This window comes from Pongo abelii, chromosome 10 (genome assembly GCF_028885655.2).
Source record: "Pongo abelii isolate AG06213 chromosome 10, NHGRI_mPonAbe1-v2.0_pri, whole genome shotgun sequence".
In the NCBI taxonomy this organism is placed as follows: domain Eukaryota; kingdom Metazoa; phylum Chordata; class Mammalia; order Primates; family Hominidae; genus Pongo; species Pongo abelii.
Window position 1 is genome coordinate 120,077,408 of NC_071995.2, and position 106,252 is coordinate 120,183,659.

The window sequence follows — 106,252 nt, forward strand, 5'->3', positions numbered from 1 at the left end:
GAAATAAGAGTGTTCCAGAGCCTGGTGCGGGAGCACACACATGTAGTCCCAGCGACGAGAGATCATCCCTTAAGCCCAGGAGTTTGAGGCCAGCCTGGGTAACATAGTAATAATCTATCTCAAAAAGAAAAAAAAAAAGAAAGAAAGAAAAGAAAAGAAATGAGTGTGCTCCAGGAACTGTCAGATGGCCAGTGCAACTATGCAGTGAGAGACACAGGCTTGCTTGTTTTCTTACTGCCTCCTAAACTGGGTAGTTCCATCTCACTGAAACAGTCGCTCAAAGAAAGGCGAAATTCACACAGGCAAGCACAGACTTGGGAGGGTTATGAAGCTCGGGAGATGTAAGCAGGCCCTCACTGGAGGAAGGGGCTGCAAACAGTGGGATGAGAGGAGGCATTCCCAACAGGACCAGCGGCACAAGCCAGGCCCAGAAACAAATGACTATCATAGCGGAGGGAGATTAAATGGGACTGATTTGGTGAAGCCTTCAAAAAGAAAAAAATGCTGAGATGTTTGAATCAGTTGCAAAGTTAAGATGGAGCCATTCTTGGGGCTGACAGAGGACATGAGAAAAGTAGTGACTTAAGAACATCCCAGCTGGGTGCGGTGGCTCACGCCTGTAATCTCAGCACTTTCGGAGGCCGAGGTGGGCGGATCATGAGATCAGCAGATCGAGACCATCCTGGCTTACACGGTGAAACCCCGCCTCTACTAAAAATACAAAAAATTAGCCAGGGGTGGTGGCATGCACCTATAGTCCCAGCTACTCCGGAGGCTGAGGCAGGAGAATCGCTTGAACCCAGGAGGCAGAGGTTGCAGTGAGCCAAGATCACTCCACTGCACTCCAGCCTGGCCGACAGAGCGAGACTCCTTCTCAAAAATTTAAAAAAAAAAAAAAAAAATCCCTCAGACCGACATGAGGACGTGAGATGGGAGGGGAAGCCTGGGGAAGTGACATCATTTAGAAGTCAGCTGGGATTATATAGGAGTGACTCAGTAAGCCACCTGTGCTACTGAATTGGTGGTGGTGATAGAAAGAAAAGGAAGATATATATATAATACATATATATATATGGGGGGTTTGTTGTTTTTTTTTTGGTTGTTGTTGTTTTTGTTTTTGTTTTGTAGAGATAGGGTCTCCCTATGTTGCCCAGGCTGGCCTTAAACTCCTGGCCTCAAGCAATCCTCCCGCCTGGGCCTCTCAAAGCTCTGGGATTATAGGTGTGAGCCACCACCCCCAGCCTGGTTAAATGAATTTTTAAAAATTCCTCTAAGTCCAACAGGAGGAGATTGGTTAAGTAAATTATGGCACAGTCATATAACAGAAGGGTATGCAGCTATTTTAAATTATACCATAGCAAAATAGTTAACGGGCAAAGCACAGTGGCTCACGCCTGTAATCCCAGTACTTTGGGAGGCCGAGGTGGGTGGATCACGAGGTCAGGAGTTCAAAACCAGCCTGGCCATATGGTGAAACCCTGTCTCTACTAAAAATACAAAAATCAGCTGGGCGTGGTGGCACACGCCTGTAGTCCCAGCTGCTCAGGAGGTTGAGGCAGGAGAATCGCTTGAAGTCAGGAGGCGGAGGTTGCAGTGAGCAGAGATCATGCCACTCACTGCACACCAGCCCGGGCGACAGAGCAAGACTCTGTCTCAAAAAAAAAAAGAAAGAAAATCCGATTGGTAAAAATCTACATTTACAAAAAAACAAAATGGGAGGGGCAAGAGTAATTTTTCTTTACAAAGGAGTTCATAAGAAGATAAGATTCCTTCGAGAACATCTGAGTGAAATTGTAAGAACTGAGTCCTCCTTTTCAGGAGCTTGTCTATGGAAGAGGCAGAGGGATGCGCAGACCCTGGCTGTGAGAACACTTTAGAACTCTTCTTAGTTTCCTAATTTGCAAAAGAAAAGGATTAGGCTAAGCATGATATCTAAGGTACTTTTAAAATTTTTATTTTATTTATTTGATTTTTTTGGAGACAGGGTCTCACTCTGTCACCCAGGCTGGAGCGCAGTGGCATGAACACAGTTCACTGTAGCCTCAATCTTCTGGGCTCGACTGATCCTCCTGCCTCAGCCTCCCAAGTAGCTGGGACTACAGGCACATGCCACCATGCCTGGCTAATTTTTTTATGTTTTGTAGAGACAAGGTCTCACCATGTTGCACAGGCTGGTCTCAAACTCCCAGGCTCAAATAATCCTCCTGACTTGGCCTCCCAACGTGCTGGGATTACAGGTGTGAGCCACCACACCCAGCCTGTGAGGTACTTTTAATCTCAAAATGTGAGGATGGGACGGGCACGGTGGCTCACACTTGTAATCCCAGCACCTTGGGAGGCCGAGCTGGGCAGATCACGAGGTCAGGAGTTCAAGACCAGCCTGACCAACATGGTGAAACCCCATCTCTATCAAAAATACAAAAATGAGCCGGGCATGGTGGTGGGCACCTGTAATCCCAGCAACTCCAGAGGCTGAGGCAAGGAGAACTGCCTGAACCCGGGAGGCTGAGGTTGCAGTGAACCAAGATCACGCCAGCCTAGGTGACAGAGCGAGACTCTGTCTCAAAAAAAAAAAAAAAGTAATAATGATAATAATCTCAAAATGCTCTCTCCATTGTATAAGATGAGACCAATTTGTACCTGACGAGTGCTTGGCAAACCACCCATAGGTGTCAGTGAATGTACTGCATTAGCTAAGGCTGAAGTCCATACTCTGGCCTCGAAGGCCCTACTTGATCTGGCCTCTGACTGTCTCTCAAGAGGTTAGCCCACATCACTCTCCTCCTTGCCCACTATGCTCTATTCATATTGACTTTGCTTCTGTTCCTGGAACATATCAAGCTCATTCCTACCTCAGGGACTCTGCACCTGCTATTGCCTTTGCCTAGAATACTTCCTCCTAGGAAAAGTATTCAGAGAGCTGGCTCCTTCCTGACATCCAGATCTCGGCTCAGATGGACTTCCTCAGAGAGGGCCTCACTCAAGCTATCAGATATAGAAGGTACATTCTCTTTTTTTTTTTTTTGAGATGGAGTCTTGCTCTGTCTCCCAGACTGGAGTGCTGTGGCACGATCTCGGCTTACTGCAACCTCTGCTTCCCGGGTTTAAGCAATTCTCCTGCCTCAGCCTCCCAAATAGCTGGGATTACAGGCGCCCACCACCATGTCCGGCTAATTTTTGTATTTTTAGTAGAGACGGGGTTTCACCATGTTGGCCAGGCTGGTCTCGAACTCCTGACCTCAGGTGATCTGCCCGCCTTGGCCTCCCAAAGTGCTGGGATTACAGGCATAAACCACTGTGCCTGGCCCGTACATTCTTTTTTAGGATGCACAAGTAAGGGTTAGAACAACAGATATGCATTAGATCATGTATTTTCCTCAATACATTCCCAACAGCAATATGATACAGACCAGGTTCTCTAACCACATTTCAAGGAAATTAGAAATTTATTTTCTTTTTTTTCTTTTTTTTTTTTTTTTGAGACAGAGTCTCGCTCTGTCGCCCAGGCTGGAGTGCAGTGGTGGAATCTTGGCTCGCTGAAACCTCTATCTCCCGGGTTCAAGCAGTTCTCCCTATCTCAGCCTCCTGAGTAGCTGGGATTACAGACGCCTGCCACCACACCCGGCTAATTTTTGTATTTTTAGTAGAGACAGGGTTTCACCATGTTGGCCAGGCTGGACTCGAACTCTTGACCTTAGGTGATCTGCCTGCCTCAGCCTCCCAAAGTGTTGGGATTACAAGCGTGAGCCACCACGCCAGCCAGAAATTAATTTTTAAAAGGTAGATTTTTAAAATATTTGGAAGCTGATCGAAATATTGTAAGAAATATTGCTAAATGACTCAATAGAACTGGATAATGAATGTAATATATGTCAAAATCGGTGGCACACAGCTAAAGCAGAACTTTTTTTATATTTATATTTATATTATTTTTATTTTTATTTTTATTTATTTTATTTATTTATTTATTTTTGAGACGGAGTCTCGCTCTGTTGCCCAGGCTGGAGTGCAGTGGCGCGATATTGGCTCACTGCAAGCTCCACCTCCCAGGTTCACATTATTATTATTATTATTATTATTATTATTATTATTATTATTATTTGAGCTGTAGTCTCACTCTGTCGTGCAGACTGGAGTACAGTGGTGTGATCTTGGCTCACTGCAAACTCCGCCTCCCAGGTTCAAGTGATTCTCCTGCCTCAGCCTCCCAAGTAACTGGGATTACAGGTGTGCACCACCACACGCAGATAATTTTTGTATTTTCATAGAGATGGGGTTTTGCCATGTTGGCCAGTCTGTTCTTGAACTCCTGGCCTCAAGAAATCTGCCCTCCTCAGCCTCCCAAAGTGCTGGGACTACAGGCATGAGCCACTGCACCTGGCCAAATGGCAGATTTTGTCCAAATGGAAGGCTAAGGCTGACCCTAAGGCTAACCCTAACTTTAGCCCTAATGCTAACCCTAATTGGGTTAGGGTAAAATGACTAAAGGCAAGAGATGAGCATTCTGGATATTTCTCAGGGCAGGAAAGAAGCAACTTGTATCCTCCACTGACCCAAAGAAATTGACTGTACTTTGTCTCCCACTTCCCACTCAAAATTTCCTACCTTGATGCCCATTCCCCCTCCCCTTGTCCATCCCAAGCTTCACTCTGGAGACAGTAGCTAAACCTGTGCTAGTTAAACTTGACCCAGATCTGTTAGAAAAGAAGGGGCTATTGCAAGAAGCAGGGCGGCTTCAAAGAAAGCCAAAAGAAACTAACTGTACTGAGTCACCTACTTCCCTCTCAATTTCCTATTGCCCAGAGAATGGAACTCATGAGATGGAAAAACGAGAAAAAGGGAAGCTAGTGAAGAAAGGGACAGGGCGCTACTCTCCACAAACACTTCCTGTTGGCTGTGCTGACATCACTGCACACCATGTGTCTCATGACTTGGGGTGTAGCTCACACACCTAACGCCTTGGACAACAAGAGCGAAAATCCATCTCAAAAATAAATAAATAAATAAATAATAATTGGGAAAATCTCAACAGAACATTTTTGTGATTCTCATGTGGACTTAAAGGTTATTCTTATCAACCTGTAAAACAACTGAAAATGCAAAATGTTATAATACGTTGATAGTTTTGGAGTCTGAGGAGTCCTGCTTTCCTTCCTTCCCTCTTAGCAACCAACTATTATCTTTTTTTCATTATTATTTTATATTTTTTAGATGGAGTCTCGCTCTGTTGCCCAGGCTGCAGTGCAGCAGCACAATCTCGGCTCACTGCAACCTCCGCCTCCCGGGTTCAAGCAATTCTCCTGCCTCAGCCTCCTGAGTAGCTGGGATTACAGGCACCCACCAACATTCCCGGCTAATTTTTGTATTTTTAGTAGAGACAGGGTTTCACCATGTTGGTCAGGCTGGTCTCGAACTCCTGACCTCCTGATCCGCCCACCTCAGCCTCCCAAAGTTCTGGGATTACAGGCGTGAGCCACCGCGCCCGGCTATCTTTTTTTAAATTATTTTTTAGAGACATAGTCTCACCATGTTGCCCAGACTGGCTTTGAACTCCTGAGCTCAAGCCTCCTGAGTAGCTGGGACTACAGGCTATCAACTATTATCTTATGGAGGATAAAGGGAGGCATAATGAACCAGAAAAATTTGCAAGGAGACCTCCAGAATGTTTTATCAGACACAAATGAGTTTGAGCTTTTACTCAACTATAAAATGGGATTCTGAGTATCACTCACGTGAAGGTGGTTTTCAAAAGATAAAATGCTGTTCACAGCCAAAGAAACGTGCATTCTTGTTGTGTCAGTTTTAGATCTGCTGGAGAATGCTTATTTAGCTAATAATCCAGTAATTGTTGAGGAATGGGAAAGACTCAACACTGTGTGTTTCAGAAAACCTGTCTTCACCAGAAAAAAAACAGATGGGTCTTCACAATGAGACAAGTTATATAAAAGGCACACTTTGTTATTTTGTTTTGATTCAAACTTTCAGGTAAGCTTGAAGATGTCTGATACAAGATCACAAGAAATGTAGTTTTCTATTTTTTTTTTAACCTTAAAAAAAAATTCCCCACGGTTTTTGTTTTGTTTTTGAGACACAGTCTCACTCTGTCGCCCACAGCAAGTGCAGTAGTGCGATCTCGGCTCACTGCAACCTCTGTCTCCCGGGTTCAAGCAATTCTCCTGTCTCAGCCTCCTGAGAAGCTGGGATTACAGGTGCCCACCACCACGCCTGGCTAATTTTTGTATTTTTAGTAGAGATGGGGTTTCACCATATTGGTCAGGCTGGTCTCAAACTCCTGACCTCAGTGATCCACCCACCTCAGCCTCCCAAAATGCTGGGATTACAGGTGTGAGCCACTGTGCCCGGCTGGTTTGGGTTTTTTTGAAACAGGGTCTTGCTCTGTCACCCAGGCTGGAGTGCAGTTGTATGATCTTAGCTCTCCATCTCCTGGGCTCAAGGGATCCTCCCACCTCAGACTCCTGAGTAAGCTGGAACTACAGACATGTGCCACCACGCCTGGCTAATTTTTTGTACTTTTTGTAGAGATGGGGTCTTGCCATGTTGCCCAGGCTGGTTTTGAACTCTTGGACTCAAGGGATCTGCCTGCCTCGGCCTCCCAAAGTGCTGGGATTACAGATGTGAGCCACTGCGTCCGGCCAGAAATAGGGTTTTGGAAGCCACATTTCCTGGAAAGCCTCCCTGCTTCTTGCAATAGCCCCTTCTTTTCTAACAGATCTGTTTCAAGGTTCTTTGTTTCCTTGGTTCCCCGACCCCCCACCCCGGCCGCCCCACCGCCCTGTAAAACTGTCTTTCAAGGAAGGTTTGAGTTTAACTAGTACAGGTTTAGCCATTCTCTCCAGAGTGAAGCCTGGTGTGGACAAGGGAAGGAGGAGAGGGTGTCAATGGTTTATAGAGTTCTGGCCTGAATACAACCTGTCATCAGCCTTCCTGAAGTCCATTGACTTAATCCTTCTGAAGGTGACCGACTCATCCTGTTTGGCCTTGACCTTCCCGGTTTTAGCACAGAAAGTCCCTTGTCCAGGAAACCTCTCAGTCCCAGGAAAATCAGAGGGCTGATCAGCCAAGGACTTACCTTCCTTGCTTCCGTCTGTAACAGATACAAATACACAGCTTGAGTGAGATTCGAATCACTGTAAGCTTTTTATTTTTATTTTATTTATTTTATTTTTTTTTTTTTTTGAGACAGAGTCTCGCTCTATCACCCAGGCTGGAGTGCAGTGGCACAATCTCGGCTCACCGCAACCTCCGCCTCCCGGGTTCAAGCAATTCTCCTGCCTCAGCCTCCCGAGTAGCTGGAACTACAGGTACATGCCACCACGCCCAGCTAATTTTTTGTAGTTTTAGTAGAGATGGGGTTTCACTGTGTTAGCCAGGATGGTCTCAATCCCCTGACCTCATAATCCACCCTCCTCGGCCTCCCAAAGTGCTGGGATTACAGGCTTTTTTTGAGCCAAAGTCTCCCTCTGTTGGCGTAGTGGTGCGATCTCGGCTCACCACAACCTCTGCCTCACGGGTTCAAGCGATTCTCCTGCCTCAGCCTCCTGAGTAACTGGGACTACAGGTGCGTGCCACCATGCCTGGCTATTTTTTCTATTTTTAGTAGAGATAGGGTTTCCCTATGTTGGCCAGGCTGGTCTCGAACTCCTGACCTCATGATCTGCCCACCTCAGCCTCCCAAAGTGTTGAGATTACAGGTGTGAGCCACCGCGTCCGGCCTAATCTAGCACTTTAAAGACAAATACTAGGGAAGAAGAGAGATTGATTCAAAGAATCATTCTGGTCAGGCGCGGTGGCTCACACCTGTAATCCCAACACTTTGGGAGGCCAAGGCAGGAGGTTTGCTTGAGTCCAGGAATCAAGACCAGGCTGGGTAACACAGTGAGACTCCATCTCTATCAAAAAAAAAAAAATCATTCTCCCTGGGTGAAGCAAGATGCTTCTCTTCTTTTGATGTGTATAATTTAGATTCTAACACTTACGCTGTTTTGTATCTTGCCTTGCCTTTTTCCTCACTTAACATTACAGCATAAGCATTTCCTCCATATAATTAAATATACTTCATAAACATTTTTAGGAGTAGCTTTAAAATTGTTTTTCTTTTCTTTTTTTTTTTTGAGATGGAGTTTCGCTCTATCACCCAGGCTGGAGTGCAGTGGCACAATCTCGGCTCACTGCAACCTCCGCCTCCCGGGTTCAAGCGATTCTCCTGCCTTAGCCTCCAAAGTAGCTGGGACTAGAGGACCACACCCAGCTAATTTCTGTATTTTTAGTAGAGACAGGGTTTCACCATGTTGGCCAGGCTGGTCTCGATCTCTTGACATCGTTATCAGCTCACCTTGGCCTCCCAAAGTGCTGGGATTACAGGTATGAGCCACTGTGCCCGGCCTTCTCTTAAGAAAAGTAATCAACTTCAGAGTAGACATTTTTAAAAATGCAGATAAGTATGCAGAGCAAAAATCATCTATAGTTTTACCCTTCCCAGAAAAATCAGTTAAGATTTTAATTTATAATCTGCCACACTTTTTTCTATAAACACAAATATTTGAAGACCCAGTACACATATTGCCCTGTAATCTTTTTCCATTTAATTATCTTGAATATCTTTCTACAGCATACTATCATTATTTTATTTTATTTTACCTTGAGATGGAGCCTCGTTCAGCCGGGCGCAGTGGCTCACACCTATAATCCCAGCACGTTGGGAGGCCAAGGCGGGTGGTTCACCTGAGGTCAGGAGTTCGAGACCAGCCTGGCCAACATGGGGAAACCCCGTCTCTACTAAAAATACAAAAAATTAGTCAGGCGTGGTGGCGGGCGCCTATAATCCCAGCTACTTGGGAGGCTGAGGCAGGAGAATTGCTTGAACCCAGGAGATGGAGGTTGCAGTGAGCTAAGATCACGCCATTGCACTCCAGCCTGGGGGACAGAGCGAGACTCTATCTCCAAAAAAATAAATAAATAAAAAATAAAAAAGCTTTTCAATAGTTTTGCCTTGCTGGACTCACTGGCTTATGTCTGTAATCCCAGCACTTTGGGAAGCAGAGCTGGGAGAATGGCTTCAGGCCAGGAGTTTGACATCAGCCTGGGCAACATAGTGAGACCCCATTTCTATTTTTTTTTTTTTAAGAATTTTTAAAAACGGGCTGGGCACAGTGGCTCACACCTGTAATCCTAGCACTTTGGGAGGCCCAGGTGGGCAGATCACCTGAGGTCGGGAGTTCGAGACCAGCCTGACTAACATGGAGAAACCCTGTCTCTACTAAAAATACAAAATTAGCCAGGCGTGGTGGCACATGCCTGTAATCCCAGCTACTTGGGAGGCAGAGGCAGGAGGACTGCCTGAACCCGGGAGGCAGAGGTTGCGGTGAGCCAAGATCGTGCCATTGCACTCCAGCCTGGGCAACAAGAGCGAAATTCTGTCTCAAAAAAAAAAAAAAGTTTAAAAAAAGTTAAAAACTAAAAAAAAATCATAAATGTTATACATTTTAAACCAACTAAAACAAATTAAAAATACATAGATTTTACATTATTTCCATTCTATATATTACAATTTTTTCTTTGTGGCACAGTAACATGAAATTTCATTGTGAAATTAAAAAAGAAACAAACAAAAATTTGTTGTGAAAATCACATACAGGATTGATGAATTTGGGGCTGCCTCTTGTTTTCAGCAGCATCAGACAATTCCCCCACACTGCCTCTTGCAGTCACAGGTTATTCCCCATCCACCTTTTATTCTATGCTGCCTCTCAAAGGGTGTGACCTCTGAGGTCTTTTACAGCCTAAAGACCGAATGTCAAATGTGCTAAGATGTCAAGATCCAGGTATTAGAATATGTCCAGCTCATCTGCAGGAATATCACCCTTCCCCCTCTCCTCCATTTCAACAACCTGTAATTCCTCCCACCCACTGAATGGGAGGAAACATCTATAGATCATATATCTGATATGGAATTTGTATCTAGATATATAAAGAAGTCTTACCCTTTAAAACCATAATACAAATGGCCGGCATGGTGGCTCACGCCTGTAATCCCAGCAATTTGGGAGGCTGAGGTGGACGGATCTCCTGAGGGCAGGAGTTTGAGACCAGCCTGATCAACAGGGTGAAACCCCGTCTTTACTAAAAATACAAAAATTAGCAGGGCATGGTGGTGGGTGCCTGTAATCCCAGCTACTTGGGAGGCTGAGGCAGGAGAATTGCTTGAACCTGGGAGGCGGAGGTTGCAGTGAGCTGAGATCCCGCCACTGCACTCCAGCCTGGGCAACAGAGAGAGACCCTGTGTCAAACAAACAAAAAGGACGTTGGGTCTGATGGGATTGAGAGGATTATCTGTGATCAACATATGGCCTGTTAGATAAGAGTCAGGGTTTTTCTGTTCTGTTTTTTTGCTTTTTGTGTTTTTTTGTTGTTGTTGTTGTTCCACAGTAGATTCAGTCTCAAGCACTACCCGGGGAAAGCAACAGCAAAATTATAAAATAATTTATTCCTCACTTCTGCTATCAACTTGTTCTTTATTTAGATGTTCTGTTTCTGGAAGTATATATAATTATACTGTGTGCCACACATATCTATCATTCTGTTATACAATGACGTATTTCACAATGTCTATGTGCCAGATAAGCGAGTCTTACATCTTTAAATGCCTAAACATTTAATTTAAACATTTTTTCATTGTAGATTCTCCTGAACAAATGACACTGTCTCTTCTGACTGGCCTTTTGCGGCTTAAGGCCATTGTAACAAATGTCAGTCTTACATAACCATAACCAAATGACACCCTAAGGCACACTGAGGTCTCTAAACTAAATGGCCCCAGACTGATGAGTTTTTTGGAGTTCTTGGCTCTGCTTTTTATAGAAACATTTCTTTTTTATGGGCTATTTGTGTATTGCTGCTCTTAGTATTGGTGGCCTGGGGCAATGCGTCCCACCTCTTTCTAATTTGCTGCATTCAAACAAATGTTTGTTTTACCACCTACGTTACTGGTGACATAATACATTTTTCATCTGTTAGATCCTAGAGCCATAGCCATAGTCTTTTCAATTTCAAGTTGCAGAAGGCTACTAGGTTAAGTAAAAAATGAACGTTTATTATGAGATTATGGGGGTATCTCAAAAGTAAAGGTGAACGGGGGGAGGGGGCAGAACCAAGAAGTGGAAGCTCAGCAGAAACCAGAAGCCATTCTCTTCGTCTCTCTCACCTCTGTGCATCTTTGCCCGGCTGTTTCATACTTTTGCTTCTGCAGATTACTGTTCTCAGCTTCTCCATGCATACGATGGTTATGTCAAATCAGTTCCAGTCACCTACAGAGAAGAAAGAGTTGTCACTATCTCAATGCCAAAGCCAGAGGAGAGACTGGCCCGGTTGGGTCAGTTTCCCACCTGTGGTCCAGTCAGCTGTGGCCAGGAGTATAAGGTCACATAGTATAAAAACAGCTGCTGCACCACCTCTGCGAGAAATGACAGCCTAGAGAAAGCAGGTACTGATGAACTGGCTTCACCAGCAACAAATGAACCAGAAAATCGAAACTGCTCCAATCGCATCTGAACTAAAAAGAGGCCGGGCGCGGTGCCTCACGACTGTAATCCCACACTTTGGGAGGCCGAGGCAGATGGATCGCTTGAACTCAGGAGTTCAAGACCAGCCTGGGCAACCTGGTGAAACCCCATCTCTACCAAAAATACAAAAAATTAGCTGGGCATGGTGGCACGTGCATGTAGTCTTAGCTACTTGGGAGACTGAGATGGAAGGATTGCTCGAACCCAGGAGGCGGAAGTTGCACTGAGCCGAGATCATGCCACTGCATTCCAGTCCTGGTGACACAGTGAGACCCTGTCTCAAAAAGGAAAAAAAAAAGGTAAGCTTAGTGTGAGGGCCTGAGATGCTCCCCTATGAAGAAGGAATATGACGTCTGGCCCCATGGATTCGTGGTATATACTTTGCTTTTCTTGAGACCTTGGTTGTTTACTCCCTGTTTATTGGAATTATTACTGAGACATAACTCACATACCATAAAATTTACTCTTTTTAAATGCACAATTCAGCGGCGTTTAGTATATTCACAGGTTCCGCAACTTCACCATTTTCCAGCACATTTTCATCACCCTAAATGGAAACCTTGTACTCGTTAGCAGTCACTTTCCATCTTTTCTTTCCCCCAGCCCCTGGCAACCACTAATCTACTTTCAGTTTTGTTTTGAGACAGAGTTTTGCCCTTGTCGCCCAGGCTGGAGTGCAATGGCGCGATCTCAGCTCACCGCAACCTCCGCCTCCCAGGTTCAAGCAATTTTCCTGCCTCAGCCTCCAGAGTAGTTGGGATTACAGGCGTGCACCACCATGCCCAGCTAATTTTGTACTTTTAGTAGAGATGGGGTTTCTCTATGTTGGTCAGGCTGGTCTCAAACTCCTGACCTCAGGTGATCTGCCCGCCTCAGCCTCCCAAAGTGCTGGGATTCCAGGCGTGAGCCACCACACCCGGCCTCTACTTTCAGTTTCTATGTATTTGCCTATTCCAGACATTTCCTATACACAGAATCATACAATAAGTGCCCTGTCGCATCTGGCTCCTCTCACTCAGCATGGTGTTTTCAAGGGTCATCCGTGGTGTGGCGCGTGTCAGTGCTTCCTTCCTTTTTGTAGCTGAATCATATTCCATTGTATGGATGGACCACATTGTGTTTATGTGTTCATTAGTTGACGGACATTTAGGTTGTTTCCACTTTTTGGCCATTGTGAATGCTTCTATGAATACCCACGTACAAGTTTTCGCATGAACATTTTTTTTTTTCAGAGCAGGGGTGGAAGTTTATTTGAAATGCCTTAGAACAGGAAAGGAAGCTGCGCTTGGAAGAGACCCAAGTGGGCATGGGAAGGTTAAAGAGAGAAGGTCAAATGCCGAACATATCTTTTCTTTTCTTTTTTTTTTTTTTTTTTTCCTGGAGACGGAGTCTCACTCTGTCACCCAGGCTGGAGTGCAATGGCGCGATCTCGGCTCACTGCAACCTCCACCTCCCAGGTTCAAGTGATTTTCTTGCCTCAGCCTCCTGAGTAGCTGATTACAGGGATTACAGGCATGCACCACCATGCCTGGCTAATTTTTGTATTTTTAATAGAGATGGGGTTTCTCCATGTTGCCCAGCCTGGTTTTGAACTCCTGGCCCCAAGTGATCCACCCGCCTTGGCCTCCCAAAGTGCTGGGATGACAGGCGTGAACCACTGAGCCCCACCCAGAACATATCTTTTTAATTCTCTGGGGAAATCCTGGAAAAGGAATATCTTGGTCCTATGGTAATTTCTATGTTTAACATTTTGAGGAACTGCTGTTTTCCAAAGCAGCTGGACCATTTTATATTCCCACGAGTAATGTGTGAGGGTTCCAGTTTCTCCACATCCTTGCTAGCTTTTTGATTGTCCATCTTTTTAATTATAACCATGCTAGTGGGGAGGAAATGGTATCTCACTGTGGCTTTGATTTGCGTTTCCCTAACGATAATGATATCGAGCATCTTCTCGTGTTTATTGATCTCATGTGTATATCTTCTTTGGAGAAATGTCTATTCAGATATGTTTGTCCATTTTTAAATAGGGTTGTCATTTTATTGGTGAGTTGTAAGAGTTCTTACGCTATCTGAAATACTAGATCCTTAACAGATATAGGATATGTGAATATTTTTCTCATTCTGTGGGTTTTTCCCTTTCTTGATGGTAACTTTGAAACACAAACTTTTTGGTTTTGACAAAGTAGTCCAATTTATCTATTTTTTTCTTTTGTTGCCTTGCTTTAGGCAACAAAATCTAAATCTAAAAAACCGCTGTCTAATCCGAGGTCACAAAGATTTGCCCCTATGTTTTCATCAGAGAGATTTATAATTTTAGCTCTTATATGTATGTCTTTGATCCATTTTTAATTTTCTCTCTTTCCTTATTAATTTATTTTTATTATTTTTTTTTAAGACAGAGTCTCACTGTGTCCCCCAGGCTGGAGTGCGGTGGCACAATCTCAGCTCACTGCAGCCTCCGCCTGCTGGGCTCAAGCAATTCTCCTACCTCACCCTCCCAAGTAGCTGGGATTACAGGCATGCGCTACCACACCCGGCTAATTTTTGTATTTTTAGTAGAGATGGGGTTTCACCATGTTGGTCAGGCTGGTCTCAAACTCCCGACCTCAAGTGATCCACCTGCCTCAACCTCTCAAAGTGCTGGGATTACAGGTGTGAGCCACACCTGGCCAATTTATTTTTAAAAAAATTTTATGTAGCTGGGACTACAGGTATGTGCTACCATGCCCAGCTAATTTTTGTAATTTTTGTAGAGATGGGGTTTCACCATGTTGCCCAGGCTGGTCTGGAACTCCTGAGCTCAAGTGATCCACCCACCCTGGCCTCCCAAAGTGCTGGGATTACAGGTGTGAGCCACCGCGTCCGGCCTTCTTATTTATTTTTGAGATAGGGTCTCACTCTGTCACCCAGGCTGGAGTACAGTGGCACAATTGCAGCTCACTACAATCTTGACCTCCTAAACTCAAGTGATCCTCCTGCCTCAGCCTCCCGAGTAGCTGGGACCACAGGCATGCACCAGCATGGCTGGCTAATTTTTAAAGTATTTATAGAGACGGGGGTCTCCCTATGTTGTCCAGGCTGGTCTCAAACTCCTGGGCTCTAGCAATCCTCCCAACTTAGTCTCTCAAAGTGCTAGGATTATAGGAATGGGCCACCATGTCTGGTCAATAAAGTTATTTTTTAAAAAGAGATAAACCAAGGGCAACAGTGTAAACAAAATAACTTTTCCAAATCATTTTTTAGGATCAGCTTCTTTGGTCAGGCCTAATGATGTTACCAACTAGTAATTTATAAAAACTTGCATTTCTACATTTTTCTTAACTGACCCCATTCCAAAACACAACCAAACCATCTAAATTCAAGATTTGTAAGGTTGGGACTAACTCATTACTATAGCGTAAGTATGAATGAAGGCTGGAAATGTGTTTTGATTGCTGCCATTATTTTTTATTTTTATTTTTTCTGAGATAGAGTTTCACTCTTGTCACCCAGGCTGGAGTGCAATGGCGTGATCAGCTCACGGCAATCTCCACCTCCCTGGTTCAAGCAATTCTCCTGCCTCAGCCTCCTGAGTAGCTGGGATTACAGGCACGTGCCACCACACCCAGCTAATTTTTGTATTTTTAGTAGAGACGGGGTTTCTCCATGTTGGTCAGGCTGGTTTCCAACTCCCAATCTCACTTGGCCTGCCAAAGTGCTGGGATTAAAGGTGTGAGCCACCATACCTTTTGGGGGTTTTTTGTTTGTTTACTTGTTTGTTTGAGATGGAGTCTGTCACCCAGGCTGGAGTGCAGTGGCACAATTTCAGCTCACTGCACCCTCCGCCTCCCAGGTTCAAGCAATTCTTCCTGCCTCAGCCTCCCGAGTAGCTGGGATTACAGGCACCTGCCATAACGCCCAGCTAAGTTTTTTATATTTTTAGTAGAGATGGGGTTTCACCATGTTGGCCAGGCTGGTCTCCAGCTCCTGACCTCACATGATCATCCCCCTGCCTCGGCCTCCCAAAATGCTGGAGTTATAGGTGTGAGCCACCGTGCCCAGGCATGTTTTGATTCTTAAGGAAATGACTTTTAAGTCCCCTTCCAGTGAGGATTTAGCAATGGAGTTTTCTTCTTCTACAGATAATTTGAGGCTTCCCAATTGCACCAAGCTCCATTTGGGCAGAGACCTCACCTGTCTGTTCACTCCATATCCCTAGCATCAAGAAAAGTGCCAAGCACACAACAGGCACTCAGTAAATTTCTGTCAAATGAATGAATAAAATGCCACCACCTTTTCCTGAGACCATTTTGGACCAAGGCTGGCATGGGCATCTCTGTTCCTCCCTCTAACTTAAGAATTCCATCTCTTAGAAGCAGATGCTGCCTGTTTTCTGCAAATTTTATTATTCACCTTTCTATATTTGGAAAACAAGTTGGTGTAGCTTACTTAGGAATCTCACATCCAGGAAATGAACTAAAAATGTTGTATCAAAGATTATGCATAGGATCCACAAACTAAGAAACAAGCAGATGAGAGCAGTTAGAGACATCATGGTATATTTTCCGGAAGAAATGGTCCATGGATTAAAAATTATCATTATGATGAGTCTGCAGTAACATAGAAACCAAGTAGTGTGAATCAGAAAATGAAAAGCACAGCCATTGACTATTATTACAAACCAAAACTTTATACCAATTACCTGCTGGAATTTATGCTGCCTGAAGGCAGGATATTTTGCTTGTCCTGTTCACTGGACAGTACTTGGCATAAAGGATGTGCTTATGAATATTTTCTGGGAAACTAAATATAACATTCACCTATGAAAACACATCTGGGCCAGGCGCAGTGGCTCACGCCTGTAATCCCAACACTTTGGGAGCCCGAGGCGGGTGGATCATGGGAGGTCAGGAGCTGGAGATCAGCCTGGCCAACATGGTGAAAACCTGTCTCTACTAAAAATACAAAAATTAGCTGGGCGTGGTGGCGGGCACTTGTAATCCCAGCTACTCAAGAGGCTGAGGCAGGAGAATTGCTTGAACCTGGGAGGCGGAGGTTACAGTGAGCCGAGATCGCGCCACTGCACTCCAGACTGGACGAGAGTGAAACTCCGTCTCAAAAAAAGAAAAAAGAAAAGAAAAAGAAAAAACGTATCTGAAGGGAATGAACAAATATACATGCGGAAAATTGTATTCATGGGGTAGAACGGTGGCTGTTTCCCCCACTTTCACTATTTTCTCTCCTAAAGTTGTGATAGCATTTTCTTAGTGGAAAGGATGACCACAGAATCATCTCCCCTGGGCTGCAACTAAGGAAGGAGTTGAATTGGAGTGAGAATGCGACCAGGCTTCAAATCCAGGAGGGGCATTTTACAGGGCGTGTGGCTCTCACCCAGGGGTCACAGGACACCTGATATTTAGGCTGTTCCCCAAGAGGCTGAGGACAGCGCGGCCCCAGCTCCCCCAACCACAGCTGCCCAAGTTTAGGAGGCTGCACTCGTGAGCGATGGCTGCTCCGCACAGCCCCAGGGTCCTCTACGGAAGTCCCTAGCACCTATCAGGACCCCTAAGGGAGGTCGCTCGTTACCCCTCACTTGCACTCGGTCCCAAATGGGACGTCACTCTCTCTTCGCGGACCTCATCTTCCCCGAAAGGGTTTCTTGTTCTCTCTGGCCCTCCCGAGAAGGTCATTACTCCCCAACTCGCCTTTTTTGTTGTTTTTTCGTTTCTGGTTTATTGAGGCAGGGTCTCGCTTCGTCTCCCGGACTGGAGTGCAGGGGCGCGATCACAGCTCACGGCAGCCTCTACCTCCTGGGCTCAAGCGATCCTCTCACCTCAGCCTCCCTGGGACCACAGGCCCACAGGCCACTACGCCCGCTTTTTTTTTTTTTCTTTTTGTATTTTTGATAGAGACGAGGTCTCGCTATGTTGTCCAGGCTGGTCTCTAACTCAAGATTCCTCTCACCTCGGCCTCCGAAAGTGCTGGGATGACAGGTGTGAGCCACCGCGCCCGGCCCCTCGCCCGCCTTTTGAAGGAGCCTTTCGTCCTCAAGGGCAAGGCCACTCCCTCCCCGCGAGTTCCATGCCCCCTAGAGGGTCATCGTTCCCGACCGGGAGGTGGCGCCCTCCCCCGGGCCCCGGGCCCCGGGCCCGACCGCTCGTGCTGCCTCCTTCCGGGCCCTCCTCCGCGATGACGGCGCCGCGAGCAGGCCAGGCGGACTGGGCGGGGCTCCGAGCGGGGACTGGGACCCAGACCGGCTCGGGGACGGGGAGCGGGCGGCGCGGCCATGGCGGGCTGCTGCGCCGCGCTGGCGGCCTTCCTGTTCGAGTACGACACGCCGCGCATCGTGCTCATCCGCAGCCGCAAAGTGGGGCTCATGAACCGCGCCGTGCAGCTGCTCATCCTGGCCTACGTCATCGGGTGAGCGTGGGGCCGCGCAGGGGGCGCGGCGGGTGCTGCCCTCTGGTCCGCGCAGTGCGGCGGCTCATCCTGGCCTCGGTCACCTAGGCGAGTCCGGGAGCGGCGAGCCAAGGCGGTGACACCTTCCCTGGGCCCCAGCCGCCGCGCCGGGGCACCGGGGGCGGGAGGCTGCTTGCTGCTGTTTTAAAGCCACAGCCTGGGCCGGGCGCGGTGGCGCAAGCCTGTAATCCCAGCACCTTGGGAGCCCGAGGCGGGACCATCGCCTGAGCCCAGGAGTTCGAAACCAATTTGGGCAACATCGTGGGACCCTGTCTCTGCAAAAAATTAAAAATCAGCCGGGCCTGGTGGCGCACGCCTGGGGTCCCAGCTACTCAGGAGGCTGAGGTGGGAGGATCGCTTGAGCCCAAGAGGCTGAGGCTGCAGTGAGCTATGATCACACCACTTAACTCGAGCCTGGGAGACAGTCCGAGACCCGTCTCTTTACAAAATAAATAAAGGCAAAGCCTGGCTCGGCTGTTACCCTCTCCTGCCTGACCCCCCCACCCCGTAGTGCCACTTGGCTGTACGGGCTTCGCCCTGAAAGTCTCAGTTTTCGCTCTCCACTTCCCATCCTGCTGATTTGCTGACAAAACCAAAGCTTGGAATTTCCGCTTGGTTCCTTCTGGGTGGGTGGCTTCTGGTCATTTCTTTTGATCACTATGCGTTGTCACTATGTGGTAGTAGCGAGGTCAGACTTCAAGAGTGTTTAAAGTTTGCTTCCTTTGTTTTGTGGGGTTGTGGGGCTTTTTGTGGTACCTGCCCTAGCCTAGTCAGTCATTCCGCATGCTGCCCCCTTAGGCTAGAGGTGCCCTGCCGCCCTCAGGCCTCGCTGAATGTGCCATTGTACTTGAAGGCACCTGTTCCTTTTTTTTTTTTTTTTTTTTTTTTTGAGATGGAGTTTCTCTCTTGTCGCCCGGGCTGGAGTGCAATGGCACGATCTCGGCTCATTGCAACCTCTGCCTCCCGGGTTCAAGCAATTCTCCTGTCTCAGTCTCCCGAGTGGTTGGGATTACAGGCGCCCGCCACTACCCCTGGCCAATTTTTGTATTTTTTAGTAGAGACGGGGTTTCAGGCTGGTCCTGAACTGACCTCAGGTGATCCGCCCACCTCAGCCTCCCAAAGTGCTGGGATTACAGGCGTGAGACCCCGCGCCGGGCTGGCACCTGTTACAATTGAATACAACGCGAGAGAGAAGATGAGAAATACCTTGCCAGCTGGGGCCACTTTAAAGGCTTACCTGGGGTGTTCTGGTGTCTACAGCTGCTGGGCTGACACGTATTGCCTAGTGCAGTGGACCCCAAACTGCACATTGGAACCATCTGGGAATCTGTGGCTCCCATCCCCAGACCCTTTTTTATTTTTTTGATGGAGTCTCCCTCTGTCGCCCAGGCTGGAGTGCAGTGGTACAATCTTGGCTCGGTGCAACCTTCACCTCCCTGGTTCAAGCGATTCTCCTGCCTCAGCCTCCTGAGTAGCTGGGATTACAGGCACCCACCACCATGCCCGGCTAATTTTTGTATTTTTAGTAGGGACAGGGTTTCACCATGTTGGCCAGGCTGGTCTTGAACTCCTGGCCTCAGGGGATCCACCCGCCTTGGCCTCCCAGAGTGCTGGGATTACAGGCGTGAGCCACCGCACCCAGACACATCCCCAGACCTTCTGATTGTAGAGTATGATCAGCTGCCCAGGTGATTCTGATGTTCAGCAACGTTTCGGAACCAATGAACTGTGTTTCCCAAGTTTACCTGATCATGGAAGACTCATCTGAGGAATTGTTTAAAAGTAACAAATCCCCCCCTCTTTGGGGTGAGGTTTGGAATCTTAACACTGCCCAAGTGAAGCCCAAGCAGGTTTGGCTTCCAATATCTGTCAGCAGCAGCAGTAGATACAGACAGTATTCAAGAGGATGGCTTTCCAGGTGCAGACTCAACATCAGAACCACCTGGCCCACACCCAGATTTGGACTCATTGGCTCACACCTGTAGTCCCAGTGCTTTGGGAGGCCAAGGTGGGAGGATTGCTTGAGGCCAGGAGCTCAAGACCAGCCTGGACACAAGACCAGCCTGGACAACATAGCGAGACCCCATCTCTAAGAGAAAAATAAAGGTTAAAATGGTAAATTGTACTGATGGAGGTGTGCAAAAAAAAGAATTTTTTTTTTTTTTGGCCGAGCACAGTGGCTCATGCCTATAATCCCAGCACTTTGGGAGGCCAAGGCGGGTGGATCACCTGAGGTCAGGAGTTCGAGACCAGCCTGGCCAACATGGTGAAACCCTGTCTCTACTAAAAGTACAAAAAATTAAGCAGGCCTAGTGGCTGATGCCTGTAATCCCGGCTACGTGGGAGGCTGAGGCAGGAGAATCATTTGAATCCAGGAGGCGGAGGTTGCAGTGAACCGAGATTGCGCCGCTGCACTCCAGCCTGGGCAACAAGAGCAAAACTCCATCTTTTTTTTTTGGAGACTCACTGCTAGCCAGTTAACTGAACTCACATCCCTGGTTGGACCTGAAGCATTTGGGGGCAGGAGCTCCCCTGCAGCTTTTTGCTTTTGGCGTTTGCTGCTAGTGGGAGGATCAGTGCACATCTACCTTAGGGTACCTGTAAAATTACAACTGCGGAAAATATCCATAGTGGTGTTGCACTGTATGGTAGCCACTAGTAACTTGTACCTGTTGAACACTTTAACCGTTCCTACTCTACACTGAGATGTGCTATAACCTTAAAATACACACTGGATTTCAAAGACATAGTACAGAAAAAGAGGCTGGGCACAGTGGTTCATGCCTGAAATCACAGTACTTTGGGAGGCTGAGGTGGGAAGATCGCTTGAGCTCAAGAGTTTGAGACAAACCTGGGCAACATAGCGAGACCTTGCCTCTACAAAAAAATACAAAAATTAGCCTGGCATGGTGGCACATGCCTATAGGCCTACCTATTTGGTAGGTTGAGGCAGAAGGACTGCTTGAGCCTGGGAGGTTGAGGCCACAGAGAGCTGTGATCACACCACACTCCAGCCTGGGCAACAGAGCAAGACACTGTCTCAAAAACAACAAAGAGTACCACTATCACATGAGTACATTTTTTATTGATGACATGTTAAAATATTTTGGATATATTGGGTTACACAGAATGTATCATTACAATTAATTTTTCCTGTCTCTTTTCTTTTCTTTTTTTTTCTTTTTAAACGGCATCTTGCTTTGTCACCCAGACTGGAGTGCAATGCACTGCAACCTCTACCTCCCAGGCTCAAGTGATTCTACCATCTCAGCCTCTGGAATTATGGGACTACAGGTGCACACCACCACGACTGGCTAATTACTGTGTTTTTGTTTGTTTGTTTGTTTGTTTGTAGAGATGAGAAATCTCATCTCTATAATCATGAGGTTTCCATGTTGCCCAGGCTGGTCTCAAACTCCTGAGCTCTAGCAATCTGTCTGCCTCGGCCTCCCAAAGTGCTGGGATTACAGGCATGAGCCACCATGCCTGGCCCTTTCTATTTCTTTTTACTTTTTGACATGGCTACTAGAAACTTTTAAATTACAGGGTCTTGCCCTGTGGTAGCTCACGCCTGTAATCCCAATACTTTGGGAGGCTGAGGCAGGTGGATCCCTTAAGCTTAGGAATTTTGAGACCAGCCTGGGCAACATAGTGAAACCCCATCTCTACCAAAAATACAAAAAATTAGCTTGGCATAGTGGCGCACACCTGTAGACCCAGCTACTTGGGAGGCTGAGGTGGGAGGATTGCTGTAGCCTGGGAGGCGGAGGTTGCAGTGAGCCAAGATTGTGCCACTGCACTTCAGCCTGGGCGACAGAGCGAGAGCCTGTCTCAAAAAAAAAAAATGTGGCTCGCATTATGTTTTTATTGGACAGCACAGCTCTGTAGGATTCCTTATGACGTATTCACTGTCTCAGTCATGAGAATCTTTAAAGCAGTAAATGCTTTGCTTTTGTCCATCTTGCTATAATCAAAACTGACTCAGGACCTGCATTAAGGCTCTTTTTTTTTTAACCTCATCTCTTAACTTTTTGATGCAGCTCATCTTGGTGAAATTGTGGTCTCCTCCTACAGCAACCCTCCCTCAAAAAGAGACCGAACACGCAATTCTCATCTTTCTAACTCTTAACAATCATATGATGAGGAAATAATCACATGATAATGAGTGGCATGAAACCCTGTGTCTCTAAATTAAGCAACTCACTATACTTGATGAGTACATCAGTCTTCCTGTCCCAAGCTTTTGTATGTCAGACTGGAATTAAATGGAAGCTTACACTGCAGTTGAATTCCTAGAAGCCCTGGACTTGTCAGGGGAAAAGCCCATCGGGGGAAAGCCCATCTCTAGGCTGGGCAATGAACTTGGAGACTGCTAGATCACACACACTCATAAGTAACCAAAACCATTAATTTCTTTTCTTTTTTGGGGGCAGGGGACAGAGTCTCACTCTTGCCCAGGCTGGAGAGCAATGGCATGATCTCAGCCCACTGCAATCTCCACCTCCTGGGTTCAAGTGATTCTCCTGCCTCAGCCTCCCGAGTATCTGGGACTACAGGCACCTACCACCACACCCAGCTAATTTTTTGTATTTTTAGTAGAGATGGGGTTTCACAATGTTGGCCAGGCTGGTCTTGGACTCCTGACCTCAACAAAACCAGTGAATTTCTGAAGTCTCAGCATCTAGGACTTAGAAGAAGGAGAAACCTAGCATTTCCTGATTCTATAAATAACAACACTGATAGTCTCTAGTAGATGTTTAACAGCAGTTCGAAGGGGAGGGGTTCTGATTTGTAGTACTGGCCAATTTCCACGGTGTCAGTACTTGCTCCGTGACCAACGATGACTCACAAACATTGTTGTAAACATTTGACATACATTAATTCATTTACCCTCACAAGAATCCTGTGAAGCTCTACTATCATTCCCAGATTATAGATGGGAAAAACTGAGGCACAACGAGGTTAAGTACCTTGGCCAAAGTTATGCCTCGTGAATGGTGGAGCTGAGCCATGAACCAAGACCTGCTGCCTCCAGTCTGTCCTAACCCCTGTGAGCTAATGCCTGTAGATGGTTGGTTGGTTTTTTTTTTTTTTTTTTTTTGAGACAGAGCCTTGCCCTGTCGCCCAGGCTGGAGTGCGGTGGCATCACAGCTCACTGCAACCTCCGTCTCCCAGGCTCAAGTGATCCTCCCACCTCAGCCTCCCAAGTAGCTGGGATTTTTATTGGACAGCACAGCTCTGTAGGATTCCTTATGACGTATTCACTCTCTCAGTCATGAGAATCTTTAAAGTAGTAAATGCTTTGCTTTTGTCCATCTTGCTATAATCAAAACTGACCATGCCTGGCTAATTTTTTATTTTTTGTAGTGATCCCTATGTTGCCCAAGCTTGTCTCGAGCTCTTGGGCACAAATGATCTTCCCCCCTTGACCTTCTAAAGTTCTGGGATTACAGGCGTGAGCCACTGTACCCAGCCCCTTTGGATTTTTAATTGTTCAAACTGGTAATCATAGTCCCACTTCAGAGGAGAGAACCATATATGTGACCAGAATTCTTGGGGGAAAAGTAAGAAACTACTCTTAAAAGTTTCTTAAAGGGTAGAATTTTCTTTTTTAGAAAGAGTAGCCCAGAAGTGTCCAATCTTTTGGCTTCCCTGGGCCACACTGGAAGAAGAATAATTATCTTCGGCCACACATAAAATACACTAACACTAACAATAGCTGATGAGCTAAAAAACAAAATTTTTTAATCACAAAACAAATCTTTTTTAATCACAAAACAAATCTCATAACGTTTTAAGAAAGTTTACGAATTTGTGTTGGGCCTCATTCAAAGCCATCCTGGGCCGCATGCGGCCTATGTGCTGTGGGTTGGACGAGCTTAGAGTAGAACATAGTGGGTGAGAGAAGAGGCTTCAGATGCTTCTGACTTGAGTTCAAATCCTGACTCTGCCACTCACTAGCTGTGTGACCTTTGGCAAGTGACTTAACCTCTCTGTGTTTCCATTTCCTCCTCTGTAAAATGGAAATAATAATAATGATACCTGTCTCATAAAGTGGTCAGGATTAAATGAGTTAATACATATAAAGAGCTTAGATCAGTGCCTGGTGCCTATAAACACTCCAGTGGTAACTATTATAATTTGTATTATCTCTTGGTGATTCCCATAGGTCATAGGCATTGAAAGTGCTCAAAGGGCCAGGTGCAGTGGCTCACGCCTGTAATCCCAGCACTTTGGGAGGTCGAGGTGGGCGGATCACTTGAGGTCAGGAGTTCGAGACCAGCCTGGCCAACATGGTGAAACCCCATCTCTACTAAAAATACAAAATTAGCCAGGCATGGTGGCGCATGCCTGTAATCCCAGCTACTTGGGAGGCTGAGGCAGGAGAATTGCCTGAACCTGGGAGGCAGAGGTTGCAGTGAGCCAAGATCGTGCCATTGCACTCCAGCTTAGGCAACAAAAGAGAAACTTCATCTCAAAAAAAAAAAAAAGAAAGAAAGTGCTCAAATGTAATAAAGACAGTTTTCATCAAGCATTTTCTCTGTGCCATCAGTGTACTGAGTGCTTTACCTGCACCACCTCATTTATATTCCACAAACCCTCCTGTGGTTTAGGTGCTACTATCCCCATTCGGCAGAAGTGGAAACGGAGCCCCCTGGAAGGTACGTAGCTTGTAGAAAGTCACGTAAATAGTCAACACCGGACTTCCAGCCACTGGCCAGCAGAAGCTTCCCCATCAATTCAAATCCATTGAATCCTAATGGCAATTTAAGAGGCCTGTTTTATTTTATAGGTGGGTGTTTGTGTGGGAAAAGGGCTACCAGGAAACTGACTCCGTGGTCAGCTCTGTTACGACCAAGGTCAAGGGCGTGGCTGTGACCAACACTTCTAAACTTGGATTCCGGATCTGGGATGTGGCGGATTATGTGATACCAGCTCAGGTGTGTCTCCCGCTGTGTCTTCTGTCCAACACTGACACCTTGCTCTTTACTGACTTTGCACACTTGATTAATGATTGACGTGGCTTGAGTCCTGACATCACCGATGCCCAGAATGATTGTTTTAGTCCAAGAAAACGGTGCAGCCAGATCTCTTTTCAGCTTAGGATCTAACAGAGTGTATCCAGGCAGCTGTGGTTCCTCAGCCTGAAAGCATGGCAGGCCGAAAGACAGGAAGCTTTCCAGGTGGACATCTCGGTCTCTCTCAGGCCCTGAAAGATGAGAAAACAAATGTCTTAAATCCTGATAAAAATTCAAGTGGAAATATCACCTTTCCACATTTGGGTTTGTGTTATTGTCCCAAATCCACAAGGTAAATCTTTTCAGACAGTGTAAAAACTTTAGGCCGGGCACAGTAGCTCACCCCTGTAATCCCAGCACTTTGGGAGGCTGAGGCGGGCAGATCCCTTGAGCCCAGGAGTTCGAGACCAGCCTGGGCAATGTGGTGAAACCCCGTCTCTATGAAAAAAATAAAAATAAAAATAGAAAAAAGAAAAGAATTAGAGACCATTAGAGACCAAAACCCAAACAAGAAGGAAACAGAGACAGCAGCACAGGACTCCATCGGGAACAAAAGGAAGGGAAGACATTGTTTACTGCTGCATACTAGTCTTCAGGCTGTTAATCTGCAAAGCTCCGAGTTAAACATTGACTCTAGTCCTGGTAACAGCTCTGCACCACACAGTCAAACCCTGACATAGCCCTCCAGATGGCCTATGTGCTAAGGGACCGAGAGTGACCAGTATAGATAAGCTGCCAACTCTTGGCTCAGAGCTCTTGCCAGGGAAAACAAGAACTTCAGAAACTCTTTCTTCAGGTGTGTTGTTCCCCCTGCCTTCTCAAGAGAAGGGTCTTGTGGGGTGCCCAGAGAGGAGACTGAGCTAATGAGCCATAAAGGTCAGGTGGAAGGGCCGGGTGCGGTGGCTCATGCCTGTAATCCCAGCACTTTGGGAGGCCGAGGCAGGTGTATCACGAGGTCAAGAGATTGAGACCATCCTGGCTAACACGGTGAAACCCTGTCTCTACTAAAAATACAAAAATTAGCTGGGTGTGGTGGCACGTGCCTGTAGTCCCAGCTACTAGGGAGGCTGAGGCAGAAGAATCACTTGAATCTGGGAGGTGGAGGTTGTAGTGCGCCGAGATAGTGCCACTGCACTCCAGCCTGGCGACAGAGCAAGACTCTGTCTCAAAAAAAAAAAAAAAAAAAAAAGATCAAGTGGAACAGGGGATTTGTAGTTGGCTGGAGGGAGCAGTCCTGTTAGCATGCACTTGTCTCAGCAGAGAGACGGCTGCCTCCTGGGCAGGCATAGCCTTGTCCCGGTGAGCTCTGGGAATGTCATGCTCGGTGTGTTTACTGGGCGGATGAGGAAGGGCACAAACCCCGCTTTTGTCCCTTGGTGGAAAGGAGCGCCCCACAACTCAGCCTTCCGTGGTGGATCTGGGCAGGGGCCGTGTGAGTTCCCCAGAACTTTCCTCATGAGCTTTCACGACGTCTGTGTTCTTCGTAGATGGAACACAGTCATCTATTGGCAGCCCCTTGGCTCATCTCCAGACTGAAATTACCCTTAATTTGAAGTAGATAAGAGATAGGAAATAGGCCAGATGTGGTGGTTCATGCCTGTAATCTCAACACTTTTGGAGGCCAAGGCAGAAGGATCACTTGAGCCCAGGAGTTTGAGGCTGAAGTGAACTGTGATCATGCCACTGCACTCCAGCTAGGGCAACAGAGCAAGACCCCAACTCTAAAAGAAAGAGAAAGAAGGGGAGATAGGAAACAAAAAGTAGACCATACTGGATTGTTCCAAGTATAACTCAGGAGAGTCGTAGGAGCGGCCTTCTCTAACACCAAACGCGGAGTGTGTTTGTACATTGAACACCTGGGAACATGACAGGGTGGCGGGAGAGAGGCTGCAGCTCATGCCGCATCCTCACACCTCCTCCTGTGGCCTTCTCCTTGTCTCCCAACATAGTTTGCCCTAGGCCTTTGGAGGATGCCAGCTATTTCTAGAGCTTTCACCACTTGTCAGACGTGGGGTTGGGGATGTCTACAGACTGCTTGGTTTCTGAGTTGCCCTGATCCCCAAGATGGCTCCCACTACTGACTGTTCTTCTCAGGAGTGTGAAATGCTGAAAGCTTTGGGCATCTCCTCTTAAAATGCCTGGGCCCAGCCAGGCACAGTGGCTTACGCCTGTAGTCCCAGCACTTTTGGAGGCCAAGGCAGGAGGATCACTTGAGCTCAGGAGTTCAAGACCAGCCTGGGCAATATAGTGAGGCCCCATCTTGATTGGATGGGTGATGGATGGATGGATGGATGGATGGATGGATGGATGGATGGATGGATGGATAGATAGATAGATAGGTAGAATAGATAAATGATAGGATAGGAGAAAGAAAGAAAAAGAAAGAAAGAAGGAAAGAAAGAGAAGAGAAAAGAAAGAAAGAAAAGGGATAGGATAGATGACAGATAGATGATAGCATAGATTAGATAGGTGATAGATAATAAATAGAAAACAGATGATAGATATAGGATAGATTAGATAGATAGATAGACAGATAATAGATTAGATAGATGGATACCAGCCCCCAATGAGAGGAGGATCCAACTAGAATCTTTTGGGGTCTTTGCCTTTTATTCCTTATATGAGGAGGTCATTATCAGCAATTCTTCAGTCTCATCCCTAGCAAATTGCTTTCCAGAAACTCTAAATCAATTATTTGGCACCTTTATACATATAAGGAGGAAACAGAACCTTCTCAAAGAGAAATGTCACTTGCTGACCCTGACCGAGTCTTCTCTAGAATGTTTTATTTATAATTTCAGTTAGGAAAGAAAACCAGCCAGATTTGAGCCCCATGAGGCCTCATGTTTTTATTCCTCTGAGATAATCTGGTTGGCAGGGAATGTTTTTAGCACTTGTTGGCTCTTTCCCTCAATAAGTCAAGCTGGATTGAGAAACCATTGTTTCAGTTTGCAGACCCCCCTTTTTTTTAACTGCAGTCAAATTCACTTCCAGAAATTAGCCATTTTAAGTCGGGCACAGTGGCTCATGCTTGTAATCCCAGCACTTTGGGAGGCTGAGGCAGGTAGATTACTTGAGGCCAGGAGTTGGAGACCAGCCTAGCCAACATGGTGAAATCCTATCTCTACTAAAAATACAAAAATTAGCCAGGTGTGGTGGTGTACACCTGTAGTCCCAGCTACTCAGGAGGGTGAGGCTGGAGAATCGCTTGAACCCAGGAGGTGGAGATTGCAGTGAGCCAAGATCTTGCCACTGCCCTGCAGCCTGGGCGACAGAACAAGGCTCTGTCTCAAATAAATAAATAAATAAATAAATAAGAAAGAAATTAACCATTTTAAAATGAAAAATTCAGCGCATTTAGTGCATTCACAGTGTTATGCAAGCATCACCTCTATCTAGTTCAAAACATTTCCATCACCCCAAAGGGAAGCCTCGTATGTTACACAACCACTCCCCATTCCCCACTTCTCTCACTCCCTGGCAACCCCTAAGTGCTTTGTCTCTATGGACTTGACTGTTCTGGAAATTTCACATCAATGTAATCGTATCCTGTGTGGCCTTTGTGTCTGGCTTCTTTCACTCAGCATCATGTTTTTGGGGTTCATCCATGTTGTAGCCTGTGTCAGTGCTTTATTCCTATATTTTATTTTATTATTTTATTTTTTGAGACGAAGTCTCACTTTGTCACCCAAGCTGGAGTGCACTGGCGTGATCTCGGCTCACTGCAACCTCTGCCTCCCGGGTTCCAGTGATTCTCCTGGCTCAGCCTCCTGAGTAGCTGGGATTACAGGTGCCTGCCACCACACCCGGCTCCTTTTGTGTGTGTGTGTGTGTGTGTGTGTGTTTAGTAGAGACGAAGTTTCACCATGTTGGCCAGGCTGATCTGGAATTCTTGACCTCAGGTGATCTGCCTGCCTCAACCTCCCAAAGTGCTGGGATTACAGGTGTGAGCCACCATGCCTGGCCCCTTCATTCCTTTTTATTCATGGCTGAATCACATTCCATTGTGTGACTAGACTAGGACAGACATTTGGGCTGTTTCCACCTTTTTTTTTTTTTTTGAGACACAGTCTCCTTGTGTCATCCAGGCTGGAGTGCAGTGACGTGATCTCAGCTCACTGCAACCTCCGACTCCTGGGTTCAAGCAATTCTCCTGCCTCAGCCTCCCAAGTAGCTGGGACTACAGGCGCCCGCCACCACACCCAGCTAATTTTTGTATTTTTAGTAGAGACGGGGTTTCACTATGTTGACCAGGCTGGTCTTGAACTCCTGACCTTGTGATCTGCCTGGCTCAGCCTCCCAAAGTGCTGGGATTACAGGCGTGAGCCACTGCGCCCGACCTGTTTCCCACCTTTTGGCTCTTGTGAAAAGTGTTGCTCTGAATATTTATGTACAAGGACTTGTTTGAGTCATCATTTTCCATTAGGTTATAAACTTTGATGGGAGAGAGCGGGAGACCATGCGGTCAGTGTTTGAGTTGTCCTCTTCAGTCAGCGTCTGCCTTTCTTGGCTCTCCGTGAGTCCTCTGAGCGTGACTTGCCCGTGCTCTCTCCCCTCTGCAGGAGGAAAACTCCCTCTTCGTTATGACCAATGTGATCCTCACCATGAACCAGACCCAGGGCCTGTGCCCCGAGGTAGGAGGCCCCCCGGGAAGAGCCCCAGGCCCCACACCCCTCTCCACGCCTGTCCACCTGTGTGTGGGGCTGGGCCACGTGGACCTTCTTTTCACTCCTTCTTTTTCCAGATTCCAGATGAGACCACTGTGTGTGGATCAGATGCCAACTGTACTGCCGGCTCTGCCGGCACCCACAGCAACGGTACGAGCTTGCAGCCTCCTGGGGAGGGCAGCCCCTGAGCAGATCGCCCCCACTGTGGAGGCTCTCTGATAGAGAAATCCTCCCAATTCCTTCACATGATGCTGGGTGAGCCAGGTGTCGAGGTTGGGGTCCTGGAACCCCCTCTACATTCACTGCTGTCATTGGAGCCCCACAAGCCATCCCAGCTCTTGCCCTACTGTTTTTTTGTTTTGTTTTGTTTTGTTTTGTTTTGAGCCAGAGTCTCTCTCTGTCCCCCAAGCTGGAGTGCAGTGGCATGATCTCGGCTCACTGCAACCTCCACCTCCCAGGTTCAAGCAATTCTCCTGCCTCAGCCTCCTGAGTAGCTGGGATTACAGGCATGTGTCACCACGCCCAGCTAATTTTTGTACTTTTGGTAGAGATGGGGTTTTACCATGCTGGCCAGGCTGGTCTCAAACTCCTGACCTCAGGTGATCCACCCGCCTTAGCCTCCCAAAGTGCTAGGATTACAGGCACGAGCCACTGTGCCTGGCCTCTTGTCCCATTCTTTAGCTTGGCATCACCCTGGCTGAGATGTGGCCAGCACACAGGTGACTGTCTTCCTCCGATTCTAACTCCTGGACACTGACACTGTCTAAATCCCAGATTTGCACAGCTCAAGACTGGCTGGATGGGGCTCTCACTCCCTACTCCAAAAAGGTAGAAAATAGGAGACCCCTGTGGACGTGGGACCCCCCCCCCCACCCTTGTGCTTGTAGGAGTCTCAACAGGCAGATGCGTAGCTTTCAACCGGTCCGTCAAGACGTGTGAGGTGGCAGCCTGGTGCCCGGTGGAGGATGACAAACACGTGCCACAGTGAGTCCAGCCCTAGAGAAGGAAGTGCCTTTTTTTTTTTTTTTTTTTTTTTGTTGAGACACAGTTTCACTCTGTATCCCAGGTTGGAGTGCAGTGGTGCGATCTTGGCTCACCACAACCTCCACCTCCCGTGTTCAAGCGATTTTCTGTGCCTCAGCCTCCCGAGTAGCTGAGATTATAGGCGCCCACCACCACGCCCAACTACTTTTTTGTATTTTTAGTAGAGACGGGGTTTTGCCATGTTGGCCAGGCTGGTCTCCAACTCCTGACCTCAAGTGATCCACCTGCCTTGGCCTCCCAAAGTGCTGGGATTACAGGCGGGAGCCACCACACCCAGCCAGAAGCCACCACACCCAGCCGGAAGCACCTTCAACTCTGGGTGTCAGCCTTGAGCAGAGGTGGTCAAGGAGTTACAGCTGTGTGTTGTGGCTTTTTGTGTGTTTCTGGTGTCTGTATGAAGTCAGGCTGCCCTAGGATGGCTGCTCTCAACCACAAGGCAGCGACTATCAGTGGCAAGATGGGCCACAAGTAGTCTGTCACTCACGAGAAGGGTGCAGGTGACTGCCTTCCTTGTATGTTAGGACTCTGTCAGTTGCAAATAACTGACAGGAAACAGTTCTCAGTGCCTTAAGCACATGTGCACAAACACACACACACACACACATGCGTGCATGGCGGGGTGGCCGTGTATTGTTCGGCTAACCAAAGAGATCCAGCATAGCCTTGAGAATCTCGTGCCAGGCTGAGGCAGAAGAATCTCTTGAACCTGGGAGGCGGAGGTTGCTGAGCTGAGATAGTGCCACTGCGCTCCCTCCTGGGCGACAGAGGCCACTGCACTCCTGCCTGGGCGACAGAGTGAGGGATAAAGGACAACACCGTAGTCCGCCTTCCTGGCTCTGCGTCCCGCCGTGCCAGCTTCACTCGCAGGACCCACAGCCTAACCCAGGAGGCAGCACTGCACTTACAGCCCCGCAAGGCTGAGTCTCCCTTTCCAGCTGTCCCTGGAGATTCTAGACCTGTCCATCCTCATATCAATGGCCATGTCTCTCAACCCATCTCTGTGGCTGGGGAATGGGTCACATGCCCACCTCTGCAGCTGGGGCTACAGTCAGACCCACCCAAGTGACACAGGCAAGCATCAGGGGGATATGGCTTCCAAAGGACATTTGGGGTTCTGTTACCAGAAAAGCTGGGAGCAGATGCTGGGAAGAAAACAACAGATGTTTGCTACAGTGTATTTTAAACTAAACTAGACAGGTTCGTCCCGGCGCGGTGGCTCATGCTGTAATCCTAGCACTTTGGGAGGCTGAGACAGGCGGATCATCTGAGGCCAGGAGTTCGAGACCAGCCTGGCCAACATGGAGAAACCCCGTCTCTACTAAAAATACAAAACTTAGGGTTAGGGTGGCGGTCGTCTGTAATCCCAGCTACTTGGGAGGCTGAGGTAGGAGATTTGCTTGAACCTGGGAAGTGGAGGTTGCAGTGAGCTGAGATTGCTCTTCTGCACTCTAGCCTGGGCGACAGAGAGAGACTCTCTCAAAAAATAAAAATTTAAATAAATAAATAAATAAAAATTTAAAAATCAACTAAACTAGCCAGGTTCAAGGTTGCTCTAGAATAACATTCTTCGTGGTTGTAATTGGCTGTGCTTCGTGGGGTGGAGTCCGGGCAGTGCTCTGAGAAGTGCGTGCAGCCTAGGGCCTTTCTCACCGAGAGCTCAGACCGAGGTCTCCATGAGCCCCGGGGAGCAGGAAGCCACTGAACCTCATCCTGGGTGTGTTGAGACCGAAGGAAAGGCTGAGAACTGCAGATTTAGAGATTGCTAAGGCAAAGGAAGGAGATAGAAAAGGAATCCTAGCATCTTAGAGCTGGAGAGGATCTCACAGAGCTGTGCTCTCCAACACAGGAGACTCTGGCCACGCGTGGCTATTGAAAATTGAAATATGGCTGGGTCCGAAAGGAGATGGGCTGTCCATAGGAAGTGCACTCATCATCGAATCGGATTTTTTTTTTTTTTTTTTTTTTTTTTGAGACGAAGTCTCGCTCTGTTGCCCAGGCTGGAGCACAGTGGCGTGATCTCGGCTCACCGCAACCTCTGCCTCCCGGGTTCAAGTGATTCTCCTGCCTCAGCCTCCTGAGTAGCTGGAATTATAGGCACCCCCCACCACACCTTGCTAATTTTTGTATTTTCAGTAGAGATGGGGTTTCATCATGTTGGCCAGGCTGGTCTCAAACTCCTGACCTCAGGTTATCCACCTGCCTCAGCCTCCCAAAGTGCTGGGATTACAGGTGTGAGCCACTGCACCCAGCCTGATTCTGAATATTTATTATTTATTTATTTTTTATTTATTTATTTTTATTTATTTATTTATTTATTTGAGATGGAGTCTCGCTCTGTTGCCCAGGCTGGAGTGCAGTGGCACCATCTCTGCTCACTGCAAGCTCTGCCACCTGCACTCATGCCATTCTCCTGCCTCAGCCTCCCGAGTAGCTGGGACTACTGGGGTCCGCCACCACACCCAGCTAATTTTTTTGTATTTTTGGTAGAGACGGGGTTTCACTGTGTTAGCCAGGATGGTCTCGATCTCCTGACCTCGTGATCCAGCTGCCTTGGCCTCCCAAAGGCTGGGATTACAGGCGTGAGTCACCACGCCCGGCCCTGAATATTTATTATGAAAAAAGAATGTATAATATCTCATTGATTTTTTTATGTTGGTTACATGTTGAAGTAATATTTTGGGTTATTGTACAAAATTTTACTTGTTTCTTTTACTTTGTAATGTGGCTATTAGGAAACTTTAAATTGGAGTGTGGCTTGTAGTTGTGTCTCATAAGATACTTTTTTTTTGACACAGGATCTTGCTCTGTCACCCAGTGCAGTGATAACGATCATGGCTCACTGCAGCTTCAAACTCCTGGACTCAAGTGATCTTCCCGCCTCATCCTCCTGTGTAGCTGGGACCACAGGGGCGCACCACCATGCCCAGCTAACTTATTTTTTGTAGAGACAGGGTCTCACCATGTTGCCCAGGCTGGTCTTGAACTCCTGGACTCAAGCAACCCACCTGCCTTAGCCTCCCAAAGTGCTGGGATTACAGCGTGAGCCACCACACCTGGCCTCACAATATACTTCTATTGGACATCACTGTTACAGATCTAATGCAGTGTAAAATGATTTTTAAGTGCACACTGATATAAGAAATAACATTGGCCAGGCACAGTGGCTCATGCCTATAATCCCAGCACTTTGGGAGGCAGAGACGGGTGGATCACTTGAGGCCAGGAGTTCAAAACCAGCCTGGCCAACATGGTGAAACCCCCTCTCTACTAAAAATGTAAAAATTAGCCAGGCGTGGTGGTGCGCACCTGTAATCCCACTACTCAGGAGGCTGAGGCACGAGAATTGCTTGAACCTGGGAGATGGAAGTTGCAGTGAGCCAAGATCATGCCACTGCGCTCCAGCCTGGGCGACAGAATAAGACTCTGTCTCAAAAACAAAACAAAAACTAAAACGTTTTGGAACTAGATAGAGGTGATGATTGCACAACATTATGAATGTACTAAATGCCACAGAATTGTCCAGTTTAAAATGGTTAATTTTATGTTATGTGAATTTCATCTCAATTTCTCTAAAAAGGTGAGTTGATCTTAAAGTATTACATATGAGGTACACAGGTGTGTGTGTGTGGGTGTTATGGTACAGGAAATGACAAAAACTTCAACACCCCTGTTGTAAGCCATCCCTCTTGAGGGAGTGGGGACTTTGAAGACCTGAGAGAAGTCCAGGCGCAGTGGCCCATGCCTGTAATCCCAGCACTTTGGGAGGCCGAGGTGGGTGGATCACCTGAGGTCAGGAGTTCGAGACCAGCCTGGCCAACATGGTGAAACCCCATCTCTACTAAAAATATGAAAAAATTAGCCAGGCGTGGTGGTGCACACCTGTAACCCCAGCTACTCGCGAGGCTGAGGCAGGAGAATCACTTGAAACCAAAGGTTGCAGTGAGCCAAGATTGCGGCATTGCACTCCAGCCTGAGCAACAGGAGCGAGACTCCATCTCAAAAAAAAATCTGAGAGAAGCCCCTTGGTACCAGCCTTTCTCTGACAGCAGCGGTGACAGGCTCAGCTCTCCTCAGAGTGCGGCCCTGTCACTGGCCTTGCTCCTGTCTCAGGGCTGGGAAGACTGTTGATGTTGTCATTCCAAAGATCCCACCTGGATCAGGGGAACATCCCCCACAGAAGGGTTAGCCGTACAGTGCCAGATTCTCCAGGAGAAATTCACCAAAGAAATGGAGTCCCCTTGGGGACAGATTCAACTTGTATTGTCAGCCAGGAGCTGACGTGGCACTTCTGAGAAGAGGCGGGCGCACCTGCTGGCGGGTGCTTTGTACACTTTTCAGACAGGTCAGGATCCAGCCTGTAGGCAAATTTACTTTTGCTTTGACCTGTAAAACCGGATCTGCCCAGCCTTCATTCTTTCCCTGGAGAACGCCTGAGGCCACAAAGCCAGGCCTACTGATTTCCAGTGAGGCCACAAATCCCCTCCCTGGTTAGCAATTCAGTTTTCACTGCCTTGAGGGAGAGGGCCTGCCCTTCCTTGAGGGGAAGAACCTGGAAGGCTCGGCTCAGTGTCTTCTCTTGGAAGAGAAGAAGAGTGTGCATGCAGAAGAGTGTAGAAAATGCTAGACGTGTTTCATCTTCTTGACAAAATGACACTGTAAGATGTGTGTATATGTTTTTAAAAATATTACATAGGGGCTGAACATGGTGGCCCACTCCTGTAGTCCAGCACAGGGAGGCAGAGGTAGGAAGATTGCTTGAGGTCAGGAGATCCAGACCAGCCTGGGCAATGTAGGAAGACTTCATCTCTACAAAAAAAAAAAAAAAAATTTAATTAGCCAGGCATGGTGATGCATGCCTATAGTTCCAGCTACTTGAGAGGCTGAGGTGGGAGAATCCCTTGAGCCTGGGAGGTCGAGGCTACAAGAAGCTGTGTTCATGCAACTGTACTCCAGCCTGGGCAACAGAGCAAGACCCTGTCTCAAAAATGTATATAGGCTAGGCGTGGTGGCTCATGTCTGTAATCCCAGCAATTTGGGAGGCTGAAGCAGGTGGATCACTTGAGGCCAGGAGTTGGAGACCAGCCTGACCAACATGGTGGAACCCTGTCTCTACTAAAAACACAAAAAAAGTTAACCAGGCATAGTGGCGCACACCTGTGTAATCCCAGCTACACAGGAGGCTGAGGCTGCAGTGAGCTGAGATCGCGCCATTGCACTCAAGCCTGCACTCGAGGTGACAGAGTGACTCCATCTCAAAAAAAAAATTATATATATATATATATATATATATATATACACACACACACACAGACACACACACGATACATATATATATAAAAAACATGGGTATGTGAGTATTTGTATATATTTGTATTTTATTAACAGTAATGTTATCATTGTTTTTCAGACCTGCTTTTTTAAAGGCTGCAGAAAACTTCACTCTTTTGGTTAAGAACAACATCTGGTACCCCAAATTTAATTTCAGCAAGTAAGTGGTGGCCAGGTGTGTGAGTTCACCAGGGTCTTGGAGAAACTTCTGGCTCTTCTCTCTTCTCTGAGGTTTTCGTCGCTCTGATTTTCTGCTTCCTCTCGACTTTAGGAGGAATATCCTTCCCAACATCACCACTACTTACCTCAAGTCCTGCATTTATGATGCTAAAACAGATCCCTTCTGCCCCATATTCCGTCTTGGCAAAATAGTGGAGAACGCAGGACACAGCTTCCAGGATATGGCCGTGGAGGTGGGTGCGGGCCCTGGCTCTCCTGACCCAGCCCTGGAGGCGTCTCGTGCCAGGCGCTGAGGAAAGCCTTGCTGTGTCTCTGCTGCTCACCCCCAGGGAGGCATCATGGGCATCCAGGTCAACTGGGACTGCAACCTGGACAGAGCTGCCTCCCTCTGCTTGCCCAGGTACTCCTTCCGCCGCCTTGATACACGGGACGTCGAGCACAACGTGTCTCCTGGCTACAATTTCAGGTGGGCGTGAGCTTGGGCCCCTCGCTCATGTTGTGGGGGGTGCTGATGGCTGGGTACGCACCAGTGGGGGCACCCACGCCCGCTGAAGACCAGCACTCAGGTAGCATCCCGTGGGCAGGCTGCCAGTCCCCCATCCAAGGTGGTGGGAAGGCCATGCCAGGAAAATGCCCTTAGTGGTGTCCTGCTCCGGGGCCATCCCAGCCCTGAGACCCCTCCTTGCCCTTTTCTGCTGCAAGAAACGTGTTGAGATGGTTCTTAGAACAGCCAGGAGAAGCTGGGGGCTTAAGCTTTCCAGCGCCAGCCTCAGCCATGACCTCCATTCACTGCCTTAAGGAGCGGATGATCTCGTGATCCTCCAGTTCAAAGGCCTCTGGGACCTGGCCCAGGAATTGGTTTCTCAAAGGTTGAACCTGTGCCAGAATCTCCAGAGTGCAGGGGACACAGGTTTGAGGCCCCTGAAAGGCCTTGCTGGGTTCCCTGCTGCAAATGCTGGCATCTCAGTGTCCTGGGGCAGGTATAAGCGAGTCCCACAAACAGTGGCTTGCAACCACAGGACTTGATTCTCTCGCAGTTCTAGAGGCCACAACCTAAAATCCAGGCGTCAGCAGGGCCGTGCTCACTCTGAAGGCTCTGGAGAGAGTCCTTACTTGTCTCTCCTGGCTTCTGGTAGCCCATGGAATTCCTTGGCTTGTGGACGCGTCACTCTAGTCTCTGCCTCTGCCATCATGAGGCCTTCTGCCCTGTGTGTGTCTCTGTGTCTTTTCTTCTTGTAAGGACATCAGTCACTGAATTTAGGGCCCACCCTACTCTAGTATGACCTCATCTTAACAAATTACATCTGCCAAGATCCTATTTCCAAATAAGGTCACACTCCCAGGCTTCAGGTAGATGTGAATTTTGGGAGACACACTGTTCAACCCACTACAGCTGATGATCTCATGATCAGAATCTATAGCCAGGTACATTTCCACGTACCCTTTGCTGCATTTTTCACAGTCTTTAAAAAAGAGGCCCTCCAGGCCGGGCACAGTGACTCACGCCTGTAATCCTAGCACTTTGGGAGGCCAAGGCGGGCAGATCATCTGAGGCCAGCATGGCGAAACCCCATCTCTACTAAAACAAAATACAAAAATTAGCTGGGCATGGTGGCGCATGCCTGTAAGCCCAGCTGCTTGAGAGGCCAAGGCAGGAGAATCGCTTGAGCCAGGGAGGCAGAGGTTGCAGTGAGCCGAGATCGCACCGCTGCCACTCCAGCCTGGGCGACAAAGCAAGTCTCTGTCTCAGGGGGGGAAAAAAGAAAGAGGCCCTGCAAGGACCATCCTTGGGCGCGTTCAGCGGTGCTTTAAAGCTGCACTTGCCTCCCCCTAGTGGTGACGTGTGGAATCCGATCCATACGGGATCCTGAGACGTCTGTAATTGTGGAACCTGCTGTCCTTTTGAACCCTCTGGCTCACTGAGTAAAGCAGATATTTTAATTTTTCTTTTCTAGCAGTTAGATTTGTGTTATTGCATCTCTTACTGTCACACACTTCTTGTGGAAACCTCAAGCTTAGGTCAGAGCCCTAAAACAGAAAGACCTCAGGACGCCTATCCCCCGACCTCGGGCAGCACCAGGCCCTGCCTGAGTCTCCCAGGTCTGGCCCATGGCGTGGAAGTTGTGAGCCAGATAGAGCATGGAGCTAGGGTGCGGGCCAAGGCTCCTAGTGGATCCCTGGAGAACACGGGGCAGCGGATGGTATGTCTTGACGGTTCTTCACCAACCATCCATCCCCTACTCACACGCGTGCGCGCTCTTGCTCTCTCGCGCTCTCTCTCTCTCTCACACACACACACACACACACACACACACACACACATATATATATATATATATATATTTTTTTTTTTTTTTAAGGGAGTGACTTGCTCTGTCACCCAGGTTGGAGTGCAGTGGCGCGATCTCAGCTCTCTGCAACCTTTGCCTCCCGGATTCAAGAGATTCTCCTGCCTCAGCGCCTGAGTAGCTGGGATTACAGGCACCCGCCATCACACCCAGCTAATTTTTTGTATTTTTATTAGAGACGGGGTTTCTCCACGTTGGCCAGGGTAGTCTCGAGCTCCTCACCTCAAGTGATCCACCCGCCTCGGCCTCCCAAAGTGCCGGAATTACAGGTGTGAGCCACTGCGCCCAGCCATATATTTTTAAATGGTCTTATTGAGATGCAATTCACATGCCATACCGTTCACGCATTTGAAGTGCAGAATTCATAGTTTTCACTATATTCACAGATAAGTGCAGCCTTCACCACAGTCGATTTTAGAACATTTCCGTCATCTCAAAAAGAAACCCTGCACCCTTCTGTCATCCCCCGGCCCCTGGCAACAGCGGTCTACTTTCTGTCTCTGCAGATGTGCCTCTTCTGGGCATGTCATTTAAATAGAATCAATATGTGGCCTTTTACGTCTGGCTCCTTCCCCTTAGCCTGATGTTTTCAAGCTTCATCCATGTTGTAGGCTGTGTCAGTACCTTGTCTCTTTTTATGGCCAAATAATATTCTGTTGTGTTGACAGATGACATTTTGTTCATCTCTTTATCTGTGTGATGAATGAGTGGTTCTTTCTGTTGTTGTTGTTGTTCTTGCAGGCTGTGTGCACAGAATCAATGTTTCTTTGAAAAAATAAAAAAAATAAATTAAAAAAGCCCTGGGTCCAGAGATTGAGACCATCCTGGCCAACTTGGTGAAACCCCGTCTCTACTAAAAAATACAAAAAATTAGCCGGGCGTGGTGACGGGCGCCTGTAGTCCCAGCTACTCGGGAGGCTGAGGCAGGAGAATGGCGTGAACCTGGGAGGCGAAGCTTGCAGTGAGCCGAGATCGTGCCACTGCACCCCAGCCTGGGCGACAGAGCGAGACTCCGTCTCAAAAATAAAAAAAATTTTTAAAATCCAAAAATTAGCTGGGCGTGGTGGTACGCACCTGTAGTCCCAGCTACTCTGGAGGCTGAGGCAGGAAAATTGCTTGAACCCGGGAGGCGGAGGTTGCAGTGAGCCAAAATTGGTGCCCCTACACTCCAGCCTGGCAACGGAGGGAGACTCCATCTCAAAAAAAAAAAAAAGGCCCTGCACTGATGCTGTGTTTGGGGCTGGCTTAGTCCCCTCCTGCAATGCTGGCTGGTCACATTCTTACTGTTAGATGTTGGAGGCCAGGGTCCCTTGAGGGAGGCAGGCAGGATGTACCAGGTGGGATGTTGAGAGCAAACTGTTCAGGTTCAGGAGAGGACGGTGGTGCTGGAGGAGGAGGTCTCCCTGTGTCCCTCTACCTCGTGGGCCCTGCATCCTCCTGCTTGCACAGCCCACCTCAGCCAGGAGAGGCCCCGAGCCGCTCCAGCGTCCGTTCAGCCGGCAGAGTGGACCATTTGCCTGTGCCAGCTCCACTCTAACGTCCTCTCACAGGGCCCAAGGTCCTGCCCCAGCCATCTCCCCCTGATCCATCCTTCTTCCCCTCAGGTTTGCCAAGTACTACAAAGACCTGGCTGGCAACGAGCAGCGCACGCTCATCAAGGCCTACGGCATCCGCTTCGACATCATCGTGTTTGGGAAGGTAGCTCGCCGCCACTGGCTCCCCTCCGTCACTCCCTGCAGGGACAAGGGGCCTCTCCCTGCCCCTGCAGAAACACTTTTTTTCTTTTTCTCTGTTTTGGCAGGCAGGGAAATTTGACATCATCCCCACTATGATCAACATCGGCTCTGGCCTGGCGCTGCTAGGCATGGTAGGTGGTTTAGGCCCTGCCTTCACCCTCATGGTGAGGTGAGACCTTGGGCTGGGGTCCTGGTCCTGGCCCTGGGTCCTAGACCTCAGATGTGTTTCTAGACTTGACCCTCCTGCCTTCTTTCCCTTGGCCCTTAGCCCTCCTCCCACCTTCCCTTTGCCAAGACCACCCCCCTTGGGTCCCAGCCTTCTCCCAAGAGATGGGAGTGCCTTTCCATTCCGGTAAAGATTCCAGGCTTCTCAGGAAGGGGCACGCAAAGAATAAGATGGACTGCAAGCATCCTGGCTCACTCTCACCCTGTGCTAAATTCAGGCGACCGTGCTGTGTGACATCATAGTCCTCTACTGCATGAAGAAAAGACTCTACTATCGGGAGAAGAAATATAAATATGTGGAAGATTACGAGCAGGTAGGCCCCTCCTGGCCCCCAGCAGGCACAGGCCTCTCATCTCCCGGGTGTGGGAGCCCTGGGCGTGGGCCTGTCTGGGGAGGCCCTTCTGCAGAGGCTGGCACAAGTGTGGTGTGGTGTCCCCCTGTTAACCCGGGCAGTCCTGCCACTCTCAGCAGCTGCTCCATCCCTAGGCCCCTGCACTAGATTGACTCTTTAAACCCAGCCTCGTTTCAATGAGCGACATCTCAAGTTGGTGATGATAATACATGCTCTGAGAACACCTGTGTGCACACACTACTTCAGTGCACCTTGTGGAACAGGAAGGGTTGGGTTCCAGGCCTGGGACCAACTTGAGAACCCCTGGCAGTGAAGTCCCGGGAGCGCACCTCCCTCCCGCCTGCCGCAAGGGGTCCCGGGGGCACCTTGATCTGCTTGTGTCCTTCTTTGCAGGGTCTTGCTAGTGAGCTGGACCAGTGAGGCCTACCCCACACCTGGGCTCTCCACAGCCCCATCGAAGAACAGGAGGAGGAGGAGGGAGAAAAGGCCGCCACATCACCCCAGAGAAATTTCTGGAATCTGATTGAGTCTCCACTCCACAAGCACTCAGGGTTCCCCAGCAGCTCCTGTGTGTTGTGTGCAGGATCTGTTTGCCCACTCAGCCCAGGAGGTCACCAGTCTGTTCTTGGCTGGATCAACTCTGCTTTTCCCACAACCTGGGGTTGTTGGGGGAGCGCTGGCCTGAGGCAGTGGCACTGCTGTGGCTTTCAGGGCTGGAGCTGGCTTTGCTCAGAAGCCTCCTGTCTCCAGCTCTCTCCAGGACAGGCCCAGTCCTCTGAGGCACGGCGGCTCTGTTCAAGCACTTCATGCGGCAGGGGAGGACGCCTGGCTGCAGTCACTAGACTTGTAGTAGGCCTGGGCTGCAGGCTTCCCCCGACCATTCCCTGCAGCCATGTGGCAGAGCTGGCATTTCTCCTCAGAGAAGCGCTGTGCTAAGGTGATCGAGGACCAGACATTAAAGCGTGATTTTCTTAATCCCCGTCTGTTGTCTCGTAGCATGTGCTAGAACTTTCCTTCCTACCCCTTTACGACAACCAGTAAATCCACTTGTCCGGCTCACTGTGCTCAGAAAAGGTCCATGGGATGGTCTGTTTCTGGCACTTATGCACATTTTCCCCTACTTATTTTTTCTTTTTTTTGAGGCAGAGTCTCACTCTGTCGTCCAGGCTGGAGCACAGTGGTGCAATCTCGGCTCATTGCAACCTCAGCCTCCCGAGTAGCTGGGATTACAGGTGCGTGCCACCATGCCCAGCTAATTTTTGTATTTTTAGCCAGGCTGGTCTCGAACTCCTGACCTCAAATGATCCACCTGCCTCAGCCTCTCAAAGTGATTGGATTACAGGTGTGCGCCACCACACCTGGCCTATTTATTTATTTTTATTACCCAGGCTGGAGTGCAGTGGCATGATCACTGCTCACTACAGCCTCCACCTCCTGGGCTTAAGTGATCCTCCTACCTCAGCCTCCCATAGTGCTGGGATTACAGGCATGAGCCACTGCACCCAGCCGCCTACTTTTTAAAGCCTAATAATTTCTGTCATTAGCTGTCTTCCTATACAGTTCACAGGACACTTTTTCTCTAATGACATCTTACCTGTGCTTCCATTTTGACATAAAATTACAATTCTATGCTGTGGGTAACACAATTTTTGGTAACATGGAAGTGGCTTCCTCTCCCCTCCCCGTTTGCTTCCCAAAAGTCTCCAACCAAAAGCAGCAGCACGCATACCTAGCTCCGTACAGGTTCGAAATGTTCATGAAGCTATTTCCAGCTGCAACTTCACACCAACTAAATGTTTGTGTTTTTTTGTTTTTGAGACAGAGTCTTGCCCTATTGCCCAGCTGGAGTGCAGTGGCATGATCTTGGCTCACTGCAACCTCTGCCTCCCGGGTTCAAGCAATTCTCCTGCCTCAGCCTCCCAAGTAACTGGGATTACAGGCATCTGCCACCACACCCAGTTAATTTTTGTATTTTTAGTAGAGACAGAAGTTCACCATGTTGGCCAGGCTGGTCTTGAACTCCTGACCTCATGATCCACCGCCTCAGCCTCCCAAAGTGCTGGGATTACAGGCATGAGCCACCGCACCCGGCCACACACCAGCTGAATTCTGCATCAGGTATTCAGAATTCCCCTAGAGGAAGCAGTTTGCCCTTCGCCTCTGCCATGAATTCGCTTCCAAGTACTGAGGGGAACCATTATTTTAGAAATACTCTGCTTCTGCTGGATAAATGGCCAACCTGGGCTTTTCTTGCTTTTGGAAAAAAAAAAAAAAAAAAAAAAAAAAGTTTACCAACTCCCTTTATTGAAGCTCTGGTTCATGCTGCCTTTTAAAAACAATGCTTGTTGCCTGTAATCCCAGGACTTTGGGAGGCCACGGTGGATCACTTAAGCGTAGGCATTCGAGACCAGCCGGGTCAACATGGTGAGACCCTATCTCTACAAAAAATTAAATTAGCCGGGTGTGGTGGTGTACATCTGTAGTTCCAGCTATTTGGGTGGCTGAGGCCGGAGGATCACTTGAGCCCAGGAGGTTGACGCTGCAGTGAGCTATGATGGTGCCACTGTACTCCAGCCTGGGAACCAAAGTGAGACCCTATCTGAAAAAATAAAAAGTGCTTGCTTAGGCACATGGGTCAAATGAAGCTGGAATGTTTAGGAATGGTGATATGGGCTGAATGTGTCTACCGAAATTCACATGTTGGAAACTTAATCCCCAGTGCAACTTTATTGGGAGGTAAAGCCTTGGGGAGGTGACTGAGTCAGGACTGCGCTGCCCTCGTGAATGGGGTCGGTGCCCTATATGAGGGCTAGAGAGGGAGATCATCCCCCTGTCTGCCTTGCCACTGTCTGCCATGTGAGGACAAGTGTTCCTCCCTCCAAAGGATGTAGCACCAAGGCACCCTCTTGGAAGCAGAGAGCAGCCCTCACCAGATACCAAACCTGCCAGCACCTTGATCTTGAACTTCCTGGCCTCCAGAAATGTGAGAAATCAATTTTTGTTCTTTATAAATTACCCAGTCTTAGGTCCCTATAACAGCAGCACAAAACAGACTTAAGGGCAGTGGGTGTGTTTATGATCTTGCTCGTCAAGGAGTGATGGTCACTGGCTGTCTTCCGAAGTTGGGGAGATGCTGTTTAGCCTCCTCTTTTCTAAAACAGAAATGTGAAAGCAAGCCAGTGTTGGGGTGAGGGGTGGGTGTGTTTCTAGATGCCATGAACACCAGCAGGAGGCTGGGTGTGGTGATGCGCGCCTGTCATCCCAGCACTTCGGGAGGCTGAGGCAGGAGGATTACTTGGTCCAGGAGTTTGAGACCAGCCTGGGCAACATGTAGTGAGACCTCATCCCTACAAATAATTTAAAAATTAGCCAGGCATGGTGGTGCACATCTGTAGTCCCAGCAACTCGGGAGGCTAGGGTGGGAGGACTGCTTGAGTCCAGGAATTGAGACCAGGCCTGAGCAATATAGTGAGATTCTGTCTCTATAAAAAATTTAAGAATTATCTGGGTGTGGGGGCTGGTGTGGTGGTGGGCCCCTGTGGTCCCAGCTACTTTGGAACCCAAAGTGGATGGATCACTTAAGCCTGAGAGGTGGAGGTTGCAGTGAGCCGAGACTGCCACTGCACTCCAGCCTGGGTAACAGAACGAGACCCTGTCTCAAAAAAGAAAAAAAGAAAACCAGAAGGGTTTTGCTGGCAAATTCTAACCCTTGGACAACTGACTTAACTTTTTGGAGCCTCACCTCACAGACGATGATCCATAAAACGGGGTTAATCCCTACCTCGTGGGGTAAAGGATCATGTGGCACACCAGGCCATAGTTCAGTGTGACTAAGACTGCTCGGGGGCTGCCCACCTGTCTGGCCTCCACCAGAATCTCACAATTACCTGCCTGCGAAAGCAGTGCTGCTCAAACTTCAGCACGCAGACGAGTCACCTGGGGAGCAGGTTTACGCCAAGCCTGGGCATCTGCATTTTTTTCTTTTAATTTTTGAGACAGGGTCTCGCCCTGTTGCCCGGCTGGTGTGCAGTGGCATGATCACAGCTCGCTCACTGCAGCCTTGACCTCCGGGGCTCACGTAATCCCCCACCTCAGCCTCCCGAGTAGCTGTGGGACCATAGGCATGCACCACCACACTCAATTAATTTTTAAATTTTTTTTTTTTTTTTTTTTTTTTAGAGATGGGTCTTGCCATGTTGTCCAGGCTGGTCTCGAACTCCTAGCCTCAAGCAATCCTCCCACCTTGGCCTCCCAAAGTGCTGGGATTGCAGGCGTGAGCCACCGTGCCCGGCTGGCACCTAACCCACTCACAGGTGACACTGGCGCTGCTAGTCTGGGAGCCACACTGAGTAGCGAGGTCCTAGGACATGCTCTAAATTAGAGATTTGCTGAATACATTAGCCTTGACTTGGGCATCTGACCTCGCTGTCAGCCTGAGGAAGGAATACAGACATCAGGGCAGGCGGCCTAAATAAACAACCACCAATACAAACCTCCCGAAGAGGCCCAGGCTTGGCACCATTTTGCTGTCTGTTTATTTCAACTTTACAGAGAAGCTTAAACATCTGTGGAAAAACACGAAAGGCTTACTTTTCTCTTAAGTTCATGTACTTTTTAGTGATAAATACACAGTATTTAACTTTATACACCTGATAAAAGGAAAATGCATAGTAGAAAGGGTCGGGAATGAAACAGAAGCATCGGGCATTGAATCGATCACAGAGTAGAAAAGTCTGCAGTCCCCAGAAACTCGGCCTCCAGCTGGAGAGGGAAACCAGCGTACCCTGAAACTTCCCTAGCACCTTGGAAGCAAGTGGAGGTCATGGTTCTTCCACTCAGCAACGTGAAGTTCCCCCACTGGAAGACAAGTGAGAGCGACAGGCCAGGCCTGTGTGTCCACCTGCATAGGCATTCTCCTTGTTCCAGAAAGGCTCTGAGGACGGAAGACCTGCCTCTCAGGAAAGGCCAGACCCGTGGGGAGAGGCCTCTGCAGCCCCAAGTGTCAACAAGGGGCTCAGTAAGGCTTTCTGGGAGCCACTGGCAGCTGGTGGGATGGAAGGGGGAGGTGGAAAAGGGCAGAGGAAATGGGAAGTGGATGGAGGGTTTGTGCTTCCTTCGAGGCCACAGGTGCAGGCCACAGGTTGCTTACACCAAATTGGTCCCACAGATGAGCTAGCAATGGAAGAAATTATGGGTGTCCTCTTTGCCCACTGGAAGAGCTGCTCATAACAGCACCTCCTTTCCTGACAGAGCTGGCTTTTGAAAAATCAATGTGCTCCAAGAATGGCAGCTCAAATGCTTTGTGTTTACAGCCATCTTGGCTTATCCTTTTCATGTGGGGCGGTCCTTTCCACAGCTTTCTTTGGTGTTTCTTCATTAAAAGAAAAAAAAAAAGTCATCAATGTGGGTCTTCCCCACCCCACTGCCCCCACAGCTGGGTGCTGCCTGATTGCTGGCATTCCCCGGAAGAAATCTTAGATGGAAGGTTCCGTGGTGGGGAGAAATGGCATTGTCTGATGCAGCTGTGTAAACAAGAGAAGCCCTGCAGAAGCTCTGAGCACTGCTGCCCCCTGGGCCAGCCACTGGGCCAGGCCAGAGCCCACACAAGCAGGCTGGGCCTAAGACTAGGGACCCGCTGGCTTTAACTTCTGCAAGGTGCTTATTGCAAACTAACCAAGCCCCATCTGGTGCCAGAAGGGGTGGAGCTATTGAGTCCTCTCCCCATAAACGTAAATCCAGGAGGGCAAGAGGAAGTGCTGGGTTACAAAGACCCAGCAAGCAGGCCAGACAACTAACCCTGTCCTTTGCTCTTCAAAACCAGCATTCCCTAATTCTGAACTGCTTATAAGATAGCAAAACAAGTCTGGCTAAACTACAGTCAAGAGCTTAGGATCTATGGAAGCCAAGAAGGCCCAGGGCTCCGTGAATGGGCTGGGCAGGGGCATGAGGCCTTGCCTTTGTCTGAGAAGTCCTCACACCACGGCTGATCAGATGGAAACGATGGGGAAGCAGAGTTTCCCGGTGCCGTCTTTCCCCAGCCCAGATTCCACCAAGCTCTGGAAAGCAGAGCTGGGAATCTCCCAGGGCAGAGTCCTTCCAGCTTTCCTCCCCCTCAACTTCACACTCCGCTACCTGTGGCTCTGGAAGGAGTCACACTTGAACCTCAACCAAACTTCCCAATATCAGGTGGAAGTCAAAAAGATGAACCTTTCTTTCTGGACTTTTAGCTACAAAGGGGAACTTCCTGTGCCAAGCCCTGGTTTCCTCATACCCTGAGGAGTGCTGTGGGTTTCAAGTCTTCTCTAAAAGGCTGCCCCAAGGTTATTGTGTGGAGTCTAGGGAAGCTCAGATCCTCAGGATGATCATTTGTGTGTTAGTCCAGTGAAAGCATTTCCCACCTGGCCCTCCAGAAACTGGGTATTTCATTGACCACAACAATCAGCTAGGATTTAAAATGAAAACAAAACCTTAGCAGTCTTTAGAATATACAGGTTATGAACAAGCTAAGCTGCTAATATATACAGGCGGGTGTAGGTTTCATCGGTTCTAACTGACCACACGCCTGAAGCCGTGAAATATATCCTGGAAGCTCTAAATCATTTCTGAACTACTGTGCTCTAGGGTTCACTCTAGTTAGAGACTTGAAAACTTTTTTTGTTTAATCTTAAGCCATGTAATGTACATGGAAGCACAGGATTTCACCCTGAAGTTTTTGTAATTTGACAAAGAGATTTACCAGAGCTCGGTCAACTATCTCAGAAACCTGCTTCGAGCAGCTGTCATGAAGAAACACGTTCAGTCTTTCAGGAGAAATGTTTCCCCACCACAGCTGCCGAATACCCTTCCAGGCTTGGAAAATCCCCTTCCCGAAGCACTTATTAAATTTCAAGCCCTTTCTGTTTTCCTGACAATTCTACCCATAAAAAATTTAAAAATCCTTCTTACAAATAAGTTGCATCGAAGCTCCCTGCAGCTACTGAGGGCCAGCCCTGCTCTGACTCCTTGAGACCACGGCTCTGGAAGGTGCCACGGTTTCGGGTTTGCACTAGGAGCCACATCTAGCCCCCTACTCCCTCTCAAACGCAACAACCACCTCCACGGCCTCAGACCGCCGGAGTTTTCTGCTCGCCTTTCCACAGTTGTCAAACCCCACACACAGTCACTTGGTATATCTGACATGGTTCTGAAAATCACAATGAAGGATTTTTGGCATAAAAACGTTTTAAAAAGCAATTGTCCCAAAATGCACGTGGGTTTGGGTCTGCAACTCCTCACACCCGCCTGTCCAGCCAGCCAGCGGCCACGGTCGACATCATGGAGTCAAGTCCTTTTTTTTTTTTTTTTTTTTGTCCCCTTTAAAACAACAAAGGAAAAAACAAATAACCAGAGATGACGATCGAGGCTCTACACACGTGCTGGGTTTCCGTAGGACATGCTGCTATGGAAACGCGGTGCAGCAGCCCCCCAGAGGCGACGCGGCGTGCATGCGAGGTCGAGCGATCCAGGCAGCTACTCGGGCTCCATGGCCTCCTCTGGCCGCTGTGGATGCATGCGTGCGGGGGACCCGGGGGCGGGGGCCCCGCAACTTTCCACGCAGGGACTGCCTCTCACAAGAGCACTTCCTCCTCCCCCACGGGGGGCGGGTCGGTGCCCTGGAGGTTGTCTTCGCTGCCTTGCTTCCTGCTCACCGAACAGAAAACCAACATTAAGACTCTGAGAAATGCCAGCGAGGCCCTGAGCCAGCTGCTCCCACATCTGGGCCCCCTGCCCAAGTGGGCCGTCGCGCACCCCCTGGAACATGATCTACGTAACCCAGTCTTTGAGATCCTCTTCCCTTTTCCTTGCTCACATAAATTTTTCAAAGGAGACTTTGCACCCAGCCCCTCTGTAAATGAAAGACCAGCATCATTTGCCAAAAAATAGCAAGGAACTGTACAGTAGTTCCAAAACTATGTAACACCAAAATTCACTGCACAAATCCCAAGTAGAAGGCACCCCCCACCCCACGGCGCCTGTCATACCAGGTTTTTAGGTACTTCGATCCCCCACTTAGGCTATGAGCTCTTACAGGGAAGGGACTGTGACGCTTGTCCTCAGTCACCAGATGTTGAGTTCCTTGTGTGTGGGGGTGATCAGAGCCTCCCCTGCCTGGCCTGGCACACAGCTGGCCCTCAAGAAAGGGCTGATGACAACTGCTCCAGGGATCCTCCCACCTCAGCTCTCCTGCAGCCAGCCCTGAGGGAGGAGCACCTCAGACAGAAGAGGAGGCCCCTTCCTTCTTGGAAGTGGGAGGAGGAGAGCCCTTGTGTCCCTGAAGAGCCCAGGCTGGAGCCGCCGGTGTGACAGCGTGGACGGTGTGACAGGTGCGAGGGGAATCCCCGAGGAGGGGCCTATCCCCTCACCAACATCACACAGCTCCCCCGTTCTTAGGGAGGCCACCGGGCATGCCACATGGGTTACTGTCCTTCCCCCACAACAATCCGTGTCTCCTGTCCAGGAGGGAGACTGTCCTTACACAAGGGAAAGGAAGCGTGATGTCTGGCTTGCTATGTTTCTGATGGAGAATGCGGGTAAGGTCCCCGGGGAGGAGGGCCCTGTAACTAGACATTAGGTCAGGCCCTCAGTCTCTGCTCTCACAGTTGCCTGTTGGTAGGGGCTGGGTCTCACTGCAGACGGCAGGCAGGCCTCCAGTCCAAGACCCCCAGTGCCTGAATCAGCTCTGTGAGCTCCCATGACCAAGGCATCCCACCTGCTGGGGGCTGAGGGCAGGGGATCCCAGGTGAGGGAAGGAAGGGGCAGTACAGCCCTTTGAGCCAGTCTCCATCTGCTGGTGTCTTGCAATTTTGATCTCATTGAAAATAAGGCCAGGCGCAGTGACTCACGCCTGTAATCCCAGTACTTTGGAAGGCCTAGGCAGGCGGATCACTTGAGGTCAGGAGTTCAAGACCAGCCTGGCCAACATGGTGAAACCCCCGTCTCTACTAAAAAAATACAAAAATTAGCTGGGCATGGTGGCACACGTCTGTAATCCCAGCTACTCAGGAAGCTGAGGCAGGAGAATCGCTTGAGCCTAGGAAGCAGAGGTTGCAGTGAGCCAAGATCACACCACTACACTCCAACACTCCAACCTGGGCGACAGAGCAAGACCCTGTCTCAAAAAAAAAAAAGAAAGAAAGAAAGAAAGAAAATAGAAAAGAAACCAACAGCAGACTTGCTCACAGACAGGAGGCAGCCCCAGTTTGGCAGACCCTAAAATGGAGATTGAGAGGAGGAAGGCCGAGGAAAGGCCAGCCTGCTGGGTTTCCACTCCATCATCCGTGAGGCTCACACCCAAGGCTGGGCTGCCCAGGCATCTCTCTGGGCACAAGCTGGGGACTGTGTCTGCCTTCTGAGGCTGCTGAAGACCGGTTCTGAAGGACTGCCATTTTCCCTGCTCTATGCTGGAGGGCAAGGTTTCTCTCAAAAGCATAAATAATTCCCAAACAGATGTTCCTCCTAGATTACCATATAAGCCCTGACTCCCACGGGATGGGTGGCCAATCCATTTCTTTTGCTTTTTCTTTTTTTTTTTTTTTTTTTCAGACAGAGTCTTGCTCTGTCGCCCAGGCTGGAGTACAGTGGCACAATCTCGGCTCACTGCAAGCTCCACCTTCCGGGTTCACACCATTCTCCTGCCTCAGCCTCCTGAGTAGCTGGGACTGCAGGTGCCCGCCACCACACCCGGCTAATTTTTTTGTATTTTTTAGTAGAGACGGGGTTTCACTGTGTTAGCCAGGATGGTCTCGATCTCCTGACCTCGTGATTCGCCTGCCTCGGCCTCCCAAAGTGCTGAGATTACAGGTGTGAGCCACCGTGCCCGGCCTTTTTTTTTTTTTTTTTTTTTTGAGACAGATTTTTGCTCTTGTTGCCCAGGCTGGAGTGCAATGATGCGATCTCAGCTCACTGTAACCTCCACCTCCCGGTTCAAGCGATTCTCCTGCCTCACCTCCCGAGTGGCTGGGACTACAAGTGCGTGCCACCGTGCCCGGCTAATTTTTGTATTTTTAGTAGAGACGGGGTTTCACCATATTGGCCAGGCTGGTCTCAAACTCCTGACTTCATGATCCACCTGCCTCGGCCTCCCAAAGTGCTGGGATTACAGGCGTGAGCCACCGCACCCAGCCTGCTGGTCAATCCATTTCATCTCGTAAGCCACCTCCTAACACTTGTACACGAATGTTCATAGCATCAGTCTTCATTTGATAGCCAAAAGGTGGAGACAAGTCCATCCACAGAGGAATGGATGAACAAAGTGAGGTGCATCCATACAATGGAATATTATTTGGCCACAAAAAGGAATGAAGCACTAATACATGTAGAGCATGGATGAACCTTGAAAACATGATGCTGAGAGAAAGAAGCCAGACACAGAAGGCCACGTAGTGTATGACGCCATTTATATGAAACGTCCAGAGTAGGAAAATCCATAGAAAACTAAAAGATGAGTGGTTACTGGGGTGGGGGAGTTGGATGGGGACAGCTAAGGAGTGTAGGGTGTATTTCTGGGCTGATGAAAATGTCGTAAGGTTGATGGTGGTGATGGCTGCAGAACTCTGTATTAGAAACCACTGAATCATATACTTCCCACGGGTGAATTACATGGTATGTGAATTGTACCTCAGTAAAGCTGTTTTTAAGAAACAGAAGTGACTGCCTGGAGCTCCCACTGAGTCAGGTGGCCACAACGGGCTCAGTGGGAAGGGCAGTGGGGTCCCCACCACCACAGCACCTGCAGCAGGGGTGCCCAGCAGGTTCTCCCAGTCTCATAAGGACACAAAGCCTCATCTGTCCTGGGAGGTTCTGGTCACCTGGGCTGGGTATGTGTATGAAGGAAGGGTGGCAGACAGCAAGAAGATCTGCATCCACTCAGCTGAGGGAACTCTTACATTACTCTGCAACAGGCAGGAAGGGGACTTATTTTCTAGGTCTAAACACATCATAGAAAGAGAAGTGGAGGCTGGAGAGCCCCTAGCGAAGAGCCACACAGTACAGCATGCCTGACCTATGCGCTGACCATGCGGACTCGGGGGGGCACCCACGGGCCCCGTGACAGAGCTTCAATGCCATTGACGTGCACTGAGAAGACATGGGTGCCACACAGGATCTTCAGACCTGGGTGCATTCTCAGGCATTCCAGCTGGAGCGCCATGCACCCACAGCCCCAGCCCACATGCATGACCCACCATCAGGTCCAAGCCCCCGAGGCCCCTCATTCTAATACTGGGTTTGGAGGCCCACGGTGAGCCCGGCCACAACAGCCCAGGCTGGAAGGAGCATCTGCTTGGGTGGGGATGCCCCCGTGCTCTGCAGCTGCCCACCCACCCCCCTCAGGCCCCAGCAGAGGCTACGGCACAGGCAGGCGGGCGTTACCTTGAGCTCAGACAGAGACTCACATTCCCTGGTTGGTTTTTTGCTGGAATCACCAGAGGGAGGGAAAAGGGAAGTGAGAAGGGACCCTTGGGATCCACGGGATGCCCATTCCCCCACCCAGAGACACTCAGACCCCAAACACCAGCTTCATAGAGCTGGAGCCAGGGTGGCGTTGACAGCAGGTGAGTGGACACCTCTCTGCATGGACACACAGGGTCCTGAGTGAGACCACACTGCTCGCCCAGCACAGAGCCTCAAACCTCCCCATCAGGCACTCACGCTCCTGGGCCATAAAAGTGCTTTTCTTCTGACTGACCAAGAGCCCCCCAGCTACAGAGCAAGTACCCAAGAAAGGTAAACTTCAGGTGCATTAGCTGTCAGCAAAAGGAGGTGGGCTGAGCCCAAGTTGGGGTGCTGACTGTCCCAGTGCACCAGGTGGGTTTCATCTGAGTCTCTCCAGATGGCACCACTTCAGGGAGGACCTGTGCAGAGTGGTCTGGGCAGGGCTGCCCCAAGCTCAGCCTCCAACCACCACTCCCCCACCCAAGAAGGCAGGCAGCCACTCACGTGAGCAGGTTTCCAGGCGCTGACAGTGAGCGTTCCTCCCGCCGGCTGCCCTCGAATGGGTTCCCAAAGGAGCGTTTACGTATCATGGTCTTCACCAGGATCTGAAGAGGGAGAAAAGAGGAGGTGGCAGGCAACTGCTTGGCCAGGTGGGGGCGATTCTGGGCAACATCCTCCCTCTTCCTTCTCCCCAGCCCCTGCCAGCTCCCAGGGCTGGTGGCCGATGGCAGACTTCGAGAGAAACTGAGCAGCACCACCTTGCAACCAACCCCCGCCGAAAGAATCCTCTGGGAAAAGGTGCTGTCCTGCACCACACCCTCAGCCACTGCTCAGCGTCTCTCCCAGGCCTCCCTGCTTTCCACCTCCCTCCCTCCCATCCTTTCCAAAACCCAGATCTGGTCCCCTCACTCCCTGACTCAGAATCCCCACCCAGAGGGGTCTGGAACTTGGCCTGTGGTCAGCCAGAGAGCCCCAGAAAGTTCTGGAGCAAGGACGTGAACCAGTCACTCTTGGTGATGCTCTTGGCTGCCATTTCCCGTGAAGGGAATGGCCTGTGGGCCCCATAAGAGTCACTGGGCCCCTCACCCCACCCCAACCAGGGCACGGTGCCCCTTCAAGCTGTTTCGGGAATTCACGGAGCTTCTGACAGCATTTGCTGCTAACAAGAAAAATAAGTGTTTAAGAAACACTGATTTACCAAAAGATGCAAACACCCAAATGCCCATCAAACGAAGAAGATAAACTCAAAGCAGTCTGTCCGTGCAATGGAACATGATTCAGCCATAAGGAGTGAAGCACTGATCCATGCTACAACACGAACGGACCCTGAAAACCTTCTGCCACATCAAAGTAGCCACGCCCGAAAGGCCTCAGAGTGTAGGATTCCACCAGAATACACAAATCTATAGACACAGAGGGCAGGTGAGTGCGTGCCAGGGCTGGGGTGAGGTGAATGGAGAGTCACTGCTGATGGGCGGGGGTGTGAAGTAATGAAAATGTTCAGAACTATTGAGGGGATAATTGCATGTCACTGTGAATGTCCCAAATGCCACTGAATTGTTCGCTTTAATTTTAAGTTATGTGAATTCTACCTCAATTTAAAAGAAGGAGCAGGGGGCGGGGGGGCGGGGCCCGGGCGCAGTGGCTCATGCCTGTAATACCAGCAGTTTGGGAGGCTGAGGCAGGTGGATCACCTGAGGTCAGGAGTTTGAGACCAGCCTGGCCGGCATGGAGAAACCCCGTCTCCACTAAAAATACAAAAATTAGCTGGGCGTGGCGGTGGGCACCTGTCATCCCAGCTACACGGGAGGCTGAGGCAGGAGAATTGCTTGAACCTGGGAGGCGGAGGTTGCAGTGAGCCGAGACCACACCACTGCACTCCAGCCTGGGCAACAAGAGCAAAACTCCGTCTCAAAAAAAAAAAAAAAAGAGAGAATAAGTCCTCTTCCCCTACTGAGGTTCTTACAGTCAGTCACTGGGACATGCCAGCCCCTCTTTCCTCTGAGTCTGGGCAGGTGTCACTCCCCAGGTGAGCCCACCCTGCCGCCTCCCCTGTGGTCTTGTCAACCCAGAACAGGAGCTCCTCCTCTGTGAAGCCCCCAGCCCTTGCATCTCTCTGCACTGGCCTCTGATCACACAGGAGGCTGATTCTTCCCAGGTCCATCTTTCTTATAAGGCCAGGAGCCCCTCCCCCAGCCCCCCAGCCCCCCCACCCCCGAGATCAGGCACTGGGCTGAGCTCATCTTTGACACCTGTGCCTAGCACACACTGGCTGCTCCGTGTTTGCTAAATGATGAACACATGCAGGGGGCCTGGACCTTGCCATCTTGTCCCAAGTCAGACCACTTCCCAGTATCTACCCGCCCATCCCTGCTCCAGCTGCCCTGGTTCAAACCCTGATTCAAACCCATGCTCTTGGAGTAAAGATGTAAAACCTCGCCACACCCTCCCTCCACCTTCCTTGCCCTGCTTCAGTGACTCCACCCAGTGTGTGTTAGCCCCTCCGCCCTCTCTCAGCGGAGTTAACACCCTACCATCCTCTCAGTGTCTATCCACTTCTTCCCAGTGGGGCCAAGTGTGCCTCCATTAGGGGCATGTCCTGCGGTCCCTCTACTGCACTGTACATATGTTTGTTGGTTTGACCAGCATCTGCCTCTCAAGCATGGCAGAAACCATGGGGGTTTTGTTCATCACTCCACCCAGCCCCTGCTCCCAGCACAGGCCTGAGAAACCACTCGGTGTTCAACAAGTGTTTCCCGAATAATGAATGCCTACTCCAGACCTCCAGGGCCAGACGCTTTCTCCCAAGAACCTGCCCCTGAGACCCGGGAAGGAAAGGGAGGGCAGCTGATTCAGGACTAGAACCTCCTGAGCCTGGAACAGAGTAACCCATGGTGGGTGCAGAGTCCGACGCCAGCTGCCTCCTCGTCTATAGGCACAAGGGGTGGTTGAGGAAGGGTAGGTGGGTGTGCGTGGGTCTTCAACAGTGAAGGTCATGCACAGCCCCAGGTGGGGAAAGAGTGGAGGAAGATGTGGATGGATGCCCCAGCCAGGGCTCAGCTTTGGGAGGAGGAGAGAGGAAGTGTGTGGGGAAGCAGAGAGGAGAAGTGCAAAGCGGGAGGAGCAGGAGCAGCATCTGGGCTCCTACAGGGGCAATCCTTCACAGCTGGACCTTCTGTGCCTTTCCAGACAGTCTCAAGGGTCCCTCCCAGAGCCCAGGGGCCCGCCAGCCCACTAGGACTAGTGCTGGCCAACTGCAACCAGGCCTTTCGAGGTGGCTGTGGTGGGACAACCTGCTGGTCTCTGTCCCCAAGCCTGCTGCCTGGAACCTGGATCCCTGGGACTCCTGGTCTCCCTCTTGGAGCTAACTGCTCTCCTGGACAGGGACTTGGTCAGTGGCGATTCCCAGAGCCTCCAAGGTTAGGCCTGAGGACTCTACATTCTGGCTCCTTCTTCCTGGGTCAGGATCCAAATTCAAGGCCATAAAAGGGGACCTGCTGGCTCCTAAGCAAAATCTCACCCTCAGGAGACGGACAGAACTTTCTGAGTGTGTGCATGGAAGTCCCTGCCCCTACCCCTGGTGGCTGCCCACACAGCACACATGAGATGTGCTGCGCCATCCACCCTGGAGCCTAAAATTCCAGCTGGGTGGGAATCCTGGCTTAGAGACCTCGGCTCCGGCTCCCAACCCTTGCCCCTGCCTGGTACTTCTCCTACTTCCTCTCCCCTGATAAGCTCTGAAAGCAGGAATTCCAGAGGGAGAATCTCCCCCCTCCCTATGGTAACACGGAACCTGGCTCAGAAGATGCAGGGGTCACCTGGCCTGATACGTGACCGAGGCCCAAAGGCCAGCAGCTGTGGGTTAGGGGCGGCCCCTGGACATCTCCTGACTCCCAGGCACCCGCCCGTGTCCGGCTTGTCCTGGCCAGGCCCCACCTCAGGCTCCTGGGTCCCTGCTCTGGGTCAGGGGTCCATCCACCTTACCACGGTCGCCAGGCTGGGAATGTGTTTGACTGAGTTCTCGACCTCCTCTTCGGTCACTTCGACCAGAGTGCAGTTCTCATCCTCCGACGGCAGCGGCTCCGCCCCGTGCCTCGTGACCCAGGGGTGCAGCTTCAACGAACGACAGGAGGGGTGAGGGGCAGGTGCGGCTGGCTCCCGGAGGGCCCTGCCAGCGAGCGGAGCCACGAGGGCATGCAGGAGGGAGAGGCGAGGGCCTGTGGTCAGGCATGCAAAACAGCTGGCGAGCAGAGGGCAGGGGTGAGCGAAGGGGCGGAAACGTGAAGACAGAGAGACAGGACGGGAGGAGCTACGAGGCTGAAATGGGAGTGGGGCGATTCTCCATCCGGCCCCAGGTCTTGGCCCAAGTGATGGGAATTTGGCATCTGCCTTGCCTGGCTGCCTAAGGAGCATCCATCACTCCTCAGCCACAATCCCTGACACCTGGGAGGCTCAGCACACAGCAGGCAGCATTCTCTCCATCTCACAGCAGGAGAGAGAGGCTTGGAGGCATGGTGGGACCAGCTGGCAGGACACGATCAGGAGAGAACCCAGGCAGGGGTCTGTCCCCTGGGGTCCAAGCCCCAATCCATGACTTTTTGGGCTGTTAAGACCTTCAAATGCCAGTTAGCTAACTGCCTAGGAAGTCCCAGGGCAAATCTCTAGATTTCTTAAAGGGCCAGATATATGTGTGTGGCATTAGTGGAGATGTGTAGGAGAATACACTTTCCTAAAAGTGCTTTCTGCAAGAGTGTGGGATTCAGCAGGCTGGGGAGGTCGAATTACTCATGAATTTCCTCCCATCCTCACTGCAGTTTCTCAAAGGGACTGGCCTTTGGAAAGGACCTGAGCTCTGGGAGCAGGGTGTGGAGCACGGAGGCCCCATGCTGGTCTGCAGAGGGTGGATCCCATCAGCCCACGCCAATCGGAGCAAGTGCAGGCTGGCGGGTCATAGATCCCACTCCCACAGTCACAGTGCACACAACGCCCAAGTCTTTCTCCCCAGCCCTCAACAGCCCCCAGCAGCTCAGAGGCCCTGGGGCATGGGAGAACAGCGGTGCCAAGGAGGGTGTGGCGCTGTGGACACAAGGGTTTGGGGTCTGGCTGAGGCAGGGCTGAGCCAAACAATTCCAAGCACGGGGCACAGGCTGAGCCAAGGGTACCTTGATTTCTGGCACCACGATCCTCGACTCAGGGTTCTTGTCCAGCATACGGGTGATCAGGTCCTTCAAGTCCTCAGCTATGTCGGGTCTGGGGATGGAGAGGCGTCAGGGTGGGAGACATGGGACCTCCAAGAACTCGGACAGGAGAGATGCGGGACGGCGGGAGATACTCACTGGTCTGGAAATTCCAGGGCCTGACTCTTGATCTTACTGTGTAAACACATGATCCGCTCATCCATGAATGGGCACTGCAAAGAGGCCAGGGACAGAGTGGCGGTCAATGGTGGCCACATCTGCCCTTCGAGGGCCACCTGTGCTGTGCCACTCCACATAGGATACAGCAGAGAAATCAACAATCGCGGCCCAGGCTAGGGGGCAAGCAGCTCCCATTCTCCCCGAGAATGGCCCAGACACAGGGGTGTGGGGCCTGGCCGACGCAGGGCGGAGCCAGGAATGGCCCTCTCGAAGGGCTAGAGCCTTTCCCAAGCACACTGCAGCCTCCCTCTGTAGCTGGGCCTCAGTTTACCTACTTACACCAAAGCAAACACTGCTCGTCACCCACTTGCCAGGTGAACAACAGGAACAACAAGAATAACACAAAAGACTTTGAGGCAGCAGCAGTGATTTTCAAGGGCTTAGCCTGGACCGCGCCACGCCCTGCCCTGAGGTTTTCATTCACTGTTCCCCATCCCTGGAATGTTGTTCCCACCAACATCTACGTGGCTTGGTCTCTCCCACCATGCAGGTGTCTGACTAAAGCTCACCTTCTCAGGGTGGCCTTCCTGCAGCCCTGTCTAAAACAGACAACCCCCAATGCCGCCACCGCCCACATCACTCCTCATCGTAGCACTTATCCCTGACATTATCGTACAGATTTGTTTATTGTTTAACCCCTCCCATGGGAATGTTAGCTCCAAGAAAGCAGGGATTTCCATCTGTCTTGCTCACTGCAGACTCTCCTGTGCCTAGGCGCGTTCCTGCACAAAGTAAGGGCTCAATAAATATCTGCTGAATTAATGGATACTTGAATTATTTCTGTCAATCCTCTCAGAAGTCATCAGAAATAATAAGTAGTATTCTCATTTTACAGAAGGGAAAAACAGAAGTTCAGAGAAATAACGTGTCCCAGGAAGTACGAAGAGGGATTTAAGCCTAGATTCAGCTGACTCCGAAGCCTATTTTTGCACCACCTTCTGGGTGAGAAATCGATGCTTTCACCCAGCCGAGGGCCTGACTCAAGAGTGGCTCGGTCATGTGTGCTGGAAAAGGAATCTTTACACGGGGCACTGAAAATGTTGAAGAAGGTGGCAGAGAGGTACCTGAACCACCCCTGTCTAAGGAAAACGATTTCATTAGGAGCAGTGACTTGAGCTCTAGCTAACCACTGCCTTCTAAGGCATTTGGAAGGAAGAGCGGAGATGGTAGTAACTTACTCTGAAATACATTAAGAAACCAGATGGACTGAGGGATGGGTAAGGAATGAACAGACAAGCACAGGAAAAGGTTAATATAGTAGAATCCAGGTGGCGGGTATGTGGGTGTTCACTGGACAGTTCTTCCAGCTTTGCTACATGTTTGAAAAATTTTCTAATCAAATATTGAGAGGCAATCGTTATAAACTCCTTTACTTCTTCATAGGACCAGTTTCTTAGGCTTTCCTCAATAAGAACACAAGCTCAGGAAAGGGAAAAATCTACGTTTTTATTGCTCACATAATCAAACTGAACTTCAGAGTTAAAACGAGAAGGCCAGGCATGGTGGCTCATACCTGTAATCCCAAATCCCAGCACTCTGGGAGGCCCAGGCTGACAGGTCACTTGAGGTCAGGAGTTTGAGACCAGTCTGGCCAACATGGCAAAACGCCATCTCTACAAAAATACAAAAATTAGCCGGGTGTGGTGGCTGGCATCTGTAGTCCCAGCTACTCAGGAGGCTGAAGCAGGAGAATGGCTTGAACCCGGGAGGCGGAGGTTGCAGTGAGCCTAGATCGCACCACTACACTCCAGCCTGGGTGACAGAGCAAGACTCCATCTCAAAAAAAAAAAAAAAAAAAAATAGAGACGCCCCTAGATATCAATAATAACAAAATAACAACAACAGAAAAGCCCAAACAGCACTCCCTAAATCAATAATGGTAAACAGCTTTTAACTTCCATTCCAATGCTATGCCTCTGACAAAAGCCTCTAGGAATACCCTGATGGAAAGAACATCAGAGCAGTATCAGGCTCAGGAGGAACGAGTACAGTTATTGATTAGTGATGTCTGCCTTGGGCTCAGAAATGGGAGAGGTGGCAGAACTGCTGTCCTTGCCCTAAATTTATCAACTATTTATAAACTCTAGAGCCTCTGCCAATCCTTCTGTTTTAACAGATCATTTTTTCATAGACATTATCGTGACATACATACACATGTATATTTAGGAAGGCATCCTTTTTCACATTGAGATCTAGGTGTAGAAATAAAATAACTCTTCTCTTATTTTATTTTTTGAGATGGAGTCTCGCTCTTGTTGCCCAGGCTGGAATACAATGGCGCAATCTCAGCTCACTGCAAGCTCCACCTCCCGGGTTCAGGCGATTCTCCTGCCTCAGCCTCCTGAGTAGCTGGGACTATAGGCATGCGCCCCCATGCCTGGCTAATTTTTTGTATTTTTAGTAAAGACGGGGTTTCACCATGTTGGCCAGGCTGGTCTCCAACTCCTAACCTCAGGTGATAAGCCTGCCTCAGCCTCCCAAAGTGCTGGGATTACAGGCGTGAGCCACCATGCCCAGCCTAAAATAACTCTTAAATAAGTACTGTCTCCCCACAAGGGTGACTATTAACCCAGGGGCCACCCAACAGTGCTGAAGGGACAGGACACGCCACCCTCTTACCTGGCCAAAGACAAAGCAGTATAGTGTCACGCCCATGGCCCAAACATCCAAGGCCTGCAAGAAAAAGAGCTTAGTGTGAGGGCACAAGGGGCGGTCCAGCCTCCAATCCTCCAGCTTGCCTTCGGAGAACCACCTCTTGACTCTCAGCCCTTGGAGTTGGGGCAGGACCAATCCTGTCTCCTAGGTTCTGGGGCAGGCACAGGATCCAGGCCAGGCCAATGAGAGCACCACTACCCCCAGCCACAGTGATTGGTTCAAGCATGGGCCCATGACCCATGTTGGGCCAATCAGAGCCAACCCCAGGGTTTTCACAGGAGCTATTCAGAACGAGGAATGCTCTTGCCACTGAGTGGCAAATGATAGAAAGTAACGTGGTCCCTGGGTGCCTGACCCACCTGTGGAGGAAACCAAATAAGAAAAACAACTGAAAGATGGCGAGAGATGGTTTCTGTTTGAGTCCCTGGATCTAGCCAAGCCTGAAGCCTACCCCTCAGTATCTTGATCCAGTGGATTCACTGTTTAAGCCTGTGTGCGTTGGGTTTCTGCTGCTTACAATCCAAAAGACACTAACACAGGCAGAACTCTGTGGCTGAGGCAGGCCCAAGCTTACCTTCCCAGAGAAGATCTTGCGGGTCTCGGAGAGCGACTCGGGCGCCATGAAGGCGGGCGTGCCCACGGTGTTGGAGAGGAGCGCGTCACTGCCCTTGAATTCATTGCTCACACCGAAGTCAGCGATCTTGATGTGCCCATCTTCTCCGACCAGGAGGTTAGAAGGTTTGATGTCACGGTGGATGATCTTCTGGTAGTGTACTGGGGAGGCGTAGACAGCAGGTGGGAGATAGGGGCAGGGAAACCCCATGAGCACCTCTATGCGGCCACATGGCCTGGAGACACAGGCAAGGCACCGCTGGTGCCTTGTCTCCCACAGCCCCAGGCCTTTTCCAACCTTCCGCTCCCCAAACCCACTGACATGCTCTAAAAGATGAGGGGAAAAGTGTCTTCAAGGAAGTCCCAGCCCACCATCACCCCACCCCTTCTCAACAATGACACATAAAACACTGCCGGCTGGGCACAGTGGCTCACGCCTGTAATCCCAGCACTTTGGGAGGCCGAGACGGGTGGATCACGAGGTCAGGAGATCGAGACCATCCTGGCTAACACAGTGAAACCCCATCTCTACTAAAAATACAAAAAATTAGCCGGCCTGGTGGTGGGCGCCTGTAGTCCCAGCTACTCCGAAGGCTGAGGCAGGAGAATGGCGTGAACCCAGGAGGCGGAGCTTGCAGTGAGCCGAGATTGTGCCACTGCACTCCAGCCTGGGCGACAGAGCGAGACTCCGTCTCAAAAAAAACAAAAAACCAACAAAAAACAAAAAAACACTGCCAATAGCAATGCGTAATCGCCTGTTATTTATTAAGTCACAAGTGACAGTGTATGGAAAGTTTTTGCTGGGCTTGGCTCGCAGCTAGGAGTGAAACTGACAGTGAAACATAGTTTCATTTACCAACAGCCAATACTCAACTGATTTACCAAACCGACAATGACCTGAGCAGGCGGATTTAAAATGTGAACCACACACAGAACTGGGGGCTGGGCTAACTCCTCCTGGCTGGATATCAGCCTATGGTGCAGGACAGTTCTACGGCCTGGAAGACCCAACTGCCATTTCTGGGGTGATAATGATGATGAAGATGATTTCAGTAAAAGCAGCAGCAGAGCACCAAGTGAAGGGCCCGGCCCTGCGTTGTGTTTCACATTCACATTTTACATTTAATTAAACCTCACAACCATCCTGTGTGACAGGCAGGGATAAGAGATAACGTGGTGGCTGGGCGCGGTGGCTCACGCCTGTCATCCCAACACTTTGGGAGGCCAAGGCAGGCGGATCACCTGAGGTCAGGAGTTCAAGACCAGCCTGGCCAACATAGCGAAACCCTATCTCTACGAAAAATCGAAAAATTTGCCGGGCATGGTGGCGTACACCTGTAGTCCCAGCTACTTGGGAGGCTGAGGCAGGAGAATTGCTTGAACCCAGGAGGCAGAGGTTGCAGTGAACTGAAATTGCGCCACTGCACTCCAGCCTGGGCGACAGAGCAAGAATCTCAAAGAAAAAAAAGAGCTAAGATGTTTAACAAGCAGAAGCAGAAAGGACACCTGCCAATCAAACCACTGATGTGAACTGGCTGATCTCAGCCCTGGTGAGAGATATGTTATTCCCATTTTACAGGTGAGGAAGCTAAGGTTCCAGGAGGTTAACAGGACCCTGATCCCAGAGTCACTGGGAGGAATAAGAGACAAAAAAATAGAGCTCCAAACAGTGCCTGGTGCACATAGAAAGTGCTAAATAGTCACTACTGCTACTGCTCTTCATTTTGCCAAGTGGCAGGAAGAAGGGTTTTGGCTCTCCTGGGCCATGGCCATAGGGTGGCTCTCTGCAGCTGGCCCTGATTCTGCATTTCACACAATTCTGTTTCCCACTATGATGGTTAATACTGAGTGCCAATTTGATTGGACTGAAGGATACAAAGTATTAATCCTGGGTGTGTCTGTGTGGGTGTTGCCAAAGGAGATTAACATTTGAGTCAGTGGGCTGGGGAAGGCAGACCCACAATCTAATCAGCTGCCAGCGAATATAAAGCAGGCAGAAAAATGTGAAAGGTTAGACTGGCCTAGTCTCCCAGCCTATGTCTTTTTCCTATCTGGATGCTTCCTGCCTTCAAACATCAGATTCCAAGTTCTTCAGTTTTGAGAGTTAGATGGGCTCTCCTTGCTCCTCAAGCTTGCAGACAGCCTATTGTGGGACCTTGTGATCGGGTAAGTTAATACTTAATAAACTCCCCTTTATATATATATATATAATATATATATATATCCTATTAGTTCTGTCCCTCTAGAGAACCCCAATCCACCCACCCACCTCCCTGTGCTCCAGGAAGAAAATAAGACACTTTCCACTTTGCACCCACACTCAGAATGCTAACTACCCACTGGGTGAGAGCCCTCCCGCAGGCCCTGCTTACAGTACTCGATGCCTTTGATCAGATCCTGGAAGTAGAAACGGGCCTGGTCTTCAGAGAGTGGTTTCAGGGTGGGCACTTCCATCACGGGCCTGAAAGGTCGACACTTGTGTGAAACACAAACCAGACCCGCCCAGCCCTTGCCCTCTCTCATGAGCAGAGCCCAGTGGCACCTCACTCAGCTATGCAGCTAGAGAAGCTTCTCGCATCACCCCTGCCGGGAGCTGGGACACTCACCCTTGGTTGACCAGTTCGAACACTGTAGGGAAGAAAAGGGAATGAAACTGTTACATGGGAAACTGAACAGCCATCTCTCTCTCTGTCCTCCCCACCTCCCAACCACCTCCAGAAACACCAAGAAAGACAGAAACTAGTATTAGAGCTGGGGAGAGGAACAGTCCACTGAACCAAGCTGGTCAAGGTCCTGCTTTGCTAAATTTCCATCAGAAGGCAAAGAACCAGGGATTTCTGATGTCCCCAGGCCCACAGTCTGGCTTGACTTCTAGTGCTCAAATTGGCCCAGGATCCACTGGTCAAAGAAAACAAGGCACGGGGCTGGGCACGGTGGCTCACGCCAGTGTAATCCCAGCACTTTGGGAGGCCAAGGTGGGCGAATCACCTGAGGTCAAGAGCTCGAGACCAGCCTGGCCAACATGGCAAAACCCTATCTCTACTAAAAATACAAAAATCAGCCGGGCGTGGTGGCAGGTGCCTGTAATCCCAGCTACTTGGGAGGCTGAGGCACAAGAATCACTTGAACCTGGACAGCGGAGGTTGCAGTGAGCCAAGATTGCACCACTGCACTCTAGCCTGGGCAAGAGAGCAAGACTCTCAAAAAACAAATTTTTTTTTAGATGAAATTTACGTAACATAAAATTACCCATTTTAAAGCGTGTAATTGAGTGGCATTTAGTATATTCACAATGTTGGGCAATCATCACAACTATCTAGTTCCAGAACATTCTCATTACCTCAAAAGAAAACCTCATACCCATTAGCAGTCACTCCCTATTCTTCCCTCCCTCAATCCCCTGGCTACCACCAATCTGTTTCCTGTCTCTATAGATTTGCCTGTTCTGGACATTTCATATAAATGGAATTGTACACTATGTGGCCTTTTGTGTCTGGCTTCTTTCACTTAGTATCATTAGCACGTTTTTGAGGTTCATCCACACTGGTGCATGGATCAGTGCTTCATTCCCTTTAATGGCTGAATAATATTCCATTGTATGGATAGACCACATTTTCTTTGTCCATTCATCTGTTGAGGGGCATATGGACTGTTTCTACTTTTTGGCTGTTGGGAAGTGCCGCAATGAACGTTCGTGTACATGGATATGTTCGTGTGTGGACATCTGTTTTCGGTTCTTTTGGGTATATACCTAGGAGTGGAATTGCTGGGTCATGTCGTATAGTTATTTAATTTGATTCTGCTATGACACGCATAAATGGGAATACAAGGCTGTACTTTAGGAAGTAAAAAAAAAGAGCACAGTCGATTTCAAAATCCAGTGGAGGATGACTCTGGGGTTGCTTGTTGTTCTGGAATCATACACCCACAATGAGATGAGCATGCAGTAGAAACCAGAGAGGATACCCCATTTTCCATGATGGGATTATTATGCATTGCATGCCGGTATTAAAACATCTCATGTAACCTATGACTATATCCACCTACCATGTACCCACAAAAATTAAAAAAACTTTTTTTTTTTTTGAAATGGAGTCTTGCTCTGTTGCCCAGGCTGGAGTGCAGCGGCACGATCTTGGCTCACTGCAACCTCTGCCTCCTGGGTTCAAGCAATTCTTCTGCCTCAGCCTCCCGAGTAGCTGGGACTACAGGCACCTGCCACCACACCTGGCTAATTTTTTGTATTTTTAGTAAAGATGGGGTTTCACCATATTGGTCAGGCTGGTCTCGAACTTCTGACATCAGGTGATCCACCCACGTCGGCCTCCCAAAGTGCTGGGATTACAGGCAAAAAATTTTTTAAAAAATGAAACCAAAGGGTTGTTTCAAAGCTCTCCAAGGGCTGAGGTGGCCAAGGGGAACAGGGAAGCTACTCAGACAAAAAGAAGGCTTAAAGGTTCTGATCAGGAAAAGAACTGAACTCTCCCAGGCCTTCCCCATCTTCAGTTTCATCAACCAGTGTGAGTTAGGGCAGATTTGCCATTGCTTCAGGCTGTAGTTAAAAACAAAGGCAATGCTGCTAAAGTACAGCTTCTACAGACAACCCAGCGCTGGCCCCCTCAGCTCTGGCCTTTCCTGCCTTGGTTATTTAAGTCTTCACTTGCAAGCTTCATGAATTTCTGCACCATCCTCCCACCCACCCAAGCACCATAAATCAGGTGGCATGAGGGAGGATGGCCTGTTGAAACAGGTCTATTTTCAGTCGCTGACAGTTCAACCACTTTTGGGGCTGAGCAGTGGGTGGGAATTTTTTAACCTCTAGAAATAGAGATTGAGTTTTCTACCTTTTTTTTTTGAGACAAAGTCTTGCTCTGTCACCCAGACTGGAGTGTAATGGCACGATCTCGGTTCACTGCAACCTCCGCTTCCCAGGTTGAAGTGATTCTCCTGCTTCACCCTCCCAAGTAGCTGGGATTACAGGCATGCGCCACCACATCTGGCTAATTTTGTATTTTTAGCAGAAACATGGTTTCACCATGTTGGTTAGGTTGGTCTCGAAATCCTGACCTCAGGGGATCCACCCGCCTTGGCCTCCCAAAGTGCTGAGATTACAGGCATGAGCCACCACGCCCAGCCCCCTCCCCCACCTTTTTTTTTTTTTTATTGAGACAGGGTCTTGCTCTGTTGCTTAGGCTAGAGTGCAGTGGCACAATCATAGCTCACTGCAGCCTCAAACTCCTGGCCTCAAGCAATCCTCCCACCTCAGCCTCCCAAGTGCTGGGGTTACAGGCATGAGCCACCGCACCTGGACTGAGTTTTCTGCCCTTTGCATGTCAGGCCTGTAGCTGCAGACCCTTCCTGATACCTACTACCTGGCCTCATGCACTGCCCTGTCTGTCTCAGGCTCACACGGCTGTGGCTGGAAAGTAAAATATAACCATGTCAGGATTTTCAAAACCACTGGAATCACATACCCCAAATTAGCATGGCTTTCTGCAACTGCCACCTCGAGGAGTAAAAAACTGTCCCCACAGCTGCCCAGCTCAAGCAGATCACGAAACTCTTCTTTGAGGCTTGGACCGTGTTCTCTTTATTCTCATTCCACTCCTCAGCTCAAACCCCCCAATGGCTTCTATCACCCTCAGAGTCAAAGCCAAATTTTTTTTTTTTTTTTTCTTTTTGAGACAGTCTCACTTTGTTGCCCAGGCTGGAATGCAGTGGCGCCATCTTGGCTCACTGCAACCTCCGCCTCTCAGGTTCAAGTGATTCTCGTGCCTCAGCCTCCTGAGTAGCCAAGATTACAGGTGCACATCCCCATGCCCAGCTACTTTTTGTATTTTTAGTAAAGACGGGGTTTCGCTACGCTGCCCAGGCTGGTCTCAAACTCCTGAGCTCAGGTGATCCACCCGCTTGGACTCCCAAAGCGCGGGGATTACAGGCGTGAGCCACTGCGCCCAATCCAAGTTCTTTACAATGTTGTAAAATACCTTCTGCCACCTGGTCCCTAGTGTTCTGCCCAAATGTCACCTTGGTGAGACATTCCCTAGGGAGCCACTGTATTTCTCCATCCCCCAACCCAAAACTGGCGGCCCCTCGTGCCCTGCTCAGGGTTTTTATTTTGTTACGGTGTTGTCGCTTTCGAAACCCATGCATCACACTCAGGTGCGCTCCCCAAGGACAGGGGGTTTTGAATGTTGTCCCTGATGAACCTACAGCAGGGTCTGACAAATTGTAACATTTGTTGAACGAACAAAGGCACCCCTCAGAAAGAGCTCAAAGCCATTCTGACCTGGATCTGGGGTCCCAAGTGAGAGAATTATGCTAAGAACGCCATTCTGGGCCAAAATGACTTTTGACATATTGTGATTTCTGCTGTATCTCCCCAAACTTCATTTATTTGCCTACTATGTTTATAATCTGGCCATACCTATATGCCACATCAATTATTTATTGAATGTTTTTCTTTAAATTGACTCAGTTTTTAATTTTTTAGCCTTGTCCTAGATGATAATATCCATGAAATCATGAGTTTGGGGTGCTGGTTATAGTTTTTCCTATACAATGTTAAATTAAATCTAAAATTGTTTTTCTACCTTTTTTCTGCGTACCACCTAGAACAGTGCCCACCATATAGGAGGTTGTCAATAAATACATGCTTTGGGAGGCCAATGCAGGAGGATCTCTTGGGCCCAGGCATTTGAGACCAGGCTGGACAACATAGTGAGACTTTGTCTCTACAGAAATTTTAAAAATTAGCTGGGTATGGTGGCACATGCCTATAATCCAGCTACTCAGGGGGCTGAGGTGGGAGGATCACTTGAGCCTGGGAGATCAAGGCTGCAGTGAGCTGTGATCACACCACTGAACTGTAAGCCTGGGCAACGGAGCAAGACCCTGACTCAAAAAAATAAATACATGCAAATGAATGAATAGGGGATCCAGATAAAGTTCCAGCAAGAACTCCCTTCCACCTGCTGATCCCAACCAGGGGTGTGTCCTCCGCTGGGGCCAGCTGGACAAGGAAAAGGAAAGCCGTCTTTTGTGGAAGGTGCCAGGGCACAGGCTGCCTTGAGAGGACCCCTGGGCATTGGCAGGTGTGGTGCCTGGGTGAGGGTGGCAGAAGAAAAGGGCTTCCTTACCCATGTACAGATGGTCCTCGTTGGGGTCATCCAAGACCTTGGCACAGCCACATGGAATAGGCAGGAGACGGATGGCGGGGGAGAAAAAGAGAGAACAGATATGAGCAGGGAGGAGGCAGCATCCACGTGGCTGCATTTGCCAACAGGTGGGCTGCACTTGGCAGTGTGTTTCCCAGTTAAGATGGAGGATAGGGAAAACCCCCAGAGTGTGAGATCCTAATGGCTATTCGGAAAATAAACGCCTCTCTGTCTGATCCTCAAGGATCTAAACACTCAGAAAGGAGGTTGCAAAAGGGAGGGGCCAAAATACCCCCCCGGAAATATCTCATGCTTGAATAAGAATCCAGCCCATCTCCGGCTTGGCGCAGTGGCTCATGCCTGAAATCCCAGCACTTTGGGAGGCCGAGGCGGGCAGATCACCTGAGGTCAGGAGTTCGATACCAGCCTGACCAACATGGAGAAATCCCATCTCCACTAAAAATACAAAATTAGTCTGGCGTGGTGGTGCGCGCTTGTAATCCACCTACTCAGGAGGCTGAGGCAGGAGAATCGCTTGAACCTGGGAGGCAGAGGTTGCAGTGAGTCAAGATCGCGCCATTACACTTCAGCCTAGACGACAGAGCAAGACTCTGTCTCAAAAAAAAAAAAAAAAAAAGAATCCAACCCATCTCCTAGGAGACAACGGTGTTCAGGGTGAAAATTCAAATCCTATCTGGGCTCAAGTGACTCCACAATCTGGGGATGTCTGCAGATCCTCAAGATGCTTCACAGAGTTTACAAGGTTCACTATTTTCACTTTAAAATGAAGACAATATTTGCCTTTTTGACTATCATTCTCCACTAGTCTACACGGTTTTCCAGAAACCTGATATGTGATGTCACAAAACATTGAATGCAAAAGCAGATATGAGAATCCAAAAGTCTCCTATCAAGCCAAACAGTAACCCAAAAAAAGGCAAAAATGAAAAACGAAGCCACTCTTCTACTTTTTATTTTTCATAAAAATGTATTACTCGGCCGGGTGTGGTGGCTCAGGCCTGCAATCCCAGCACTTTGGGAGGCCGAGGCGGCTGGATCACGAGTTCAGGAGATCAAGACCATCCTGACTAACACGGTGAAACCCCATCTCTATTAAAAATACAAAAAATTAGACGGGCGTGGTGGCGGGCACCTAGAGTCCCAGCTACTTGGGAGGCTGACGCAGGAGAATCACTTGAACCCAGGAGGCAGAGGTTGCAGTGAGCTGAGATTGTGCCACTCCACTCCAGCCTGGGCAACAAAGTGAGACTCCTTCTCAAAAAAAAAAAAAAAATATGTATTACTCATGTTAATACAAAATAAGCTTATTGTTCTCTTTTTGTTTTTTTCTTTTCTTTTTTAGAAACAGGGTCTCACTCTGTCTCCCAGGCTGGAGTGCACTGGCACAATCATGGCTCACTGTAGCCTCGAATTCCTGGGCTGAAGCGATTCTCCCACCTCGGCCTTCGGAATAGCTGGGACCAAAGGCGTGCACCACCATACCAGGCTAATTTTTTAAATTTTTTGTAGAGACGAGGTTTCGCCATGTTGCTCAGGCTGGTCTCAAACTGCTGTCCTCAGGCGATCCTCCCACCTCAGCCTCCCAAAGTGCTGGGATTATAGGCGTGAGCCATCGTGCCCAGCCTATTGTTTTTAAATAATTAATAGTCTAAATTTTCTCAGTTTTAAATTATAATGTGGTAGATATTAATAAATATAACTCATATAAGTGAAAGTGCTTTTGGGTCTTCAAAAAAAAATTTTTTTTTTTGAGACAGAGTTTCACTCTTGTTGCCCAGGCTGGAGTGCAATGGCGTGATCTCAGCTCACTGCAACCTCTGCCTCCCCAGTTCAAGCGATTCTCCTGCCTCAGCCTCCTGAAGTGGCTGGGATTACAGGCACCCGCCACCACACCCAGCTAATTTTTTTGTATTTTTAATCGAGTACAAAGGGATCCTGAGACCAAAAAGTAGGAGAATGGCTGATCTAGAGCAGGGGCTGGCAAACTACAGCATGTGGGCCAAATTCAGCCCTCTGTCTGGTTTGTTTGTTTGTTTGTTTGTTTTGTATTTTTAGTAGAGACAGGGTTTCACCATGTTGGACAGGCTGGTCTCAAACTCCTGATCTCAAGTGATCTGCCCACCTCGGCCTCCCAGAGTACTGTCATTATAAGCATGAGCCAGTGTACCCGGACTTGTTTTTGTAAATAAAGTTTTACTGGAACACAGCCATGCCATTTGTTTACATCATGTGTGTGGCTGCTTTTGCGCTACAACTACCCACATGTGTAAGTAGAAAGAGAACCAGCTTCAAAGAGACAGAAATGGGTGAAGGGATCCCTCTGAGCCTCAGTTCCTTTGTCCGTAAAATGAGAGTAATAAATATCTGACAGAAAAACAAAGCAGGCAAAAGAAAGAAGGGAAAAAATAGTTAATGTGAGTAATAAATAGTCTTAGGGAGCAGTAAATACAACTCAGCCCTGCAGTGAGCGGTCTGGTGTGACCTGGCTCTCCCTGGAAACCAGTGGCAGGGTGTTTGGGTATTAACAAAGCCAGGGCCTCCCTCCCTCCCTCCCTCCTCAGCGTCTCCACCCTTTTACCTCCACCAGCTTCACCACATTGGGGTGGTCCAGCTTCTTGAGGATGGCGATTTCCTGGTACACCTGCTCAATGGGGCCCCTGGGCTGGATGCAGCCTCCAGGAGCTGGCCGGGTGCCTCGGGGTGGGGGGCGACCTGAAGGAAACAAAAACAGACCCAGGGTCAGGGCAAAGAGACTTTCCTCCACAGAGGGCAGCTGCAGGTGGGATGCCAAAATGGGGAGGGTCTCTGCAGGGCTGGAGTGGCTGCTGCCACCAGCAGCTTTAACTAGCCCTCTCCTCCTCTGTCTCCTCTGCTGCTGGAAGTGAGTGAGGGTGGAGCCCTCGGCTGTCCTACGAATTCCCTCCTTCCCGTCACATCCCCAGTCCATGCCCCGGTCCACAGTGAAAGGCAGGAGTGCTGAGGCAACTGCAGTCTAGCTCAGCAATCTCAACACCCAGGGTGAGTCAATCACTTCCCCTCTCTGGGCTCAGTTTTTGCAGTCCATAAAATGGACATAAACATTAACTCTTATCTCCTTAACTCATAGCACAGATGGCTGGCCGGGCGCTATGGCTCATGCCTGTGATCCCAGCACTTTGGAAGGCTGAGGCGGGTGGATTGCTTGAGCCCAGGAGTTCAAGACCAGCCTGGGCAACACGGCGAAACCCTGACTCTATAAAAATCACAAAAAATTAGGACCGGGCACAGTGGCTCATGCCTGTAATCCCAGCACTTTGGGAGGCCGAGGCAGGCGGATCACGAGGTCAGGAGATCGAGACCATCCTGACTAACACAGTGAAACCCCATCTCTACTAAAAATACAAAAAATTAGCCGGGCGTGGTGGCGGGCGCCTGGAGTCCCAGCTACTCGGGAGGCTGAGGCAGGAGAATGGCGTGAACCCGGGAGGCGGAGCTTGCAGTGAGCCAAGATAGCGCCACTGTACTCGAGCCTGGGCGACACAGCAAGACTCCATCTCAAAAATAATAATAATAATAATAAAAATCACAAAAAATTAGCCAGGTACGGTGGCACGTGCCTGTGGTCCCAGCTACTCAAGAGGCTGGGGTGGGAAGATCACCTGCGCCCAAGAAGATCAAGCCTGCAGTGAGAAGTGATCATGCCACTGCACTCAGCCTGGGTGACAGAGCGAGACCCCAACAAAAACAAAACAAAAACAAAAACGAAATAGCACTGATGTAAAATGAAGCCGGGAAGAAGAAAAGAAGCAAGCATCAGGAGAGAAAAACAAAAGGCTATCCAGAAAGGAGAGGCACTCAGGCCACCGCTTGATCCTGCAGTAAACAATAGGCAGTCACAAGGATGTACAGGCCCACAGTGAAAACACTCACGATGGCACACATCCCATGTAAGTAAGGCTCTGAGTGTGACTAACAGAATAGAATAGGGATGTGATCGGCCTTGGAAAAGCAAAGGCAAAAGTACAGGTGTCAGAGGGAGGATGTGAAAGGAGGAAAGCTGAGTTCAAAGGAAAAGGGAGGGCGTGGGGAGGTGGGAGACACTCGCCATACAGCTGGAGAGAGGGGAAAGTGGTGGGTGTGTGTCCACAGAGGAGCTGACCATCAGGAGAGCGTTTCACTGCCTGCTGGGGAAAGGGAGGTGCTACGGTCAGGATGTTTGTGCTCCTCCAAAATTCATATGTCAAAACCTAATCCCTAATGTGATGGTATTAGGAGATGGGACATTTGGGAGAAGAGTCATAAGGGTACAGCTCTCATGAATGAGATTAGTGCTGTTATAAAAGAGACCCCAGGCCAGGCGCAGTGGCTCAGGCCTGTAATCCAAGCACTTTGGGAGGCTGAGGCGGGTGGATCATGAGGTCAGGAGATCGAGACCATCCTGGCCAAACCCCGTCTCTACTAAAAATACAAAAATTAGCCGGGTGTGGTGGTGCACGCCTGTAGTCCCAGCTACTTGGGAGCCTGAGGCAGGAGAATCGCTTGAACCCGGGAGGTGGAGGCTGCAGTGAACCCAGATTGCGCCACTGTACTCCAGCCTAGTGACAGAGTGAGACTCTGTGACTCCATCTCAAAAAAAAAAGACCCCAAAGAGCTGTCTAGCCCCTCTGCCATGTAAGGATGCGGTCAGAAAGCACTACCTATGTTTGTCTGTTTTGAGACAGGGTCTGTCTACCAGGCTGGAGTGCAGTGGCGCAATCAAGAATCACTGAGACACTACCTGGGTAGTGTCTACAATGGTAGAGACACTACCTTGCCCACACTGGTCTCAAACTCCTGGGCTCAAGTGATTTGCTCACCACGGGCTCCCAAAGTGCTGACGTGAGCAACCGCTCCAGACCTGAGATGGTGCTAACTATGAACCAGCCTCCAGAAGTGTGAGAAATAAATATCTGTTAGGTTAAGCCACCCAGTCTCCGTTACATTGTTACAGGACACCATTTGTTATTTTGTTAAGACAGGAGGTAAGAAGGAGTGTTTAAGCAAGCGAAATCCTCTACTGTCACTGGAAGAAGCCAGAAGCAGATGTCAAAAATTGATAATAGTGAAGTGAGGATTATGACCTGGTGCAGCATTTGGATAAGCAAGATAAACCAGGGTCCTACTGTTAGGATGGGTTTTTTTTTGTTTGTTTGTTTGTTTTTTGAGATGGAGTCTCACTCTGTCGCCTAGGCTGGAGTGCAGTGGCGCGATCTCGGCTCACTGTAACCTCCGCTTCCCAAGTTCAAGCAATTCTCTGCCTCAGCCTCCCGAGTAGCTGGGATTACAGGCGCCCACCACGCCTGGCTACTTTTTTGTATTTTTAGTAGAGATGGGGTTTCACCATCTTGACCAGGCTGGTCTTGAACTCCTGACCTCGTGATCCACCCACCTTGGCCTCCCAAAGTGCTAGGATTATAGGTGTGAGCCACTGTGCCCTGCTAAATTTACCATTTTAAAATGTGTATTTTAATGGTTTTTAGTGCTGACAAGGTTGTGCAACCATCACCATTATCTATTGCATAATTTTTTTTCTTTTTTTGAGACGGAGTCTTGCTCTGTCGCCCAGGCTGAAGTGCAGTGGCATGATCTCAGCTCACTGCAACCTCCACCTCCTTGGTTCATGCAATTCTCCTGCCTCAGCCTCCCAAGTAGCTGGGATTACAGGCACACACCACTACACTCAGCTAGTTTTTCTATTTTTAGCAGAGATGGGGCTTCACCATGTTGGGTCATGCTGGTCTTGAACTCCTGACCTCAAGTGACCCACCCGCCTCGGCCTCCCAGAGTGCTGGGATTACAGGTGTGAGCCACCGTGCCTGGCCAACTGCAGAATATTTTCAATGCCTCCCTAAATATCTATATACATATCTGATATCTATCAGCATTCACCCCTCATTTCCCCTGTTCCCCAGAGCCCCTAGCTTCACCCCTCATTTCCCCTGTTCCCCAGAGCCCCTAGCAATCACAAATCTACTTTTGTTCCTATGGATTGGCCTATTCTGGGTATTTCACATAAACAGAATCACATAATATGTGACCTTTTGTGTTAGGCTTCCTTCACTTAGCATAATGTCTTTAAGACCCCTCTGTGTTGGGGCATGAATTGGTACTTCATTACTTTTCATGGCTGAATAATATTCCATTGGATGCATATATACTCTATTCATTCTCTGAAGCCGTGTGTGCTGTTTCCACTTTTTAGTTATTGTGACTAAACCTGCTATGAACATTCACATACCAGCTCCTGTGTGAACATGGATGTTCCGTTCTCTTGGGTATATAAGTAGGGGTGAAATTACTGAGTCATATGGTAACACCATGTTTAACTTTTTGAGGAATTGCCAGTGTTTTCCTCTATTGGATTTTTTGACTTGATACCTATATAACTTTAATAAACATTTTTATTTTATTATTTTTTGAGACAGAGTCTTGCTCTGTCACCCAGGCTGGAGTGCAGTGGTGCAATCTTGACTCACTGCAAACTCCTCCTCCCAGGCTCAAGCAATTCTTGTGCCTCAGCCTCCCAAGTAGCTGGAACTACAGGCACGTGCCACCATGCCCAATGCAATGGTTCCCATTCAGGGGGCTCTGCCCTGTCTTGCCCCAGCCCCTGTACCTAAGAACAAAGGCCCGCCAAACTCACGTGGAAAGCCGGCCTGCCGGATCAGCTTCTTTTTGGACAGCACCTTCATTGCCTGCAGGAAAAAAAGACCCCAGGTCCTGGTTAAAGCAGGGAGGAGAAGGGGAAGGAGGGCGCAGTGGGTGTTCCTCTACTCCAAAGCTGGCCCAAGCTCCTGGCCCCCTGGCAGGCTCAGGTCAACAGAGTGAGCCCCTCATTACCAGAGAGGGTCAAACAGCCATGGGGTTGTAGGGAGGCTGGACTCCTGGGGTGCCTCCAGCCCTGAGGTGTTCCTGAGGCTCACGGTCGCCTCTCTCAGCTGGGAAACCACGAGCCTCGGGACTTGCTGCCATCGAATCAAAGCACAAGTGAGCTGGAGCAATGGGCAAAGAAGGGGCAGGACTGGTTGTTGTACACATGGGGAAACTGAGGCTCAGCTGTTTTACACATGGGGAAATATCACTTGTCAAGGTCACATGGTTGGCACACGATAGAGTCAGGTTCGAAACTACGCTGGACTGACTCCAAAGCCACCCACGCAGACATCTGTCTCACTGCTGCCTTATTCTCAATACTATGGAGGATGCAGAGATGACAGCTCAGAGGAAGGGCATAAAAGCCTTTTGCTGAATGAGTAACTTTTTCTGGGCCAATCCCCTCACCTCCCCATTTTCCTATCTGTAAAATGGGCATACCACTTCCTTCCTAAGGCACAAAATAAACATGACCTAAGAATAAAACGAGACAACAGCTAGGAAAACTTTCCAGGAAGCTGAGTGCTGGAAAGGAGGCTCTTCTGTGGATAAGCATGGGGGCAGGGAGGAGAATGCGGATACTCACATAGTAGGTATTGTCATTTTCATTGTAGGCCAACTTGACGACACCATAGGAGCCCTGGATAAAGGAGATGCCCATGACATACTATCCAGAAGTTAAGATCTGCAAAATGAGAACCCTAATACAGACGTTGCAAACCGGCAGCCCATTGGTCAAATCTGTCCTGCAACTGTATTTTGCTGGAGCCCAGGTTTTTACGAAGTTTGGATTAGTTGCCAAGATTTAAAAACAGAAAGATCTGGGCTGGGTGCAGTGGCTCATACCTGTAATCCCAATACTTTGGGAGGCCAAGGCAGGCGGATCACTTGAGGTCAGGAGTTTGAGACCAGCCTGGCCAACATGGCAAAACCCCGTCTCTACTAAAAATACAAAAATTAGCCGGGGCATGGTAGCAGGCACCTGTAATCCCAGCTACTCAGGGGGCTGAGGCTTGAGAATCACTTAAACCCGAAAGCGGAGGCTGCAGTGAGCCAAGATTTCGGCACTGCACTCCAGCCTGGGCGACACAGTGAAATTCAGTCTCAAAAAAAACAGAAAGGTCTGATATAAAAATCTATATTCCTTTCCAGGCACAGTGGCTTACACCTGTAATCCCAGCACTTTGGGAGGCCAAGGTGGGCAGATCACTTGAGGTCAAGTTTGAGAACAGCCTGGGCAACATAGTGAAACCCTGTCTCTACGAAAATTACAAAAATTAGACAGGTGTGGTGGTGCACAGCTGTACTCCCAACTACTTGGGAGGCTGAGGCAGGAGAATCACTTGAGCCTAGGAGGCAGAGGTTGCAGTGAGCCGAGATTGGGCCACTGCGCTCCAGCCTTGGTGATAGAGCAAGACCCTGTCTCAAAAAAAAAAAAAATCAAGATTCCTAGTTTCTTTTGAAAAAATGGGAAGATCTAGCTATATGTAGCCTGTATTTCCATATGTGAATGGTTTGCCACAGTCCTTACCACTCCCTGCTACCTTACAGCTGGCATGCCTCACTCCTTTATATTACTTACTTGTTTTTTATTGGCATTCGGATTTTTGACCATGGTAATGATACCCCCCATTGGCTAAACTAGATGTCAGAGTACCTCGGGTGAAACAAAACCCCAAATGTAATGGGGATGTAACTATCACCAAGGCAATATGAAATTTCTTTGGAAGCTTTCTGAGCTTCTGCAGAAATATATTTAATTTTAAGATACAAGAAAACAAAACTAAACCAAAAACCTAGATCATTAATGACAAAACCCTCTCCACCAACCTTGCCTTCAAAGACTCCTCTTCTGCTCCCAGCTTTACCCCGTTCCCTCCACAGTATCTGAATTCCCCTGGTGAATGCAGAAAGCCAGCCTAGCCCCGGGGATATTTACCTTTCCAATTTCATCCTTCAGGGTATACTGATTCAGCTGCACACAGTCCTAGGGAGTAAGCAGAGACATGTGGAAAATGAATTTTAAGTTTGCAACTAGAGGCCAGGCGCGGTGGCTCACGCCTGTAAGCCCTTCAGGAGACCAAGGCGGGAGGATCACTTGAGTTCAGGAGTTCCAGACCAGCCTGGCCAACATGGTGAAATCCCGTCTCTATTAATAATATAAAAATTAGCCAGGCATGGTGGTGGGCACCTGTAATCCCAGCTACTCAAGAGGCTGAGGCACAAGAATCGCGTGAGCCCGGGAGGTGGAGGTTGCGTGAGCGGAGATTGCACCATTGCACTCCAGCCTGGGCAACAGAGTAAAACTGTGTCTCAAAAAAAAAATAAAAAAAGTTTGCAACTAGATACATTTCTCCAAATTAAACACAAACAGGTAACCAGAACCCAAATCAAGAAAGAGAACATCCCCAGCTCCCAGAAGCCACTCGCACCTCTGCCCTCCCCCAGGTGACCACTCTCCTGACTTCTAACAACACTGATTTTGCTTGTTGTATTTTGTCAAAATGTAACCACACACTGTGTAACCCATTTTTAAAAGAAGGTTGTTCCTACTTTTAAAAAGTAAATTTTAAATCAAACAAGTAATCCTTGGCTACATTGTCCTGTAAAAACATAAAGTGATACAAGAAAAGGAAGTCTGTGCAACCTTGGAGTAGACAAGGGTTTCTTAGATAATACAAAAAAGGTACAGACAAAAGACACAGATGATAAATTGGACTTCACCAAAATTAAAACTTTGGCTCTTTTTTTTTTTGAGGTGGAGTTTTGCTCTTGTTGCCCAGGCTGGAGTGCAATGGCACAATCTTGGCTCACCGCAACCTCCGCCTCCCAGATTCAAGCAATTCTCCTGCCTCAGCCTCCTGAGTAGCTGGGATTACAGGCACCCACCACCACGCCCAGCTAAATTCTTTGTATTTTTAGTAGAGACGGGGTTTCTCCATGTTGGCTGGGCTGGTCTCTAACTCCTGACCTCAGGTGATCCTCCCGCCTTGGCCTCACAAAGTGCTAGGATTACAGGCGTGAGCTACTGGGCCTAGCCTGTTTTGTTTTTTGTAGAGATGGGTCTTGCTATGTTGCCCAGGCTGGTCTCAAACTCCTGGTCTTAAGTGATCCTCCCACCTCAGTCTCCCAAGTAGCTGGTATTACAGGCATAAGCCATTACACCAGGCCTTGGCAGTTTCTTAACAAACATCTACCGTACCACAGGCCATTCTACCCAATAGAAGTGAAAATGTGTTTATAAAGACTTGCATATAAATATTAATAACAGCTTTAGTTGTAATAATAAAAAATTGGAAGCAATCCAAATGTCCTTCAACAGGTAAATGAATAAACAAACTGTGGTACGTCCATACAATTGAAATTATTCAGCAATAAAAAGGAACTACAGATATACGCCACAACATGGATAAATCTCAAAATCATGATGCTGTGAAAGAAGCTAAGCTAAAAAGGAGCCGTTGCTCATAGGCCCTAGCTCTGTTTTTGGCTCATGCTGTGAATTCTCCCTCCTCTCAACTCTCCAACGCCCCATCTCCAATTATGAAAGTTTTTCCTGGCCTTCAAAATGTAGTCCCTATAGCCCCTTCAAAATCAGCCCCTTTGGCAGCGCACAGTGGCTCATGCCTGTAATCCCAGCACTTTGGGAGGCTCAGACAGGTGGATCACTTGAGGTCAGGAGTTCGAGACCAGCCTGGCCAACATGGCACAACCCCATCTCTACTTAAAAAAAAAAAAAAAAAAAATTAACTGGGCATGGTGGTGCACACCTGTAGTCCCAGCTACTCATGAGGCTGAGGCAGGAGAATAGCTTGAACCTGGGAGGCGGAGGTTGCAGTGAGCCAAAATTGCGCAACTGCACTCCAGCCTGGGCGACAGAGCAACCCTCTGTCTCAACAACAACAACAACAAAAAAGCCCCTTTAGAAAGGCATCCTGATGTTGGGTCTTCTTCCAATTAAATTCATTCATTCCTTCAACAAATATTTTTGCGCTCCTACTATGCACCAGGTACTGTGCTAGGCTCTGGGGATGGGATAGGGTGTGGGGGTGGATGAAATGATCCTATGGAGCTTACGTTCTGGCTGAGTGGAGACAGGCAATAAACAACTAAACCAAAACACAGATAATCAGATGCTGATGAATGTTAAGGAAAGCAAATAGGGCCATGGGGCAGACAGAGGCTGGAGGGTGCTTTAGGGAGGGTGGCCCGGGAAGCCTTTTGGAGGAGGTGATACTGGAGTTGAGACTTGGACATTATCAGAATAGGCCTTACAAAGTTGGCATGGGGTGGTGGGGGAGGTGGTTCCAAGCAGAAGGAACAGCAAGAGTACAGACCCAAGGCGGGCAAGAGCTTGGATTCCGAGGAATGCGAAGGCAGGAACAGAGGGAGCTTAGGCAAGAGCTTGGATTCCGAGGAATGCGAAGGCAGGAACAGAGGGAGCTTAGGGAGCTGGCAGCAGAATGGCAGGAAGGGTGGGAAAGGGTCAGACCACACAGGTCCCTGTGAACCCTGGTGGGGATCTGAGTTCTAATCTATCCCCCCAGGGTTTACGGTAAGGGTCTTGTGAGAAATGCACAGGAAATGCTGAACCCAGTGCCTGGTGCCAACACACGCTCGGCCAGGAGGGTTGTCGCCAGGCTCTCAGCGACCCACCTCATTCCATCACACCTTCGCCCACACCTCAGTCTCTTTGCTGGAGGTCCCCTCTGGCCCTGCAGCTGCTCTGTCCACACCCACAGCGGGTCACACACACCCGCCCTAGCAGCTCTCACCCATGAGTATAAACACCCCAGCTCCCTTGCCCCTGGTGGGATGACTGAGGCTGCTGCTCTGTGCTGTTCCCCAGGGTCCCCCAGAAGGAACAAGCCCCAGCAGCCCACACTCCACACTGGTAACCGGCTCCATGACCCACCCTTTGCTGACCGCCCTCCCTTCCCCATGCTGATTCACAACCCTCCTAGGGCCCCTTTTTGGTCCCAGCCGCCCCCCAGGTTCCCTGGAGTCAACTCCTAGGTCAACCATGGCACTCAAATCCTTCTGGGGGAGCCCAACCTTCCACAGAGGCCCTGCTGGGGGCAGGGAAGGGCACCGGGGACCCCTAGGACCTGGCTCACCACCGGCTCACGCACCTGCATACCCGTAATGGAGACGTGGTGAGACTCCACTGTCGGCCGCCGGGGCAGCCGAGGCGAGGATTGCGGGGAGCTGACGGGCGAGTAGGGCAGGGACGGGCAGATGCAGCGTCCGTTCATGTCCAGGCTGCCACCGGCTGCCAGCCCACCCTGGGACCGCTCTTGCAGAGACAGCTTGCGACCGGAGAGGTGGGGCCGGGCCTGGGACCCGGAGGTGTCGGGGGGGACCTGTTGGCCATCGGCCTCCAGGGGCCGGTCCCGGGCCAAGCCGAGGTCCACAGCACAGCCCGGCTCACACTCGGTGACCACAATGAAGGACTCCATGCCCAGGTGGATGCTCAAGGATGAGAGGCCCCGCAGGGCCTCACAGGGCTTCTGGCTTTCGCTGCTGCTGCTGCCTCTGCCCCCCAGCTCATCCTGGGGGGCGGCCCGGTTGCTGCTAGGCTGGCTAGAGACACATGATGACATGGTGCATGCGCCAGCTTCATCCAGCACACTGGGGCACTCCCATCCGGCAGCGGAGCCACCTGCAGAAAGAGAAAGGGTCAGCCGGCCCAGCTCCTACGGGCAGGGACAGGAAAGGATCCCCTCTCCTCCTGGCCCAGGCTGCTGTCTAATTCCTGCCTCCAGCTGACATCCTAAAAAAATCTTGCAAAACATGGTGTGATCTGATCTCTGAGTCTATACAGAAAAGCACAGTCTGCATCTTCTTATATTTTTTCTTTTATTATTTTTTCTTTTTTTTTTTTTTTTTTTTTTTTGAGGCAAGGTCTCTCCCTCTCTCTGTTGCCCAGGCTGGAGTACAGTGGTGCGATCATAGCTCACTGCACCCTTGAACTCCTAGGCTCAAGTGATCCTCCCATCTCAGCCTCCCAAGTAGCTGGAACTACTTCTCATACACCATGACAATAATTCCTAACTCAATTCCTATAGGAACAAGTATAAGAAAACCCCCAAATAGCGCAGACATGTCCCCTAGAGAATTGACAGCTGCTTCCAGCTCAAGCCAATTGTTGCTCGGCAGGAATCTGGGCCTACTATTACTGGTCTTCCCTTTGTTTTTCCCAAGAGAAGCCCTAAGGAGGTTAATAAGGTTGCCTGACTTTTTATTTTTAAATGCTGGGCATTAACAATGCAGGTCAGGGCTGGACACGGTGGCTCACACCTGTAATCCCAGCACTTTGGGAGGCCAAGGCAGGCAGATCACTTGAGGCCAGGAATTCCAGATCAGCCTGGCCAACATGGTGAAACCTCGTCTCTACGAAAAATACAAAAATTAGCCGGGCATGGTGGCGTGTGCCTGTAATCCCAGCTACTCAGGAGGCTGAGGCAGGAGAATCGCTGGAACCCAGGAGGCGGAGGTTGCAGTGAGCCAAGATCATGCCACTGCACTCCAGCCTCAGCAATAGACCAAGACTGTCTCAAAAAAAAAAAAAACAAAGGTTGGGGGGAATCAAGTATATGCCACAATATGGATGAACCTCTAAAATATTATGCTAACTGAAGGAAGCCAGTCACAAAAGGTCACATATATATGATTCTATTTATATGAAATTTTTAGAATATGCAACTCCACAGAGACAGAAAGTAGACTAATGGTTGCCTAGGACTATGGGGGTGGTGACATTAGTGGGTGTGGGGAATGGCTGCTTAATGGGCACAGGGTTTCCTTTTCGGGTGATTAAAACGTTTTGAAACTAGACAGAGGTAATGGTTGCACACATTGTGAATGTACTAAATACCACTGAACTATACACTTCAAAATGGTCAACTTATGTTATAGGAACTTATATCTCAATTTTTAAAAAAAGGCCAGGCACGGCAGCTCACGCCTGTAATCTCAGCACTTTGGGAGGACAGGGCGGGTGGATCATGATGTCAGGAGTTCAAGGCCAGCCTGACCAACATGGTGAAACCCCATCTCTACTAAAAATACAAAAATTAGCCGAGTGTGGTGATGTACACCTATAGTCCCAGCTACTCAGGAGGCTGAGGCAGGAGAATCACTTGAACCTGGGAGGCGGAGGTTGCAGTGAGCCGAGATCGCGCCACTGCACTTCAGCCTGGATGACAAAGCGAGACTCAAAAAAAAAAAAAAAGAGAGGTCGGGCACAGTGGCTCACACCTGTAATCCTCCCAGCACTTTGGGAGGCCAAGGCAGGTGGATCACCTGAGGTCAGGAGTTCAAGACCAGCCTGGCCCACCTGGTGAAACCCCGTCTCTACTAAAAATATAAAAATTACCTGGGCATGGTGATGGGCACCTATAATCCCAGCTACTCGGGAGGCTGAGGCAGGAGAATCACTTGAATCCGGGAGGTGGAGTTTGCAGTGACTGAGCCGAGATCGTGCCACTGCACTCCAGCCTGGGTGACTGAACAAGACTCATCTCAAAAAATAAAAATAAAAAAGATTAACACATGCCCTTAGGCTGTCAATTCTTACCGTCTCTGGGACAGAACATTAACCTTTGGTTAACGTGTTTGACAAATTCTGCTGGACAAATGTCACAGGTACCACTAGAATTCAGGGAGTACATTTGTGGACAGACACCTATGGATGATGGCCACTCCATGCTAATCACCCACATCACAAAGGGTCTCTCTGGACCATCCTGGCCAACATGGTGAAACCCCGTCTCTACTGAAAATACAAAAATTAGCCAGGTGTAGTGGCTCATGCCTATAATCCTAGCTACTGGAGAGGCTGAGGCAGGAGAATTGCTTGAACCTGGGAGGCAGAGATTGCAGTGAGCTGAGGTTGCGCCACTGCACACCAGCCTGGCAACAGAGGGAGACTCCATCTTAAAAAAAAAAAGCGGGGGGGTCTCTCTAGATGTCCCAGGAAAACAGTGGGCGCTCAGCAGAGATTTTATGAATGAATAAAATGGTATCTCCGATGACACTGGGTGGTAGTGGGGTAACAGAGAGGAAGGTACAGACAGCGGAAAGCCAGAGCTCCCTGGAGGATCTGGCTGAGAGGCAGAAAATGTCCCTCAGCACTCTAGGAACAGTCCTTCCAGAAGAACTGATGGAATAGCTACTATGCCAGGCATGTGGCAGGGAAAGCCCAACAGGAAAGGCAAAAGGGAAAAACGCAACTTCCCAGCCCTGACACAGGCCTGACTCATGCACACAGAGTGTGTGGTAAGAGAACGCCAAAGAGTCCAATCATGCGGCAAGATGTTCAACCTCATAGTAAGAGAACTGCAAATTCAAACTACAATCAGGCAGCCTGGTGGCTCCCCAGAAAGTTAAACGTAGAGTTACCATATAACCAGCAATTCCTCTCCTGGGTATAGACCCAAAAGAATTGAAAGCAGGGATTCAAACAGATACTTGTACACTAATGTTCATAGCAACATCATTCACAATAGCCAAAAGGTATAACCAAGTGTCCATCAACAGACGAATGAATAAACAAAATGTGGCAGAGCCATACAACAGAATACTACACAGCCACAAAAAAGAAGGAAACTCTGACTCACGCTACAAAACAGACGAACCGTGAAGACGTACACTAAGTGAAACAAGCCAGATACTAAAGGACAAGTGTTGTAAGATTTCAGTTACATAAAGTATCTAGAATAGTCAAATTCAGGCCAGACGCAGTGGTTTGCACCTGTAATCCTAACACCTTGGGAGGCCAAGGCGGGCAGATCACTTGAGGTTAGGAGTTCCAGACCAGCCTGGCCAATATGGTGAAACCCCATCTCTACTAAAAATACAAAAATTAGCCAGGCGTGGTGGTGGGCACCTGTAATCCCAGCTTCTCAGGAGGCTGAGGCAGGAGAATCACTTGAACCCGGGAGGCAGAGGTTGCAGTGAGGCGAGATTGCGCCACTGCACTCCAGCCTGGGTAACAGAGCAAGACTCCATCTAAAAAAAAAAAAAAAAAAAAGTGTTTTAAAGGAAAGAAAATACCTGTAACCATGATCGGAGTTATGATGATAAGGCCTAGGATGCCTAGGATGCTACGGGATCAGATGGGGCAGGAGGTCGGGAGAGGGGAGCAGTTGGTCTTATCTCCTATTTCTCTGTCCCCCATCCCCCTTACTGTATCTGAGAAAGAAATCATCAACTCTGTCCCTGTCTCAGTTTCCCTGTCAATGAGAGAATACAACTTAAGTTCGATATTTCTCTGTGGCCCTAGCTGCTGCTACTTTACTTCTCCTTTTCATGATCCTTATCTCCCAGAAGAGGAAACTCAGATCCCCTGAAGTTCAACAGCTTAAGGTCATTGACATCCTGTAAAGTTGGTGCCCATCTGATAGTCATAGGATTAGATGAACCAAGCACTCAGAATCATGCCTGGCACATGGTTAAGTGCTCAAAAACTATTACTTCAACAAACACCTGTTGGATGCTGATATGGTTTGACTCTGTCGTCTCCCAAATCTCATCTTGAATTGTACTCCCATAATTCCCGTGTGTTGTGGGAGGGACCCGGTGGGAGATAACTGAATCACGGGGGAGGGTTCCCCCACACTGTTCTCGTGGTGGTAAGTCTCACGAGATCTGATGGTTTTATCAGGGGGTTCCGCTTTTGCCTCTTCCTCATTCTCTCTGCCTGCTGCCGTCCATGTAAGACGGGACTTGCTCCTCCTTGCCTTCCGCCATGATTGTGGGGCTTCCCCAGCCACGTGGAACTATAAGTCTAGTTAAACCTCTTCCTGTTGTAAATTGCCCAGTCTCGGGTATGTCTTTATCAGCAGCGTGAAAACGGACTAATACAGATGCCCATGGCCTGCTCTGGTAGGTAGCCTATGCTCTGGAATGTTCCCACGAGGACCGATGTCCAAGAGAGCTGGCTTGCTCTTGAGTGTGTCCCTCAGCCCTGGCCGTGTGGCCTGCGTCCCCCAGGGCAGGCAGGCAGTCTCTCCCCATCCTAGAGCTGCCTCTGATAGGGCTGCAAGAGTTCCTGAGAAGAAAATGAGGCCCAGCAGTGCCTGGGAAAGTCAATGGAGATTGTTTTTTTCTCACCAACAGGAAAACAATTGCTTATCGAACTCTACACCAGGCCAAGGGCACCAAGCCATCCGCCCCCGGCAAGGCTGCTTTTAATCGGCCTCCTTGGCAAGCTGGCATCTGGCCCGGGCCTCCCGCACAGCCCTGACGGAGTCTCAGCCTCTGCAGTCTGGAGGAGGATGGAGAGGACAGACGGCTCAGACCCAGGGCAGGGACGTCGGCGCTGGCAGGGCAAGCGTGAAACCCCAGAGCTCAGCAGAGAGGAGACCCAGGGACGCAGGCCCTGACAGGAAGAGATGCATCCAGGGGCTTCTGGCCTCACAGATACCTATAGAGTCTAGGCCAGTGTCCTGAACAGTTTGGGGGTCACAGAACCTACAAAGATCTGATGAAAGCTACCAACACTCTGTGCAGAAGAAATCATGCAAAAAGACAATAGTTTAGCTTGGAAACAGCAACGGCTAACATTCAACTGAGCTCTCATCAGGCACCCAGCACGGAGATAACCGCCTGGCCATGTAACCCTCAAAGGACCAGGCCCTCTGCCAGGGAAGGACAGTGAAGCATTCGATTCCAGAGGGCGGAGCGCGAGAGGACTTTTTTGCAAAGTTGCTTGGATTTGACAAAATATCAGCCCTGGCCCTGCATCCTTCCCCATGAAATCCAGGCAGAGGCCATCCCCGAAGGCTGTGCCTCTACCCTGTTCCCTCTCACAGGGCAGCTCATCACGAGCCACCAGAGCCTTCCTGGAGCAGATGGACCCGGGACCTGGGCCAGGATGAGGGAAACACTCCTTCCTCTGCCAGGAAGCTGAGTGGCGCAGGCCTCCAGGAAACACCTTCTCATTTCCTAGGGGCTGTTTCCAACCTGCATCCGCTACCTCCCGCGCAGCAAGCTGCCAGTGGGTGCCAAAGAAGTGCTCCCAAGCCCGGACACACCTGCACAAGCTCCCCTGAGGTTGCCTCATCCCGGGCACAACAAAAAGGCCCAAAACAGCTCCGAGGATCCTGCCAAGGCCACGGACGATGTCCTGCCCGGGACATCAATGACTTCCTTGGGAAAATGGGCTCAGCCAGCCGAAGTCAGGGACCCCAAACGGAGGGACCGGCTAAAGCCATGGCACAAGAACGTGGAGTGTGAAGATTTTATGGACATTTATTAGTTCCCCAAATTAATACTTTTGTAATTTCTTATGCCTGTCTTTACTGCAATCTCTAAACATAAATTGTAAAGATTTCATGGATACTTATCACTTCCCCAATCAATACCCTCGTGATTTCCTATGCCTGTCTTTAATTTAATCTCTTAATCCTGTCAGTTGAGGAGGATGTATATCGTCTCAGGACCCTGTGATAACTGCATTAACTGCACAAATTGTACAGCATGTGTGTTTGTGCAATATGAAATCTGAGCACCTTGAAAAAAGAACAGGATAACAGCAATTGTTCAGGGAATAAGAGAGATAACCTTAAACTCTGACCGCTGGCGAGCCAGGCAGAACAGAGCCATATTTCTCTTCTTTCAAAAGCAAATGGGAGAAATATCGCTGAATTCTTCTTCTCAGCATGGAACGTCCCTGAGAAAGAGAATGCGCACCTAGGGGTAGGTCTCTGAACTGGCCCCCCCGGGGCGTACCTGTCTCTTATGGTCGAGATTGCAGAGGTGAGATAGACTCCAGTCTCCCATAGCGCTCCCACGCTTATTAGGAAGAGGAAATTCCCGCCTAATAAATTTTGGTCAGACCGGCTGATCTCCAAACGCTGTCTCCTGATTAGATGTTATCAATGACAATGGTGCCCAAAATTTCATTAGCAATTTTAATTTCGCCTCGGTCCTGCGGTCCTGTGATCTCGCCCTGCCTCCACTTGCCTTGTGATATTCTATTACCCTGTTAAGTACTTGATGTCTGTCACCCACACCTATTCGCACACTCCCTCCCCTTTTGAAAATCCCTAATAAAAACTTGCTGGTTTTTGTGGCTTGTGGGGCATCACGGATCCTACCAATGTGTGATGTCTCCCGCGGACGCCCAGCTTTAAAATTTCTCTCTTTTCTACTCTGTCATTTTATTTCTCAAGCCAGCCGACGCTTAGGAAAGTAGAAAAGAACCTACGTGATTATCAGGGCAGGTCCCCGATAGGCGCAGGCCTCCAGGAAACACATTCTGATTTCCTAGGGGCTGTTTTGAACCTGCATCCGCTACCTCCCGCACAGCAAGCTGCCAGTGGGTGCCAAAGAGGTGCTCCCAAGCCCGGACACACCTGTGCAGGCTCCCCTGAGGTTGCCTCATCCCGGGCACAACAAAAAGGCCCAAAACAGCTCCAAGGATCCTGCCAAGGCCACGGACGATGTCCTGCCCGGGACATCAATGTCCTCCTTGGGAAAATGGGCTCAGCCAGCCACACCCTGTCTCACATGGGGAAATTGAGGCCCACGGAGGTCCTCAAGGAAATGCATTCATTCATTGACTCATTCATTCATTTGTTCTTTCATGTAGTAATTATAAAGCAATGATCACGTGCTGGATAAACAAAACAGATGTGGTTTTTGCCCTCGAGAGGACTGACAGTCCAGTGAGGGGGACCAACGTTTAAAAGTAGGTGCACAAGGCCAGGCGCGGTGGCTCACGCCTGGAATCCCAGCACTTTGGGAAGCTGAGACGGGTGGATCACCTGAGGTCAGGAGTTCAAGACCAGCCTGGCCAAATGGTGAAACCCCGTCTCTACTAAAAATACAAAAATAGCCAGGTGTGGTGGCGGGCGCCAGTGGCGGGCACCTGTAATCCCAGCTACTCGGGAGGCTGAGGCAGGAGAATCGCTTGAGCCTGGGAGGCAGAGGTTGTGGTGAGCCAAGATTTGGCCATTGCACTCCAGCCTGGGTGACAAAGCGAGACTCCATCTTGAAAAAGAAATAGTAGGGCCCAAGTGAATCTATAAGCACAGACTGGGGCAGAAGACCAGGATATGATCAAAGAGAATACCAGAGGGGACCACTTTAGATTTGAAGGGAGGCGGTGGGTGAAAGAAGGCCCCCTCTTGGTGAACGTCTATTAGGCTGAGACCTACAGGGTGAGTAGATACTAAAGGAGCAGGAACTTGTTCCCAGCAGAGGAAACAGCTTCTGAGAAGGCCCCCTGTGGAAAAGAGGCAGGAGAGTGGAGGCAACAGAAACAAGTTCCCTGGGTCTGGAGCCCGGGAGTGGGAACGAAGTGGGGGAGGAGGGGCTGGAAGGGGCTACAGCTTTGTGGGAAGTGGATGATGATGACGAGAGCCAATGGCAGCCCAGGGCAATGCTACAGGGACTGGGCTCAGACCCTGCTGTGAGTTGAACTATGTCCCCCAAAAAAGTTATGTGGCAGTTTTCTAACCCTCAGGACCTCAGAATGTGGTATTATTTGGAGACAGGTCTTTACAGAGATTATGAAGTTAAAATGAGGTCATTAGAGTGGGCCCCAGTCCAACAGGCCTAGTCCAATAAAGGGGAAAGGTAGACACACAGCCAGCCAGCATGGAGGGGGAAGGCCACACGGAGATGGAGGCAGAGACGATGCTCCTTCTAGAGGCCAAGGAGCATCAAAGATTATCAACAACCACCAGCAGCCAGGAGAGGCCTGGAACAGACTCCCCTTGGAGCCTTCAGAAGGGACCAACCCTGCCAAGGCTTGATCCCAGACTTCTGGCCTCCAGAAATGACAGAACATATCTCTGTTCTTTTTTTTTTTTTTTTTTTGGACAGAGTCTCGCTCTGTCCCCCAGGCTGGAGTGCAATGGCACAATTTCGGCTCACTGCAACCTCCACCTCCCAAGTTCAAGTGCTTCTCCTGCCTCAGCCTCCTGAGTAGTTGAGATTACAGGCACCCACCACCACGCCCGGCTAATTTTTGTATTTTTAGTGGAGACAGGGTTTCACCATGTTGGTCAGGCTGGTCTCGAACTACTGACCTCAGGTGATCCACCCACCTCAGCCTCCCAAAGTGCTGAGATTACAGACATGAGCCACTGCACCCTGCCTAATATCTGTTCTTTAAGCCACCCAGTGTGTGAGACTTGGTCACGGCTTCTCTAGGAAGATAATAGAGCACCCCACCCAACCAGTGGGGTTTGGAGAAGCCGGCTGCCTTGGAGGCCACAGACTCTGAGGCATTTCCCAAAGCTCTAGGGGGAGACCTGAGAGGCTCGGCTGCATCCATGGAGGCGGTGCTGGAATATTTCAGACCCACGGCCCTAGCCCAGCTAAGCAGGGTTATCAGATCCAGTGACACCAACTGTTACAACCGGCTCTCCTTCAACACTCTTTAATTTGGGGCCACTGAAACAACTGGGTCCACAAAAACAAAGGCCCTCCCTTGTCAGATGGCAATAGAGATATCTCAGGCTTCAGAGACCCCGTCCTCATCATGGTCCCCAGAACAAAAACGTTGCAAATGGTGACTCCTGTGTGACATCTGGCCACCGATATATTGGCCTTACACCACGTTCAAAGCTATTTGAAGAAGAAGTGGCTCATGGCCGTAATCCCAGCACTCTGGGAGACCGAGGTGGGAGGATGACTTGATGCTGAATTCAAGATCAGCCTGGGCAACATAGTGAGACCCCATCTCTACAAAAAAAATTTTTTTAATTCGTTGGGCATGGTACTCACACCTGTAGTCCCAGCTACTCAGGAGGCTGAGGCGGGAGGATGGCTTGAGCCCAGGAGTTGGAGGCTGCAGTGAACTATGATTGCACCACTGCACTCCAGCCTGGGTGGCAGAATGAGATCCTGTCGCTAAATAAATAAATATTTGAATGAGATGCCAACATTTCAGAGCCAGGAGATTTCAGATAAAAGTGCAAATTTACAGATTCTCTTGAAGAACTGCACACTGATAGCGCTGGGCCTGTGTTCTATCCTGGCAACCACTCACTGCAGCTCTGGGCAGGGGACACACTCGCCAGCACGCCACAGTCCTCACCACTTCCCAGTGCCTCTCCAAAGCTGAGGACAGGCTGCCTGCCACAGCCCACGCCCTCCCCTCGGCCCACATCTCATGCCCTGCCTCTCCGCTACAGGTGTCTGAGTCTGCAGCCCCTGCTTTCAAGTCACTGAATGTCAGTGCAAAGACAGGTGCACATCAGTGGTCACCTGCTCTGACCATTTCATTCCACCAATGAGGAAAATGAAGGTTCAGAAGGATTTACTGATTTGCCCAAAGTCACACAGTGGTTCTAGGCAGGGCAACAATTGGGCTGAGTTTTGTTGTTCTTGTTTATTTTAATTTTTATTTATTTATTTATTTTTGAGACGGAGTCTCGCTTTGTTGCCCAGGCTAGAATGCAGTGGCGTGATCTCAGTTCAGCGCAACCTCTGCCTCCCAGGTTTAAGCAATTCTCCTGCTTCAGCTTCCCAAGTAGCTGGGGACTACAGGTGCGCCACCATGCCCAGCTAATTTGTGTATTGTTTGGTGGAGACAGGGTTTCACCATGTTGCCCAGGCTGGTCTCGAACTTCTGACTTCAAGTGATCCACCTGCCTTGGCCTCCCAGAGTGCTGGGATTACAGGCATGAGTCACTGCACCCGGCCAGGCTGAGTTTTTCAGGAAGGGGCCAACAATTACAGGCACAGCCCTGCCATGTCCACATATTGCGTCCTGAATAAAGTCCAGGCTGGGCCAAAATCTCTAACAAGGGGGAGCACGCAGCCCAGTCCTCTGCCTTCCTGGGACCTCGACCCGTGCTTGAGAGAGATGAGGGCGAAAGCACAGTGTCTCAAAGTGCTTGGAGGAGAAATACACAGGATTTGGGCACAGGGACATGGACATGACTAACTCACGAGAGCTGTGGCTTTGCCCTCCTTGTTTACAGCTGAATTCCCGGGCCTAGAACTTTCTAGGACACTGCTCGCGCTCAGTAAATACTGGCTAGAAGTTGTTATTTCTTCTGTCCCAAGGCCACTCAGAAGGTCAGAAGCTTTCTTTAGCTGGCCTAGAGTTGAAGTTTCCTTAGTCTGATAACAGCAGCCCAATTTATGTCTGGGAAGCCATCCCTCCACGTGAGAGGTAGCCCTACAGGGCTGACCCCACCATCAGCTTCAGAGATTTGCATGTGACTCAAGCCTGGCCAGCTGGCTATCAATTGCTCTAGTCAAGTGGGTAACTCAAGAATAGATATGAGGCCAGGCACAGTGGTTCACGCCTGTAATCCCAGCACTTTGGGAGGCCAAGGCAGACAGATCACTTCAGGCCAGGAGTTCGAGACCAGCCTAGCCAACATGGTGAAACTCCACCTCTACTATAAATACAAAAATTAGCCAGGTATGGTGGCGGATGCCTGTTATCCCAGCTACTCAGGAGGCTGAGGCATGAGAATCACTTGAACCCGGGAGGAGGAGGTTGCAGTGAGCCAAGATTGCACCACTGCACTCCAGCCTGGGCAACAGAGGAGGACCTTATCTAAAAAAGAAACAGAGTAGATGTGTGGGCCAGGCATGGTGGCTCACACCTGTGCTCCTGGCACTGTGGAAGTCTGAGGTGAGCAGATCCCTTGAGCTCAGGAGTTTGAGACCAGCCTGGGCAACGTGGCGAGACCTCATCGCTACAAAAATACAAAAAAAAACTAGCTGGGCATGGTGGCGTACACCTGTATTCCCAGCTACCAGGGAGGCTGAGGTGGGAGGATCGCTTGAGCTGGGGAGGCTGACGCAGCAGTGAGCCATGATCACGCCACTGCACTCTAGCCTGGGTGACAGAGTGAGACCCTGTCTCAAAAAAGAGAGTAGATGTGTGACCCAAGTCAGTCTATTGGGTCTTATTCTGTGATTTTGTGGAAGTGTTGAAAAGAATGTCCTTTCTGTTGAACCTAGAGCTCAGAGGATATATTCCTAAAGCTACCAGGGGCTGGAGAGAACCCTGCCTCAGAATGAATTCTAAGAAGAGAGAAGAGAGGTAATGGATGGAAAAAAGCTGAGGTTGAAGACACTGTTTAGGCACCTGGATTCAGCCATGCCTGAAGCTCATGTACCTCAATTTTTAACTACATGAGCCAACATATTTCCATTTTTGCTTAAGCTATTTCATGATTAGTTTTCCGTCATTTACAGTCAAAGTCCCTGACTTACAAATGACAGAGCTGATTGACAGGGAAGCTGCTGTCTCCCTACACCCCAGGGCTCTCATCCAGGCCAAACTGCCAGGCAGCTACAAGGCCTCTGGCAACCTGGACAGCCTTCACCTTGACAGGCAGAAACCAGCATTTCCAACACTGCTTTTCTTCTTTCTTTTAATCTTAAAACATCAAGGATGGGGCAGGGAAGGGCTGATGAACAGGGAGAGGAGAAGAAACTGGCATTTTCAACACAAGAATCACATTGCTGCAGATGCAGTGATACTAATGGTTAGCCTTCTTGAGTGCTTGGCACTCTTCTAAGCCTGTGTCATCTAATTGTCACAACCACCTTATGAGTTATAGATACTGTTTGGTTTGGTTTGGTTTAGTTGAGACAGGGTCTCACTGTCACCCAGGCTGGAGTACAGTGGCACAATCTTGGCTCACTGCAGCCTTGATCTCCCGGGCTCAAGCATTCCTCCCACCTCAGCTCCCCCAAGTAGCTGCAACTACAGGTGCGCACCACTACGTCTGGCTAAATAGGTCCTGCTATTATCCCTGTTCCACCAGTGAGGAAACTGAGGCACAGGGAGCCTGGCTGACTTGCCCACAATCATCCAGCTACTGAGTGCTTCAGGAAGGCACAAGTGTGAATGCTCACTATATACAAGCTGTTGCTAAGAAAGAACTTTGGCAGTTATTGAATTCACGGCCCTCAATTGGCTTCCTTTTTTGGCGGGGGCGGGGGGACAGGGTCTCACTCTATTGCCCAGGCTGGAATGCAGTGGTGCAATCATAGTTCACTGCAGCCTCGAACTCCTGGGCTCAGGTGATCCTCCCACCTTACCTCCCGAGTATCTGGGACTACAGGCATACACCACCACACTTGGCTAATTTTTTTTATTTTTGGTAGAGACGGGGTTTTGCCATGTTGCCCAGGCTGGTCTCAAACTCCTGGGCTCAAGTGATCCACCTGCCTCAGCCTCCCAAAGTGCTGGGATTATAGGCATGAGCCACTGTGCCTAGCTGGTTTCAATTTATTTTAAAACAAAATCTCTTAAATCTCTAATCCTGCCATGCTAACTCTTCATCTTCCCCTCTAGCCCTTGTCCATATGCATCACATTTTACAAAATTAAAAATAGCGTATGCATATCATTTCACATCCTTGCTTCCATGTGTCATAAGAGCACATTCTCACATGGCTTTTGCAATCAGCGCAACAGAGGCTGCAGATGGAGTCACTGAGACTCAGAGAAGTTGAGATGACCTCATCCAGGCAGCCCAGCAGGCTCGCAGTTGGGCCAGGAGGAGATCCAGGTGGCCTGCCCTGCAGCCCAGTGACCCCTGAGGCCCTGGATGCTCACAAAGTAAGCAGCTCCCCTGTCTTGCTGCTTGCCAGGGCCAACTGTCTTAAGAGTTCTTAGGCAGCTATTACTTAGTCAATAATGAAATATCACTGAAAGAATGGCCCCAGTCACGCAGTCAGGCATCTAAAGCCAGCTGTGGGCCAGGCACGGTGGTGGCTCATGCCTGTAATGCTAGTGCTTTGGGAGGCCGAGGCAGGAAGATCGCTTGAGGCCAGGATTCGAGACCAGCTTGGGCAACATAGCAAGACCCCATCGCCACAAAAAAAAATTTTTTAATTAGCCAAGTGTGGTGCTGCACACCTGTGGTCCCAGCTCTGTCGGAGGCTGAGGTGGGAAGATCCCTTGAGGCCAGGAGGTTGGGGCTGTACTGAGCTATGATTGCACCATTGCATTCCAGCCTGAACAACAGAGAAAGGCTCTGTCTCGAAAATTTTTAAATTTAAAAAATATAAATAAAAATAAAGCCAGGTGTGCACGGGTAGCCCCAGCCTTGAAGTGTGAGGAACTTACGAATGTGTGGGTGAGTTTGGGTATGTGTTTAGGGGAGGGAGGTATTTGGAAATAAAGTATAGAAACCATCTTCCTTCCTTCCTCTTCCCCCACTGCATCCCTCCCAATCTTTCACTGAACCAAAGGAAGAGGTTGGAAAACAACTGGAATTTCAGTTTGTAATGAACAAGAAAAAGACTTCTACTCCAACATGCTCTTGGCAAATCAGAGATGGAGAGGGCCAGCTCGAAACCCACAGGCATCGGTGCCTGGGCCACCCACGGCCCCTCTCCCTCCCTCCTCCCCACCTTTTGGACATCCTGCTAAATCTAGCTGCAAGCTTCCTCAGCTGAGGGACAAGAAGAGTGCAGGGAGCCAGCTCTGCAGCTCTGCGGGGCCCAACATCCCCACACCTGGACCTAGAGGGCAGAATTGTCCAGGATGAACCTAATAAAATATTTCTCTGCCAGAAGCCTTGAAGGCAATACCTCAAAGCACATTTCAAAAACAAAAAAGGGAGTGTGCTCTCCCTCCTGCACCCCGGCCCCCGCAAAACACTGGTTCCCCATTTAAACTTCTCTAACAGAAGCTTCTCTCGGGCACCACCCACAATGCTCCCAGCCCACCCGCTGGGTTCCTGCCTCACGCCTAAGCCACATGGGCAGAGAGGTAACACCTTGGCCTTCCCACTGACTGCCAGCCCCCTTTCCTCCGAGGACCACCATCCCTCTCTTTTCCAGGTTGGGATTAGCATTTTTATCTCTGCAACTGTCATCTCTCAACTATTTACAGAAGCCACCAGGATAAAAAGAGGCAACATAAAAATAGTTGCTCAGCAGCTTTCAGGATGGGGTGGGGTGGGGGCACAACAGAATCTTCTCATTTTCTTTCATTCCTTTTCAAAAGGGAAAGGATGTCAGAATTGCTCATCTTTTCCAAAAGGCTCCGAGACCACTCACCTGGGACAGGAACCAAGTCCCAGCATTTCTCAGTTCCCCAGGGCAGAGCCTGTCACCAGCACCAACCCCCCACCCCCACCCCACCCCAACCAAAAGAGTGGGCTGGGTGAAGGGTCGAGACTGCAGAGCCAGGGCGCCCCACTCTGCCCCGTTTCCGTCACCTCCTGGGCCTCCTTCCAGCTTTCCAAAAAGTAAGCCAGTCCAAAAAAACAAAGCAAAACTTTGGCTTTTCTCTATGCTTAAAATGTTTCATAATTGAAAAAAAAAAAAACTTCAGTGGCAATACTACAAACATGACTGAAACCGAAACACTGGCAGCTAAAATAATCCCTTTCCCATTTGGATCAGTAACATCCCCGACGGGGAAAGCAGGAGCCAGGGGTCTTCCCTACAAAATCTAACAGAACTCACATCATTTTAAAGATGTCTTTTTTATTATTATTATTATTTTGGTTTTGTTGAGAAAGGGGTCCAATCAGGGAAGAAAACAAATAATAATTCTAAATCTTATTTCTCAGAGCCCTAAACTATTGGGAAATGCTTTCCATCCCATAACCTCCCGGGGAAGGTGGACTCCACTCCATCAGAAAACGAGCATAATTTGCCAGTATACGGAGCCAAAGCTGGGCGCGGTGGCTCACGCCTGTAATCCCAGCACTTTCAGAGACTGAGGCGGGCAGATCACTTGAGGTCAGGAATTCGAGATCAGCCTGGCCTACATGGTGAAATCTCGTCTCTACTAAAAATACAAAAATTAGCCAGGCGTGATGGGACGTGCCTGTAATTCCAGCTACTTGGAAGGTTGAGGCACAAGAATCGCCTGAACCCGGGAGGCAGAGGTTGCAGTGAGCTGAGATCATGCCACTGCACTCCAGCCTGAGGGACAGAGCAAGACCCTGTCTTTAAAAAAAAAAAAAAAGGGTGGGGGGGGGGGGAGCCAAGGGAGGCCTGAGACCTCGGGAAGAGAAGGTGCATCAGGAAAGGATACAGATCCCAAAGGACCTTGAGCCTTGATTTTCTCATCTGTGAAATGGTGCCAAACCTACCTAGAGGGTGGCTATAGAGTTGATCTTCTCTATGGCAGTCCCTAGTACACAGCGTGGTTCAAGGTAATTGTTCTGCAAAGATCACGTCCTCCCTTCCTTTCTGTACTCCACTTCCCTCGTCTGGAACATGGAAGGGTTCAGGAGCTGATCTCTGCTGGCCTTCCTCTCAGGCCAGCTTTTCCATTTCTGCTTTCTTGGCAGGTATTCCTGGCAAAGCTATCAGGACAGACTGGGCTGACTCCACTCATGGCCACAGGGCCGTGGCACTATCTGTCTGGTTTTCTCTACTTTGTGGGTTTACTTACCTGGAAAAAAGTCTCACAAAATATATACTAATAAAATCACACGGGGACCTTCATTTAACAAAACATGGCTGGTTGTAATGGCTGACAACTGTAATCCCAGCACTTTTGGAGGCCAAGGCAGGAGGATCACTTGAGCCCAAGAGTTCGAGACTAGCCTGGGCAACAAAGCAAGACCCTGTCTCTACAAAAAAATTAAAAATATTAGCCAGGCATGGTGGCACAGGGCTGTAGTCCCAGCTACTCAGGAGGCTGAGACAGGAGGATCTCTTGAGCCTGGGAGGTTGAGGCTGCAGTGGGCCATGATGGCAACACTGCACTCCAGCCTGGGCAACTGAGTGAGATCCCATCTCAAAAACAAAAAGTCATCATAACTGAAAAGAATGGAACTGAATAAAATCAAGACTGTCCCTGAAAATTGTAATGAAATGACCATGAATTGATCCAGGAGGCAATGGGTTTGTTTTGTTGTTGTTGTTGTTGTTTTGTGGGTTTTTTTTTTTTTGACACGGAGTCTCGCTCTGTCACCCAGGCTGGAGTGCAGTCACACTGATCTCGGCTCACTGCAGCCTCTGCCTCCCAGGTTCAAGCGATTCTCCTGCCTCAGCCTCCAGAGCAGTTGGGATTACAGGCACGCGTCACCACACCCAGCTAATTTTTGAATTTTTAGTAGAGACAGGGTTTCACTATGTTGGCCAGGCTGGTCTCGAACTCCTGATTTCAAGTGATCCACCCACCTCGGCCTCCCAAAGTGCTGGGATTACAGGCGTGAGCCACTGCGCCTGGCCAGCAATGGGTTTAAATGGGGAGCCACAATTCTTGTAAGGGGTAGGTAAGGGTGCAGTGAAGGGAATCCCAAAAACCTTGGGTTGGGAAACTGGTTCCTGAGTGATTTCAAGAAACCTTTCTTCCATCACCTGCTCCCTCCAAACAGAGTGACAAAAAAATGTCTTATGCCGAGAAGTTCATTAACTGAGGGGCTACGGAGACACGGGAATGGACAAAGTAGCCTTAAGACGCCCTTATGGTGGAAACAACCCAAACGTCTATCAATGGATGAATGTATACACAAAATGCAGTCCATCCACACAATGGAATAGTACTGGGCCATAGAAGCAAATGAAGCACTGACAGCCACTACGGCGTAGATCAGTCTTGAAAGCATGATGCTGAATGAAAGAAGCCAGACACAAAAGTCATATATTACATGATTCTATTTATATGAAATGTCCAAAACAGGCAAATCTAGAGAGACGGAAAGTAGGCTGGTGGTTGCAGGGGCTGCGGGGAGGGGCACTGGGAAGACAGAGTGATAGTTTAATGGGTACAAGGTTTCCTCTGGGGGTGATGAAAATGCTCTGGAACTAGACAGAAGTAGTGGTTGTACAACACTATAAATGTACTAAATGCCACTGAATTGTTCACTTTAAAATGGTTAAGTTTAGGTCGGGCGCGGTGGCTCACGCCTGTAATCCCAGCACTTTGGGAGGCTGAGGCGGGCGGATCATGAGGTCAAGAGATCAAGACCATCCTGGGCAACACGGTGAAACCCCATCTCTACTAAAAATACAAAAATTAGCTGGGTGTGGTGTCACGTGCCTGTAATCCCAGCTCCTCGGGAGGCTGAGGCAGGAGAATCTCTTGAACCTGGGAGGCAGAGGTTGCAGTGAACCGAGATCACGCCACTGCACTCTGGCTCGGGCAACAAGAGCGAAACTCCATCTCAAAGAAAAGAAAAGAAACAAAACAAAGCAATAAGCAATATAAGACCCTCTGATTTAAAGGAAAATCTGAAATAGCATTTGCCCCAAATCCGCAGGATCAGGAAATGAAATGTTTCCCATAACCACCAGAAGAAAGTATGCTGAGGAGGGAAGAAGATCACAGCTGACCCTGAGCAAATTACTCAGCCTCTCTGAGCCCTTCCATAAAATGAGTTGATAGAATAATGGTGATTCTGTGGCCCATGTTAAAATTTGAGCCAAAATGCCTTGAAAACAGGCTTGGCCTACCCAACTTGGCCTGGTCCTCTCCCCTGAGAGTGGTGTCCAGCCACTCATCTTCCATCTAGGATGAGGTTCTCAAAGAGGAAACCCCCGGCTACTGCACAAAGTTCCCTGCTAGGTCACCCCACCCTATCCCCTTCCCCTCTTACTCCCAACCAATCTCCCATTTCTGGCCCATCCTTCAAGGCTCTGCAAAAATGACACCTCCTTCAGGGAGCCTCCCAGATTCACACCAGTCTGAGATTTCTCCAGAACCCTCAGTGCCCTGTGCTCTTTCGATCACAACAGCACTCATTCTTTGTGGTGTTTCTCAACAGTAGCACTGCTGGCATTTGGGGGAGGGTGATTCTTTTTTTGTTTTTTGTTTCTTTGTTTTTTGAGAGGAAGTCTCATTCTTGTGCCCCAGGCTGGAGTGCAATGGCGCGATCTCAGCTCACTGCAACCTCCGCCTTCCAGGTTCAAGCGATTCTCCTGCCTCAGCCTCCCAAGTAGCTGGGATTACAGGTGTGCCACCATGCCCAGCTAATTTTTGTATTTTTAGTAGAGACGGGGTTTCACCATGTTGGCCAGGCTGTTCTCGAACTCCTGACCTCAGGTGATCCTCCTGCCTCGGCCTCCCAAAGTGCTGGGATTACAAGCGTGAGCCACCATGCCCGGCCAGGGGAGGGTGATTCTTTATGTCGTGGCCCTGGCCTGCCTACAGGACACTTTAGTAGGCATCCCTGACTCCTGCCCACTAAAAGCCAGGAGTGCTTAGCATCATTTTGACAACCAAAAGTCGCCCCCACACTTTCCCAAATCCTTGCCAGGAGGGTGAGACCACCCCCGGATGAGAACTAGTGCGTTGTTATTAGTGACTATATTTGGTTACCAGCCCATTAGCCACATCTAAGGATGGGCAGTAAGTACTATAGACCCTGCATAGAGCTGCATTGGCAAACACTGATGTAGTGAATAAACAAAACAAAACAAACACCTGGGCTCCTCAAGAAGCTCAGGGCAGCCTTGCCAGGGCCTCTGCTCTTGAACAGGTGCACAAAGGTTCTAAGGCCTGACATGCCTGCACTGGCTGTGTGACCCTGGGCAAGTTACTTAACTTCTCTGAGCCCTTCTATAAAATGAGGCTAAATCCTAGCAACACTGCAGGATTTCTGTAAACCTCAATCTCCTAATCTCTACTATGGGGTTAAAATTCCCTACATTGTAGGATTTAGTAGGCATTAAATGAGATAATGCAAGTAACACACAGCACAGAATCTGGCAGGCAGCAAGAACTCAATAGATGTTAGTTTTTAATACTGTTATTATTATTGTCCAGGGCCAGGTAGCAGCTCATGCCTGTAATCCCAGCACTTTGGAAGACTGAGGTAGGCGGATCGCTTGAGGTAAGGAGTTCAAGACCAGCCTGACCAACATGGTGAAACCCCTTCTCTACTAAAAATACAAAAATTAGCCAGGCATGGTGGTGGTGCCTGTAATCCCAGATACTGGAGAGGCTGAGGCATGAGAATCGCTTGAACCCGGGAGGCGGAGGTTGCAGTGAGCCAAGATTGTGCCACTGCACTCCACCCTGGGCGACAGAGTGAGACTCCATCTCAAAATAAATAAATAAATAAATAAGTATTCTTATTATTATCCAAGTTAGGGGCTCATCAAATGATGGCTATTACTCTTCATTACAAAAATATGTTTTGCGTCCTCATCACCAATGCCTGCTTCCTCCATAGGAAGGGTGTGTGTCACCAATGCCTGCTTCCTCCATAGGAAGGGTGTATGAGCAGCAGTCTGGAAGGGGTATGTGGGGCTTGCCCTAAAGCTGCATTTGCATGGCATGCACACTATTTATTCTGAAACTGCATGTTTTTGTGGGGTGATTAGGGAAGAGGGTGGCTAACTCCCCCAAAGCCCTCCCCTTGTTGCAGCCCCCGCCTCCTCCAAGGAACAAAGGAGCTTATGGGGACATAAAGCCATCCTCTTCTCTCTCCTCTGGGGACAGAGCTAGGGGAGGGGGAGTGGTAAATGGCAGCACAGCTCCAGGGCACCTGAAGTTTCTATCCCCTGCGTGGGGACTCCAAACACCAGGCTGGGGAAGGTAAAAGTTGCCTGTAGGGAGATGGACGCTGCAGGTCCCATCCGGAGGCCAAGTATCCCTCTCTTACTGATAGCACTGAGACGCCCTCCCCAAAGCTCAGCCTTCTTGGGGGAGATCGGAGGGGCTGAGCTGCATCCTGTCCAGCACCAAGTGAGAGTGGCCAGGAGGGCAGGCTGGCAGAGCTGTGAAAGCACCCCACTTCCCCAGCTAGGCAGTGCAGGGGCTGGGGGAAAGCCAGGAAAAGCTCAAGGCTGGGTCGGGTGGCCTCCCAGGCACTGAGCCCCAATGCTGAGAGGGGCTGGGTCCAGTGTCCCTGAGAGTCAGGCGGACGTCTCTCTGCATTCACAGCATACTGCAACCCCGAGGTGAATTTAGGTCAGAAGGACCAAGCCTGTGAGGCTCCGGCTGAGAGAAGAGGTGAGGTGGGGGTGGTCAAAGGGCAGACCGAAGACAGCCAAAGGTCCCCTAGGTCCCCACAACTGCTGGCCTAGGGTCCTGCCACCTGGTGTCCAAGCCACCAGGGCCTGGGTTTGCCCCGAGACAGGCAGGCTGCGGGGTGGGGGTGCTCAAAGTCCGCTGGTCCTCTCTTCCCCGGAACGCTCCAGATTTCCCCACCTGTCAAACGCGAGTGGGTGGGCCTAGGCCGCCTCCACGAACCCTGACGGACCCGGCCCCCGGTGACAGCGGTTCCAAACTCCAGGACCGCCCCTGCCACCCGGACAGGGCGCGGCCCAGCCGAGGAGGCCATCCCGAGGCCCAGGGCGCCCCGAGGACGCGGGGGAAGGGCTGTCGGGGACCGTGTCCCTCCACGTGGCGGGGCGTGGGGAGGCGCACGTGGGGTCCCTCGGTGTTGGGAGCCCCAGGCCAGCCTCGGGGCTTTGTGTGCCATCCCGGCGGCGGTCCCCCGCCTCGAGAGGGAAACGGAGCGGGCGCCCGGGGCCGCGGCGGCTGCGTCCCTTGCCCCGGGCCCGGCTACCGCCAGCTCACCTGGGCTCCGCGCCGCCGCCGCCTCCCGCGCTCTGCGCCCCCAGCTCGGCTCGGCTCGGCTCAGCTTGCTCTGCGCGGCCGCGCGCTCCTCTCCTCTGCCCGGGCGGCGGGCGCGCGGGGGGCGGGGGCGGGAGGAGCCGCCCGGCCCGGCTTGGGCGCGACGCCGCCCCGGGCAGCGCTGGGATTGGCCACGGCCGCGGGAAACCCGAACGCGGAACGGCCCGCGCCCGCCGCGCACCGCCCCCTGCGCGCCCCCGCCGGCTCGGCCCTGCGCCGGGAGGGGTGGAGAGGCGGGAGCCTGCGAAGACGAAAGTAGCGGCGAGGCGGAGGGCAAGGAGAAGAAAGGGAGGAGGCGAAGAACCGGGGAAGAGAGGCCCAGCCGGGAGGATCGGAGGCGTCTGGGAGGAGAGCCTGGAGGGGCGCGGAGCGCGGGAGGGGGCGCCGCAACTTTGTACCCGCTCGCCCGCGGCGCGCACCTGCCCAGGTTCTTCCCGCGGCGCCCTCGGGCGAGCGGCGCCGGCAGCGCTTGCTTTGTTTAGCCAAATGCCGGGGCTGCAGGGCGCCTCCGGGCTGACCCTGGGAAAGTTCCCCAAGCCGGCGAGAACACCCGAGGCCCCTCCTAGCGACCCGGCTGCTGCCCCTGCGCTAGGCGCCGGGCGGTGGATGCGGCCTGGACTTCGGGCCACCACCGACTCGGGGGAGCCCCCTTCCTCAGCTGCTTGCTGACTGACCACTTGCTCAGGGCCGGCCCTAAAGGCCAGGGGAAGGCGTTCCTCTCCCATCCCCAGCCCACCTGGATGCACCATTGAAGTTCATTCTGGCTTTTCCAGATGGCTACTTAGATGCTTTTTGTGAAATACAGCATATTCTTCCCATTCTCCCCTTTTTGGCACCTACTTTGCTGGAGCCTTAAGTGTGCGTTGGGTCCCCCAGCTGGATAACAGCACTGTGCGGGGAAGAGGGGAAACGAAGACCTGGAGGGCTCCCTGAACCATCCTACGGGGTCGAGCGACCCAGGGGATGTCTCACTGACCCTGCCAAACAGCCAAAAGGGAATCGAGTTGAGAGGAGAGTCAGCCTCCAAATAAATAAAAGGCTCAAAGCCCTCTAGTCAACTGGGTGGATTTCCAGCCCGTTCCGATGAGCTTCTCTGGTATTTCTAGGCCGTAGGGACACTCACATGCAATGAGCCAATGAGAGCTCCACCCTGACTCCCTTTTTTTTTTTTTTTCTTTTCTGAGAAGGAGTCTCGCTCTGTCGCCCAGGCTGGAGTGCGGTGACGCGATCTCGGCTCACTGCAACCCCCGCCTCCCAGGTTCAAGCAATTCTCTGCCTCAGTCTCCCGAGTAGCTGGGATTACAGGCGCCGGCCACCATACCTGGCTAATTTTTGTATTTTTCGTAGAGACGGGGTTTCACCATGTTGTCCAGGCTAGTCTTGAATTCCTGACCTCGTGATCCACCCGCCTTGGCCTCCCAAAGTGCTGGGATTACAGGTGTGAGCCACCGCGCCCGACCCACTCCCTTTTTTTTTTTTTTTTTTTTTTTTTTCCTTGAGACAGGGTCTCTCTGTGATGCCCAGGCTGGAGTGCAGTAGCACTATCACGGCTCGCTGCACCCTCGACCTCCCCAGGCTCAGGTGATCCTCCAGCCTCAGCCTCCTGAGTAGCTGGGACTGCAGACACACACCACCACACCTGGCTAATTTTTTGTATTTTTTGTAGAGACAGAGTTCTCCCTATGTTGCCCAGGCTGGTCTCAAATTCCTGGGCTCAAGTGATCCTCCTGCCTCTGCCTCCCAAAGTGCTGGGATTATAGGCATGAGCCAACGCGCTCGGCCATCCACCTCTTCTGATGTTACTCAACATGCATATGCATTTGTTGGAAATGGCAAAAACCTGAGGCCGGGCATGGTGGCTCACGCCTATAATCCCAGCACTTTGGGAGGCCCAGGCAGAGAGATCACTTGAGGCCAGAAGTTCGAGACTAGCCTGGCCAGCATGGTGAAACCCCATCTCTATCAAAAATACAACAATCAGCCCGGTGTGGTGGCGGTGCCCGTAATCCCAGCTACTCAGGAGGCTGAAGCATGAGAATCGCTTGAACCGGGAGGCAGAGAGATCGCACCACTGCCCTCCAGCCTGGGCGACAGACCAAGACTGTTTCAAAAAAAAAAAAAGGCTGGGCACAGTGGCTCACGCCTGTAATCCCAGCACTTTGGGAGGCCAAGGTGGGCAGATCACGAAGTCAGGAGTTCAAGTCCAGCCTGACCAACATAGTGAAACCCCGTCTCTACTAAAAAAAAAAAAAAAAAAAAAATGCAAAAATTAGCCAGGCATGGTGGCGCGCGCCTGTAATCCCAACTACTCAGGAGGCTGAGGCAGGAGAATCGCTTGAAACCCGGGATGCAGAGGTTGCAGTGAGCCGAGATCATGCCACTGCACTCCAGCCTGGGCGACAGAGCAAGACTCCATCTCAAAAACAAAACGAAACAAAACAAAAAACAAACAAAACACACACACACACACACAAAACCACCTGGGAACAACTTCCTATATGTTCATCAAAGGAATGGATAAATGAAACTCATTATAGTTGTTTGATGGAATACCATCTAATAGTTAAAAGGGGTGCATTGGATCTGTACTGAAAAGGAAATCCCAAAAACATAATGTTGAGTAAAACAGCAAGTTGCAGAATACAACATGATGCACAATTTGTGTAGATACTGTTCATGGACACATGCTTACATACAAAATTTTTAAAGTCAAAGGGAAGAATATACATTAAATTCATGACAGTCTGCCACAAAGAAAGAAAAAAGCACAGAACGGGACAAGGAGCATAAGGAATGTTGTAAAGTTTTATTCCTTTTAGTACTTATAAATGGCTGTGAGGCAAATGGCAAACTGTTAGCAACAGTCAATTCTGAATGGGGGATGCATAGTCCCGTATTTTTCTGTATTCTCATATTTTTCTCCTCCCCCCAAAAAATATGTATCAGGGCTGGTGGAGATTATCTGGGGCACTTTAAGGCAAGGTCAGCAAACTTTGTAAAGGGCCAGATAGTAAATATTTTAGGCTTTGCAAGCCCTAGGCTCTGTAATGCAGCTACTCAACCCTGCCATCCTAGCAGCCACAGGAAATAGTAAATGAATGCATGCGGCAGTGTTCCAATAAAACTTTATTTACAGACACTGAAAACTGAATTTCATATAATTTTCATAAGTCACAAAATATTACTGTTTTGGTTTTTATTTAACCATTGAAAAATGTGAAAGGCCAGGTGCGGTGGCTCACACCTGCATGCGTGATTACAATCTCAGCACTTTGGGAGGCCGAGGGGGGAGGATCACTTGAGCCTAGAAGTTTGAGACCAGTCTGGACAACATGGCAAGACCCATCTTGACAAAAAGAAAAAAGAAAAACGTAAAAACCATTCTTAGCAGGCCATAAAAAACAGGTGGCATGACAGATTTAGCCTATGGGCAATAAATAGTTTGGCAACCCTGCTTTACTAAGGTAACCAAAATAGATTTGGGTGTCCTTTCCTGTTACTGGATGTCTTTTCCTGGTACTTGTTAAACAATTCTGTATGTTTACATCATGTTACTAAATTGCCTATGTTTTATTAGAACACTGTAGCTCACACAGGCAGAAACTTAGATATACACACAGCTGTGTAAACTTAAAAGCCAATTAAGTAAGAAAGGTTGGGAAGTGCCCCTACAAATCCAAACCCTAGCTCAAGAGTTGCTTTTCCTGACAGTTTCCTGAAATGCTGTGAGCCAGGCCCTCCCTGCCCTCTCCTCTCTCTGATGTCTTAAAGCAAGGACTGTACCATTTATTTCATGCTCAGCCATCTCCCTTCCTTCTTTAATCCTTCCTTTTTCACTCTTGTGTTTTGACTTGCCAATAGACCTATATCTTCCTGGCGTCTAGGCAAGTACCAGATGAAACCTTTGTATACTCTCCGCATTGTGGGTGACAGCAATGACCCTGAAGTCAGATAGATTTTGTTCACATCCCAGTTTCACTAGTTACAAGCTCTGTGGCCTTGGGCAAATGACTTGATCTCTCCCAATTTGATTTTGTCAGCTGTCAAATGGGGTTAATAATAGTATCTAACTCACAGGTTTCCCATGAGGTTTAAAGCTAACGATGTATGTATGTAAAGATACTAGCTCTGTGCTTGGTACGTAAGTCTTCAATGATGCTAACTAATTAAAATTAGCACGGAGCTAAAACTCCCATCAATGTATGTGCCTTCCTTATTAAAGTGAATTAGAATAAGACAGAAACATCACAGTTGCAATTGGTTTTTTTGTTTGTTTGTTTTGAAACGGAGTTTTGCTCTTATTGCCTGGTCTCACAGTTGCAATTCTTCTAAGAATCATCCCACTGCCAGGCGCGGTGGCTCACACCTGTTATCCCGGCACTTTGGGAGACTGAGGTGGGTGGATCACCTGAGGTTGGGAGTTTGAGACCAGCCTGACCAACATGAAGAAACCCCGTCTCTCCTAAAAATACAAAATTAGCCAGGCGTGGTGGCACATGCCTGTAATCCCAGCTACTTCGGAGGCTGAGGCAGGAGAATCGCTTGAACCTAGGAGGCAGGGGTTGCAGTGAGCCGAAATCACGCCATTTCACTCCAGCCTGGGCGACAAGAGCTAAACTC

General features: G+C 49.6%; 2 protein-coding genes and 1 long non-coding RNA gene across 13 annotated transcripts; 1 reads left to right on the top strand and 2 right to left on the bottom strand.

Annotated features, from left to right (window-relative positions):
- Positions 1–11,089: 11,089 nt before the first annotated feature.
- Positions 11,090–17,775, bottom strand: LOC129049357 (uncharacterized). The gene is made up of 2 exons (XR_008512404.1): positions 17,523–17,775; positions 11,090–11,324 (listed from the first exon to the last, which is right to left on the bottom strand). It is a non-coding gene; the product is annotated as an uncharacterized LOC129049357 (long non-coding RNA).
- Positions 17,733–41,892, top strand: P2RX4 (purinergic receptor P2X 4). Of its 3 annotated transcripts, XM_054528335.2 has the most exons (13): positions 17,775–17,978; positions 24,632–24,679; positions 24,811–24,958; positions 29,599–29,670; positions 29,781–29,853; positions 30,591–30,687; positions 36,155–36,235; positions 36,347–36,488; positions 36,585–36,721; positions 40,208–40,301; positions 40,405–40,470; positions 40,783–40,878; positions 41,311–41,892. In XM_054528335.2, exons 1-13 carry the CDS (start codon positions 17,845–17,847, stop codon positions 41,335–41,337), a joined length of 1,215 nt encoding a protein of 404 aa, XP_054384310.1. In that variant the 5' UTR covers positions 17,775–17,844; the 3' UTR covers positions 41,338–41,892. The 3 variants fall into 3 exon arrangements, with proteins under 3 accessions (XP_054384309.1, XP_024112266.2, XP_054384310.1); XM_024256498.3 differs by lacking the exon at positions 24,632–24,679 and having other exon boundaries at positions 17,737–17,978; XM_054528334.1 differs by lacking the exons at positions 24,632–24,679; positions 24,811–24,958 and having other exon boundaries at positions 17,733–17,978.
- On the bottom strand, positions 24,953–101,692 carry CAMKK2 (calcium/calmodulin dependent protein kinase kinase 2). 9 transcript variants are annotated; one of them, XM_024256487.3, is made up of 17 exons: positions 101,576–101,685; positions 80,275–80,804; positions 77,082–77,129; positions 75,729–75,782; positions 74,913–74,964; positions 70,830–70,963; positions 68,213–68,249; positions 63,680–63,701; positions 63,446–63,534; positions 61,036–61,235; positions 60,426–60,479; positions 57,726–57,799; positions 57,552–57,639; positions 56,374–56,502; positions 52,894–52,994; positions 52,327–52,369; positions 45,430–48,597 (listed from the first exon to the last, which is right to left on the bottom strand). In XM_024256487.3, exons 2-17 carry the CDS (start codon positions 80,743–80,745, stop codon positions 48,427–48,429), a joined length of 1,767 nt encoding a protein of 588 aa, XP_024112255.1. In that variant the 5' UTR covers positions 80,746–80,804; positions 101,576–101,685; the 3' UTR covers positions 45,430–48,426. The 9 variants fall into 9 exon arrangements, with proteins under 9 accessions (XP_024112263.1, XP_063568022.1, XP_063568020.1 ...); XM_024256488.3 differs by lacking the exon at positions 45,430–48,597 and adding an exon at positions 51,337–51,848; XM_024256495.3 differs by lacking the exons at positions 45,430–48,597; positions 52,327–52,369 and adding an exon at positions 24,953–25,227 and having other exon boundaries at positions 101,576–101,683.
- Positions 101,693–106,252: the final 4,560 nt, after the last annotated feature.

Bases quoted from the DNA above. Each gene is read 5' to 3' on its own strand.
- P2RX4 (XM_054528335.2), top strand. From the start codon at position 17,845: ATGGCGGGCTGCTGCGCCGCGCTGGCGGCCTTCCTGTTCGAGTACGAC. The intron at 24,680-24,810 runs GTACGTAGCTTG...TTTATTTTATAG, and splicing joins GAAACGGAGCCCCCTGGAAG to GTGGGTGTTTGTGTGGGAAA. The intron at 36,489-36,584 runs GTGGGTGCGGGC...GCTCACCCCCAG, and splicing joins TCCAGGATATGGCCGTGGAG to GGAGGCATCATGGGCATCCA.
- CAMKK2 (XM_024256487.3), bottom strand. From the start codon at position 80,745: ATGTCATCATGTGTCTCTAGCCAGCCTAGCAGCAACCGGGCCGCCCCC. The intron at 52,995-56,373 runs GTAAGGTGGATG...CTCCCTCTTCAG, and splicing joins TTCCCAGCCTGGCGACCGTG to ATCCTGGTGAAGACCATGAT. The intron at 48,598-52,326 runs GTAACGCCCGCC...TTCGGTGAGCAG, and splicing joins AGTCTCTGTCTGAGCTCAAG to GAAGCAAGGCAGCGAAGACA.